Source organism: Ascidiella aspersa, chromosome 3 (genome assembly GCF_963924565.1).
Source record: "Ascidiella aspersa chromosome 3, kaAscAspe10.2, whole genome shotgun sequence".
Classification (NCBI taxonomy): Eukaryota; Metazoa; Chordata; class Ascidiacea; order Phlebobranchia; family Ascidiidae; genus Ascidiella; species Ascidiella aspersa.
Window position 1 is genome coordinate 8,535,316 of NC_139449.1, and position 144,179 is coordinate 8,679,494.

Consider the following 144,179-nt stretch of genomic DNA (forward strand, 5'->3'; position numbering starts at 1 on the left):
TAATCATGTTTTGCTCTTAAAGAACTTAAGGAAACTTGTTAAAAATGTTTTCTTTTATAATCAGGTGGTACGCAGATATCTGTCTATGGAACATTGCTAACCAAAAAAGTAAAAACGAAAACGGAGTAACCCATCAATAGATCGTTTAATATCGTTGCCATTTCAAAACTTACTATCCCCTTTTAACCAATAACTATTGCCATTATTACCATACCGTTAACACTATAGTAAAGTTATATATCTTACCTTTGACGGCTATCAACAGACATCCGATGACAATCAAAATCAAATTCATTTTTGTTGACCAACCAGACGCTTTGAAGTTTTGTTTTGGCACGACCAGTTTTATAGAGCTTTCAAACCGGTTGATTTAAATTTTAAAAGCGCGCCTTTTATGTTTTATGCAACCTTACAGTTAGATCCGGCAACTTTGATTTCAATACTAGAGTTGCTAAGATTCAAATAACGGACGACAATCAATGCAATGTTATGGTTTGCGGTATCCGTAGTTTGTTAAGATAAAGCACCAAAAAGGTGTTAACAATATTTGCATATTGTGTATTTTGTTATTCATTTGGGTGCATGCTAATTGATTAGCATGCCTACCTGACTATGGCCTAAGTAAGCTGTTGTCAGAGTAACGCCCCGATTTGACTAAATTCATAATTTTTAATCTAACTACAGTATACAGACTAGTATATCTTTAAACCGCAATTCTTGTACATTTATCCTTGGTTGGCTAATATTGTTGATAAATGCTTCTAACGAATATTGTATATTTTGAAAACAATATAGGAATCTTTGGGAAGCATTTGTGTATTTAAGCATTGGTTAAAATATTTTTGTTCTTCCGCGGATATATTTAACTCGTTTTTAATCTGAAAAGTTACCTCCATAGTAAAGTGGTTCCCAACTCGGAGGTCGAAAGCGGTTGTCTTGTGTTTCGCCGTTTGCTATTTGTAAAAAACACAAATTAATAAGACAAAATAAATAAAAATAAAACTCAAAATTTGGAAGTAAACGAAAAAAACGCGAGTAGGGATGAGCAGGGACGCCGAAACGCGACTATAGGTTACTGCGGCGAATGTCAATATCACAAATGTTAAACTCATGGTTAGGGATGGCCGATAATATTGGATCGGAGCAGATACTCGTTGACAAAGGGTCGTATCGGTACTCGTACGATACTAGGGGTGTTGGTTCCGATGGATAACAAATTAATATTGGAATCTCATCCATGGTTTGCAATATAATGAAGTGATTCTGCGTTGCAAAGTAAATCTATCATTAATATGTGATTCTTAAAAGCTGTGCTTAATGCGTCACGTGTCCTTTTAGATTAAATGTTTAGGAAATTTAAACCAAATAAAAAAGTTCTATTTTCGGGATTCGCGCGATTAGACTGAATTTTAGCTTAGTTTTAAGCACGAGTTCACTTGCGAATAGTGTGTTCTAGATCAGTAGTTCACAACCGCCGGTCCGCATCAACTTTCCTGCCGGTCCGCCAAATATATTACAATCTTAAATCTCAACTACAAAATGCAAGATGCTGATTGCTTGTCCACCAAATTTAGAATTTCGCCAGCTTAGTAATTTGCAAGATTGTGACGTAACATAGAGTTAATGGTCTACTTTGGACTTTAACGTACGTCATAATGGTGCAAGTGTTGTGCCCAACTGTTTAAAATTAGGATACTGATCGTTTAAGTCGTAAATTTGAGGAACAGTTGTATATGAAAAACTTAAATAGAACCACGTATAACACGTATGATATAAAAAAAACAGCAGCAAATTGCTCAATGAATTTAAGTTTCCACTCTTTGCTTTTAAGTAGCATACTTTTGTCATATTTGCATTTTTCGTTGATTTTGATTGTTTAAGGTCCACCGGTCCGCAAAATTTGTTTTGAAATTTTACCGGTCCGTAAGGTAAAAAAGGTTGAGAACCACTGTTCTAGATCAATAATGACATTACGCTCTTTCAATTCAATCTTTATTTATAGCTGATAGCGGCGAAATAAGGCAGATAAATTTAAATAAGGGTTTAAAATGTGGACCAGAATTATTTTGGTTTATCAAGCTATAAGCGCAAAACACTCAAACTTCGAAACTATCTCTAACAAATTTCAAACTATCGATTTTGGGGTGATTGACCACATTTGAAGAACCGCTTACCTAAACAGTTACTTTACAACGACTTATATATGTGTTATGGCGATTAATAATATGCAATTGATTTTAACCAAACCATATTCACAACCCGCATAGCTTGCCCTTTTTCAGCGGGTTTATTTGCCGGAGAAGAAGTGTAATAAAAAAAGGCTTCGTTCTTCACGAATTGATGCACATTCTCGGATTCTGGCACGAGCATACAAGAGCGGATCGAGACAATTTCGTGCGCACCAATTGGTTAAACATCCCGAAAGGTAAGTCATCATACAATATAGCACCAGTAATGTGCATCGATCCAGGATTTTACAACTTAGATAGAAGTCCAAAGACGTTTAGTGCCAAATCTAGTACCAGAAACTTGAGCCTGTAACACAGGGGGTGCTTTTTTGTGTTGTATATGTGTATTCGCTGTTTATATATTGGAAATAACATTTTACAATACTATTTGCCATCGTATTGTTAAATAGAGCCAATTCAGCAAATTTTCATATTAGTGGAATTTTCCATATTTTGATGATTTAACTACTAATTTTGGGCGCGTTAAGCGATACGAAATCATGAACCAATTTTCAATACATGATTCTATTTTTAAGGTTTAACTATATGGAAAAAACTTCGATTAGCTAAACTTTTTAGAATTTTTTTTTTTTTCTTTTTTCTTCTTGCAAACTTATTTCCTACAATATTTAAGCATAATAAACTGAACAAACTATATCTGGAAATTAAACAACGATATGCAAATGAGGCAAGTTACATTGTGGTCGTGGTCAGCAACAATTTACTAAACCAAATCCTATTTTTAACTGGTTGTGGTCCTACGATAAACACTCTATTGTTTCTTGTTTTTTTACTGCGGTTCAGCACTTTCCTTACCATTCCCGAATTTTACATCACACCAAAAAATATTCTCTTTAGATTGACATATATGATACTTGATTTATTTAATATATGGATAATTTTTTTGTTGGTGTTTAACGCCTGATTTCCCTAATCGGAAGTCGGAATCCATACGATGGCTGCCAGAATTTCTCGAATATTAATTGAACTTAAATGTACGTTGGGCACGTTGCTTTTTGGAAAATGCTTTCAAAAGCCGTGAATATTCTCTGATATATTACAAAGGGGTGGAATTTTCAAGACTTTGACAGGCTTAAGATATTTTGGGAAGACTATAAAACTGCAAAATTAGAAACTAAAAGAATGTAATTGTAATTCCTCTAGTTTTCGGCGCCTTGTTTTGGCAACGTTTAATTATAATAGATGGCTAATTTTTCTCTGAGCTGCCTAGAATATTTCCTTATGTTGTATATTGTCGATCGTCATATATATCGTAGGTGTGCCGTCGAATTGATTACGCACTGTTGATGTGTGCCTCAAGTAAAAAAAGTTTGTACCGGTACTGATAGGCCAATTCAATTGATAAAAATCCCTGTTTCGCCCACACATCAACAATCGACGGGACTGTGTATAAAATTATTGCATTTCTAAAAACTCAACATTCGCAGCAAACGCCCTTAACCGGTTTCACTTCTGGCTTTGTACTAGATTACATAAGCAAACAGGTAAACACGTGACTATAGTAGACTACTAAGACACACTTTAGTTCTAAAGACAAAGATGGAAAATAGATTAAAGATGGCTGCCAAAACAATTATATTGCTTCAATGAGTGATAATGAAGGGATGTAAAAGTTAAAGAACAACATCAACGTAATGAAAACACTTTGACAAAATGTTAGGCAGGATAAGGTATGACCCAGAGAAGATAAGGTATGGCGTAGGTTTAATGCTTACTGCAACTAATTATTTGGGCTGGGTGTGGGTTAGCGCTTGGTCTGGTGTAGGTCAAGTAATTATTTGCCTTTATTTATTCTCATAGGTCAATAACTGGACTACAAAATATAAATAATAATATTTAAATTATTATTATCATTGCGAGTAGATGCATGTGTACGACTTTATACTGGCTATTTGTGAAAGGCTAAAAACTATAATTATGACGTCGTGCAAGAGTTGGTGAGCCAACCGTGCTGTTCACTGTCATGATTTCGACAAAAAACGTCAACCCTTAAATATTTATGCGGAAATGTGAAATGTGCATGCTTTAAACTACAGCATGATTTCAAAAAATGAAAATTTAAAAAAATTATACCACCTCCTAAGTTTACTTCAGTTCTTGAGGTAATACCTGTCTAACTTTTTTCCATCTAAATTACCTAATTTAATTGTTGAACGTTTGTATAGCGCTTGAAAATGACTTGCATACAAAATACATTATTTTAGTGCTGAAATAAACTGACTTTGGTTCTAGTTTAATTAAGGCATGGGCATCATTGTTTTTTCCCTGTAACATGGCTTTTTTTTCATATCCAAGAAATTAGAATTGTAAGACAATAACTTTGTTTGTGTCAGCTCGAATGTAGCAGAGGGTAAGAAATAAAATGCGTTGGGAACTGACTTTATTTTAATTCTTGCAAACCAATTTCCTGCAATAATTAAACTTACTAAAGTGAACAAACCATATGAAAATTGAACAACGATCTGTAAATGAGGTAAGTTACTTCATTGTGGTGGTCAACAACAATATAATAAACCAAATCCTATTTTAAGTGGTTGTGGTCTTAAGATAAACAATCTATTGTTTCTAGTTTTTCTACTGCCGTTTAGCTTTGTCTTGCCATTCCTGAATTTTACATCACACTCAAAATTATTCCCTTTTGTTTTGCATATGATACTTGGTTTATTTAGGAATATGGATTAAATTGGAACACGAAATCACGAGTATATTTTGTACAACAAATTAATCCTTGCAACGAAATCCTTGGCTTTAATTCAACCACTGCCACCGTTCCAGTCGTGACCGCCAAATCTTGAACGGCATTTACGAACACAGCGGCCATTTTTGTTGAGGTATTTTCCTTTAGGGCAGGCGCACTGTTTGCGGCATCTGTAAGCGTAGCATCGGCTCGACTGGTAACCATAGGAATAGGCGCTGGGACATTTTTTCACACACTTAACACAGCGGCAGACCTGGTTGCCAGGACAATAATCTGAAAAACCCAAAATAAAAATAACAATTTAAAATTGAAGGAACTATAGGTGGGTTGTAGTGTAGTCATTGTTGAAGAAATTTTAACATATATAGTGCGAGCTTTTCGAATGACATGCATTTATTTACCACTATATAGTCAAACGATTTGAATCCTTTTTTTTATATTTACCGCTTTTGTCTAACATTTAGCTTAACGTCACCGCGGACCAACTTACAAAAATAGAAAATCTAAGTCTATCTAGATTTGTATCTACTAATCTTTCGCTGCAGCCACTGAATTGTTTAACCAACGACGATTCGAGAAATTTAAATGGCGGTTTTGGAGCGCGAGCACAATGATAAACAAACTGCTGGCGGTGTGGATTTCCGTACCTTTGCGGCAGCGTCTCACGCATTTTCCACGGCGCTTGTCCCAGTATTTTCCATCAGTACAGGCGCAGCCCGGTTTGCAAGGACAATAGTCGCCCCCATAAGATCCCAAATCACTGCCGCCGTACAGGTAGCTGCTTAGACCACTTCCGCTGTAGCCACCGCTACCTCTGTAGCCACCGCTACTTCTGTAGCCGCCGCTACCGCTGTAGCCACCGCTATCTCTGTAGCCACCGCTACTTCTGTAGCCACCGCTACCGCTGTAGCCGCCGTAGCGCCCGCGACGCCCGCACTGAGAAGATTTGCATTCCCGGTAGCAGGGCTTGCACCTGTGCCACCTTCTGCCATGTCCACAATAACCTGCGCGAAACGAAAACTTGTACAATTTCCTTACCACGGAAAATAAATTTAGTTGGGATAGGATGCAGACATTCGGCCGACAATCCCATTTGATTGGACAATCAATTGCATATTTTATTATGCTTAACGTATTTGCACGAACATTAAGAACCAATAAAGTTAAAACTTTTTCATGTTGTTAAACGAATTTGCCAAAAGCCTCATATTTTAATATATATATATATATATATATATATATATATATATATATTTACCAAAAGGTAGAGAAACTAAAATGCCATTGGTCCAATCTTAAACAATTCGTTACATCCTGCAACAAAGTATCGAAATTCTAAATACACATTCTTCACACAGTTGTTGAACTTCGTACAAAATCTTAAAGTTTTACTTTTTAATAATCAGGTTGTCGATAATGATAATTGTAATATAATAATGTAAAGCGTTTTCTTGCTTCTAATCGAAGACATTGTGCTAAACTCTATGAGCAAAATGTGGTAATTTTGAACGAATGTTACCATTCATTGTATTTATAAATATATTTTTATTGCATATCAAATATAATTGTGAAAAACGTTTGATTTCTTAACTCTACTCTAATTCTATTTATATATTAATTTGTTGAAGGCTGTAACTTTTTGTTTGTTATACTTCTAATGTGGTTATAAATCAAATAGTAAAAAGGTAAACAATGCTTAAACTTACGGCGGCCATGTCCACCCGATGAATATGAATATGAAGATCCCTCGGCGACAAAGACAAACAGCAAGACAAATGCAAGCAGTGTCGTGTAAATTAACTTCATTTTTATGACAGGTTTTGCCAAACTGTAGCTTCAAAACAAAACTGCGTTGTTGACAATAATACCACACTTGTTTTGAATATCGTTAATATAGTCAACATTCTACAACAGGGGTTCTTAACCTTTTTTGTATGTTTTACCCCTTTAACAAAGATGAATATCAGATTTACCCCCCAATTATATAAAATAGTTCTCATCTATTAAAAAAAGGAAAGTAACAAGTTACATCAGGTATAATCAATGCAACGGGTTCCCTTGCTTTTGGCAACGAGTTACTGTCAAAACATTCCAGTTTGGTCTATTTTTTTCATTTCAGACTGGACAGTTTTGACTAAACGCCAGTTTTTGCTCATCATAATTGAATGAGAACTTGCTAGGTGCCTTTTTTAAAGGAGCCGGTTTCATGGTACTGTTTAAAAATGTTTCCACGCACAAGACACGCTGATGAACTTAAAGACCATTCTCAATAAGATATGTAAATCCAAAATTCCAATAATTTTTGTGGTACTTTCTCTTCTTTTGGCACATGCCATTTTTAAGATTACATTTTTTGTTACTTTTACAGATTATAATAATCAGTCAATGAGTTGTTTAAAGCCTTAATCATTGGACTAAAAAGATCAACAATAAACTAACTTGGCCAGTTAAGCCGTACCCAGTGACAAAATTAGGCAATCACATGTATAACGAGCATTGAAATTTCAAAAAGTATATCAGAACTTTCAAAACTGCTCGCAGACACGTTATCTTAATCCAGTGGTCTCCAATCTTTTGAATAAGCGACCCCAATTTTAATAAGATGTAATAAGAATTTACATTGCGACCCTATTTTGGAGACAATTATAGGCAATGTTAAAACAAGTGCTAGATGTTTTACTAGAAATCAACAGCATTTGTTATGATGTTACAAATGAATGTTGCACTGAATATGTGAATAATAGTAAAAATAAACCAGACGTAGACCTTTTATCACGGACTAACTTTGTTTATTACATCTTTGATTACCGTTCATAGAATATTTGAATCCCGTGGAAATCATCGTTATGAAAGGTCAGTTTTAAAGCATGTTATCCCCCAAAAGCGTCGGTTATTACCAGTAGATTGAAACCTGTTTCATCAAGTCGAATTTGAGTTTGAGTTTTAAAGTGAAACATCTCTATTACACAGCATTCGTGCATTTTCTGTTTTCAGTGTACCTATGTTTATCCCACATCGCCCTAGTGCAGTGCTTCCCAGCCTTTTTCAGTTCGCGACCCACTTTTAATGCAAGTTTCATTGTGCGACCCACAATGAGATATCATCAAACGAATGAAAAACAAACTAATGCGAAGAGAAACAATGCATACATATGTAATATAGTAGTAATGCGAAATATGAGCTTGCATATTACATTTTTACGCATTTGTTGTATTGTTGCATAAATGTTACGTCATGATAATGCAGTAATTTCCCATAGAAAACTGTAACATTTATAAATGCTTACCTACCTAAAATAGCTTCGCGACCCACCAATGGGTCGCGACTCACTGTTTGGGAAGCACTGACCTATTGTATTAGTTGGTAAACGTGGTTCTGGCACCTATGTTTGGTGCAATTAATTGGATGTTTAAAAAATGTTAACTTTCTTCTGAACAGCCAACTTAAATGATTTTTTTAAACAATGTAAAACTGTAATGTAAACTCAAGATAGAAGTTTCAAGTGACGCAGCAATTGTAATGAATCAGTCATCTTAAGAATATTGCAAATAACAGGTTATGTGTTTCATAACGCTCTGGGAACGGCCTTTTAGGATTTAGTGAAAATAAACTTTTGGTTGTGTTTCTTAGCATTCGGTACACTAACAAAGCTTCTTGGCGCGACAGAATTTGCTTTAAATTATTAGATTTTATTATGCCATAAAAACGTTCTGCATAAACGTTACATATACAAGAGGTATTACAGTATAAGCAAACACAAATACAGTTATTGAGCGATAAAATCCTGTAAAATGTTGAGTTACCACATATTGCATTTTGGCAAAGACCTAAAGTTCTCAACGGAATAAAATCAAAACCGCAGGTGTAGAATATGTAATAATTTTAAACGTGCTTCTATTAAATTATGCTTTGTTGATTAGATTTACACAAAAAAGGTTAATTAAAATTACACAAGTGATGCGTATAGAGAGGTGAGGCAAAAGTTCTGGAAATTCATTTATTGAGGCAAATACGAGGACAAAAATAAATGTGTCCTTGGAGAAAAGGTTGTTATAAGCTTTTAAACTGAAAGGGCAGAATTAATTTCGTCTGTGCGGGCTATGTTATCTATTACTGATTTTGTTGTATATAGGATATAAAGCACTTTGAGAAAACCCTTCAATTTGTTGAAAAGGTTTTAATATGCAAGACAAGTTATCAGAAGAATTGTTCAATCCTCATAAACAAAAATGTCCTATTACAGAACGAAATACAAGGGAATATTATATCACTATACAGAAATCTTCTTCGTTGATGTCAAATTATTATGTTGTTTAGTCGCAAAGCCCACATGCTAATGGGCACATATCCTGCATCCCTTGATAGTCGCAGAAACTAGGATATTTTTTCTTATTTTTCTTGCAATCCTTTATCAAACTGTAAAACAGATATGTTTTATAATGAATTGCAAAGCCAAAAAGGTCGAGTAGATCGACATCATCTTGAATATGAAGACGTTTCGATACGAGTGTCTGAAGATGATACAAGCTTAGGACGATACAAGCTCGTATCGAAACGTCTTAATAATTAAGATGATGTCAATCTACTCAACTATTTTGACTTTGCAATTTATGATTAAGCTATACATTACAGATCCGTGCATGGCGTACCCAAGATATGTTTAAGTGAAACATGTCTGTTTTCGGCAAATGTATAACTAAACCGTTGCCGACATAGTAAAAAAACTAGGTGCAATTTGCTTAGTGCCTTAGCACAAAACGTTTATTTTTTATTAAACCCAATAGTAGTGCTAATAAATTGATTAGTTTAATAAAAATTAGGTTTACCGTCCGATAGTTTGTTTAAGATCGTGGCAAATGAGAACGGGTTAACCAAATTAACGACTAAAAATTAAATAACAAATATACCCAAACACAGATTAACACGTATATGTATGCATTCGCCGAATTTTTATCGTTTAATTTGCCGAACGAAAAGTAAGGAGTGTTTACTCAGCGTCTTGCGAGCAGGGTGCGGCCGACACTGTTGTAGTTGGTCTTGGTGCCACTGCTGGTTCATTCGGTACAGCAGGACGAGCTCGCCTTGGTTCTGTTGTAAAGACATTCAGAAAAAAACAATAGAACACCCACCGTGTCCAACTCAAGCTTTTTTCAATGCACTTTAATGTTAGAAGGATCCGCAATCCGCGAGTGCGTACATTGTGCGATTTATTCTACTATAGCCCTTCAGCGGTTGATCAACCGATAAGGGCTGGCATATCACAGTACACCTGAAACCTTAAGAGTTGGGGATTTCAAATACTCGACATTTTAACTCAACACCGATTCACGGTATTTTGGACAAAATGTTTCGCGATTCGATCCGATAGGGGATAGCAAATGACGTCAATATTATGGTCTCACAAGAAAAACGATGAAATTAAATCGATTACATATCAAGTTTTACAGGTTAAAAAGTAAAATTGTTCTTTGTGATCTTATCGTAGGTTAGTGGTTAACCTAACATTATTTGATAAATTGATGTATCAAAATAAAAAATGCTGGTTGGATTGCAAATCCAGCCTAAAATGCCTTTGCAAATGTGGCATCGGATCGGAAGCAATACTACCCTAAAGTATCGGACGAGTGACGATGATGCTACCACTTGGCATCTAGTACCGGCTCCGATCCTTCTTATCGGACATCCCTATTAAGAGGTTAACCGAGATTATTCGATTAATGGGATTTTAATGCAAGTAAATCCAGGTCAGAAAAATTTGAGAAGATGAGAACCATCACTAACTAAGGGGGTTCAAAGAGGAGCAAGGCATGGTTAACTTTGTCTGATGTACCTTTCTGTTACGCACATTATTTAAATTCGAAGGGCGTCAGTATCGAGTCACCCATATATACGTGCGCTTACTTATGCAATTTAGCTTCAATACCTACTGGTATTAGCAATTTTAAAGTTTTTGTATGTCGTTTTGCTTCAGACAGGATGCTAATTTTAAGATTTTGGTAAACGTTTTGATTTCGCGTTGTTTAAAGGTATAGAGTTATTGGATTGTTCTTCGAGAGAAGCAAAATAAAATACTATACGGGCTTCTTTAAATCACCCGCTTTTGTCGGTGATGATTAGGTAAAACTTATAACCTTATTAAACTGCGAATCAGATTTGTTTATGGGCCAATACAAAAGTGCCTCGTCCTTTTTTTACGCCGGGCTTGACTTCTGCCAACCTTTGTGTACCCATTTTTACTGAGTTTTTTAATTGTAATACCGAACACTTACAATTTATCCTAATCCAAAACGGTAAATTTAATAACACCAAAAGTGCTTTTAATATGGGTATCTTTATTTGCCTTTCAAATATTTCTTACTTGTTTGCATATATTTAATAGTATAACAAAATAGTCATTTTCCAAAATAACCAAATGTCTCGCAGCATACCTAATCGTGACAGTTGCACTGTCGATGTAGAATAACTGCGTTTTTGTTACAGAAAAAGATACTGCGATATAACATATATAGCAACTAATAAAGCATCAACCAATTCAAGAATATAATTTGAACCTCTGTCTTTCCAGGGGATCTTTATTTGAACTAATTTATTTTTGTGCGCCGAGAAGAACTTTGCTCATAGCCAATTACATTTAAGAGAGATTGTTCGCCCATTTAGCTCAAATGTACTGTAGTGTATTGTAGAGTAAGGGCAAAATAAAATTAAACCTTATTTTTTAGGTTAAAAATCCTCTAAGTGGAATATTCGCAAATAACGCTTAAAACACAATGGTCAACGTAAAACAGGTGTCACATAACCCCTACAATACATCGCAGTGTAAGACTGTTGTACGGAGAGTGTCGAACACTTTACAAATCAAATCTTACCGCAGTCGTATCTATTGTTGAGCTGCCTGAGGTCCTCGTCAGAAAGCCTTTCAAGTTGGCTAATTACAGCCCGACCGGTTCTAAAACATCAATAAACATTACCGATCGTTACAATCTGTACAAGTCATTGTGTTTAAAACAGTTGTTCTCAAGCTTTTGTATTTACTACAATTTGGCGCCGTGAACTGATTTCAACAATCTGCGGTCCAGGTATAAAGGGAAACTGCAGCACTAATAATTTGTTGTCAATAAATCTCACATTTTATTGCGATGGCTGCACTTGGCATTATTATTAAACTTTGCCAAACATTTAAAAAATGTTCGAAGCACTAATTTCCATTAGGTAAAATATATAGCGTTTAAGATGAGTCACGGCTAACAGTACTTTAATGTCGTCCAAGGTATAAAAGTGTTAAAACCAACTTACCTCAGATTATATATGGTCGGTATGCTTTGATTGATGGCCGTTGAGGCCAAACCGTGATAATGCATGATAGAGTTAAAGTCGTATGGCGAAGAAAGAACGCTGGTCGTTTCCGACTGTTTTCTTTTGTCATATTGATACCAGCTGTCTAAAGGAAGAGAGGAAACCGTAGCAGGGGTTCTCAAACTTTTTAAGCTCCGTATATCCAATAAAAATTAAGAAAATAAAATACAAAACACGTATTTTTAGGGATGAAAGCCATGGAGATGGTCTCTTATGGGAATTTCCATTATGTTCCCACTATTTGTGACAATTTCGTGATTCGTTTACATATGGCGTACCCCTAAAAATATAAGGATTTGAAATACAAAACACGTAATTTTAGTGCTGGAAGCCTTGGTCTATCAGCAATAAAACTATATAATATGTATCGGCGAAGATTTTACCTGACCATTAGGGCGAGTTGGATTTTCCTAAAGAATCCTGGTTTACATTATCAGCACGGCAGTAATTTCAAATTTACTACAGTTACAAATAGATGTCAAGCTTATTGTTATAGCATACAGACAATAATGACTTTTAAGGGCGAGAAAAAACTGTCAAAATAAAACGTTGTATATTTAATCATCTTATGTCTACAGCAGCAAGTCGTAATTCTGCGCAGCATGGTCTGTTTAGCTTAAACGCTGAACTTAGTAGGCTTACTCGTTCACCCAGTTAGCGGTAATAACCCCTGTAGAAAGCTGGCCATATTAATATCACTATGAGGTGCTTTTTAAGTGTTTTATAGGGGGGGACCAGAACGAACTCTCATTTTTCTGCTATGTGCTCTCAAAACATTGCCCATCTCAATGTTTTTTAACTTCAACAGATAACTAACACCTTACGTACGTCTATGAAATAATCGCTGTCTGGCTGTAACCCAAAGTTTCGCAAATACGTCATCTCCTATAGAACAGTAAAACCACGGTCCTTTTAAGTAATAAAAAAAATTATAAAAAAATAAAAAAATTATGTTGAACAATCCCAAATCCAACTCCCTGATCAGATCTGCTTATAGTCAGACGCTGAGTTATGTTAAAAAAAGCAAAACGCCTAATTTACTGTTCAACAAGTCTCTGGAGCGGGGTTCGAAACGTCTTTGGACTTCTATCTAACTGCTAACACTCTGGGTCGATGTACAATACGGGTGCTATACTGTATAATTGCTTACCCCTCGGAATGTTAAGCCAATTGATGCGCACGAAATTGTCCCGATCCGCTCTTGTATGCTCGTGCCAGAATCCGAGAATGTGCATCAATTCGTGAAGAACGAAGCCTTTATGATTGCACCTGTTCTCCGGCAAATAAACCCGCTAAAAAGTGCAAGTGGTGGGTTATGAATATAGTTTTTGGTAAAAAAACTGCTATTAACGGTCATACGAAATATATAAGCCGTTGGAAAGTAACGTTTCAGGGAAGCGATTCCTGAACTGTGAGCAATCACTTCAAAATGGATAGGTTGAAGTTTGTTAGGGATAATTTTGAAGTTTGAGTTGTTTGCAGTCCAAGTTGTATTTACAATTTCTCAGCATCATTACACCGCTTTGACTTGTATTATCAATAATTTAAGCTAAAGGATTAAATCCTTACGTCTGCTTAAGATAACGATGCAAAACGTTTATGAAACACAGTACACTGGGAATAATATACAATAACAGAGGTGTAAACTATTTATCGGTCACAATAGCTGCTTCACAGCTATTTTGATCAACAATGGGGTCATGAAATTCTTTACAAAGTTACTTCAGAGCGTCATCTCATTAAATAAGCAAGAAAACACTTATTCGCAAGTGAACTCGTGCAAATTACAACTAAGCTAAAATCTTGTATAATCGCTCGAAGCGCGCAAACAAATAGTTTTTTTTTTATGTGGGTTAAATTGGCTTTTAATTTATAAGGACACATAACACAGTTAAGCACAGTAATACAATTTGTATATTTCTCAAAATACCGGATTTGACAATCTTTAAAACAAATTGCACTTTGTAGAGTGTATTAGTCACACGGCGCAAAACGCCGAAGCACATATTGCGAATTTGGGTTAAAATATACTTTTTAAAACGGCTTAAAATACAAGAAAAGCGGATAGAAGTTTGTGACACGCGCGCGAATTGTTTGGATTCATAGAGTAAAAATCGGCAAAAAATTCTAGTTGGAGGCCATGGCCTAATGCCCTTTGGATCCGCCCCAGTAACACAATATACAGCATAGATATCTTACCCTCGGTACATCGTAACCAGTAAGTCCAAGGTGTCCAATATCTGCACTGCAGATTTCCCCTGAACCTTCGAACAATACGTATGACCGTTTTTTCTTTTCTTTGGAAGTTTTCTGGTAAAACCTGATGCAAGTTTGGGTGTGAAAATCCGCCATTGCTCTCCGAATAGTCGCTTGCATTGAGACTCCTGTTTGTATATCTCTCCGTTAAAGTTTGGTATTTCGCACTGTATACATTAAAAAGCAAGCGAACTATGCCAACATTATTATAAGAGATAAAGTGACTTGAAGGGCTAACTTTTATCACGAGACCAGAGGTGTAGGACATTATAAAAAGGTTTAATTAGCGTAAACAACGAAAACCCTACTATTTCATTTAGAGTCCTAAGTTATTTAAATTTTGCATTTTTATAAAACTGGTTTGATGTTTAGAAAAGTACCAGTCAAGTAATTATTGAAATATGTCACCTCTGAGTCAAAACACTGATATATTAATAAACGATAAGCCATTAAAATTGGTAAATTCGTCAAATTATAAGCAATAATTCCACTAAAAAATAACAAAAACTCAACATGTAGCAATCTTATTGTTTTACAAGCAAAATATAAGATATATATTTCAATTTTAACATAAAATGCACTAAATTCCAACACAAGTCATTTGTCTCAATGACTTAAGTCCAAGTAAATTCATTTCCGCAAAAGATTAGGTCAAGCCAAGGAATTTCACCAAACAACTTTAGTCAAGTCAAGTCATTAAAAACAGTGACTTAAGTGCACTTAAGTCAAGTCATTAAGTCATTGACTTAAGTTGTTACAACACTGCTTATACTAGAGCTAATCTGTTGCTCTGTAGAAAAATATATATTTAATAATGTGATTCGTAGGAGATGGACGTTTCCACAAAATTGCAACAGTAGCTCAACAAGAGGCCTGCATTAATAAAATTTGTTTCAAATTAAAATAATAAATATTTTTTTTCGGTAGTTTTCTAACCGACGCGATTTGCATTTTAAGTAAGTCTGTTTTTAAGCCGAACAAAGTCACCGAAATCGAAGACAAAACACACAAAAAAAGCGAGGATCTTATTTTGTCTCTTTTTTTAAACATTACAAAGACTTACCAACTGTTGAGCTAAACTTGTAAGGGATCCACACTTTCCCTCTACTTTTGGGCCATCTACCTACCGACTTTTTCATAGCCGCTCTTCTGGTCCTACTACTGCTTCTGGTATTGTAGAGTTTATCAAGGGTGGGATAGGTATTCTCTGAAAGCAAAGTGAAAGTATACGATTTTTTTTGCAAAAACCTAACACGCAAATCACTGAGATTTCTGTGGTGACGGCCGAAATATCATTAGAATTAATGACGGCATAACTATGAACAACGTCGACTATTGTGCAATCATTTTGAAACCATGCGTTATTAGTAGGGCGAATATTTTTGCCAATAGACAAAAAAGTCATCATTTTGTCAAACTTTTCATGTTTGATGGTCAAATTTTTCGAAAAATAGGTAAAATTTTTCGAAATTATTTCAAGTCAAAAACGTTTACAAAATTCACTAAATTATCGTAAAGCTGTTGTGGGCTTGCGCATTTATAATTCAATCTTAACAAGTTAAAGTATTTTGCTTTATATATGCTGTAGTGTAGTAAGTACATCATGGAAAAGCATTTTTTTAATCATAAGGAAAATTGAGGCGCTGATCCAGAATCCACAAAATTGAACATTATTTGAGTTAGGATGCGGGTTTGGGTAGGTTTAAATAGTAATACTTGGCCCACCGTCAATGCTGTGGTAGGATTCTAGGCCAAAATACAGTTTTCATTAAATACAGTTTTTATTAGTCATGTTTGGTAGATCTTTCCCTTGTCCACTCTGCCTGGTATATAGCGTTGACCAGCACACATAAGCTTAACTTTGCTTCACTTAGATTCTGTGTGTCAGGTAAACTGAAACACTATATAGTCAAAAACGTACTTAATCGGCAAACCCAACTCAAGTAATTCTTTGTTTTTCAATTTTAGGTTAATAAAAACGACCAAACAGCATTAGATTGCTACCGCAAGAAGTAGCCGAAGCTGAAAAATCAGTTGTGCGTCATAAGTTTACTGGAATATTACGTAGTAATGCATATCAGTGCAGTTTATATACTCAAGCAGGCTTAAATTTCGCGCCATGTAATTACGACGCTGGAACGGATTACTTTTCTATCCGGATTGAACCTTAATCTAATCTGCCCGCGAAAGGTGCATATAAACGGGCTTAGTGTCATGATTTGCTTGAATAGGATAAGAAAATAAGATTAAATCTCTATGAAGTATCTTGATTTAAAAATATGTATGCAAACTGAGAAATCCTTTATAGTCAGAAAAAAAAAATAAGTGAGGGCATTATAATTTTGTAAATTTTCGTTTGTAAATTATGCTATACATACTCGTGCAATCAAAAAAAAAAGCAAACCGTCTATCAGAATGTCTCCTTCGAAAACTCCACTTTTCTTGCACTGGCACACGCATTGCCCTTCAGCATTGTTTAGAAAACCCAAGTAGCATCGTTTGGTGCAAGGAGGTGTGGTCAAGCACTTGGGCCACGTGCGTGCGACATCTTTTTTTAAGTGAAAATAGTTTAATTAATTTTCGTTGAAGAACATAAACATAACGATTGTTGATTGCAAATTCGGGAAAAAAACAAAAAAATTGTGCATAGCAAATCACTAGCACTACCATAAGTATATGGAATATAGCATTGCACAGGGTTAATAGGTAATCTGAAAATGTTTGTATGGAATTAGAAGATGTTATCAATTTACCACAATCCTAGTGCGAGGCAACACATTATTGACATTACATGTGCCTAATCTTATTTAATAGGAAAATACCCAGACCTTGGCCGGATCCAGCCCGCCAAGCAATTTAATACGACATGCGGACTATTTTCTTAAAATACAAACTTTCTTCATATTTGGTTGGAACATATGTACTCAATTTCCAGGGACGGATCTATGGCCCGTCAAACTCCATTTTATCCTGTTTAAAGACTAAAATTGATATTGTTCCAACAGATCGAAATTCTAAGTAAAAAAACACACATTGAAACATTTAGTTACTCACCTATTTCCGCTAAGTTTCTGATTTGTTCTTCGCTGATCTCAGCACCTTCGAAGTCTTCGTCATCAGTTGGGCTTTCTTCTGATTCAGTTTCTTTAATAAATCAATCAGTTTCAACGCAAGTTGGCCCAGGACAAACCACTAACTACGTTTACAAATGCTTTTCAACTTCGGTTTAATCTGATGATGCGTTTGGTTGAACTTGTGTTGACAGGCTTATTGCTTGTCATTTAGTTCGTTGACAGAATGTTTTTGCCATTGTGTCAGTCAGGTAAAAATGGCCCGAGTTAGAATCAGGCCAAAGCATTTCACCCGAGTCCGACTTCGTCCAAAATTTCGTTTAGTCTTGATTCTCTGGTTCTACAGCCGCAGTTCACCTACTTACGTAACTAAAATAAAGTCGATATTTAGCAATCCACTTTTTTGGATAATTCATTTATCCACATTAGCCTATTTGATTGGAAAATGTTCAGCAATGCGGCATTGCACCTTTACAATTTACAGTCTGTGGCCTTTTCAATTTGGTAGTTTGGTACTGCGCATGTCGGACTCGGGACTCGGTTAGCTTTACGTATAGTCCGAGTTCGACTCCAGAAAATAAACCGACTCCGTCGAGTACCGAGTTCCGAGTCTGACTCGACAGTCATATTAGTAACATCGACCTCGTTTCGGTAAATTATTTCTTTAAGCAATATATTCGTCAATTTAAAACTGCTATCCAGCATCTTTTATGATGTAATGGTTGCATTATTCTATTCCATTTTGATGCGATAGAAAATGTTTTGGTGTTCTTTAACGCCTTTGTTAAGTCAAATAAAGTGGATATCAATTCAACCAGATGCCTGCAGAAAGACCTACAGAAATCAGCCAAATCGGGATTAATCGTAGATACAAATGCTGTTCCTTCAGTGATGATGTAACATTAATGAGATATTGTCTGACATCAAATGAGCCCAACATTAAATGAGATAATGATCTAAGGGGACATTCATGTGAAACTTAAAAAAAGAGTTCTTGTCTGGTCGTAAAACATTTCGGATTCGCCTATTAGGCTAACTTGCGGGGAACGACACTGGGTTATCAATCATTTTCATAAAAGAATAAATGTAAAAAAACAGATGTTCGTTAGATAGCTTTATAGTGTTTAAATCAGGGCTGCCCATCTGTGGGTCGTGCAAAAGTGTTTTAGGGGTGAAGATTAGCCCTATATTAGCTATACACTTAAACAAATGCGTGCAGAAAAGCACCCAACTAAAAGCAATTGGTTTATCGCTATAAAACGCAAAGTTGGCGATCCTGGAAAATTAAGAGATCGCAGATACAAAAATTCTAAACACCGTGGACCAATAAACCATGCTGAAAAGCTTTTTCACTGAACTACTTACAACGACGCAACAGCAGAGTTTCGCATAAAATTAGCAAATAATTTAATATATGACCCACTTGAGCGTTTTGTAAGGATTAAGGTCGTGTTTCGTGACTCGCGCGACGAAAAGGTTCCCTGCCTTATAGCTTTACCTGCAAACTAATAATCCGACTAAACGTGCTTTATATAAATAAATGTTAAGTTGGATTGCTTTTGAGGTGTAAATAAACAGGTTGTCGCTTTGATGCGGTTTGTTTATTTCACCTTTTTGCGACAAACACTTTGGGTTTTCTTAATCGACCACATGTTCACTTGCTTGCGCATTTACATCGGACACAAATTGTTTTATTCTTAACCTATAGGTGCAATTAGGACTATGCGATAGTACTGGATCGGATCCGATACCTGATGTCGAAATGGAAGTATCAGTATTCGTCCGATACTAGGGTAGTATCAGTGCTAATCCGATGCCGAATTAACATAGAAATTTCACCCGTGTTATACAATTCAACCCAGCAATTTGTAGCCTATAAGATAAATTTAATAAAAGCACAGCAGCTTGAAAACCGTAGGTCACTGAACATCTCAACAAAAAAAGCAGATTTAGGTCGAATAACATGAAATAAATTACCTTCAAAATGTTTTCATTTGATCTGTTTGGCTATGGTGGGCATAGTAATGACGTAACTTGGTATCGTATCGCATCGCGGTAATTTTTGTTCAAAATATCGGGTATCGGGATGGGGTAAAAATATCAATATTGGACAATCAGAAATATAATGAAAGTGGATTACCTCATGGTATCAAACATATCTTCAATAGGATTGTGCTATACCGTAGTTTAAAACCGTGTTGCTCTTCTGCACTTACCCAACGATAAGTCATTTCCGAGGACGCCTGTTTCATCCAATGGTTGTCCCTCCGACGGAAACCCTGCGAGAATTTGCATTGTCGAAACAAACCATTGCACATTGCTGCACCCTCTTTATAAAGATGTTGAAAAAAAGGTAGAATTGCGGATGCGGCAATTTGAATGCTTTTTTGTCGCATTAAATTGACCTACAACTCAAATTCTGCGTTGTGAGCGAGTTTAATCATGTTTTGGTTTTAAAGAACTTAAGGAAACTTGTTAAAAATGGTTTCTTTTAAAATCAGGTGGTACGCAGATATCTGTCTATGGAACATTGCTAACCACAAAAGTAAAAACGAAAACGGAGTAAACCATCAATAGATCGTTTAATATCGTTGCTATTTCAAAACTTACTATCCCCTTTTAACCAATAACTATTGCCATTATTACCATACCGTTAACACTAGTAAAGTTATATATCTTACCTTTGACGGCTATCAACAGACATCCGATGACAATCAAAATCAAATTCATTTTTGTTGACCAACCAGACGCTTTGAAGTTTTGTTTTGGCACGACCAGTTTTATAGAGCTTTCAAACTGGTTGATTTAAATTTTAAAAGCGCGCCTTTTATGTTTTATGCAACCTTACAGTTAGATCCGGCAACTTTTATTTCAATACTACAGTTGCTAAGATTCAAATAACGGACGACAAGCAATGCAATGTTATGGTTTGCGGTATCCGTAGTTTGTTAAGACAAAGCACCAAAAAGGTGTTAACAATATTTGCATATTGTGTATTTTGCTCTTCATTTGGTTGCATGCTAATTGACTAGCATACCTACCTGACTATTGCCTAAGTAAGCTGTTGTCAGAGTAACGCCCCGATTTGACTAAATTCATAATTTTTAATCTAACTATACAGTATACAGATATCTTTAAACTGCAATTCTTGTACATTTATCCTTGGTTGGCTAATATTGTTGATAAACGCTTTTAACAAATTTTGTATATTTTCTAAAACAATGTAGCAATCTTTTGCAAGCATTCATGTATTTTAGTATTGGTTAAATACTTTTTTTGTGACGCGGATATATTTAACTTATTTTTAATCTGAAAAGTTACCTCTTTAGTAGAGTGGTTTCCAACCGGGGGTCGCAAGGGGGTGTCCTGTCTTTCGCTGTGTGCTATTTGTAAAACAGAAAAATTGCCAAAAAATAAATAAACATAGAACTCAAAATTTGGAAGTAAACGAAAAAAACGCGAGTAGGGATGAGCAGGGACGCCGAAACGCGACTATAGGTTACTGCGGCAAATGTCAATATCACAAATGTTAAACTCATGGTTAGGGATGGCCGATAATATTGGATCGGAGCAGATACTCGTTGACAAAGGGTAGTATCGGTACTCGTACGATACTAGGGGGTGTTGGTTCCGATGGAAAACAAATTAATACTGAAATCTCACTCATGGTTTGCAAAACAATGAAGCGATTTTTACCTTAAAAAGTACAACTGCGAGCAATATGTGATTCTTAAAACTGTGTGCTTAATGCGCCACGTGTACTTTTAGAATTGGATTAAATGTTTAGCAAATTTAAACCAAATAAAAAGTTCTATTTTCGCGCTTGGCGCGATTAGACCGAATTTTCTCTTTCAATTCAATCTTAATTTATTGATGATAGAGGCAAAGTGAAGCAGAGGAATTTTAAATAAAAGTTTAAAATGTGAACCAGTGTTATTTTGGTTTATTAAGCTATAAGCGCAAACAGCTCCAACTTTTGTGCATCGATCCAATGTTTTAGGAGTTAGATCAATGGACGACAAACTTTTTTGTAAAATACTGTTTGCAGAGCTATTGAAGGTCCACTACGTAAAACCACTACGAAAACAGTGGCGGATTCATGATATTTGTTTTGAGTTGGAAGCATTAGAATGACGTCACAAAGTTACGTTATAAAACAATTGTTCTTAGAAATACCTGTTGTTCTCGAATATAAAGCTAAAATCCTTTGGCAAAACTTTAATTAAAAGGATAGGTGACACATATGGCACATAAAATGATTCGAATATTGCTTGAAAGAACGTTTATAGTATAATTTAACAGAAGTATAATTTAACAAAAGTTTAATTTAACAGAAATTAGACTGTAAAGTTATGGGTCACACGTATTTAGGCTGAATAGATTTCAGTATATAGTACCTATAAAAGTACACAAAAACCAAAGAAAAGTATAGGCGCTAAGCGCGTAAAATTTTGTACTTACATAAAGTTAAATCCAAAAATATAGTTTGACAGGCACTCGCAGGGCCACATTTGCCATGCGGGCCTGAACCGTATTGAGACAATATAATTCTTAGCCACATCAATTTTTTTTAATTAAGTGCATTGAATGTACAGCTAGCACGCGGCCCACAACTACATGATAACACTAAACTACTCCAAAGTAACTCGCGGCCCACTAAAAATGGATCTGCGGTCCACAGTATATTGCCGACCACTGAGTTAGCTGGAATTCCAAAGACGTTTCGAGTGACAAATACCAACAACATGTTGAATTGTAAATTGGGCGTTTTTCTTTATTTAACATAACTCAGCGTACAAGCAGATCCGGCCCGCGGTCCGTACGTTGACCATATGTTTTACTTCTTACCAATCAATTCCACACAAATTTAAAGTGAAAAAACTATATGTGAAAATTGAACAAAGATAGGCAAATAAGACAGGTTACATTGTGGTCGTGGTCAAAACAAGTTTATTAAACCAAATCCTATTTTTAAGTGGTTGTTGCCTTACGATAAACATTTCTTGGTTTCTTGTTTTTCTAGAGCGGTTCAGCTTTTTTCTTGTCATTCCTAAACTTTTACATCACACCAAAAAACATTCACTTTGGATTTGCATATTATAATACTTGATTTATTTAAATGGATTAAATTGAAACATGGCATCACGAGTATATTATGTACAACACTACAAATTAATCCTGGTAACGAAATGCTTGGCTTTACTTTAACCACGACTGGAGTCGCGGCCAAATCTTGAACGGCATTTACGAACACAGTGGCAGTGTTTGTTAAGGTATTTTCCTTTTGGGCAGGAGCACTGTTTGCGGCATTAAGCATCGGCTCGGCTGGTAACCGTAAGAACCGTAAGAATAGATGGGATATCTTTTAACACACTGAACATGTCTGAACCAATAAAGCTAAAAAAAATCCTTTTTAACACAAACTTAAAAAAATTTAGAAAACACATTTTTCGCACATTTGTGGAACTTCATACGGAATCTTAAAGTTTCTCTTATATTAAATCAGGTGGTCGATAATTCTAATTGTAATATAATAAGGTAAAGCGTTTTCTAGCTTTCAATCGAAGACAATGTGCTAAACTCTGATGAGCAAAAGGTGCTCATATTTAACGAAAGTTACCATTCACTGTATTTGTAAATATATTTCAAGTGTATATCAAATTTAATTGTGAAAAACATTTGGTTTCTTATGTCTAATTCTATTTGCATATTAATTTGTTGAAGGCTGTAACTTTTGTTTGTTATACTTCTAATGTGGTTATAAACTAAATAGTAACCATAAAATAGAGTTAGCTCCACCAGGCAACATATCAATAGATAGAAATCGCTCTTCTGGTGTAAACGAAGTATAAACCGACGTTTCGGCAGCAGATACCAGCTGACCTCATCAGGGTTAATAATTAAAACGAAAGTGCGTTAGCCATCTTATATACTGAGAAGTAAAAAATTGAACAAAACGTGGATTAAAATTAATAATTCTGGATGTCGCTGAAGTATGCGCTAGGCTGTGACGCGTCGGAGTCATCCGGTGCAGAACTGCGCCGTCGGACAACGAGCGTTTATTAGCTATTGCGTATAGCTACAACGACGAGTAGATTGCCGGATACCATGAATCCTTTTTATTCATGGTATTAGGAGATTTGTTGATCCGGAATGATTCAGTGAGCCGTCTTTTGTAATAGTGCGGTTCCCAGTCTAGAATTTTACAATTATCCCAATCAATTCCGTGTCGAAGTTCAACCGCATGCCGTGCCAGAGCTGACCGGGATGCCCTTTCGTGGCGGACATCACGCATGTGTTCGAGTTTTCCTCCTCGGTTTATATTTCGTTTACACCAGAAGAGCGATTTCTATCTACTATAAATAGTAACCAGTTAAAAAATGCATATTATGATGACTTTGGGCTTTAACTTACGGCGGCCAAGTCCACCCGATGAATATCAATATGATGACTTAACTCTAATTCTATTTATATAGCCTACTAATTTGTTATATACTTTTTATTTATAATACTTCTAATATGGTTATTAACTAAATTCTAAAAAGCTAAAAAACGCATATATGAAAACCTATGATAACCCTATTGAGCTTTAACTTACGGCGGCCAAGTCCATCCGCTGAATATGAATATGAAGATCCCTCGGCGATGAAGTCAAGCAGCAAGACAAATGCAAGCAGTGTCGTGTAAATTAACTTCATTTTTAATTTTTATGACAGGTTTGGCCAAACAGACTTTAAAACAAAATGGCGCTTTTAAAAATATTATCAAATTTTATCTTGCGTATCTTTAAATTGCTTAAAAGTATACTTGTACATTTCATCATATCAACTAATTAACTCAATATCAACTTATACAGAGCATTTTGATTTATTGTGCCAAACGTTCGGAGCATATTTACGAAAAAAATGGCTATTGGTCCTTTTTCCATTTGTTTGATTTTTCTACTAAAAATCTTTAGACCACTACTATAAGGCCCTTAGTCAAAAGCTTTTTTAAAGCTCTCTGCAAGGCTAACTTCAACTTCTTTATAGAAATACAAAGTGGTATTTCTTCCTTACTTTATACCTTCCCAGATGAGATTTTTTTATTTCAACGCCTGATTTCCCTAATCGGGAGTCGGAATTTCTCCGATGGCTGCCAGAATTTATCGAATTTGAACTTAAATGCAAGAATAGAGTTAGCTCCACCAGGCAACATATCAATAGATAGAAATCGCTCTTCTTCACCACTTAAACAGCTTGGAACCTACCATTAAATTTACAATGGAAACAGAAAACAAATGCTCAATTTCATTTCTGGACTCATTAATCACTCGTAACCGGTCAGGTAAACTATCTTCCAAGGTTTTTAGAAAAGTAACACATTCAGATCGCTACTTGAATTTCAGATCGGACCACCCTTTACAACACAAACGCTCGGTTGTGAGTTCCCTGCTACACCGAGCTTCAAAACTTTGCAGTAACCATACGGACGAAACCAACGAAATTAAACATGTTAAGAAGGCCATGAGAATAAACGGATACCCCGACTGGTTGTTCAAACCGCAAAACAAAACTAACCATTCAACAGCTAAACCAGAACCTCACGGTCTGGCCATTATTCCTTTAATTCCAGGTCTGGGAGAAAAACTGAAGCGCATTCTGAAGAGCCACGATATTTCTACAGCTTTCAAACAGGCCAGAAAAATTGAAAACATTTTACCTTTAACTAAAGATCCAGTTAAACCAGAAAAACGTCAAGGGGCTGTTTATGAGATTCCCTGTGGAGTTTGTTCAGCAACATACATAGGGGAAACTAAACGTTCCTTTCATACCAGGAAACTCGAACACATGCGTGATGTCCGCCACGAAAGGGCATCCCGGTCGAACTTCGACAAGGAATTGATTGGGATAATTCTAAAATTTTAGACTGGGAGCCGCACTATTACAAAAGACTAATTACAAATACTCGGTAAAACCTTTATTTTTTCTAAAATATTTGGTTGTATTTAAGAAAAAAAGTGGAATATTATCAATCTTTAATTGGTCACAGAAACACATTCATTACACAGTTGTGGAACATTAAACAAATTCTTACGAATATTTTCCAATTCACTATATTTATAAATAAATTTCTATTATAAAGTTGATATGGAAAACTTTTGGTTTCTTAACTCTTATTTCATTTATATGATAAATTTTTGTTTGTAACGGAATTTCTAATGTTTCGCTGCTGTTCCAAATGTAAATTAGGCAAAAAATTACAAAGCAGAATTGTCAGCTTTCATTTTTATAAAATGCTTTCAAATCCCTGAATATTCTCTGACCCGCTATTGCAAAGAAGTGGAATTTTCGGGAATTATTTGGCAGGTTTAAGAAATTTTAGGAAGAATGTAAACCGCAAAGTGAGAAACTAAAAGAATGTAAGTTGTCCAATTTTGGCGCCTTGACGTGTTTAATCATAAGCCCCCCTCTTTTCTCACTGGGCTGCTGTGCCACAAGTAAAAAACGATTGCGAAGTACTGATGGTCAAATTCAGTGTTTTTCCGAACATGTTTTTAGTTGGACAACCACTTTTAATGCAAGTTTATTGTGCGACCCACCAATGAAATATGAACAAACTGTTTAGACATCATTAAAATCATAACTAATTGGAAATAAGATCAACTATTACATAAAACGTTCATCTTTACTACTTGCGTACGTACTGAAATGTTTAATGCGACACAACCCATCAAATTGTTACGTATTTGTTACATTACATTGCTGCATAAATGTCATACCGGTAATGATAATTTCCCAATCTAAAATAAAACTGTAACATTTAGAAATGTACGCGACCCACCTGAAATAGCTTCGTGACCCACTGGTTGAAGAGCACTGGTCTAAATCAATTGATAAAAATCCCTGTTTCGCCTACACGTCAATATTCGATGTAACCGTGTATTAAATTATTTCATTTCTAAAAACCCAATATTCGCAGAATACGCCCTAACCTGGTTTCACTTTTGGCATTGAACCAGATTGCATGTGCAAACAGGTAACCACGTGATTAGTAGACTACTATAGGACACACTTTGATCCTAATGACACGAATACGAAACGTTAATATGGAACCAGTTGAAATGCCTTCTGTTATCAAAATGGAAAAGAAACTTATTAAAGATGGCGGCCGAAACAACTATGTTGTTTCAGTTAGTGTCAATGTACAGATGTAGCAGTTACAGAACAACATCAACGTGAAGAAAATATTTTGATCAAATGTTAAGGAAGGATAAGGTATGAGCCCGGGAGAATAAGGTATAGCGTAATGCTTACTGCAACTATTTATTTGGGTTAGGGTGCAGGTTATGTTTGGGCTGGAGTATAGGTCAAGTATTTATATGCCTATATTTATTCTCCTAGGTCAGGGGTTCTTAAACTGGGGTGCATGGACCCCTTGAGGGCCCGTGAACTAGTTTTAGGGGTCCATGAAGGTCTAATTGAAGCATTAGTGTATATTTAATCAGTAATCAATTTACTAAAGAAAACAATTTATTTGAAAATAAATAGGTTTTGCACTAAATGTATTTAGACTCCATTTCACTTTTACAATTTTTGACCAAAATCAGCAAGTTTGTGAAGTCTATTTGTACTGTGACGTCCTTTTTTTGGCCTTCAGTGGTTCGCGCGAGATGAAAGAAAATTTTATGGGTCCGCGGTAAAAAAAGTTTAAGAACCCCTGTCCTAGGTCAATAGCTTGACCACAAAATGTACGTAAGGTTATTTAAATTATTTTTATCATTGCTAGTGAAAGGCTAAAAACTATATGACGTCATAAAATAAACCGTGTTGTTCACTGTCATGATTTTGACAAATAAATGTCAGGCCATAAAATAACTATGCGGAAATGCGAAATATGCCTGCTTTTAACTAAAATAATTTTTAAAAAAAATAAAAATTGTGATAAAATTATACTAGGCTTCTAGGTATATTTCAGTTCTGGAGGCATGTATAACCTTTTCACTACTAAATTACCTAATTGAGTTGTTGAACGTTTGTATAGCGCTAGAAATTGACTTGCAAACAAATACATTATTTTAGCGCTAATGCTGATATAATTACTCTAATTATAGTTTACTTAATGTATTGACATTATTGCATTTTCCCTGTGCCTTGTTTTTTATTTCCAAGAAATCCGGGAATTGTAAGACAATCGATTTGTGAGTGACAGCTCGATCGCGTCGGAGGGTAAGAAATCAAATGCGTTGGGTACTGACTTTATTTAACCTTTTGCTAACCAAATTCCCACAATAATTAAACTTATTAAAGTGAACAAATTATGTAAAATTGAACAATGATCTGCAAATGAGGCAAGTTACATTGTGGTCTTGGTCAACAACAATATAACAAACCAAATCCGATTTTAAGTGGTTGTGGTCCTACGATAAACACTCTATTGTTCCTTGTTTTTCTACTGCCGGTTAGCTTTGTCTTGCCATTCCTGGATTTTACATCACACAAAAATATATTCCCTTTTGTTTTGCATATGATACTTGGTTTATTTAATTGGAACATAAAATCACGAGTATATTATGTACAACAAATTAATCCTGGCAACGAAATCCTTGGCTTTACTTCAACCGTCCCAGTCGTGACCGCCAAATCTTGAACGGCATTTACGAACACAGCGGCCGTATTTGTTGAGGTATTTTCCTTTAGGGCAGGCGCACTGTTTGCGGCATCTGTAAGCGTAGCACCGTCTCGACTGGTAACCGTAAGAATAGGTGCTGGGACATTTTTTAACACACTTAACACAGCGGCAGACCTGGTTGCCAGGACAATAATCTGAAAAACCCAAAATAAAACTAACAATTTAAAATTGTAGGAACTATAGGTGGGTTGTAGTGTAGTCATTGTTGAAGAAATTTTAACATATATAGTGCGAGCTTTTCGAATGACATGCATTTATTTACCACTATATAGTCAAACAAACGATTTGAGTCCTTTTTTTTATATTTACCGCTTTTGTCTAACATTTAGCTTAACGTCATCGCGGACCAACTTACAAAAATAGAAAATCTAAGTCTTATCTAGATTTGTAGCTACTAATCTTTCGCTGCAGCCACTGAATTGTTTAACCAACGACGATTCGAGAAATTTAAATGGCGGTTTTGGAGCGCGAAAACAATGATAAACAAACTGCTGGCGGTGTGGATTTCCGTACCTTTGCGGCACCGTCTCACGCATTTTCCACGGCGCTTGTCCCAGTATTTTCCATCGGTACAGGCGCAGCCCGGTTTGCAAGGACAATAGTCGCCCCCATAAGATCCCAAATCACTGCCGCCGTACAGGTAGCTGCTTAGACCACTTCCTCTGTAGCCACCGCTACCTCTGTAGCCACCGCTACCGCTGAAGCCGCCGTAGCGCCCGCGACGCCCGCACTGAGAAGATTTACATTCCCGGTAGCACGGCTTGCACCTGTGCCACCTTCTGCCATGTCCACAATAACCTGCGCGAAACGAAAACTTGTACAATTTCCTTACCACGGAAAAGAAATTTAGTTGGGATAGGATGCAGACATTTGGTCGACAATACAATTCGATTGGACAATAAATTGAATATTTTATTATGCTTAACGTATTTGCACGAACATTAAGAAACAATGAAGTTTAAATTTTTCATGTTATTAAACGAATTTGCCAAAAGCCTCATATTTTAATATATATATATTTACCAAAAGGAAGAGAAACTTAAATGCCAGTGGTTCAATCTTAAACAATTCGTTACATCCTGCAACAAAGTATCGAAACTCTAAATACACATTCTTCACACAGTTGTTGAACTTCGTACAAAATCTTAAAGTTTTACTTTTTATTATTCAGGTTGTCGATAATGATAATTGTAATATAATAATGTAGCAGTGTTGTAATGACTTAAGTCAATGACTTAACTTAAGTGTACTTAAGTCACTGTTTTTAAATGACTTTACTTGACTTCAGTCTTTTGGGCAAAAATACTTGACTTGACTTAAGTCATTTGGACAAATGACTTGGGTTAAAATAAATTGTTTTAATTAAACAATTAATTATAAAATTGCGTTATTTAGCCCAATCTTTGCAGATAAAACAATTTGCTTGTTATATGCTGCTTTTATGTTATTTTTGACTTTTGCTCATAATAATCGGAGGAGTTTGCCGGTTTTCATAATTTAAAGTTTTATTTTATTTTTTTTTTTTTAAGGGCTGGACATGAAGTTGACTTGCTCTAATTATGACTTGACTGGAACTTGACTTGTTATTTATTCAAAAAGACTTGACTTGTGCTTAAGTTATTTTACGAATGACTTGACTGGGACTTGAGTCATTTCAATGACTTGTTTACAACACTGTAATGTAAAGCGTTTTCTTGCTTCTAATCGAAGACATTGTGCTAAACTCTATATGAGCAAAATGTGCTAATTTTGAACGAATGTTACCATTCATTTAAATATTATTTAAATTGTGAAAAACGTTTGATTTCTTAACTTTAATTTTACTTATATATTAATTTATTGAAGGGTGTAACTTTTTGTTTGTCATACTTCTTATGTGGTTATCAATCAAAAAAGGTAAAAAATGCTTAAACTTACGGCGTCCAAGTCCACCTGATGAATATGAATATGAAGATCCCTCGGCGATGAAGACAAACAGCAAGACAAATGCAAGCAGTGCCGTGTAAATTAACTTCATTTTTATGACAGGTTTTGCCAAACTATAGCTTCAAAACAAAATCGCGTTGTTCACAATAAGCGTGGTCCAACTGGAGTCCAGCATTTTTGGCCCGCGAACTGATAGTCAGCTTTGGTTCAATCTGACAATATCACTTCAATTTGTGTTTTTTTAATTTTTTTGGTTTGAAGTTATTTGAAATTATGTCATAACTACCGTAACTAAACAAAGGGATAAAGTTAGTATATGCCATATGTAAGAATCGCAATTTAAAAATATTGACCCGCAAGATAAAATAAACTTTGTTTTTGGCCCGCGATGAAAATAAGTTGGACCACCCTGTTCACAATAATAGGCTACCACACTTGTTTTGAATATCTTTAATATAGTCTACATTCTACAAGGACAATTGTACATTTAAAGAGTCCTCATAACAAATCGCTAAAACTCAGGAGTTTAGTTAACTTTTTTAAAGCATTTTTGCCGTTTTCGGGGATGCAATGATTGTTCCATTATTTCTAAATGCGAAATCTACTTACAGGACGCTTTTTTGGCTTCTGTATGCCAAACGTTGGGAGCATAATTGTGAAAAACGGCTATTGGTAATTTTTCCATACGCTTGATTTTTCCACTAAGAACCTGTAGTCTTCTACTACGACGCCTTGCAAAGCTTTTTCATAGCTTTTTATATGAGCCCAACTTCAACTTATTTATCGAAATACAAGGCCGTCGTATTTTTTCCATGCTTTATATGTTCCCAGATGATTTATTTTGGGTTTCAACGCCTGATTTCCCTAATCGGGAGTCGGAATTTCCCCTATGGCTGCCAGAATTTATCGAATTTGAACTTAAATGGACGTAGGTCACGTTTTTACACACGCCAAAAGCAACAAATTTGCAAAGATTTTGCAAATGATTAGCAAATGAATTTGTAACGATGACTAAGGGTCTTACATTTGCAAAAAATAACAGCACTTTCTCATGTGGGACGTTAAAGGTCTTTTCAAATGATCAGCTATTACACTACATAGAGCCTAATGTAAATCACTGAAGCAGCAAGTTCATATTTTTTGTCAGTTTTTTTAAGTTTAAAAGTCGTTTCATCATGGCGGAAGTTGTACCAGTGGTATTATGTTACAGGGTATTTTAAAACGTAAAATTGTGTGCCATGAAACGTTTCAAACAATATGCAACTGTACAAAAAATAACGCTTAGCGCAATTCTGACCTAATTTATATTTGCAAGGTGACTATAGTCTGTGCTTCTCAAAGTTCGAGCGGGCCCGATACAGTCGTAATTATATGCTGATACTATAGGTGACGATCTAGGATTTATCAAGTCGTTTGTGCAGTTATATTGTACGTGTTTGTACATCAAAATATATGTAGGCCTACAAATGTATTTACCCTCCTGTTGAGTGGTTGTGTCGCAAAGCCAGGAAACTTTTAGGGCATCGTGAAGAAATAAGTTAAAACCACTGCTGTAAAATATGTTTTCACCCAAGGCCGATTTAACACATTTTCATGACAGTTTGTCACATTATTTTTACCACAAACACCTTCGTCTGCCTTGTTGATGATCCATTAAGTATCGAACATCTTTTGGTCTACTCGTGTGCTTATAAGGCGCTATAGGAGAGTTTTTTTTGTCACATTACGCTCATGACTAACTTTGTACAGAACTTTATGCTCCCTATTGATCCGAATATGTGTGAAGCAAAAATATAATAGTTTTAGATAAACACCCCTGTTATTGCATAGTATTCCCTGTGCACTGTGTTTAAAACGTTTTGCATCGTTAAGAAAGACTTTAATTGATTCAATTAAATCTTAATTTGTTAATAAAATCGGCGAAATAAAGCAAAGACATTTTAAATTGTAAATAAAGCAAAGACATTTTAAATTGACGCCCGCGACGCCCGCACTGAGAAGATTTGCATTTCCGGTAGCAGGGTTTGCACTTGTACCACCTTCTGCCATGTGAAAAATAACCTGAGCGAAACATACACGAGTGAAAGTTTGGTGGCTGACGGTAAAGTACAATGTTGCCAAAACTCGGGAGAATTTCTGCCGAATGTTTTTATTTCAACAACTTTGCGTGTTTGTGTATCGTAATTTGGCATCGTATCGAATCGCGATACTTTATGCCCACTATGTCGTGTATTGGTAACTGTAAAAAATGCCGCGTATCGGACACTCAAGCGGAAGGTAGCAACTCAATATAGTTGAACGTTGGCCTCCTCGAAAACGATGTTTGGTGCATCGGTGGAAAATCAATGGTTTGTTTTGTTCCTCAAACCAGCAAGACAGACGAAGGTTTTTGCGGTAACAATAAAATGCTAACCCGTCTTATGAAGCTGATCGTCTTGCGACGCAACCCGGCTACAGGATTGCTAATAATTTGGAGCTATATATTGGTGTACAAACACACACAAGAGAACTGCAAAAACTACATTTTCAAAAAAAAACACCGAAAGAATACATTTACAGGAAAAATAAGGCGTTGCGTGAAGTTAAATTTTTTTTCCAATATGCTTTGAGATTTTACCTTTCAAGGCATTGTTGTTGTGTTGACCGGCAAATCATGGCTTAAACTCTTATATTAGTTGAGTACCGTGTCGTCACTGATCCACCTTAGTATCGAACAACTAGCGATAGTTACCACTTGGCGTCGTAGGGTATCGGCTCTGTTCTGATATTATCGCACACCGTGAAACGAAATTATAAGTTTTATAGTAAAACTTGGTGGTGCCTTCGACATGATTTCGCATTTTATTCGTATGAAGGTAACCTCCTTTCCCGCTTAGTGTTGTAATGACTAAAGTTACTGTTTTCAAATGACTTAACTTGACTTAAGTCTTTCGGGCAAAATTACAATTATTCATGTTATTTTTTACTTACGTTATTGCTCATAATCGGACGATTTTGCCAATTTTTGATAGTTTAAAGTTTTACTTTTATGACAAGAACTTGACTTGAAGTTTACTTTCTGTAATAATAACTTTGTGACTTGACTTGTTATTTATTCGAAACTACTTGACTTCCACTTTAGTAATAATTTCAAAATGACTTTTACAACACTGGCGAATGAAGGTAACGCCCCCTGCCCCGCCCACCTGGCTAAGGATTAATCGAGAACAAAACGTCCGAGCCGGTTCACGAACTTATACTCTCAACGTCTTTTCGCGCACGACGCCTTGGCTTGGTTTAAGCATTACTTTTGGCCAGACGTCCAAACGGGCAATCCGTGATCTGGCAAAAGACAAAGCGAAGTCAATCGTGGTTAATTGATTGCCGCCCTTTCGTCTTATATAATGCTAATAACTTTGGAATGTTTGTGCAATTAGTGTCCGACTGAATCGTGCCCGCTTAAACACTAAGAAGCACAGACGAGTCAACTTGTAAAGTTTAATTAAACCAGAATTGCACCAAGCGCCATATTCTTTCACAGTTGCAAATTGTTTGTAGCGTTTTTAAACGCAATTAAACTTTTTTTAAATATCCTGTGAAATAACTCTTGTACAATTCACTTGGAGAATTCCCGCCATCATTGAACGTTTTTTAAACAATTGAAACAGACATAAAGTTTTAACCTGCCATTTTGATCTTTACGATTTGTTGTGTGTAGTTTATTATTTTAAAAGTTGTTGGTCAATTTATAAAAACAAAGACTTTTAACGTTCCATGTCATAGAGCAGTGGTTCTCAATTCCCGGTCCGCGGACCGGTGCCGGTCGGCGTCAACTTTTCTGCCGGTCCGCGAAAATATACTACAATTTTATATTTCAATTGCAAAATGCAAGAAGTTTAAAGCTTGTTCACCAAATTAAGAACTTCGCCAGTTCCGTAATTTGCAGCATTGTAACGTAACATAAAGTTAATTGTCTACTTTGGACTTACCGTACGTTACAATGCGCAGTGTTGTGCCCAACTGTTTATGAGTAGGCTACACGTCATTGAAGATTGTTGTATGTGAAAACCTTTCGTATACCACGTATGATATAAGAAAGACAGCAGAAAATTGCTAATTTAATTGAAGTTTCCACTCTTTGCTTTTAAGGTGCATACTTTTGTCGTAATTACATTTTGGGTTGATTTTGATTTTTAGAGGTCCACCGGTCCGCAAATTTTTTTTAAAATTTCACCGGTCCGTAAGCTAAAAAAGGTTGAGAACCACCGTTATAAAGTGCTGTTAATATTTTGCAAATGTAAGACCCTGAGTCATCGTTACAATTCTATTTGCTAATCACTTTCAAAATCTTAGCACGTTCGTTGGCGTGTGTAAAAACGTGCCCTACGTGCATTTCAATTAATATTCGAGAAAGTCTGGCAGCCACCGTAGAAATTCCGACTCCCGATTAGGAAAATCACGCTTTAAAAACCAAAAAAAGTCATCTGAACACCTATAAAGTAAGGGAAAAATGCGACGACTTTGTAGTTTGATAAGCTATGGGAAGTTGAAGCTGGCCTAATGTAATAAGCTATCAAAAAAGTTTTGCACTATAGGCCTCATAGCAGAAGTCTGAAGGTTTGCTGTATTGGTCGATTTTCAATTTAGAAATGATGGAACATTTAAATTTTTTTTACGTACAGTTTGGGTTTAAATCAATTTTTTTATTTGGCAACCCTGCTACGGACCGGTAAAGAACTCCTCGCGGACCGGTGGTTGCCGACCACTGTTTTAAGCGATTTAAGAATAAACAAGAACATATAAGTTATTATTTTGATCAACGCGATTTTGCTTTGAAGGTATAGTTTGGCTAAACCTGTCATAAAAATGAAGTTAATTTACACGGCACTGCTTGCATTTGTCTTGCTGTTTGTCTTCATCCCCGAGGGATCTTCTTATTCATATTCATCAGGTGAACTTGGACGCCGTAAGTTAAAGCTCTAGTGGGTTATCATTAAAATAATCTGAAGAAAACGGTGGCGCATACTTTCGTGTTAGAAAACGCTGTGCCTCAAAATACTATACATGGGGCGATACGACTGAGATTAGGAATATATTTATTTTTAACCTTTCTGCTAATTAGTGTAATACCACAATAGAAATATTGCAAACAAAAAAATAATAAATTAGTATACAAATAAAATTAGAGTTCGTAATTTAAACGTTTTTCATAACTAACTTTGATATATAATAGAAATATATTCATAAATACAGCCAAGTATACCATTATTTGTGTAGACAAGACGCAGCAGCATGATTTGGCACTAAAATAAGCATGCTATTTAATACCCATTCGACTGGTCTAGTCGTCAAAATGTCTGTACCCGATCGTCACCAAACTTTCACTGGTATACATTTCGCGCAGGTCATTGTGGACATGGTAGAAGGTGGTACATTTGCAAGCCGTGCTACCGGGACTGTAAATCTTCTCGGTGCGGGCGTGGCGGGCGTTACAGCGACAGCGGTCTAAGCAGCTACCTGTACGGCGGCAGTGATTTGGGATCCTATGGGGGCGACTATTGTCCTTGCAAACCGGGATGCGCCTGTACTGATGGAAAATACTGGGACAAGCGCCGTGGAAAATGCGTGAGACGCTGCCGTAGAGGTACGGAAAACATGTGATTTATTTTAAAATATTTTTGTTTAGACAAGCTATGGTAAGAGTAGGAATGTGTGAGTATGCTTTACTATTGTAATGTATTCAATAAAATATTCTGAAATCATAGGAAAATATTAAGGATTATTTTTGCTGCAAAAGATTTTTGTTGTAAATTAGCCGCGGGCCGGATTATATTGCTTGGCGGCCTTAATTTGACCAGGTCTGATATAGTGGTAAATAGATACAACTTCAATCGAAAAGCTCGCACTATGTTACCAACTTACGTGGGTGAGTATTTTTTCGCTTATGACTGCAACTGAACATACACGTTCATAATATTAATTGTTATTTTATTTTGTGTTTTTCAGATTATTGTCCAGGCAACCAGGTCTGCCGCTGTGTTAAGTGTGTGAAAAAATGTCCCAGCGCCTATTCCTATGGTTACCAGTCGAGCCGATGCTACGCTTACAGATGCCGCAAACAGTGCGCCTGCCCTAAAGGAAAATACCTCAACAAAAATGGCCGCTGTGTTCGTAAATGCCGTTCAAGATTTGGTGGCCACAACTGGCAGAGTGCTAGTGGTTAAAGTAAAAGCTAAGGATTTAGTTACCAGGATTAATTTGTAGTGTTGTACAAAATATACTCGTGATGTCATGTTCCAATTTAATCCATAATTATTCTTAAATAAATCAAGTATCATAATATGCACAACCAAAGCGAATATTTTTGTCGTGATGCAAAAGTTGAGAAATAGCAAGAAAAAACTGAACTGCAGTGAAAAAACAAAAAACAGCAGAGTGTTTAAATAGGTAGCAATTAAAAATAGGATTTGGTTTAGTATATTGTTGTTGACCAAGACCACAAAGTAACTTGACTCATTAGCAGATCGTTGATCAATTTTCGCATAGTTTGTTCACTTTAGTAAGTTTAGTATTGTGGGAAATTGGTTTGCAAGAGGTAATATAAAGTCTGTTCCCAACCATTTATTTCTTACCTTCTGTTACGTACGAGCTGACAATGGCAAAGTTATTGTCTTACAATTCCTGGATTTCTTGGAAATGAAAAACATGATATATCACAAGGAAAACATAAATATTGCCCATATATTAGGACTTAAGTAAACTAGAACTGTAGTCAGTTTGTCTCAACACTTAAGTAATGTATTTGTTTGTAAGTCAATTTCTAGCGCCTAAAACACATTCAAGAATAATTGAATTATAGGCAATTTAGTTAGAAAATGGTTATAGTCTACTTGTATTACATCTGGTAAACTTTAAACTTAGGAGGTGGCTTAATTTAATCGAAATCGTCATTTTTTTAAATTGCTTCTAGGTGAAAGCATATGCATTCCGCATAATTATTTTAAGGCTTATATTTTTTGTCAAAATCATGACAGGGAACAGCACGATTTTGCTCTCCAACCACCTTATGACGTCATATAGTTTTTGCCCTTTCACGAAATGCCAGAAGTCTTGCACTCGCAGTTAAGTTTTCCAAGGTGACACCAGTTCTAGGATGACGAATATAGACTATACTTTGGCCAAATGCTAGAGTTTCAGGCAGAAGACTAAGTTACTAACGTAATGCTTAATACAGCTAGTCGCAACGATAAAAAGTAGTTTGAGTAATATTGTGTATTTTTTTAGTCAAGCTATTGACCTACATATAATAATACAAGATCTAAGCAAGCCCAAGACCTAACCCGCACCCTAATCGAAATAAATATGTTGCAGTAAGCATAACACCAAACCTTATTTTCCCTGGGACATACCTTATCCTGCCTAAATTTGGTATATAGGTATTTTCATTACCTCGATTTTGTTCTTTAACTGATGCATCCGTTCACTGTCACAAATTCAAACAATAGAATTGTTTAGGACGCCATCTTTAATGAGGACTAGTCACGTGTTTGCCTGTTTTCTCATGTAGCCTAATCTAGTGCAGTGTTTCGCAACCGGTGTGCCGCTAGACCATGCCAGGTGTGCCGCGACGTTCCCGGAGGTTTCGGGAGTATAAATATAAGCTCTAGCCATTATTGTCAAACTTTACATAAAGTGTAACGGACGATTATATGTATTATTTACATTTTGTATTTGGTGACGTGAAAGTAATCTTAGCTGCTGCTTCCAAAAAAAATTAGGCAAAAAACTACAACGCAAAACTTTCAGGTCTATTCTTGAATATGCTAGTAAAAGCCTGAATGTTCTCTATTCCGGTATTGCAAGGGGTGCATTTACAGGGCTTTGACCGGAAACACACAATAGGATCTACAAAGCAACAATATCTAAAACAGAATAATTCACAGTGCCATAGTACCAAGACCAATGACATAATAAAGCCAACTACGCAGTAATATCAGCGACAGTATATTATCTTAAATTGTTTCGAAATGGCATAAACCCCCAGAATAAGTATTAAATTCATCGGAATAACGCCTGAAACTGTAGGGAAGGTATGGGACGATCGGGGTCATCGATCTGGCATGGGATGTTTGGGTGTCTACGTTTCAGCGCTCTAATTTGACGTCGTTGAGGCGCCACTGCTTTGGCATTGCGTTGTTCGCCCTGTTCATAAGTGTTGGGAAATGTGTGGGGTTTTAAAATAAAGTTAGGGTTGGAATATTAGGGGAGTAAGTGATAAATTTAGGAGTGGGATTCGTGGTAAGGTAAAAGGTTGTTTAGACCTGAGGTCTTATTAAGGGTTTAGGTATTAGCCCTATTTTGTCTTATTCCGAACAGTGTTTTATTCCGACGTTTATGTTGTTTCAATTTCGGTCTTAAGGCTTAAGTCCCTTTGGTCGTCTTAAGATATTTTAGGAAGACCGTAAAACTGCAAAATCATAATATAAAATAATGTATAACGTCAAATTTCCGGCGCGTTTAAGCAAATTAGCCACTTTTTCTCTGAGCAGCCTAGGATATTTTGCTTTTGGGTCTATTGTCGATCGTCATATATTTTTTGGGTGTGCCGCCGACATTTTTTTTGTGTGCTCTGTTGGTGTGCCGCATGTGAAAAAAGGTTGCGGAGCACTGATCTAGTGCAATTCCAGAAGTGAAACCAAAGAAGGGCGTTGCTGGGAATGCTAGGTTTTTAGAAATGCCGAAATTTAATACCCGGATACGTTTTTTTGAAAATTTATGACGAATATTAATATTGAATATTAATATTTTTCTTTATTTCCATATTTTTTTTCACATTCAAAAAATACAGACCATTATTAATATTGTGTATTTTTGTCGTAAATACGTTTATTTTGCCTTTGTTTTTTTTGTGCTAACTCTTTGGTGCTGTGTTGCTTCTGGTTGTTTTTTAAATTTTTTAAGTACCGTGGTAGTACATTTGAGTGACATTTATCAATTACCTGATCACGAATTTGGTCATCTGCTTCATTTCCGAAATTGGAAGTAGCTGCACTTTGTCTTAATCGACATACAAACTGAACAACTGATTCGTCATTTGTTTGATGCAATTGACGAAACAAATATCTTCCAAAATAGATGTTTCGCTTTGGTATAAAATAGTCATTTTAAACAGTTAAAGTTTCATCATAGGTCTTATCATCTTCCTCGTTCACTAGTGTATAGTAAATTTCCGGCAGATTCATATCTGTAGTATAGCAAGAGTGGCTTTTTGTAAACGCTACTCGTGATTCCCTTTCCCACCAAGAATAGATTAAAAGCTCGTTTCCAACGTTGAGATAAATCATGTGCACCGTTTTGAACATCGAATGGTTTCAGTGCACCAACATCACTGTTTGACATTCCTACGAGGTCAGGATTTCCTGAACTATTACCTTCAGGAGGTTCCACAATCAACCTAAATGTTGATTAAATGGATGAAAACGCAGAACACGACACAAAATGGTAACCGGCACATTATAAAACACTACACATCGTAACTTATCTCGCCTGAGACATCCTTTAATCCACCCCATCCGTCAGAAATCAGTGCAGTTCTAAGCAAAAAGGTCTACGACAATCAGTGCATTTGTGGTGGCAGTGGCCATTTTTACATGTTTAATTAATCGTTTTAAGTAATTAACGAATAACAAAAACATGCGCCCCTTTATTATTTCTTGTCTAATTATCAAAATTGTCATAACGCATCCTTACCAAAAACATCCTGTTGTATATTTATCAAAATTGTAATAATATATCTATTTATCAAAGAGCTTTATGTGTCTAAACTCGAAAATGTAATGTTGACAATTGCTACTGTGTGCGTTTTTAGTGAAAACTTCCGGTAAATTGCCAGTGCCTTGCGAAACAGTTCGGCCACTTGTTCACAGATGACAAATAGCAAAAATTGACACATATCCTTCCTCATATTGTACTAGAATGTTCGACCTTAAAATCGCCGCTTTGAGAATTGGCACATTAGCCGCATCTCAAAACAATGATTGAAATTGTGTTTACAGTTAGAGAAGCCGCTTTTCGTGTACTAATATGGACAGATTCTAACTTCCTTGCAGGAGATAAGTTGAGAAAGAAAGGCGATAAGCCAACACCCGTGTGACGAAATTACTATTAGATAATGTAACAATTTGCCGTGTCATTGCTGCGTCATAATCTTTTTCTCGCACAGAAAATTTCTCTTCTAAGTTTTGTGTATAAAAAGGATTGCTTACAAAAATAAAATGTCCAGTTCTCAGGATCAATTTACAAGTTGTTCTGCTGTTGAACCAATCAAGTCTTGTCTAGTCAATACAGTGAGCTTGCCGGCATCAGCCGGTTTGCCCATAATAGCCAACACAAACTGTGTGGAATTGTAATCAGACAACAGCAATACTTATTGAAGTAATAGTGAGGTTGATTGCCGAGGCAAATTAGTTTAATGAGACTTGCAATATAAACCCGCATGCTTCACATTCAAAGGATCAAAAAGTCCGACTTTTAGACTTTGAGGTCTTGGACAATGCACTAATTTGCATTAACAAATGTGCATAAGAAGATTAAGTTTAACAATACTTGACCCAACCAAACCCAAACGCTAACCAGCGCCCTAACCCAAATAATGTGCGATAATTTAATAATTATAACGCTTCAGGCCCAAATACCTCAATTTGTGACGTAATAATCTTAAATACAATGGACGAGAAACCATCCGAGTTTGGGCTTTTTTCCCCAGCATTTAAAGAATTATTGAAATAACGCACATTATTTGGGTTAGGATTCGGGTTAGCGTTAGGGTTTAGGTGGGTCAAGTGTTATTAATCCTTCTCATATTTTTTGTTATCTTTTCTGAACTTTTAATGAATACTTTTAATTTATCTTCGCCGGGAGTTTACCTAAAGGTCCAAATCAGTGCATTGCCAGGACCTCAAGGTCTAAAAGTCTAGACTTTATTGCCATTGGATGCCCTGATTGTCGTAGACCTTTTTGCTTAGAAATGCACTGATTTCTAACGGATCGGGTGTTTTATCTGCCTAAATTTGGTTTGAGTATTTTCTCTAAGTTTATGTTGTTCTATAACTGCAACATCTCTTCATTGACACTCACTGAAACAATATAGGCCTAGTTCTTTTTGTCGCGATCTTTAATAAGTTTATTTATACTCGTTGATTTGAAACATTTCTAAAGGTCCAATATTAACGCTTCGTATTCCTGTCGTTATGATCGAAATGTGTCTAGTACAGGTTGCATATTTACATGTTTGCACATGTAGGCCTAATCTAATGGAATGCAAAAGTGAAACCTGTTTTGGATATGCTATACATGCTGGCATTTTTGAAATACAATGTTTGTGTATACAGGGGATTCCGTCGATTGCTGGCCATCAATTTAATTTGACATTTAGGCACAAAATATTGCTGAACGTTAGTTGTAAAATTGCCGAATTTTCATGGAATTATTATTGCGTCTATAGCCTATATCAGTGCTCCGCAGTCGGACTCGGGACTCGACGGAGTCGGTTTGTTTTGCCGGAGTCGGACTCGGGACTCGGGACTCGAGTAAGACCGCGTAAAACTACCCGAGTCCCGAGTCCGACGTGCGCATGCGCAGTATCAATTTTTTTTACTGTTAAGGCGGCAAATTGGAAGTTGTAAAATTGTAATAGCTTATGTGAAATATTTTTAAACCATGTAATGCGGGTGGATCAATTATGACACCAATATGAGAGGATTGGAGAAAATCCACCTCAATTTAGTTGCGTAAATGGGTAAAATACAGGCTGTAGAGTCGGAGCTGGACTCGGGACTCGAGAGTCGGACTCGGGTGTATTTGTTTGGCCGGAGTCGGACTCGGGTTGTTTTAAACCGACTCGGCAGCCCTGGTGCTCCGCAACATTTTTTTACTTGCGGCGCACACCAACAGAGCTAAATCAATTCGGCGGCACACCTACGAAATATGGCCAATGGCGATCGGCAATAGACAACCCAAGCAAATAACCTAGGCAGCCCTAAAGGAGATTGATGATTGACTTTGCCTATTGATTAAAAGCGTCTAAGCGCTAGAAAAGGGACGAATCACATTCTTTTAGTTTCTGATTGAGCCACTTTGCAGTCGTCCTAAAGCATCTTAAGCCGGCCAACAAGGTCCTGAAAATTGCACCCATTTGCAATACTGGATCGGAGAACATATTTCCTGCGCCTAAAACTAGGTAACCTATTTTTCAACTTGGGTGAAGGCATGACAAATTTTTAGATTGCATCACGAAGCGAACTTGCAAATATACAGCTGAACTCCTGTTTAAAATGACATTGTTTGCCTGTGTGTACACATTTTATCTTATTGACATAGGTGATTAGGGAATTCCCCTCTAATTTATTTTACTGAACATTGTTTGGTGGGTTTGCGCCGTGCACGTTATCAGTAAAAGTTAAGATGAAAACACGTTTCGACTTTGGTGTAAAATCATACCAGTTTTTACTGTTTTGTTTTAAATGACTTAAGTCGCAGTCGCAGGTTGTCCAAGTCAAGTCAGTATGAGAGCAAGTCAACTACAAGTTACTTCGTTGACATAAAAATATATCGTTAAATTATTAAAATTAGTAAACTGAATAATGAGCAACAATTCGTCTATAAATAACACAAATGCAATATAGCGAAGGCAAATTGTTTAACGTGCAAAAATTGAGATAAATTTTATTCAAAAGCACTTTATGTAATACAAGTAAGTGGAAGCGGGCCTACAATCAAAATAAAACCAATTACAGTTAGAAAGAAAAAATCTGCCAAAAATTGTAGGCCAGCACACAGCGTTATACATGGTAAAAATAAAAAGTATTACAAAAGTTTGTTTTTAAGAAACACGATAAATCTAATTGTCAATTTCTTTTTGAGGTAATTTAAATTGGGTCTTTATAATCTCGATGTATTGCTCATTATTAAAAGACAAAATAATTTTTTGTAAATTGCATGAATTGCTTTCAGATTTACTGTTAGCGAAACCTCTATTGTTTTTAGTCCCTGGTATTCACACAACCTTAAGACTAAAAAAACTGTAAAATCAGACGTAACAAGTCTACATATGTACAGATAAAAAATGCAAACTGTAACTCATTTTGCATTTACGGTCTCATGCCCAGTTTCCTATAGGTTGCCGTCTCCTGGGCTAAAACAACAGTTTAAATATGATTAACATTTATTTTCTTTAGGTTTCAACTTAGTTTATTTGCAATTAAAATATTAATAAAAAACAATGCAGCAGAACATTCTTGTTGTTTTCGACTTTGACCACACAATCCTGGATGACAATGCGGACACCTCTTTGTTCAACCTCATCCCGAACAAAGAAGAAAGCACAAAGCTGTGGAATAAATATTCCGAGGGAAAATGGACAGAGTTCATGAACACTGTTCTGCAGTTCCTGCATGAAAACCATACGACAATAGATGACATTAAGCAGGAACTCGTGCGGTTACCTTTGGTGGAAGGAATGAAGGAGCTATTGGTGTTCATCGCAAATCAACCGCACATTGACAGCATCATCACCTCAGACGCGAACAGCGTATTCATTGAAACAATCCTGGAACATCACGGCTTGACCAAAACCTTCAAGGAAATTTTCACCAATCCTGCGCAAGGCGACGATTCAGGACGCTTGCATGTGAAGCCCTGTCACGAACATTCGCACTCGAGCTGCCCAAAAAACATGTGCAAAAGCAAGCTGGTGTCAGATTTTAAAGAAAAAATGGGCAAGGATTTTTACAGCCACGTCTGTTACGTCGGGGATGGCTCGAACGACCTCTGTCCCTGTCTGCAGCTTTCAAAAAGTGACATCGCTTTTCCGAGAAAAGGTTACACCCTAGAGAAAAAAATTTCAAACCTAAAGCAAGATGCAATAAAAGCGAAGGTGGTGCCATGGAGTAGTGCCATTCAAATATTGACCGAGATTTCCAACTTAGTAAACCCTGTCTAATCAATCATATTCGGGATGTTTTATGTGTACTGTGAAAAGAGCTTCCAATTTCCAATTGGATAATAATAATCAACTCAGCTGTTTCCTTTGCTATTTCACTTTGTCCAGCATCATGCTCACTGTGTTATCTACTAGTGCTTTTTATTCGGTGACAATTTCAAGCCAGAAAGATTTAAAGCAATAAACGCCAAAAGGGGAAATTTAATTCTACAATTGTGTGCTTAGTTAGTCACAAGGAGAACTTTTAACTTATTATACTAAGTACATTTCCTTTCTCCGTTTATTTGAATTTATTTAGCAACTTATGCATCTTGTTAAAGCATTTTGTGCCAAATCTAGCATATAAGCTTTTCTTTAGGTCTTTTTACACTTTGATTGTGCCTTCGCAATGTGTGCTTAAGTTTTTTTTTTTTTTCTTATAAGTTCATGTCGTTCAATTTAAGGTAAACATTTTATACAGGTTCTTGTGACACAGATTTTTTAGGTTTTCTACACTCTGATTGTGCCTTAGTAATGTGTGCTTACGGTATTTTTTTTCTTATAAGTTCACGTCGTTCAATTTAAGGTAAATATTTTATGCAGGTTCTTGTGACACGGATGTTTATTTTCTACTTCATGTATCCACAGCGATTTGTATTAGGCTTCAATTGAGATGGCAGATACAACTGTAACATGGAAGAGCTTTATACCAGCAGATACTGACGGAAATGCTAGAGTTAAAGCTGTGTAAGTATTTTTATTTTTGGCTTTGATATCATGTTACTTTTCTGTCACTTGTTATTACAGTTTTATTGGGCTTAACTGTAACTTCCTTCACTCGTTTAATTTCACTCACCAATTACTTAACAGATTTTGTTTTTATTTAAGTTGCTAAAAGTGTAATTGGACAATAATGTAATATTATGCACCACTGCCTTTATATTTCTTCCCTTTTGTGTGGTAGTAGTACTAGTAATAAGTTTTATTTGTCGTGCATAAGGATTGGCACAAATAAACAAACTGTAGAACGCTAATTAAAACTGTATCCTCAACATGGCCGGCACAACTAGGGGCCTAAAAATACCTTTTTAGTCAGCTGTGTCGTCCTGGCCATCGAATCTTGAGGGCCACTCAATTAAAATCCAAATTTTTTTTAAATATATTTATGTTTTTTTTAGTTTCATGAAACCCAAAAAAGTGGTTTTGAATAAAGAAAATGTGGAAGGCTTGGTAAGCATTTGTTAGTTTCTTCCCGTTGATGCAATATATTATCATTCAAAATATTGTTTTTTTTTAATGTCAGTTTTTTTTACTGTCGTGTAGTTAAATTCCAGGGTTCAAACATGTGAATATTGAATTAAAATTTAAAAAGTCATTTTTAAAGGAAAAAACTAAAGAAGAAAAGTCTAAAAAGAAAGTCCGAGGGCAGAATAAACATCGTCCACGACAACGAAGGGAAGATATATCAACACGACTTTGCCCTAGTCTGGTAATAACTTCTTTACAAGTTGTTCTATACTGTTCTATTAAAAGGGTGAAAAATTAAATTAGCAGGTATGTTTGTTAGTCAAGTTTTGTTTAACCTATCAGGCTACCAATATTAACTTCTGATTGTGTGGCAGACTAGTTCATTACAATTTAGGGTTATTGGCATAAATCAATTAGTCTCACTACCTAATTTTCTGACAAATACAAGGTTTTCAAACAATATGGCTTGTTTTTTCTTTTTTCTATACTGTATGCCAAAGCTTTTGGGATTTTAGAAATAAAAACTTGTAAATAGAACTTGTGTAAAAGGTAGAGAAGATAATGAATGCACAAGAAAATTTTAAAAACTTTTCTCCAAAGTAAAATTTATAAGCTAGGTCCCACCTGGCAGAGGCAGATCTGGAATTGATGTTTGGGGAGAAGCAATACAATTTTTCAGCTATGCTCTAACTTTGTGACCGTAAGGTCCTCAAACAATTAAACTTAAAAAAAAGCGGTTTCGCTGAAAAAAAAAAAAAAAAATTATTTTTTTTCCACCGAACCTGGAGCAATTAAGTAGGTGAAACCGAGGCACAAATTAAATTTAGTTTATTTGGTTTAAATTGCAAAATCTTTGAATTTAAATGGATACATGACACATTAGACTCATAAAATAAATCAGCATATATATTGCCCGAAATAACGGCGTAGTACCCAAAGTGCTATTGGGCTAAATAGTTGTCCTTAAAGTTAAAATAGACCAAAGCATATTACAAAAGCCCGAACATTGGCGAAAATTGGAAAACAAATTCTATTTACATAGTTATAGTTGGGGGCCAGTGCCACCAGACCTAATTGTCATTAGAATATGTGTGCTTCTTCTGCTAACTACAAAATAGTTTGCCAACTGCCCTAGATTCAACATTGCTTTTCTGTTCTGATTTTTTAGTATCTAATGCTTTATGTGCATATTGCTTTAACAGAGTAGTGGCAATTGCTTCTTTGCCGACAAGTGCAAATTTTTGCACGACGTCGACCAGTACCTGGCTTCGAAGCCGAAGGACATCGCAGAGACCTGCTACTCGTTTGACACGCACGGATGTTGTCCGTACAGCTTTACATGCAGATATGGAGCAAGCCACACCATTAAGGTGGAAGATAATGGTAATACCAAATATTTTCTAGCAGCGTCATGCGTGATTTAGTCATCCTACTTGAAAATAGGAATATCAGTATTCATTTCTACAAATCCATGAAAATGTTTCTAACTATTTAAGCAGTCGGCCGTTAATTGATTGTTGGGCATACCAATAGATGAATTTTCCACCTTTTTGTAGTCTTACATTACACTGGTTTACAAATTTAGAGTCATTGAAAGCTCCAGCCACCGTATTAGGCGTTTCCCCCTATTTCGAGGTTACTGATTCGGAAAATGGCAGTAGTTTTTCTTTATCACGTCAAATTTTTTCTGTACAGAATTTCGGAATTTTATAAAAAAGCAGCAATTTATGTTTTTTTTATGTAAGTCTGCACTGTTTGTGACAACATATTTTAACATGTTACGACACTATTATGTTGTCTGAAAAAGAATTAGTGAAATTTTTGAAAAAATGGCTTGTTTAGAATCAATATATTTTTGCAATGCGTTAATACAGCCTGTCTTCCGGAATAGTTGGAAGCATATATAGCAGGGGTTCTAGAACTTTTTTTACCGCGGGCCCATCAAATTTTTTTTGCCTTGCGTGGACCACGGTAGGGGAAAAAATTTCAAAAATGACGGCACAATACAAATAAACTTCATAAATCTGCTGATTTCGGTCCATAAATCTGCTGATTTTCGGTGAAAGTGAAATGAAGTCTAAATACATACAGTTCAAATCCATTTTATTATTAATTAAACTGTTTTCTTTGAGAAAATGGTAACTTTTAAAATATACACTAATATTTCAGTTAGGCCTTCATGGACCCCCTAAAACTAGTTCACGGACCCCCAAGGGGTCCATGGACCCCAGTTTAAGAACCCCTGATATATATAATTATAGTAAGGGCGGGTCGTGAAATCTTTTTTTTTAAACCCACCTGCCTCATACGGATATTGATAGATAGACACCTAAAACCATTATATACAAAATTTAAGCTCATTTGAACATGTATTGGTTGAAGAAATCGAGTCCAATTTTTGCCGAAAATTGCAAATCGGGTAAAAATGCGAAATTTTAGGTTATGTTTAATCTATGTTTTTCGAGTGAAATTTATCTGCTGTGACCTAATACTTGTTTTTTAGACAGTTAAAAAAAAATTTCGGGAGTTCAACTTGGAAAGAATAACTCCCTTTCTTCTTTTAAATTTACAAACAGGTTTTCTTGCTTCTGTAACGATTCTAATAGCTCTTTTAATTGACTGGGTATGATTTGCAATTTTACTAACTTTGAGCATAATGATTGGAGGTTGTAGCATGACGTAATAAAAATATCAAAGCCCATACAGAAGTAGGTAGCATTTTGAACGTTTCAAATAACTCGTTATTCAGTTTAAACATGTATTACAACAAGTATTATATAACCTTTCTGATTTTTTCCAACTGATGTGGTCCTCTGTTATCAAACTGGTTCTGTTGGATATTTCCAGTTTCATTTTTGTTATAATCCTCCGCTTTAAATTTAGTGTTTTGATATATTGAACTGTTTCACACTGTTATCTCCCAAACTAATTTTGACCACATATCTTTTATATTATGGGCCGCTTTTCCTCGTATCATTAGATCATTGTCAGCCCCTTACCAATGTTACCATTGCCCCCCGGTACTCTATCCTTCTTCTTATATAAAAAAGGGCATAGTGTGCATGATTTGGCGACTTACTGTGGAAAGTTCATCTTACTGCTAAATGTTCAATCTCTGATAAGGCTGTATTCAAATTTTTATAAGGTATGATTTAAGTCCCTTTTTTTACATATTTAACGAAATAATAGTTTTTACCCCTAATTGAAAAAATTCACAACTTAAAATCGTGACGTGATGGACAAAAATCAATGCCAGATTTGAACTCAGCACCCTAAAATTAGTCAAAAAAGGTTGCCACCTTGGCTGGAGCAAATTTGCTGTAAACCAGTGTTATTATTGTGTAGATTAAATAATTTATATATTTAAAAGCTATAGTTTATTATTGTTTATTTCCAATAGAAAACAAAGATGCGTTTTATAATACGAAGGAAAATTTAATACTGAAACAAAATAAGTAAAAAATGAATCGAATGGCTTCTAATTGTTAAACAGTTCTCGCTGATTAGTTTTTGTTACTTTAATAAGAGGCTGTTTTTAACATTTTTTGTCGTCAAATGCAAAGATAGCCTAATATATTGATGTATTGATAAAGTCGCCTGATTTATCACTTTTACAATATGCTATATTGGTATCGAACAAAAAAGCAAAACCAGTTAGTCTGTTCTGTAAAAAATGTCATAAAAATGTATCAACCTTGTAGAAAGGTTACCCACATAATAATAATAAACAAGCTTAAAAATCCGCAATTTTTGCCTCGTTTAATCAATAACCATGTAAACTTGTCAAGATACTCCTAAAATTGTCACATACCCCTAAAAATCTGTTTGTTTATTTGTTATTTTGTTATTTTATTTCAAATGGTTTAATTTTATTTTCGATGCAGGTTATGCAAACAGAATCGATCCCGCCAAGATGGCGGCTAGCCCGCGACCGAAAATCCTCAACGTTTTGCCGCGCGATCTGCAGGGAAGCTTACGCAAGCGAAAGTACGATTTCGACAGGACCCAAGAAGTTCTGAAGCACGTCGATGCTTTGCAGGCGAAACGAAAAAGAGAGGAAGATTTAAAGGCGAACGGCAAATCGGTTTTGACTCTGACGGCCGAAGTGAAAAGCGACATTGCGTCTGCCGATTCCGCTGCGGTTTGCGGTAAAGTTACGGTTGCGGTCGACGCCGGTTCGGTGATCGACTGCGACGTTGTACCTCTGCGAAAAAACGAAAAGAAGCGAATCGACTTTGCCGGGAAATTGTATCTCGCCCCGTTGACAACGGTAAGTTATAATAACTGATTATCGAAACCGATTTGGAATAATGATTTGCAAGGTTGAGGATTTTTAATGCCGGTTTGTGGCAAAATATTATTTTAAATTCATTGTAAAATTACTGTTTTTCATTTTGGTTTAGTTTACTCCAAAGATACACTGCTTACATTACCACCCGATTAATTTCTGTATTATTTGAAAGGTAAACCTTTTAAATTTCGCGAAGTCGTTTCAATATTTGTAAGCTGTGAAGCTTTCATACACAAGAAGTTAAAGCTGTCATCGGCTTTTTTAACCAGGGTAATACGAAAAATTTTCAACCTGAAGGCCTTATGTCTATACTGAGTTAATGACATTGGAAGTTTAGCCTGGAAAAGGTTACCCACCCCTGGCGTAAACGAACATCCTTGATTATACTACTGATCTTCGTTTAAAAATGGCGCCGTGATTTTCTCTTATATAAGGCATTTAGCCTAGTCTATTTTTTAGTGTGGAAACCTCCCGTTTCGAGTTGTGTGCAAGAGAATGGGAGCCGACATAACGTGTGGCGAGATGGCACTGGCCACTAACCTTCTTCAAGGTCAAACTTCGGAATGGGCCTTAATCAAGCGACATCCGTGCGAGGACTTATTCGGTGTACAGGTTAGTAGTAAAACTTACATTAGAAGTGCTATTTAATTGCGGAATTACCCGATCTATCAGTTGGCCTATCATTGTCATCGACACATTGCTTTCTAGAAAGTTAAAACGAAAGTTAAGACTATCAAATCACTTGCCTGATTACATCACTGTGTCATATCTTCTGCTCGGACAAATTAATGTGTCATATCACTTACCTGGAAATATAAATGTGTCATATTATTTACCTGGACACATTACTGTGTCATATCACTTACTCGGGCAAGGTGCTGTGTCATATCACTTACCTGGATAAATCGTCATTTAGGACAGTGTTTATTAAAATGAGTTCCGCGTAACCCTGGGTGTCCTTGAGGTAGTTACAAAGGATTTGTTAAAGGGATGTGGGAAACTTGATATTTCACTTCGATTCTGCTACCCGGTATTTTGAGCACATCATTATTGTGGTTAAATATGTAAAATTGATAAAATTTTCAAGTGCAATGTTGATGAATTTTAGGGTAATTGGCCGAAATTAGCTTTTGCGCTGGAAAGCCTTTTATCTTATTTTAAAAAGTGAATTATTTTCTTGGAAATTTTCTTTAAAAGTGAAAAAAACAACTCGAGATTGAACCGCAAAACATGACTTTTATGCACAAATTAATATACTATCGGGTCGGCACCGGTATCGTTTTGACCCTAGTATCGGACGAGTACCGATACTATCCCTTGGATATCGGCTCCAATCCGATATGATCGAACATCCCAAATTCGTAAAAAATCGATTTTTTTACAGCTTTGCGGGGCTTATCCGGATACAATGTCCAGATGCGCCGAACTTCTCAATAAAAGTTGCGACATTGATTTTGTCGACATCAACATGGGCTGTCCGATTGATATCATTTTCAAAAAGGTAAGTCGCAAGTTGCGACTCGCAAACCTATTTTGTGACAAAATCGTTTTAGGCCATTATGAAAAGTATTGTTGTTAAAGCTTATATGGCTCGAAAATATAAACTTGAACATTAATTAACGATTTCCGCAGCAGTTTATAGGCAAATCCGGTTGAAAAATACGGGCCCAGACGGGATTCGAACTTGTCCCTGCCAATTTGCATGAATTATTTTTCTCTCTGCCGACCAATCATCAAGAAAGGGTTAATCATTAAAAAAACAAAACATTTGAAGTGTTTTACATGAAATAAAAAGGAATTTCAGTATATTTAGCGCCAAATTATGAAATTTCGCTTAAAATTTACTAACATTTTTCCAATTGTAGATTATCCTGAAAAAAATATTCTTATACTAAACCAACTTAACACTATAGCTCGCTCTTCGTTACCTTCTGATTACCTGGTTTGCCTGAAAAAGAACTTCCCAATTAAACCATTTCAGCCTTAGACACCTCTTCGTTGCCTTTGATTCATTGGTTTTGTACGATCGAAGACTTCCAAATTAAATCGATTGCGGCGGTTTTATCAGCTTTTTGCTGGGCCGTAATAAATTTTACCTTACAATTTTGCTGTTAAACATTTTAATATTACAGCAATTAATAAGGGGCGACCCAAGGATTTTTTTGACAGATGGTGATAAATAATGCGTTCGCGCGAAAAAAATGCGTCTTTTTGGTTTAAAATTTAAGTCCACACAGCGCCATCAATGATCACAACGAAAAGGTGATAAAAATTCTTTAGGGAAAACGATAAACGTAATCGTTAATCCACTTCAGGAGTCACCAAACTCTTTCAAAAAGGGCCTACGATTCCCCGGTTTGCATAACTGAAGAGTTCAAAATTATATCGGATCCGGCGGTTTAACAGACTTTCCATTCACAGGGTTCGGGTTCAGGCCTCATGCGACGCACCAACAAGCTTTTCGACATCGCAACTTGCATGGAATCGGTGCTGGACGTGCCGCTCACCTGCAAGCTAAGGACCGGCATCGAGAGCAAACGGAACAGCGCCCACACAATCCTGCCCATGCTGAGGGATCGCGGCGTTGCACTGGCCACTGTGAGTTGCTTCGGTTCTTGTGCTGTAAATCGTTTTTGTCAATCCGAGGCAAGTGGCCTCGTAATAATTGCACGGTGTTTCTTTAAATTTATTTTAATTATTGATATGTTTGGGATAACTTGGCGGTTTTTATTTTTTTTTTTTTTTTTTATAAATTTTGCCATTTTTTATTTTAAAATTTTTTAAGATAACGTTTCTATTAATTTTTTTATATCAATTTACCAATGTTTTGCCTGCAATTAATTCGTAATTAAACAACAACTAAACTAAGTTGCTTCGATTCTTGTGCTGTAAATCGTTTATGTCAATCCGCGGCAAATTGCCTCGTATTAATTGCACGGTGGTTCTTTAATTTATTTAAATTATTGATATGTTTGAGACAACTTGGCGGTTTCTATTTTTTTTTTTTTTTTAAATTTACCGATTTTGTGCCAATTAGTAATAAAACCACCATTAAGTAATGTGAGCATTTAAGACTCCCAAAAAAGTTTAAATAGTTGGAAGGCTGAATTCAGTTTTATGTTGCCTAATATTTGCTGTATAATTTTTAAGATTTCGCCAAACAATTCCACAAACAGACCAAATATGTTGTGCTTTGTATAGTTGGGCTATTTAAATGTTGTCGTTTACGATTCATAAGCTTACGGTATAGTTTACTTTGCTGAAACTTGACTTGAATAACTAATGACTTACTTGGAGAAAAAAAACCTGACTTGGATTTAAGTGATTTTGCGAATGACTTTCAACTAAGTTTATAGGTGAAGCAAGTTAATAATTCATTATGTTATATCGTAACTGAGTTGAGCCTCGCCCTTGTCGCTTTTTATTTTGTTTGTTGTTTTTTACACTTTTATCTCCTTTTTGGTGTGTCGTTTTACATTGCGTATTGTTGAACGTGGTATTGCTGCATTACCCTGATATAGGCATCCTGTACATGCAGCTGAAACGTTGAAGAAAAATAGGATTCTTTGTATACTATACTAATAATACTATATCTCAGTGGTCGGCAAATTGTGGGCCGCAGAGCCGGTTTTAATGGGCCGCGAGTTACTTTTGAATAGTTTAGTGTTATCATGTAGCTGTGGGCCGCGTGATAGCCGTACGTTCATTGCACTTTATTTAAAGTTGATGTGACATAGAATTTTTAAATTGGCTCAGCTTGTAAAGGCCCAAGTGCCAAATCTGGTCCTGAGCGCCTGTCGAACTATATTTTTTGCCAACTTTAACAATATGTAATTGAAAATTTTTCGCGCTTTGCGCGTATATTCCTCGTTTTACAGTATGTTATACAATTACTTTATGCTACAGCATTGTTTTGGGCATTGAGGCGTCGTGTAATCTTCCACCTTAAAATCAACTATCCTGGATCCGCCACTGTTTTGTAGTGGTTTTAGTGGGCCTTCAATAGGTCTGAAAACAGTACTTTGGGCCGCGACAAAAAAGTTTTCCGACCACTGCTATACCTGCTAGCAACGGCATATTTATGTCATATCAAAGTTGAGCCCGCTTCACTTGGCCAAAAACGACGCCCTAACTCTCCACTGTCCTTGAAAAAGACTTAAAAAACCCTTTATATCCAGTTACATGGCCGATCTCGCGAGGCCCGGTACACCCGCAGCGCCGACTGGAACTACGTGAACGAGTGCGTCCGAGTTGCTCAGCCAATGCCACTGTTCGGCAACGGCGACATTTTCTCCTATCACGACTACTATGAGGCGATGGAACGAACCGACGTGGCAGGCATAATGATCGCACGGTAGGTTTTTACTATCTCCAGCTAGGGTTGCAAAATTCCCGGAAACTTTCCACCCCTAACTCCAGCCATAAAACAGAAATTACAAGAACATCAACGTCGAAATAAAACACACCGGAATAAGATCAAAGTAAGATTACCTAATGGTCGTAATAACGTTTAAATCAAAATCCGTCGGAGTGGCCAGAACCGGGCCTATACAACGTTTTACCTCACCACAAACCCCACCCCTAACTCCCGAAGTACATCACTCTCCTAATAATTTTAACCCTAAACCATTTTCTAGCCCCTTACAGGGACAAAACAACCCGGTGCCCAAACAGCGGCGCTTTATTATGTCGTTTGTCGGCAGATTTTGGTTAGCCCTCTGAATGCTCCCTGTGTAACTTTTTGTAAGTCAGGAAAATACAATGTATGTATTGATGTAGCACTTACTATGAAACTGGTGAAAGCTGCTGATCCCAGTTTAGAAAGTTCTGCCTCCAAAAACACGCTTTTCTACTATTTAAAAAAGCAAGTAAAAAACTCCAATAGATGTAGCTTTAAACACTTTCAGATGCCTTAATAATCGCTCTTCTCTTTAAAACAGCGGCGCCCTGATCAAGCCTTGGATCTTCACCGAAATCAAGGAGCGACGCGACTGGGACATTTCGGCCCCGGAACGATTCGATATTTTGCGTTCCTTCACCAACGAGGGTCTCGTTCACTGGGGATCGGACACCCAAGGCGTCGAGAACACAAGGAGGTTTCTGCTTGAGTGGTTGTCCTTTATGCACAGGTAAGGGTTTGTCGGGCGCATTGTGACGTGCGAGCATGTATTTTAGTAAATACCGAAGTCGATTCGTTTTATATGCAAACTTAATATGTAAAAAAGATATCTCCTCGCCATAAAGCACGTTAATGACGACAATGACTTCAAATGGTAGCAATATACTTTAGACTTTTCTGAGTCACAATCAGTCATTTATAAGTTCTAGTTATTAATAGAGAAATATATTTTGCCAATCCGCCATCATCAGTCTCTTAATTCGAATGATTTTAAGAGACTAATAACTAGAACTTATAAATGACTGATTTGACTCAGACAAGAAATTCTAAAGTAAATCGATTCGTGTTAGTCTTTTCATATTGCAATTAGTCTTCTTCGATTGTTGGTTGCCGAACCCCGGATATTAGTGATTCGCGAATCAGGCGCAGTCAATAATTGTTACTCATATCGTTGTACAAATCATCACTATAGGCAAGTAACACGCATTAGTTCGTAAGTCTTACTCTTAGTCCGAAAAGTCACACAGTAGTCCGATACATTGGTTAGCTTCGTAGAGCAGTGTTGTAAGGAAAGCTTTTTGATTTTTTCTTGTGGCCTAATGACGCTTGTAGTGTGATTATATTATCTTCACAATTCATTTTTGAGACATATGACTCTGATTATTATTAACACGTGCGGTAAATAACCCGGCGTTGGCAAGTAACACGCATCAGTTCGTAAGTCTTACTCTCAGTCCGAAAAGTAATTCGATACATTGGTGAGTTTTGTAGAGCAGTGTTCCAAAAAAAGTTTTTGTTTTTCTTGTAGTCTAATAATGCTTGTAGTGTGATGGTATTATCTTGATGTTTTTAAGATATACAACCCTTTGTCTCTGAATATTATAAACACCTGCACTATGTAAGCCCGGCGTTGGCAAGTAACACGCATTAGTTCGTGAGTCTTACTCTTAGTGCGAAAAGTCACTCAGTAGTCTGATACATTAGTTAGCTTCGTAGAGCAGTGTTGTAAGGAAAGCTTTTTGATTTTTTCTTGTGGCCTAATGACGCTTGTAGTGTGATTATATTATCTTCACAATTCATTTTTGAGACATATGACTCTGATTATTATTAACACGTGCGGTATATAACCCGGCGTTGGCAAGTAACACGCATCAGTTCGTAAGTCTTACTCTCAGTCCGAAAAGTATTTTGATACATTGGTGAGTTTTGTAGAGCAGTGTTCCAAAAAAGTTTTTGTTTTTCTTGTAGTCTAATAATGCTTGTAGTGTGATGACATTATCTTGATGTTTTTAAGATATACAACCCTTGTCTCTAAATATTATAAACACCTGCAGTATGTAAGCCCGGCGTAGGCAAGTAACACGCATTAGTTCGTGAGTCTTACTCTTAGTCCGAAAAGTCACACAGTAGTCCGATGCATTGGTTAGTTTTGTAAAGCAGTGTTTAATTTTTTTTTTACTTGTAGCCTATTAACGCTTGTAGTGTTACGTCGATTTGCAGTCTTACATCAACTTGACAATTTGTTTGCACCACACGACCTAGTTTTTGAATAATATAAACACATGCATTAGGTAGCCCTTAAAGTCAGTGAGATCACATCGTCAGAGTTATAACGGATGGCAATATAATAAAATAGTTTTATTATTGAATTTTTTTTCACCAATGAAGGGAGAGTTTTGGTGCGATTAGCTTAAGGTTGTCAAGTGTCAGTAGTTCTAAACCATTTTTTAGCGATGCCCTCATAATGGTTTTGTTGATCTTGTGACGCACCCAGCGATAGGAATTTTAATAATTTTTTTTTTTTTGGAAATCAGTTGAACTGCATAATGTACAAAAAAAACAGCGCGAATAGTATGAACGTGTAGGCAGAGGATTAGGATTTCAAACAGTCTTTCAGCTTATTGAGGAATGAATTGCGAATATAATAATCCTTATTGAGGTCTAATATCAGCTTGTTAGGCATGCTGTTACTGTTACTGGCCTACCTTACTGCAAATAATCCATTAGAATTAGAGTTCACTCGCAATTTTCAATGATAAATGTAACGAATTTTTATAAAATTCATTTCACTATGTAGCTAATGTTATTTTCAGGACGATCACCTTAAATCGAATATATGCGTCTTGACTGCAGCATTAACTTTCCTTTTTAGCATTATAATGACCAGTGCCTATACACAATATATACTACAATAGGCACGTTTATAAATGACTGATCCAGCCTTGAGTTTTGCACGCCGAAGTGAATCAGAGTTGGATGTGATTGCTAAATAATACACAGGGACAGTTTTGTAATGTAATGAGTTGAAATGCACACATCAGGCAATGATAATATCGGAAAGAATTTTGTTTGTTGTTAAGGGTGACACCCTTGAAAATTCACCAGGGCATCGCAACGCACAATTTAAGAAGTTTTGCCTTAAGGATTTTGCAAGTTTCTGAGCTGCCTATTTTTTATAGATTTTGATCTACTTTTGTACGAATTATTTTAGATAAGTTCAGTCAGAATGGTAAGGCACAATTGATAACAACCGAAGTTCTGCAAAAGGGGTAGGGCACAACGTCGTTTACCAACTAATTTTTTTTAACAAAAAAAAACAACAATAATGAAACAATGAAAAAAATTGCAACGCTCGAGACAATTTTAAAAGGAGGCGTGCGTGGTAGAACTTAGTTTGAGAAAGAAGTTGATTACTGTGAGTTTGTATTTGTTAAAGTGTATTTCTTCGATTTTCTAGAATGGATGTTGTTTTTTATCTAGACCAGAGGTGTGCAAAGTAAGGTGCCTATGTAAGACAAGTAATACGGCTTCATTTTGTTTTGCCGGCAAAAACTTTTCGCCCCTTCAAACAATACATTGTAGGATTTTTATTTATTTTCAACTTAATGTTTTTATTTTAATTTCGTATTGCGTCCCACTACTGTTAAGTTTAGTCTAATTTGGCTGCCCCTATTGTTGAGGCATAGCACACATTTAGCTCTTTCTGAAAAAAAGAAGTTCAACTTTTCTAGTTGAACATGCGATGCTAAAAGTTATAATCGATATTGAAAATGTCGTAAAATAATACAAACTTCTAGATGTATTTGACTGGTGATTTGCACTTAACGTATCCTAATTTTTTTTTTAATTATTTCCCCTTACTAACTATCTAGGACCTGGCACAAGCAGTACTTTAAACTTATCCCTCAAAGTAGGCGTTTACTCAAAATGAGTTTGTCCGCTAAATTATTGAGAGATGTGCCTTTAAAGGGCCAAGGTGCTGAAGCTTTACCAGGCCTAGTATGCAGAGATTTGGACGAGAAGGACTTACCACAAATTAACGAACTCATCGCCAACACTTACCCCAATAACCAGTTCCGTGAAGTATTCAAGATCACCAAGGATGACGTTGGCAATTCTGACGTCATCGCGGCCGAAAAAATCCTCAAAAGCAAAGCTTCGTGGGGCGTTTTCGAAAAGCACACGAACAAACTTGTAGCTCTTAGGATGAACACTGTACACAGCAAAGCAGATGGTGATCCGCCTCACAGTATCCCACCCAATACCAGCCAGCGAAACGCCGTGAGACTTCGGTTTCTCAATCAATTCTTTGGCGACATGTTTAACGAACTTAACACCGCTTGCTACATGCGCGGGAGGTACGCCTGCACAAGTCCCGAGTATCGTTGCAGGGGCTTGGCCGGCGCGTTTGAAGACGTGACGACCGAAGTTGCGAGGGCGAGAGGCTGCGAGTATATTGTGGGGATTCTCGGCTCGGTTTATCTGCAAACAGGCATCAAGTCGCCGGAACGAGGCTACACCGTTCTGAGGGAATTGAAGTTTGCCGATTATGTGGACCCTGAAACTGGATTAAAGCCTGACCTTAAACTGTCTTCCTGCCTTACCATGGTCCAGTTGGCATACAGAAAGATCCCAGTTTAATGTACGTTTTAAATATAAGGGTATTAAAGTTTGTCAAGTTAACTTAGCGGGTGACTCTTCTCTATTTGCGAGTTAGCTAAAGCCTGTGAGCCTAAAGATCAACTTGAAAGCTTTAATTTAGTGCATGTGCAACAATCATTTAAGGCACAAGGCTAAACACCGGTCAGCCGAATTTGTTAGTCGTAAAGCCGGATTAAAATCAGATCGTCAACTCTCTTCCAATCTTCAAAATGTCAAGTTAGTACAAAAACTTTCCAAATGGCTAAACAAGAATCTTCAATAAACAAGGGATCTTCAAAGGCCTTAACCATGGTTCAGTTGGTCTACAGAAAGATCCTACCAGTTTAATGAATGTAGACATGAAATGAAAAACTATAGCCCTTTGTTTGTGGTATTTGCATAACAAGCCTTAACTTAGCGGTTGTCTAACTCTTCTCTGTTGGCAATTCAGCTAAAAATGAGGTTTACTAAGGTCAACATGGAATCTGTAATTTAGTTCTTGTGCAAAAAGCATTCAAGGCACAAGGCTAAACACTGCTCAGCCGATTATGTTAGTCGTGAAACCGGATTAAAATCAGATCTTAAACTTTCTTCAAACTTCTAACATTGGCCCACCTGGGTCTAACATTGGCCCACTGGTATAATTTTATTACCAAATATTCTAAAATGGCTAAATATGGAGTTTCAATTATTCAAAAAAGAAGTCCTTGAACTTGTCTTCTTCATCTAACGCACTTTTAAGTTACTAACGCTGTTTTTAAAGTTATTAACGCATTTAATGTCCATTAACTATAGCAGAGCATCTATCCACGTTGCAAGTTTGTGGTTGTTTAAAGATTACACGTAAAAATGTTAAGCTGAAATTTTGTAGTCTTTTACCTACTATAAACAAAAGTAAAGCGTTCAAGTTCATTTTTTAACTCATTCATAGGTCAAAAATCGAGAAATCCTAAGTTGGTTATTGCCTTTGCTTCCTTGTGTGAAAATTAGCTGAAAAAAAGAAATTCACGATGTAATTTTGTGGTTGGTTTGATAAAGCGTCGAATATTACTCAATTTTATTTAGTTGTCGTCTTTCGCATATCACCTGGCAAATCTGATAAATAAAATGTGTACATCTGTAAATTATTTTCGAGCGTCCAATACTTTTGACGAAATGTTTATGAATTTGTGTCTGTTGATGGCGATAATAATTAATTATTTAGTACCATACAAATCAGTACGAACTAATTTTACATATCTATAGTAGAAATATGCAAGGATGCCTTAAAAGTGTCCAAAAATCAAGATATTCACGCTAAAAACGTAGAGACATAATTTTTAAATTAGAACCATTTTTATTTGTAAAAAATGCCAGTTAACAAAAAATTTAAGTGACATTTAGGTTTGGCTTTGACACGCATCTAAAAAAGGTTCCTGCACCCTTGACAAGCTTACAGGCTGATAAGAGGCCTGCTGGAGTGAAACCCGTGCTGGTAGAATATGCATTAAGCCATCATGTTGAGCCTAAAATAGACGTTGGGTCGCACAATATGATAAGAAATCGTTAATCTATAAGCTTTCAATCTAAATCAACATAAAACAAATTTGTCGTTCATGACTTTGAAGATTACATCACAGTGAAGCCTATTATGCAATAAAAAAATTGCTAGCAATTATAAAAATACGGATATGCAACAAAAAAATCACGCTCGCTTTGCTTGTCAGGTCTTCAGTTATGCTACGACTTTGTCAGCAACAGCAAGTACAACTTTAACGTGCGCGAAAGGCTTGTTCACTAACACACTTTTGTTATAACAAAGTAGATCGCCACAACTGTATATGTTGTCCCCCATTACTTTTTAGAGCGCAAATTTGCAACTGGTTACGAAGGAATTTCGAGAGACACAACGCACTACTTCAATTTTAATATACGGGTTCGGTTTCCCAAGTACTATTACGTTTTGTTGCTGATTACTGATAAGCAAGAGTTTTGTACTAATATTAAAAACGCACTGGAATTTTGAAAAGTTGGCGCCTATTGTTGGAAGGACAACCTAAAGCGGGCTTACATAAAACTAAATGCACGCAATTTAACATTTCTCAGATGAAACAACCATTTTAATTTGCGCCTAACACCAAATTAGTTCTAAAAAGTTTACATTGTTGATTTCATTTTTCGTCTACTCAACACATGTCAAAAAGGAAGATTATAAATGGTTTAAAACAGGAGCTCATAACCTATTTTGTATGTTTTACCTTTTTAACAAAGATGAATAACAGATTGACCATTAGTATATAACATGTGGCTTATGTAGTAAAAAACGTAAATAACAAATTACATCAGTTTTATTCAATTTAACGGCTTCCCTTGTATTTTCACAACGAGTTGTTCAATAAGTTTAATGGTGAAAATAACGGCCCAAAATAGACGTTAAAAGCGACATGCTTTATTTTCCATATAATGAAGCATGTCGCTTTTAACGTCTATTTGGGCCGTTATTTTCACCATTAAACTTATGAACAGATCCGTATATAGTGTTCCAGAGTTGTTCAATGTTTGGTAAAATGGTAGATAATACACAACCAAAATGAGTCCGGGTAGCATATTTAACAGAATATTGATTTTGCAATAACGTTTTCTCACTTCATTAATTCCCATCACTTCCTAGAGGCGGGCGAGAGATACAAAAAGTTGGTAACCGGTAAAAAAGAAAATATTAAGCACAAGAAAGACTATTGATCTTAACCGAGTAGTCAAGACTTCATCTGTATTCAACTTGGCGAAGTCCTGTATTGATAATAATATCTGTATATATACCTAAAATATCCCTATTTTTATCCGTTCTACGTTTTACGGATATAATTTTTTTGTTTTCGATGTACTTTTCATATAAATTTACAAACTTTTTAACCTATATTCTCAGGTACATTCCTGTCGGCGTATTGGAACAAGTACCTCAGCGAATAAACGAGCGACCGCCCTACTATGTCGGAAGAAACGACCTCGAAACCTTACTGGCGAGTCCCAATTGCAACGACTGGCTTAAAATAAGGTAGACAACGTGAATTGGCAATATTAAAACTCGGGGACCCGAAGGAAAATAATAAAACGAAGTGCTTTGTTAAACGTTATTTCACTTTTATATTTGCTTGACCGAAATAAACAGACTTTTAAGGTCTACTCGTTTTATGACGTCATGTTTAATTCGTCCCGACCCTGGTCCACGCGAACCACAAATGTTTAGTCGAAACAAGTTTAAGAACCCCTGCTCTACACTGCCATATGGCATTGTCGCGTTTCTTCCAAAACCTAAGGGTTTTTAGTTGTATTTTTGTTCTTATAATTTAGATAGTCACACGCATATTATTAAAATGTTAAGTAGATGAAAAGTTTTAGTAATACACAAATTAAAATTAAGCACCCAATGGATTTTGTTGATCCTGTTAACCCTTTATCAATGTGTTAAAGCTTACAGAAGCGGAACCACAACCCAAGCTTTAGAACTTATGAGTTGGACATTTTGTTTGTTTCTTTGCAGTGAAATGTTGCTGGGTCCCGTTCCACAAAACTTCCAGTTCCTCCCCAAACACAAAGCCAACTCTTACAAGTGACGTCACTGCCCCTTTGTTTCGTCGGTGTCGGATCGCGTGCTTTCGAATAAACGTCGAAAAATATGTTTTGTGTTTTTTTTTTTTGTACACAAGTCAATGTGAACCAGAGAACACTCGACATTTCGAATGTGTTAGTTAGCAGAAACAATGTAGAATTGGATTTTTTATCATAGATGACGTCAAAGTGTTACGAAACCCCTGGAAACACTTTATTTCCGAACTGCGCAAGTAAAAATGGAACTGCGCAACTAAAAAATCATAATAGATGTGCAAAGTATACTTGGTCAAAATAGATGAGGAAACTGAAACTTGGTCAAAAATGGGACAAAGCGCTTTCATTTCAATAATATTGCAAAAAAATAGTTAAAAGCCATGATATAAGTGTAACCCTCGTAAACACTTTGTTTTCGAACTGCAAAGTGAAACTTGGTCAAAAATTAGTTTTAATGAATTGGGGCGAAGCGCGTTCATTTGAGTAATTAAACAAAAAATTATAGTTTGAGGGCAATGGCCTTATTCAAAATCGCCGAAACGTATGTAATTGGTTGAGATTTAGACAGGTTAAAAATTCATTGCCACACAACAAAATTGAACACAGGGAGTTCTGTGCAAGAAGAACATGTCTTTGGACGACATTGTGCGTACAAATTCTTCAGGTATATGTTTCAACACAGTGATATAAGTAGAATAATTTTCTCGTAACCATGAAAAAGTGTCTTGTCGCAGCGCATGAACTTTTTTAAAAGAAGACGTCACAAAGTTACGCCATAACGGGTTGATTAAATAACATTTTTTATAGGTACGTCGTAGCTGCTGGAAATGCCGTCACCGAAACGCCGTTCCGGCAGAAAATCTTTCACCGGAACGCAGTTTAGACTTATTCTTTACCACTGGTTTAACATAAAGGTTATCCAAGCATACATCTAGTCACGACAAAGCTATACAGCCTGACATTTCAGTAAATTGTTCCTGCTTCCCTTCTAAAAATCAGCAAACAAACAGACAAATAATTAAAGGCCAATTAAAGTCAGTAGTGCATACCGGCAGCCTTTGTCAGGGCGATTGGCCGTAATTGATTGTCACGATACGAAACAAGTACACAAATAAATACGCCGACGAAATACGCTCCGGCAGACAAAAGAACGACATGTTTTCACCCCTTGTCAACAATGGTGTCGGGTGTGCGATTTTAAATGCCCCCTAGACGCAGTATCGCTTTACCAAGAGACTTAGCAGAGCTAAGAAAGGCGGTGTCATTCGTGTGTGTGACCCAATACAGTCTTGGGTTCATAAGAGCTAATAAAAATGACATTCGAGCTAATTCATATTAACTTTAAAGTTGATAAATATGTGTATTTGGAAGTAGCCGTGATTTATGTTGCGCAATAGGAACGTTCTTTGCAATCAGAAAGTTTCAAAAAAAGTAATTACAAGTCTGCTCGAATTTTCCGCACAGAACCATTGTGTGATTACAGTAGTACGCTAGTATTAAGACCAGCACAAATAGTTTGCAGTATAACAAGATAGAAATTCTCCACTTTTGGCTTTTGAATTTAGACCAGCGGGAATCAGACTGGGACAACTATACAAACAATTCTAGTCGGCTAATTTACAGAATTAGAGCAAAATGCGGATAATTCCATCAAATATAGTATCTGAATGGCTTGTGCGCCGCAGGTTTTATTCTAATTCGGGTTTTGCAAAAATGCTACTTTGGCCAATGGCATGTTAGTCTCAGAGTTGGAATAAAGAACGGCTATTGTTGATGAGTTTTAGTGGGCTGAGAGTTACTTTGGAATAGTTTACTGTTATCATGTATAGTTGTGGGCCGCGTGATAGCCGTACTTTGATTGCATTGTATTTTAAAATTTGGTATGGCTAAGAACTTTTATATTGTCTCAGCGTGGTTCAGGCCCCTTTGAAAGTGCCTGATAAACTATATTTGGCCAATTTTAAGTTTTTAGTATACTAAACGCAAACATTTTTTGCGCTTTGCGCGTATATTATTTCGTTTAGAGTATGTTTTATTATGGTAAGGCGGTCTTTTCGCCATCAAGGCGCCGTGTAATACTTAATTTTTCTTAGTGTCAACAGCCTAACGCTGTGTTAACTTAGACTTCCTACAAAATGCAATTTCTACCAAAATCTATCTAGTTAATGTAATTTTCTATTCAACTTTGCAATATGGCCATTGTTTCATGAGTAACATTTATTCATATTTGAAAACAGGATGAACGTAATGGAATCCCTTTTATGTGTTTTGTGCGAACATTTTACATGATTTCGGGTGCCGCCGTTCAGCTGTGGAGATAAAATATATAGTATTAATCTTTTACTAAAGTACTGAAACAAAAATGGACGTATTTTTTTGCGTTTCGCGCGATTAACTTGCTTTAGTTGCATAATACCACACGGGTCAGTTTGAGAACAACAAGATTCTTAAATTACTTGAACTATGACTTTACTTGTGACGTCCAATGTAAGCATTTTTATGTACTTTTATAAGTGTTATGTTAATTTTTTTTCTTCCATTTTTTAAGAATTCTGAATTTTAATTTTGGCAAGAATTTCTGATTATAATCTAATTAAAAACTAAAAATATCTAATTTTAATTTTAATGTAAGTTTAAAGGACTAAAATAAATCTGGTTCTTGAAGTCTGTCTGGAATACAGTCAAATCAGTTTTACAGCGGATTAAAATTTTCATCGTCTTTTTTGCTCTAAACCGAAAGCATGATTCCAGCTTTTTCAACCGTAGAAGACATCAAATTGGTAAGAATCAGTTTTACGTTTCTTGCTTATACATCAGTTTGCAGCAAACTATTGTTTTCAATTTGGTATTATTACAAAAAACAAGCACACCCAATTAGCTTTAAGTCGAAGAACGACGGCTACTTCCAGTAGGTATCTGACTTAAAAAGGAGCAAGCTTTTAAAAATACCTGACACAGCGGCCATGTGCATTATGACGTTTAATGGGCAACGCAATTGGGTAACATTAGGCAATATTACCTTAATGAGGCTACACCCTGATATTTAGCATACCTTTTTGCAGTTCTGTGGTTTTATAAAGACTAATGACCATTAATCTGCATGAGGGTCCAGTTGCATTTCAACGCTTTAGCCTTTTCGCGCTGGATTCTCCAATCTATGTACGTATTTCGATAAACTCATTTTATACAGACCACAACTAGCTTGGCCTTGCCTGCACTATAACCCTGATCAGATTTCAGTAAGCCTGTCGGATGGCATCTTGTGCATTATATATGGGTGCCGTTATCGTTGTACGATTACTACACAGGACCGGATTAAGGTTTTCATGGACCTGCATTCAGAGGCCTATTGGTCTGTTTTTATTATGTTTATTGTTCCAACCAGAGTTAACATAAAATAAGATTTTTGATTCCCTTATCAAACAGGTTAATTTAACATGTATTCTAACTTTGGATAAAGCAAAGCTGTTACTTAATAGATGTAACCTATTTTGGTCCAGAGACGATCGCATTTGGTTCAGTACTCTTTTAAGGACTGAAAATGAGCGTTCGCCTGAACAGGTGGTAATCATCAGACAAATATGCATCCTTAATACAACAGATACATTAGAAAACACATACATGAACTTATTAAAACATTTGAGTTCTTTTGCTACTTTCGACGTTAAAATGACGTTCTTTTAAAGCAGTGCAGAAAAATGAACAGAATAAGATCGAAGTCGTTAAAATAAGACGTAAATCTGCCGGAATACGTCCAAAATTCATCCAAATAAGGCCTAAATGTCTAAAATAATTCCTGAAATTGTAGGTAGAGGGTATGGGACGATCGGGGGCCGTCGGTTTGGCATCGGCCGTTTTTTTGGTTATTCCAATTTAGAAGGTAATACCACTATTGTAGCCTATTAGTCCTATTTTGGTCTTATTCCGAACTGTACCGGTATTTCATTTCGACGTTGATGTTGTTCTTATTTTGGTCTTTTGGCTGGAATCCGTGGTGATATCACTAGAACAGCGATTCCAAAACTTTTCTAAAAATTTTGCCTGGTGAACCCGTTGCAATTATTTTGATATTCCGCGGCCTTATACAAGTTTAAGGGTCAGTTGACCTAGTTTTTCTTGTAGTACCGGTACACTAGTGCAGTCACGATTCTTTCTAAAGTACCGTAACTACTTTCTAAAGCACTGTAACTACTTTCTAACTGGTGCAAACGATTTGCTGACAGCGAGTAAAACAGCATAATAGATGCTTAATGATGTCACAAGAGACATCATAAAACACGCTATATGATCTAATAATAAAGCATAACTAAAGACAATAATGATGACAAATAAATGTGTAAAAGAACCGCTGCTCTAGATTCTAGAATATAACTTTTTATACAAAGATAACATCGGTTGGTCCTATTAAATTTTTAGTGATTGGCCTGCTGGTGCTGCAGCCCCCTTAGCCCCCGCCTTAATCCGCCCCTGCAACTACAGAAGGTGTTCATTACAGAATGCACATTGTGTATGTATGTAACAATTGTCATTTCAAACAGGGAATGAAGATGCAGAACTCTCCTATCTTGCCTCCCTTCTCGCCAAGATCCAAACTCAGGTCTTCGCAAACTCGTGGATTCAGTCCCATGAAGCAAAGGTAAATTAACTAATGACTTTTGCGCTTTTCTGGTTGCTTTCCAAGTACGGTACTCAAAAAAACTGATACAAGCAGAGAGCTGGCTAGTTTTCTCTCGACTGTATAATTTGTTAGTATTACTTGAATAACAGACGAAGGCCTCAATGGTGTCAAAGGAAATCTTTCAAATAATTAGGACTAGGTATTGTAACGGTCATGGCTGCAATCACGCGACCTATATGTAGCCTGCTGGCCTAGACCTACCACTGCATGTGTGTTCCTAGTTCGAACGTGTCCCCGTCCTCTTGTGCCTGCACTGCCTCTAGGTCGGTCACAAAGTATGCACATTGCACGATTTTTGATCAGTGGCGGTTCTCTGTTAAACAGTACGGAAATTCAAGAATAACGAAATCGAATTGTGACGTCATAAACGGCTATGGCAGACAAGTATTTATAATCGTACGTTATAAGAAATACAGATATTCACAATTTAGCTAATTAGCATGAACCAAAAATTATCTTAATGAAATAGCAGGTGAAGGTCTACAATCCTACCACATTCTCGTCCGGGGGTTTATACTGCTATCAACATTTCGGTTCGGGTGCGAGTTAGCGTTTGGGTGGGTCCAAGTATTTTTACTATATTTAGACTTACATATTCATGCCTTACTTAAAATTTCAACTTTGACAACTCGTTTCATTCGTGTTAAAATAAATGTGGTAGGATTTTAGACCAGCTCCGAAATGGCATCTTGCTTTTACATTAGCGACAGGGAAACATATCCAAAAGAAATGTAGCCTACTTACCAACCTGTTAAGTATCCAGGATTAAGCTACCTTGGGTATAATTATGCTCATGCACAGCTAATTTTCAGTATTGCTTCAAGTTTTATCAATAAATGACTAAACAAACATAAACCTAATATTAATAAGTTCCTACAATTTCTTAACACGACCGATCAACACAAATTACTTGTACAGAAATAACTAATTTACAGGAACTAAAATGTAAAACTTGCGCCATGTGCTTTTTGCTAGTAGCAACATTCCTCGAAACTAGAAGCGATCAGTTGCATTTCTACGTCATCAACATAAAAATTAAATTACGTTTCTCTCTAAACCAGGCATTCATAAACGCAATGTTCATAGTAAAGTAAACAATTAATTTCTCAATTGTTAAGTTCCAAATGTTTCCCCCAAGAACTCATAACTAAGATTTTCTACAAAAATTTGATGGTTTCTAGCCAAGGCGGCGTAGTCAGTTAAAAATAACCTGAGTCCCGAGTCCGAACCCGGCTAAATGTGCAATTTAGTTGATTCACGCATATGGGTGTCATATAATTCATTTACTCACAATACATGGATGGAAAACATTCAACCATTTGCTTTACACTTTTACATTTTTAGGATGTATAGTTGTCACCAATATCAGTTTTAAATTTGGAACTGCTCATGCGCACGTCGGACTCGGGGCGCGGGTAGTTTTACGTGGTCTTACTCGAGTCCCGAGTCCCGAGTCCTAATCCAGCAAAACAAACCGACTCCGTCGAGTCTCGAGTCCGACTTCGACTCCGCAGCCCTATTTCTAGCAGTTTTTTTTTTAGTTTTTGTACAAAAACGAAATGTTGACATCGCCAAAATCATTAGTTATTGATAAAGTACAATACCTTTGAATGGATGGTTTGGGTTTTTTCATGCCATAAGATACAATTAATGAGCTGTCTTTGGTTTTGTCTGCAGTCGCACAGTGGATCGCTTTCCTCCGTTACGCAACCCCTCCTCCCCGAATGTGGAAGAACTCTACTCGGCGACAGTAGTTCCCGTAAGTAGCAAATTAACTATTCTTTTATGGTTCTGTTGCAGCGCGGTTCATTCAATTTTACCTTGATTTACTTATTATTTGTTAAATTCTTGAATGTCCTACGAAATACTTAACGTGCAATGAAAACAGATTAAATGCGTTTAAAATTAGTTGAAGCATTTTTTTTACTATTTAAATCATCCCCGTTTCGGATGTCTTACCTCTGGTAAAAGTAAGCTGGAACGGTTTGCAACAGCGTGCCTGCAAAATAATTTTCGCAAGTACGGTGTACCAGTAAAAAAATTACTATGGCCATGACTCTTTTTTTACCAGGCATTTTCGACACCTACTTTAATGTAGTGAAACTATAAGATTTCAGTTGCATATTTGTGCACTACGTGGTGAGATAACAGCAGGATTTTCAAGGTTACCTATTTTCAGGGGCGTATCCAGAAATTTAAAAAGGGGGGTCCCGAATTTTCAACTTAGGGAATTCCCCGCTTTTTCGTCTGACGTTAATGACGTCATAAAATAGTGACGGATATGACGTCATAAAATAGAGATTGTGATAACGTCATAAATAATACCGCTTAGTGTGCAATCGTTAACTTCAGGAGTAAATCGAAAACAATACCGTGAAATATATGTGATTGATTTTGGTAGATCCATGTACGGGACCACGCTAAATTACAAGCACGTCTTTCGCCACCTGCAATACTAAATGAAGATCGTTTTCCCGGGTGTTATTCGACTAGCACAACATATAAACGCCACTTAAATAGTTGTAAACTCAGTGTTGTTAACCTTTTTAAGAGAGGGCACATCTAGCGAGCGCGATTTTTTTTTGGTATAACGGCATTTCTTTTAATATTATTGCAAGTTTTATTACATTGCCGAAACTAAAAAATAGTCCAATATTTTTGAATAAGTTTTTCATTTGTTCGCGACGCACTTAGCAGCCCTCCACAGCGCAACGGTAAAGCAGCGCTGTTCAAACGACAGCATTAAAATGTAAACAAAACGGACGTATAAAAGTCATTCGCGCGAAGCGCGAAAATTTTCGCACTTACGTAGTAGCCGAAAAGTATATGAAATGGAAAACTGCGAGAAACATCAGCACCGCCTAACTCGACGTTATAAGCGAGAAAAAGGGGGAGACCGCTTGATTTATTGTTGTTAATTGTCGAACACACACTTGCTAATCAGCCGACCTGAACGAATAAGGAAATGCGAAAGAAAAAATATCCTGCGTTTACGGTCGACCAAACAAGAAACGAAAAACGGCGTTTTGCATTAGGTTAAGACGCGTGACCCAATCACATTAAAAAACACGCAGCTTCGGACGGTGAGTTTAAACGCTGACAAAAACGAACAAAAAACGATATAAAACGATATTGTCACTTACGAAAAGGGGGGGGGGGGGGGGGGTCCGAACCCCCACCCCTGGATACGCCACTTCCTGTGTTAGACGTCCTGTTATGACGTTATTTTGTGACGTTATTTCTTAAAAATGTATTCGTTTGGAAATTTCTTATTGTTCCAGAATAAAGATGTTTTTACTTTCGCCCCTGCGTGTTAATACCGGACATAAGCCATACCACATGCCATACCATATATCGGGTATGGCCTGCGGTCCGCATATTTTATTGCACCTATTTGGTGTCGACATTTCTTATGCATAAATTTTTTAAATATTGGGAAATGACGTAATTTTCAGTAATTCGTAAGATAACTTTTCAGTAATTCGAAAGATAAGTCCAAGTCAAGAAATTTTAAATAAAATTAAAGTTCAGTCGAAATCCAAGTCATATGTTGAACAAGTCAAATTCAAGTCAAGTTATAATTGGAGAAAGTCAACTTCAAGTCAATCCTTGTCATAAAAATAAAGCGTTTTAAAAGCTATTGAATAGGTAAACTTATCGGATTACGAGCAACAGTAGGCTCTACACCTAAAAAATTTAAATTCAGCAAATAGCAAGCAAATCAATTGATGTGCAAATATCAGGTTATAAACTCAAATTTACAACAAAATTGCCTAGGTCCAGTGAAAACAATTTATTTTAACCCAAGTCGTTGGTCCAAAATACTTCAAGTCAAGTCAAAGGATTTTGCCCAAAAGACTTACGTCAAGTCAGGTCACTTGAAAACAGTGACTTAAGTGTTATTAAGTTAAGTCACTAAATTAGGTCAATACCACACTGATATTTGGTCGCTGCGAAAAAAGGTAGAAAAGCATTGTCACAAAAGTTTGAAATGCGTAGCTACGGTATAATAACGTCATGCTGTTACCCAACTTGCAATTTGTTGGGACTATAACAATTGTGTTTTAAATTCAGGCGCAAAAGGCGTCCGATCAATACAAAAGCTTCCAGTCCACTACAATCCTTCGATCAGTTCCAATTATGAGAAGGCATCTGGATAACTTCGGAGGGCGAACCTTCTCTCTGCCAGCCAAAACCAAGCCAGTTCCTTTTCACACCGGACGCTTTATAGTAAAATCAATTTATACGGACAATTTCCTACAAATAACAAGCTATTCTTATAAATATTTATATAAGGTTAAGGTCAAACTTTAAAACTTCATATTTGATTCGCTTGTCAATCAATCTAATTCAGTTAAAAATTCTCTGTTTCGCATAGTTTTTTGTAGTCGACCACGTGTTACATTTTCTCCCGCAAGATTACAAAACTTGTAGAATTAAAATTATATCCTCAAATTTTTTGTTTCGCTATGCACATATACCAAATTATTACTTACTAAATCAGGTTTCAGTTTTGTTTTAACGTTAAAATCAACAGAACTATCCAAATAGCAGAAATTGTTCGCAGAATGATCTCATTAATGCTTTATTCGAAATACGATACGTTGATTAAGGCAGTGGTTCTCCACCACCGGTCCACGGACCGGTGCCGGTCCGCATCAACTTTCCTGCCGGTCCGCCAAATATTTTACAATTTTATATCTTAGTTGCAAAATGCAAGATGCTAAAAGCTTGTCCATCAAATGTAGAACTTCGTCAGTTCCGTAATTTGCTACATTGTGACGCAACATAGAGTTAATGGTCCACTTCGGACTTTATTGTTTGTCACAATGATGCAAGTGTTCTACTAGGCTAGAACTTGTTTGTCTTAATCATAAGCTTTAAAATCAGTTCTAGGTGAAAAACTTCAATGAACCATGTAAAACACGTATGATATCAAAAAGACAGAAGCAAATTTCTTATTAAATTGACGTTTCCATTCTTCGCTTTTAAGTTGCATATACTTTTGTCGTAATTAAATTTTGGATTGGTTTTGATTTTTGAAGGTCCACGGGTCCGCAAAACTTGTTTTGAAATTTTACCGGTCCGTAAGCCTAAAAAGATTGAGAACCACTAGATTAAGGGTTGCTCACTAATATGGTACAGGATCTCTAAATGATTTCAAGTACTGAATATCGATTCTTGTCCGGTCCGACAGCATATCGATATGGGATACTCAGCCATGCCTTGTTAATTGACGCAGCGATTATACCTAAAGCGAAAAAAATTCAAAAAAGTAGTAAGTTGGAGGTAAATAAACTCTAAAATGCTAGGCAAATTTGGTCTAATAACCTGAAAAATACTTTTGAGTGTTTCTATTACATCTGTTTGGCTTGTTTAAGCATATTACTAAAGTAATAAAAATCCCTAAGTACTGTATATGCCTTAAAATCCCTACTGGAGACGAACATAATAATAATTTTTAATCCTGATTAACAATATTCAATGTATCTAGCGCAATGTTTCACAACCCTTTATGTTGTCTTCGCCCCCGCTTTTATAATATTTCAAACCCTATGAGACCCAAAATTTTGGTAAATTACACATCAATCAGACAAACTGTATCAAAATTTGACAAGAATGTCTGGATTTATCCCTGAAGCATGCAACAATACCTAAATTTACGGTTTATTGCGTCATATCGACTTTTATTCCAAAGAAAAAAAACTGTGTTTTGTTTTATGACGTAACAATGGTTGAAGTAAATGTTATAAACACACTTGGAGCTTACTCCATTCTATACTGTAAAATTCTTAGTTGAGATTGTTTGTTTTTTCTTTAATTTTCAAAGGTTGGGAAGGACCGATCTAGCAATTGTCAAGCGTTTTGTTGTTTAAATTGTCAGAATTTTTATCGACATTGTAACAATAGCTTAATATGGCCAATTTCGAGGTGAACTTATTTAAAACGTATATGCTTTTCAGTACGACCCATCCCATCGGCCAGTTCTTGTTGATGAACTTAGTCAAAATCAACGGCTGCAAGCAGAAATGGCAATGGTCGAAAAAGTCAGAGGCTTGAAGCGGAAAAGAGAAGCCATCGGTCACAGGTTGGCTAAAAATCAGTATTACTCAGCGTTTTATTGCTAGCGGCACCCCTAAGAAATATTAAATAGGTTTCGGCACCCCTACAAGATTTTACCGTAGGTAATTCACTACAATGTCATAATATCGGAACTGGTACAACACACATCAACTCTACACAACGTAGGAATTTATATTGAATTTATTCCACACAAGATTTTGAGCAAAAAATATTTTTGAAGAATCTCAAATTTCTCTCGGCACGTTTGAGCATTAAAAATGGCACCCAAGGGTGCCGCGGGGCCCTGGAACTCTGGTCTAAATATTTGGTCTAGCAAGAAAAATTAAAACTGTTTATTCAAAATATGCGAATTAATTTCAAACTTTGCACGAATTCAAGATAGTTCATATTGCTTTTCTCAAATTATTGAAGTATAGTTGAAGCATGGGGCACTAAATATAAGCTGCCTAATTTAATTCAACATAGGTTATAAATCGCAACTTTAGGGTCTACTAGCCAAAACTGATTTTACCAAAAATCTTTCTGTTATATAACTATGCTTGTACTTCTTTCTTTTACATTTGTGTAGAAGGCGTCAAAATTTCGTTTTTTTTATCTCCCGCTTATCAATTTCATCGAAGGAGATTGTCAATGAAAATATAGTATATTAAGCTAGATTCGTCAATCAATATCAAAAATTTTAGATACAGTTGTTCGGCCTATTTACGTTAATTTCAAGTTAAGGCATTGCTATTAAAACTAAATTTATCGCGTTTGCTAAGGTTATATAATTTGGTTGCGTGTTGTTCCAATGCATTTTTACAAGCCTCTGTTCTGGTAAAAAATAACAAAAAAAAATTTGCACTTGGAAAAAATCAGATATCACTTCCTTAGTCAAAACCTTTAATAACAAATCCTGACTGTAGTTTCCTACTTTTATATACACTGCTAGTTTTGCAATTGCTATTAACGCAACGTTATTTTTGCATTTTTTTTTCGCGAAAAACGTGAATTCCCAATACTTTTATTAACAATAAAAATCGAATCAGGCCAATTTGTACACGAGTGAAATAACGGACAACATCAGTGAAGATTATAAATGGTAAAACATTAGTGCAACAACCCCTCCATCCACTTCATCAACTCTAGCCCCCTCTTTTAATAAATCGGTTGACGTAACTGCACTTCCCAAGTCGAACGCAGCGGCCGTATTTGTTGAGATATCTTCCCTTTGGGCATGTGCACTGTTTACGACATTTGTTAGCGTAGCATCGGATCGGCTGGTAACCGTAGGAACCGTAAGAATAGGTGGGACATTTTTTAACACACTTAACGCAGCGGCACACCTGGTTACCAGGACAATAATCTGAAAAACAAGTGTGAAACACCTTGATCGTTTCTTGTGAGAATAAGTCAGCTTATATTGTGCAAGGCCATATAGGTTTCTCGATAGGAAAGCATGGTTTGTTTATAATTTGCAACGGTTTTTAAACGACGAAAGCATATATTCTAAAATGATTATAAACAAGCCCTAATGAGAATAGCTATTGGTGGTCGTACTTCGGAATTTTCTCCATGTTCTTACTACGAAATCGCAAATCTTGTATTAGTGTCCATAGGGGTTTCCTATTCTTAAAAAAAATAATAAATTAAAATTTGAACTACAATTTCATTTGATTGCTTAACAATCAATTTCGTTTAATTGGAAATTTTTTCTCTTGAGAATGTGAATGGCAAATATTCCCGGGGTAATTTGGGGAGAATATAGCCTGTGTTTTTTATACTACAAACTTCACCTACAAGTCGTCCCGACCAAATATTGTTGGTTCGAGTCTAAGAGATTCAAAGTGACATACACAAGTAATTCACGAATTAGTTTAGAATCACATTTAACAACATTTTGATCAAATTAATTAAATTCGCCAACCGGAATTTACAGTAGTCCAAGTTTGGATATCACTGGGATATCAAGTTTGATCCGAAATGATTCGACAACCCTTCTCTATAGTGTTGCCATTAGACCAAATAAATCGAGGGCAGCTCAGTGGCAATAAAGAGCAAGATTGAATAAACCGCGTAAACGTTCTCACCTTTACGGCATCGTTTGACACATTTTCCACGGCGCTTGTCCCAGTAACTACCAGACTTGCAGGCGCAGCCCGGTTTGCAAGGACAAATCGAAATCAAGTTATTCCCCGCGTACCGAAAGCTGTTTCTGCCCAGCAGGCCGTAACCGCCATTTTGACGGGGAAGCCCACATTGCGAGATTAACCCGCAGTCCCTTTGACAGGGCTTGCAAGTGTACCACCTTTTACCGGTTCCACAGACCCCTGCGTACAAAATAGTGAAATGGTGCGAATCTGTTTAGGCCAGCTGACGTACTGCTGCTCTCTAGGTTGCGCCATCCCTGCACCATTAATAGTTGCGAGACAGGTCTGATAAACTTTGCGCCATTAAGGTTGATTGCTCGTTTATCTAAATTATGGCTTTCTAGTGCTTTATTTTGTATTGTGCGCTCTTGGTGATGAAGTTTCAAATATAGCAGGGGTCGACAACCTTTTTAGCACTGCACAGGGCGACCTTTAAAACAACAAATGTTCAGTAAAAGAAATTTATAACAACTTTTTTCAACGAATCAACTTAAATGCGTGCGTTTTTTTCGAAAGTTTTCTGTCTGAACATCAACGTTGTTTATAAACATTGTTTGCCTGGTGTGATTCTATTGCACTTTGGGGTGGGCACGCTTGAAGGTCAAAAAACCCAATATATGGCCCTTATTCGATATATTGTACGTACGAGGAGTTAGATTTTACAATAAGAAATCGATCAAAATTTTAATCTGGAAACCCTGCTACGAGCCACTACCAAACTCCTCGCGGACCGCGGTGCCACTGATATAAGGCATCAGCCCAAGCCATTTCACAACGGAGTAAAGTTGTCACAATTTAAACAAGGAATTTTTCCTCCATTATACAAGCCGTCTTGTCTGTTTAAGGAAGTTTTTATTTTCGTTTTTTAAATGTATGTCCATTTTCGCATTTTAAAGTAACACAAGAACCTGCAACGAGATTAATATTATTACGCAAAACTGCGCAGTTGACTATATTTAAAAATGCCAACGATGTCGAAAATGCAAACGATCCCGTTAGAAACAACAACAACAACATTTATCACTTCAGAAAACACGTGCAAGTTTTCCAAATTAAGCGTGAACTTACTGTTCGTCAGCTGCCTCCCGCTTAAGTAGGAGGATCCATCTGCGGTATGGACAAACACCAGGGCCAAAACAAGCGCCGCTGTGTACATCATAATGATTTCTAGCAGAGTGCTCCAAAAAGGCTCAAGTGGTTTTCTGTAGGGACTAATGCAAGATGACGTCATTAATAACAATAACATAATTATTAACTAACAATAATGACGTCATCCAAAATGACGCAGACGGTGGGGAATATTTCTAGCGATGTCCGATACTTCGTATATATTTTCGTCCGATACGCCTTATATTGAAAACTTCAGCGTTATGCCGACCAAACATTGCGAACAAAAGTTGTTTGGCAACGTTTCACAAATATTTTTCGGCCGTTTTTTTATCCCAATTAGTTTCAGCCATTCGTTGAACTCCCCTAATTTTTTTTATAACGACATTTTAACATATATATTTTGTTATGTTATTAGCGCAACACCAATCAAAATATTGTTATATTTAATTTTCAAGAATTGTACAATGCTTTATTCATTTATTTATTTTTGTTTTAAACCTAAATGCTAGATTGAATGACGAAATAATAATCATATTATTACTATTTTTGTTAATTCTGGGATTTAAGCCTACTCCAACATTGCTAGTTGTTGATCTCTTCTCCATATCGTAAGATTCAAGCAAAACCACAAAGGTTGTAAAAAAGATCCAAAACAACTTTATTCAACAAAAGCAGAATACTATAGTTACGCAAAAAGCATCGTCAGTTCGGCTAATATTCTTAATTCGAATGAATCAGATTGAAGTAACATATTGCTAAGCCATTTTAAAGTTTTTTTTACGATATCTCAAAATGTCTGCGTTCTTATCTCTGTACTATAGATACTGTATTCCTGCTAAAGACCATGTTACGACATATGCGACGTTAAACCGCAAATGCACGATTGTTTTGCTACAGTCTTTATAATGAAATCTGGCTACATGACGCTTCTTCCGGTATGATAGGGTGTTTAGCCGAAATTAGGTTTCTGAATTACACTGACAGCCATCTGGGTTTGATAAATCGATTTCGTGCAGACTGACAAACACGGAACTCTATTTTGTAAATGTTTCCGCGAAATAATTGCACACACTTTATAACGTATTGCAACAAAATGCCAGTGATTACGTGGTTGTTACCGCACTTTCCCCATACTTTCTATAAAATCGATCTGATAAATCACGACCTGGTTTCTGTCCCCAAAATGACTGGTAACACTCCCTATACTTCTAGGCCGCGCTTTATAAATCGTTTGAGTTAAGGCACCACCTATACATTTTTTTCGGTATCCAAAACACATCGTCCCACCTATTCCCAGTGGTGTAAACAAGTCATGTTAAATAGACTTAAGTCCCAGTCAGCTAATTCCATAAAATAACTCTAATTTAAGTCAAAAAGTTTTAAATAATTAACAAGTCAAGTCCCAACCCAGTCATCAGTTGCCCAAGTCAAGGCATATTCTGCAACAGGAGATATGTCGTTGTTTTGTACAATGCGCGCCAAAATGTTGCACTAGAGTTAGAGTTAGAATCAAGAGTGAGATTTAGGGTTAGAGTTAGAGTCAAGAGTTAGAGTTAGAGTTAGAGTTAGAGTTAGAGTTAGAGTTAGAGTTAGAGTTAGAGTTAGAGTTAGAGTTAGAGTTAGAGTTAGAGTTAGAGTTAGAGTTAGAGTTAGAGTTAGAGTTAGAGTTAGAGTTAGAGTTAGAGTTAGAGTTAGAGTTAGAGTTAGAGTTAGAGTTAGAGTTAGAGTTAGAGTTAGAGTTAGAGTTAGAGTTAGAGTTAGAGTTAGAGTTAGAGTTAGAGTTAGAGTTAGAGTTAGAGTTAGAGTTAGAGTTAGAGTTAGAGTTAGAGTTAGAGTTAGAGTTAGAGTTAGAGTTAGAGTTAGAGTTAGAGTTAGAGTTAGAGTTAGAGTTAGAGTTAGAGTTAGAGTTAGAGTTAGAGTTAGAGTTAGAGTTAGAGTTAGAGTGAGAGTGAGAGTGAGAGTGAGAGTGAGAGTGAGAGTGAGAGTTAGAGTTAGAGAGTTAAAGTTAGAGTAGTGTCAAGTCCTTGTCATAAAAATCAAGCGTTACATAATTAAAATTGTCAAATTGGACAGATTCTGAGAAAACAAATTTCTAAGCTAGGCCTAAGTCAACTCACTTCTATTAAAAACGATGATTTAACTGCACTTAGGTCAAGTCACAGATTTAAGTCGTTATATCATCACTGCAAGAGCCAACCGCATCCAAAGCAAAATTATTAAGTTAATTCACCAGTTGTTGGCTGTGGTGGATCAATTATATTTTGTAATCTTAATTGATGTAATTAATTAATTACAGTTTTTAATATAATTCTAATTGTAATGTAATTGAGGCATTTTAATTCTGTGTATTTCTAATTGTAATTGTAATTTGCTAAACTTTTGGCTCCATACAATGATTTTGCGAAAATTTAAGTTTCAATAATGTTTCACGTTGTTTATTTTATTTGGGAAATGATAATTAAGACATAAACTGTTTTCCGTATTTCAGCAGCAAAATAAAACTTGGAAAATTTTTTTTTTTTTGAATTTCCAACATCCAACTGTAAACGATTAAGACGTTTGTTGTTAGCTTTATTTCTCTGTCAACGTAATTATGGCTCTATAGCGGAAAATTAAAACTTTGTATACCAACTATTGACATTAATTCTACTTCACTTTTCAACGAAAAATACGATTCTGTTGTAAAAATCCAACACACTGCAACAGATAAATATTAATTTTACAAATAAAGTTTGTGTTTTGAATGTTTTTTGTGAAAGTGAACTTTCAATAAAATTTTTGCGATTATACTAAAATGAAAGGTATCGTAATTTTTTTCATGGAACAATCGAAACGCTTTAGATAACATAATAGCATATAATTTATTTCCAAGTATTTTCAAATGGATGACCTATACTTCTGCATGGACTTCGATATTCTTATTAGTACAGTTCATAAGCAAAAAACGCTACAGGTTTAATATCTTTTCGCGTGTTGTCTTTTCAGATGGGGCTGGCGCAAGTTTCGGCTCAACGGAATGGAAGTGTCACGAAACGAGCGCTTCAATCTGCAGGCTGAAGTCCAGAAGCTGAAGGAGCTCATCTTGCCGCCAACCGCCCGAGACATCTACACAGGGAGGGGCATACGGCTTCCCGAGTAAATTGCAGTGTTGTAAACAACTTAACTTGAAATATACTCAGTCCCAATGCAAACAATTTAACTTGAAATATACCAAGTCCTAATGCAAACAATTTAAATTGAAATATATTAAGTTCTAATCAAGTTTTACACATATTAAAACTAAGACCTAATATTTGTCAAAACAACTTCAAGTCAAGCCTCTTGTTAATCATAAAATACCTAGTCCCAGTCCAAGTTACCAGTTGTTTGAGACAAATAATGGGAAAAAATCGATTATGGGTAATAACTCAACCAAAGACTAACAAGTATCCCTAATAACAAATACGCATCCTGTGGCGAGCCAATTGTTTTACGTGAAAAATTTAAAATAAATAACCAGATTTTATAAAACAACAACAGCAACAAAAACGTTAAAAACCTTTAATTTCAACCTAAGCCATTTGACTCAATGATTTAAGTCCGCAAGTTAAGACATTTGATTCAATAACTAAGGCCAGGTCAAGCATTTCTTAAAACTACTCAGGTCAAATCAAGTCATTTATTATATAGTCAGTAAAACCCTGGATCAATATCAGAAAGGCCTATGAAGTAGCCATGGCCCATGTGTAAGTGAGTATAATATTTGTTGCACGTTTAAAAAAATCCATTTCATTAAATAAAAGGAAAAACCTTAAGATTTGCGAAATCAGAACAACAGAGATTAAAATGTTTTTCGAAATGACCTGACTAAGCGCATTTAAGCCACTATTAGTCATTTGTAGAAGAGTTATTTATAGCGTACAAATATTGTTACCTATCGTTTTTCCTATCCTACGTCTAACTAAAATATTTTTATAGTTTTTTCGAATTTTAAGAACATTTTGCCCTGGATATATCTTAATAAATCTAACCAAAACGGTTGCAGGCGTCGAGCTAATTTGGTGTTGCGAGCCATAGCTTGAGAAACACTGCATTTATGTAGCCTATCGGCTATCGTGTTAAATACAAACCATATACAGTAAACTTACGCAAAGTGTATGATTATGACTGTTTGATATCAAAAGCAAAAGATCTCATTTCCTTTAATAACAAATCCCTCAACCGGTTTTGACTTTGCTCTTAACATTGTCTATTTCCTTAGCGGCCACCACACGCGGCGTGCGGTCAGGGTGCGATCGCCCCCGGAAATACCCCCGTTCGCGCCCCCTCCTTCCGCCTGGGTGGGGCCCGAACCCCACAAGCCCCACACGACCACCGCCGCACTTCCTCACCCTTACGACGCGCCCCCTAAACCGGGGACGGTTTGGTCGAACAGGGGCGACCCCCAGGTCAACCTAAGGAACTCGGCACCGCCGGCGCAACGGACTTTAGACCTTGTCGTGCAAAGCGTACCAGTGCCAGGTAAGCGTTCAAAAATATCTCGCAACAATTCAACTGGTAAAATGCTTCCGACTTTTATGTAGATGTTAGTCACTCTTCAAGAATTACCAGTATTCATGTAAACTTCCATTTGACTTTATGCAAAATCCTAGCTTTTTTGGTTAGTTTGCGACAGTGTTGTTAACAAGTCATTTTGAAAATAACCCAATATTTCCCAATTTTTTTAAGAAGTGTTCAATGGAAACACTTTATTTTAACCCAAGTTATTTGTTCGAAAGACTATCAGGTAATTTTCCCAGAATACTTAAGTCAAGTAATTTTGCTAAAAAGACTTAAGTCAAGTCAAGTCAAGTCATTTCAAAACAGTGACTTAAGTGCTCTAAAGTCAAGTATTTGACTTAAGTCATTACAACACTGGTTTGTGATAATATCTTGCTTTTTATTTCGTGATGTAAGGCTGCGCTGGGCCATAGTGTTCCTAGAAAGTTCCTTTCTGGGGTTACATGTTTTGAATATTTGCCCTATACGCTTTGTAACAGGCCATTTTAAAGTAAGTACCAAACAAGAACAGTGCTTTGATTGTAAGGAAGTGGCAATTGGCCAGTATCGCTCTTTAACGCTTGTACTAATACGTTATATTTTATGGGTTTGGGTTAGTTTTGGGGTTAGCGTTTGGGTTTGGCTAGTGGTAGTATTAGATTAATTTTTCTGAGTTTTGCATAAATTTAATGTAATTCGGAAATCGATTTAAATTACTTTGTTAGCCGGGTAAATAGTCCCACGCAAAAGGTGTTTATAGGCAATTTAACCGGATTGCTCTTTAACGCTTACACCAGTTGTGCTTCTGTGTCGATTTGAACTACTTTGGTGCCCGGGTAAACAACCTCTGCCTTATTGTTATTTGTATTGCACCCGTTGTTTTTGGAAATCAGTCTAATAATTATAATAGAACCTGCGATAAGGCTATAAACTACACTTGGGTTAGGGTTTCGTTCAACGAGATGTCTCGTAAATGCATCTCAGGAGCAAAGATAAACCTTCGTGCTTTCTTCACGTAAATTACGTGTTGAAAAACTATACACATCTATGATACTTTTGCCGCGCAATTCTACGTATTATAAATAGCGTTGGGCCGCAAAGTTTCAACATGTGACTATCAATGTTTTTTAACATCCAGGCATTCCACAATCACCCGCTACCCACCCTGGGGAGAATGTAATCCCGGAGAATGAAGCATTACTAGAGGATGAGGGTTTTCCTGAGCCGGAACCTTCTCACGTATGTAATAAGTATCAACAAAACAAAACAAAAAAACTCAAAGTTCAAAAACCTTAAAAAAAAAAAGTTAAAGTTTTTCAACTTTGAGTTTTATTTGTTTTTATACGCGTTAACGTAGTATTTCCTAAGGGTTTGGGTCGTGACCCAAAATTGGGTCGCTGTTTGATTTGGTTGGGTTGCTGACTGTAGTATAGTTAACATGTTTATACTAATTAAGATAGGTTCTGAGCAAGACTTCGCAATTAAGAAAATTAAGGAAGCAATACAAATATTATCTCATAACAATCTTTAAAATTTGCAAATTATTTATGCTAATGCCTAGTTTTTTGTTTGCTTACAAGAAAAACAATTGGGTCGCCAAAGCTTAGTCGTCATACTTACGCAAAATATATGGGTCTCCTCGAAAAAAGGTTGAGAAACGCTGCGTTAGCGGAACAGTGATCGACAAGCAAAAACCTACTGCCAATGGTTTTGGATTCCACAAAGATACGCCCTTTTATAAGGAAAATACACACTCAGACAATTGTGCGTTTGAAAATGTTATTACCGAAATCATCACTTTGTCGAATTCACGACTTAGTACTTAGGTTTAGTCGCACATCAACGAAAGTTCGGTAAATTAGGAAAATTAAACGAACGGTTGTGTATTCCTGTAAAAAGCGCACGGTTGTACAAAAGTTTTTGTCAAAGATTTAATTCCTTGTCAACTCATTTGCGAAAATACCAAGCAAAGTCGTTGCTATGGTACGTCGGATTAAACATTTTTGTCAAAATAAAGTTTTAATTATTAAAATTATTAAACTTGTTCAAACATGAGCAATACCTAAATTGCACAATAAAAACGTAACTTAGAGCGAGCAGCTGTTTCACACGCAATGTTATTAGGTCCAAGTCAAGTAGTTTACCTCATAAGACTTGTCAAGTCATAATAGTTAGCCAACAATACTTACCAATAAAAACAGTGGCTTGGAAAAACTTTATATAGCGTACAGAATTCAACTAGCATAGGTCACCTATGCACAACATCATATCAATAAATTAAGTACGATAAAGACACGTTGGTTTCTTTTCAGGTAATGCAGCTCAACGAACCAGTCGAGCAGATCGAAGTAGTCGAACCACGTGACACGATACTGGAAGAACAAGTAGCTTCCACGTAGGTTTTTTACGAGTTTGTAGATCACATCGTATTCCTTTGATTGTAAATTTGTAAATAGCCTCAATGTGGCGAGCATTAACTATATTTTGCTTATATTAGGCCGACTTAGACGGTTGCTTTCCACAAGGCAGTATTTCGCATTTGTATAGTCGATTTTTATCTATCTTATAATTATCTGATTACTTTCAAAATCGCAATAAATTTAGATGAAACATTCACGACAACAAAGATTTTTGTTCGTTTGTTGCCTTCATGTGTGTGCATTTGTATATATCAGGGATTGGCAAACTTTTTAGCAAGTTTGTCAATAAATTAAAGTTTACTGTTGCACCATTATACAGTGTCGTATAGATTCAAGCCAATGACAGTTTAACCCGGGGTTTCCACAAAAAAAATACTATTTGTTTTCTCACAAAGAAAAAAAACATAATTAAAAACTATAACTTGCACATTCGTTTCAATTTTTGATTGCACTTTTTAAATCGAAGAGTAAAAAATACATCACAACAATCCGCAATTTACCTACGTCTGGTATTTATTGATTAAAACCATAAAGGTTTCAATATTTCATTTTTGACATTTTTAATTTTTTTAAATATATCATACACAAATATGTGTTCAATAAATGTAACCTAACCCTTCTGAAGTTGCTTTTTTTACAAACGATTACGGCATCATTAGTACACCGAAAGCTATCATAGATTCACCAAATCTGTCGTTCAGTGATGCAAGGCGGGGTATAAAAACAACTAGTCCAACTAGAAATCGTGAGTTCTCACCTCACTGCAGGCTATAGTTGTTTTTCTATCCTGCCTAGATTCGGTGATTCTGCGATAGATTTCGGTGTACTCGCTACATATAGTGACTACAACGAAAACAATACCTATCTTTTTTTGTCAAGCGTTCCCGCCTCGCCCTCGGTGATCCCCGAAACCCCAGTCGACCGCTCCCGCTCCATGGCGGCACCTAGCGCCAGTCCGGACGGCCGTGCACACAATCCACTTATTTCAACGTCGGCGCTAGATGACGCTGTTGCGTCTGAAGAGGAATGCGCAATTCTGCGCGAAAAGTTCTTCGAGATTAAAAGCGAGGAAACAGGGTGAGGATTTTGGAAGTTAACTTATTCACACAAACCTGTCGTTGGTGGCGATGGCAGTAGTATAGGGAGGTGTTTATTAAGATTTTTACTTTTTTTATTTTTTTTTCAATGGGCACCTTTAGATCTTTAAAATGGTGGCGGCGCATCTAAATCTGTATTATTCTTGAATTTGAATTTCATTACAAATGTTTCTTAGCTACATATCTTTGAAAGTACTGGGGGATTAAAAACTAAAAGAAATAAAAAATATGTAAAAAAATATATGTTTTATAGTAGGTATAATACTAATTGTTTTTTCATTAGCCCGCGGCCCACCTGACGACCTACGTTGTAGAATCGCTACTTTAAAGCATACGTACAGAGATGATATGTGTTAAGACTTGTACTTACAGTTTGTTATTAGCGGCATTAAACTATTTAATTTTCTTCTAATAAAACCAAACAAGGCTGGATGCAATTTTAAGTAGTATACCCACCGAGGTTATGGGTCGTTTAATTCAACTGCCCAATTTTTCTCGTTTTAATGTTTCGATAAAGCAACCAACATCAGATAATGCTTGCTGTTTTGGTAGGCGTCAGTTGGACGCCTAAACACAGAAGAAATGCAACGGACCAATGGTTGTTTGTTACGATTTCATGCGCTATAATAGTGATTTCAAACTATATGTGCCTCAAGCGATTGTTAAGCGTGTCGTAAAAGTTTTTGTAAAGCGTTTCACCTTTGAATTAGCACGTTTTATTGCACAATTAATAACATTAAGACATTTGTTTATAGTTTGTCGTGTGTTAAGCGCGATTGTTAAGTTTCTCTGGTCTTTTTACTCTATGCCGTAAATTGTTTAGGCTTTTTAGAGTGTGCCGCAAACGTAAAAAGCTTAAAGCACCCAACTGTAAGCTTAATAAACCAAAGCAAACTTGCACATGGCGAAATGTTTTTTTCGAAACACCGATATTGCAAAAGTAAAACACAAGCCATATTTCAATTGATTACGCTACAGTAGAAAAAAAAACAACAACATATATTTGCAAACAAGTGTAAATTCGTGATGCTTTCCGTCTAAACAACAACAACTATTCAAAAGCAAGTTTAGGCCCAAAGTTTTCAGAAATGTTTAAAAAATTGTCCGTTTATTAAGACCTATCATTCAAGCAAGGCAGGATAAAAAACGTTTGTTGCCTGCAGGGTTAGGTTTAAACTCACGGCATCGGCAAAATCGGGTCACGGGTTCATTGATTTACTCCAAAAAAAAAAAAAAATTTGTAACATCTTTACTGAAATCGAATACTTTTCTTAGGAGAGCCAGCTTTGAGCAAGTTTCCGCTCACTTTCCATCTGAGCTGTCTCAACGCCAGGTCAGCTACTTACAGACCTTCTACGACCTTGCCTCGCAAAACCAGTCGTTCGGTCCGGAAGAGTTTATCGCCCTGACGTCACTTGCGCAGAAGGTGAACGGCTTCAGGTGGGTTATTTATCCTTTACCATTTTCCAAAACTGTACAAAGTTAACCAGGGCTGCGGAGTCGGACTCAGAACTCGGGATTCGTGTAAGACAACGTAAAACTATAGCCGAGTCCCCATGTGCGAATGGGTAGTACGAAATTTTAAAATTGATGTGGTCGTCAACTGTAACTTGGAAAAGCGGACTAGCATGTTATGGTAGATATTTTCCAACTGTGTATTGTAAGTAAATGAATTATATGAAGAATATAAATATAAATTTGATTGCTGAATATGTACCGTATTTAGTTATGTAAATTAGCGAAATACAGGCTGTATAGCTTCTGACTTGGATTCGGGACTCAAAATCGCAAATTTGGCATGGAGGACTAGGGAGATTCGGGTATTTTTAAGCGACTCCGCTCCGCCATTAACGCCTGTAACCTATCTAAGTACGTATGGCTATAGCAGAAATATTCTATTACTATAAGCATGATATTTTTTTTAATAGTTTTGATCTTTTCACAATTTTCTCAATAGTGGTTTTGATATGTTCTACACCAAAACTAATAGACATGTTTCAAATTTATGTGCTTTTTTATTTTAAATTTTATCACTATCTTTTGCTTTATTGATTTAATATTTTTATCCTAAGTTAGCCATAAAATAGCGGAGGTTCCAAATCAAACTTACAATCCATACGCAATAATTGCACTAATATTGTAGAATATTCCTTTTTTACTATAAAATGTATTTGTACTGTGTTATTATTATTGTCTAGTATAAACTATTTGTTTTACAGACTTCAGTATTATTTATTTTTTTTTAGCCCTTCGATTCGCGAAATGTTCGAACAAATCAACTTCCAAACGCTGGAGGAATCCATCGCACAATACACGGTAATATAAACCACAAATACGTCATAAATGTATGTCTTATTGACCATAAACCGACATTTTACAAATTTACACGATGATCTTAAGTTGTTTGCTTTGGCATAGTATTTAAAATAGAAATTTTGCTTGTTTAGCTTGGCTAATTGGCTTCGTAATGTACAATGGGCCCAGGTGCAAATTTCACCGAGATTAAACAATGAAACAGTCATAAATCTAATTAGTGGGCCACGCTCAAAGCAAATTCTTTCCAATTAGTTAATTTGGCTGCTAACACGAATTCGTTTGCAACGATGAGACTTCTTTATTTAACGTTTTTTGCCTTTTTACATTTCTCATGTTGTCGCTTTATTAAAATGTTACCAGTCACCTATATGTGACTTATACGTGGATAATCCACAAATTGTTCTTGCCCTGACTTAAAATATATAAACGATTTGATGTATGATTAATCAATATCAATGTAATTACGTGTTGACATATTGACTTTAATTCATTCAGGTAACTGTTTGAAAGGCAATGACTTGAATTAACTATATTTTTTGAGTCATCTTGAAAAGTATAACCACGACAATCTACTGAAGAAAATGCCTCGAACTATGGTTATCAACTAAAGACTTGGACTTTGGCGACTTGCTATATTCAGTAAAACTCAATTTTACTTGGGTTAGCAGGAAAATCTTCTTCAAATGACTTATTTCCAACTTAAGTTTTATACCGAAAAAAAAAACAAATGGCACAGAAGTCAGCAACCTTCACTCTTGTCGTTCCAGGAGTTATTCGGGTCGGTTGATCGTACCGCGAGGGGGCGCATCGGAGTCGGAGCCCTGCTTCAAGTTCTGAGCACGACCTTACAGCGGCAGCTGGAACCCGACACAAGACTGGCCGCGCAGATCATGGAAACCACTAGCAAGGTGCGCGAATTGGTTAATTACTGTTCGAAATGGGATTGCACGATAACCTCTTTCCGTATCTCTGATAAGTGATGGCAAGCTTTTTAGTATCAGTAGGCTACTGGTCCGATAGTATAGGGTGCTGTAGGTGCCAAATACATGTAATTTCAGGAAAGTCTTATACCTTTGTGAAAAATTTTGGGATCTTCAACGAGTTTTATGCGGCTCTTACGTTCAGGTTGTGTTTGATATCTTGGTGCACTTAAGGCCAATTACTTGACTTAATAAAGTCTTTTAGACAAATAACTTCAGGTGTTTTCAATCAGTTGTTTTCATTAGGAAATATTTTATAAAATTGCTTTATTTAACTCAATTTTCGCATGTAAAACAATTTACATTTTTATGAGAAATTTTATGACAATTACTTTACTTAGAGTTGACTTGATCTTATAATTAAATGAGTAGGAGTAAACTTTTTATTTATGCAGAAGACTTGACTAGGACTAGAATTTTTTTACAAATGACTTGACAGGGACTTTGTGTTCAAAATACCCTTTACAACACTGCTTTTTACGACCAAAAAATTGCTTTTATGACCTAAATTACTAGGCTACGTTAGTTGTGGTTTCGCGCCAATAACACACAACGATCGGTTAAACAAACTTTCTTCGGACTATAGCATGGAGTTGGCCCGACATTTTAGAACATGTTTATGATGTAATTTACGTCATAAGTTGCATTTTTGTTCAGGAAATCACCGGCGACGTGACTCGACTTGAGTTTCTCGCTTTTATTCCCTATTTTCTCTATCTGGAAGAGATGGGTTAAAGCAAGACACCTTACTGTATCCTGGTGAAAATACTTTAACGGCAGACGAAGTTTTTCTGGTCATTTGTAGCTTATTGCTCGCAGACAAAACTAAAGCTGACACATGATTTATAGGAAAAAGATTCGTCGTGAAAAACACCAGAGCTGGAATGGCTTAATTTGACATAGGTGAATTTTAATGTTAGTGCTGACTATTAATAGGATTGTTGATTTACTGACGTCATTTTATGCTAAATATATTTGGACAAAATTGATTTCAACCACTAACCTAAATTAATGCATGCGCCTTCAATTCAAAAAGATACGTGCCACGAATATTTTCGTTTTTTGCAAAACGGGAAATATACCGTAAAATTGAATCACGGAATTGAGCTGTAAACGCCTGTGTCGCGTTATCCATTTCGCTTGTTTATTTATTAGTTTCTTCTTTTTTTAGCCGTTCTTTAGTTTCTTTCTTTTTTAGCCGTTTGTTTGATTCAAAGTTTTTTTTTATTTTAGTCTTTCACTATCCGTATATTGTTTGATTTATGCTTTCATGTTTTGGATAAAACCTGAAAAACTACAATCTTTTAACTTTTACTGGTATTATTTCTATACTTCAAAGGTGTTGGCACCATGGTCACTTTACCTAATAAAATTACTTCCTTCTAAAGTTGTTAGATGGTTAGATAGATATTTTTATTATGTTACAACGTTTTGCAATCGCGTATCACGACAAACAAACATGAGCCAGAATTCATGCTTTCTGATTATTCCTCATTTATAACAGTCACCAAATATTTACATTCATTGTATATTTTCAAACAACATCAACTGTACATCAGAAGGGCATTTTAACAAGATGACGCAATCAAAAACTGGAATCTAAAGCACAAAGAGCAAACGCGGAACCAGGATTTTTGTTTGGGGGCCATGAAAAGTTGTTCAGAGATGACGTCACAAAGTTACGTCAAAACATAACTTCAATAATCAGTAATTTTAACAATACAATACAGTTATTTAGCGTAAGTCAAAGAGGTCTTAATTTCAATTCAAAAGCTACTTTACAAAAATGTTATCGATCGTTGCAAGTGGAGGCCCGTTTACACTACAGCTGTACTGATCTAAGCAAAGCGTAATTTGCATTTAAATTCTTTTGTGGCCGGCGTTTCACGCTTTGCTAAACTCAAGCCCAGTGCAGCTGTAAAAATACGCTTTGGAGCGATTTTCACGCTTTGCTAAACTCAAGCCCAGTGAAGCTATAGAAAAACGATACGTTTTGGAGCGATTTTTACGCCCAGCGCAGTTCAATGCAGCTGTAGTGAAAAAAAACTCACGCCCAGTGCAGTTCTAGTGTAAACGGGCCTTGAGAAAAACTTTCATATTATTTAAAATGCCAAAGCGCAAATTTACCACAAATGTTTTTGGGCTAGAACGATTTGATCAAATGTGTTAAGACATACAAGAACCAAAATATACATAGTTAAAATCTAAGCTGCAGTTAGGGGCGTTGATGTCGTTAAATGTCCCCCTGGATCCGTATCGTAGATCGTAAGGAATTGTCAAAGAAACTGAGAAACATACTTGGCCTTCTACTTTAAAAAGTCGTTTACAAAATCAGAAATGCCGGTGCAATAAGTGAACGTTGCCTTGAAAACACGTAACGTAAGTTTAGATTTGGCCAATTTGGATATATACAAAACAAAATACGCTGCGAATACCCACTACACAAGTTGCTATATGACATTTCTACTAATAAATCAAGTTTATGTACATTAACCGATGTGATTTGTGTTTAGTAAACAGCATTCTAAAGCGAGCTACAAAATCGCCAGGTTGTTTACACTTGGGAACTTGTGCACATGCAGCGCAATGGGTCATCATTAAATCCGAGCATAAGTTTGATTCGCAGGCGAAAGGTTCTGCATACCATATACTCATCCATGTAGTGATGTGAACCACTTTTAAGTTGCCTTTCCACCACACAACTTGCTACCGATTCGATAAGGTTCAACGATTGTTGATCCTTGAAAGCTAATACAGAATAAAAACATATTTCCAAAGTAGTGTACGGGACATGAGGAATTGAAACAAAACTGAGACAAACTGAATTGACTAATTTTTAAAATACTTACAACCTGTATTTTGCTTCACAATGTGAAATAAAATGTGATAAACATTGTACTGACTGTCCAACCTTTCAACTCTTGACGGCCGCATTGACAGTCCTATTTTCCTCACGGCCGCAAGTTAAGTTTTTTTAGGGATGACTCAAAAAGTTGTCAAATCGTGACGTCATAACATAATTAATCTTAAAAAGACGTTTTGTTGTCTAATGAACTCGTGGTAAAATATGGGACCTAAAAGCAGATTAATCGCGCGAAGCGCAAAAAAAATGCGTTTATTACGTTTAGATTTGACAAAACTTTTAATTTAATCGAAATGAGCTTAGGCACATAAAATAATCGCATATTGTTATAAATGCCATGATATAAATAGCACTTTTGATATTAACGGATTTACTTCAATGGGACTAAAATACAATAAAGACAGATAGAAGAAGTTCGCGCAAAACGCAAAAAAATAGTGTTTGCATTGAAATTTGTCAAAAATAATATTTTTAGGGGGCATGGTCAGGTGCCCTCTCTGGATCCACCCCCTTCTCTAATGCTCTTAGCCAATCTAATGTCCATCAATGGTAGACGAATGTCTGGCTGGCCTATAACATAAAAACACCTGTTTAATTTTAGACCTTCCTCAAAATTCCAAATTCATCATTTTTTTTCTATACTGGCATTTGTTTTAAATTTCGTGTAAGTTTTTATTACATTGTCACAAATTAAAAACAAATTAAAAATATATGCCCAATATTTTTGAATACGATTTCTGTTTGTTCGCAACCCACTTGTCAGCCTTTTACTGTTCAACGTTAAAGACGCGCTGATCTAGTTCAAAAGACAGCCTCAAAACGTAAACGAACCGGATGTACAAATATCATTCGCGCAAAGCGCAAAAAATTTTACGCACTTGCCTAGTTAAAATAGTCAAAAATATTTGTAATGGACTCGTGTCTATAGTTTGTCCAAAGAGGCCGTGGGCCGGATAAATTACATTGGCGAGCCGATCCGGTCTCCGGGCCGTAGGTTGCCTACCCCTGTCGTGCACTGATTTCTTTGTGCATCAATCAATCAATCAATGAAATCAAGTTTTCTAAAAAAATCATTTATTCTTTCACAGAATCTTACCTCGTGCTAGCTGAAGCGATTGGTCACCTGCATAAAAATGCACAATGGTTTGTCCACGTTTAGATAGCGTTATTACACGTTTACATTGCTTTATTACTAGGGCCCGCAAAAGTCAATAAAGTTAAAATTTTTTAAGGAGCTCGTCTGTCTACGAATCAAATAATAAAGTTGTTTTTAGCACCCAGGGGTCTGTTTCTAAGAAGTTGATAGGTTAAAATAAAGTTAAAATTTACAATAAAGTTATAATTTATTAATATAGTCAAAATTTGTCAAATTAGGACTTTTGACAAAGTTTTTGTGTTTCTTGAGAGTAGTTTTTTTGTCAATCGTCGTGGAAGCATTGTAAATCAGGAACTGCGACACAATTAAACCATATTAACCCATAAAATCAGGAAAATATGTTACAATGTCCACTTGGGTCAGAAGTAACTTTTATCGCAAATTGTCCATTTCTTTATTTATTGTTACGTATTTAAAAAAAATTTATAAAACACTTTATCTTCATAAACGTGGTCTTTTCGAAGATCAACAATTTGGATTTTAGAAATGGCCTACTGACATTCTGTATTACAAAAATGCCTAAGCAAGCTAAATCTATCGCCAAAAAAAATGATGCACTTTTTATGATCCATAAAACACCTTGACTTTGCGACAAAATATTACGTTTGAGTCTGAAATCGACAAAATATTATGTTTGGGTAACTGGCATCAATTCAAGGAAGAACTGTGGACTCTAGAAACAAGCAATTTCGTTAGGTTAAAATAAAGTTAAAATTTGATAAAAATAAAGTTAAAAAATTTTTTTTTAGGTTAAAATAAAAATGGCCTTAGTTATTACAAACATTTAAACCTACTTATATTTGCCGACGTCGCCTTGCTAAACTCCGCAATTCCGCGAGTCTTGTCCGCCTTAGTAGGTTTCTCTGTTGGTCTCGTTGGCCTAGTTTGAACTGCATCTGAGCAGCACAAGCAACTGTACTTTTTGATCGGCCCCACCTCATAGCAATTTTCATTGGCGTACATCGTATTGTCGCGTTGCGCTACAGTCTTGGCCATGTCGTCGTTTTTGAAAGGGACGTTTTCTGTGATCTGCAAACCATAAAAGAACTAAGGGTAGCCTACACATGGTCTGTATTATGCAATTTCTTCAGCGTAAGATACGATGGTGTATATGCGAGCACGACAAAAATGAAACATTTTTTTACTAATTTAAATTACCTTCGCATGACTTTTCTTGATGTATCTGGTTCCACCGATGGAGAAAATTGCGGTTAGATCGCGAATCCTCTCAAATCCACGTTCTTTGGAAAAAGCCTCGTACGCGTCATACACCGCCCTTGCCCCATCGCTGTGAGTCAAAAATATCAGGCTGATGCTGGTGCATTGGTGGGATCCATGTGCTCTGGCGAGCTCCATGATTTTCTTATGAAGGTCCATGTCTGAGTCAGTCATGGTTGATTTGTTTGGAAGGAACTGTAACTTGTCGTATGTGAACTGCAGGCCGAAGGCGGTCTCGACCAACGAATTCAAATCTTTTTTTTGAACTGGTAGAGCAGCTGGTACCACCGAGACCGGCGACAAAATATCCCTGAAAGTGCTCGCAAACCTTCGTGCAACCTGCCATTCTACGCGATATAAAGTAAAATTAAATATCCTACAACCTTAAAATATTTTGATATTAAAAGAGGTTAAATTTACGTAGTTTACAAATGCCCAACTGTCAAGCGATTTTGTTGTGTATATATATTCCGGATTTTTTTCTTCACTGATACCTGACGTGCAGCTGCACTGACCTAAAATTAAATTTGCATCATTCCGTATTATTTAGGTCAAATACTGTAGTCACACACGTAAAAATAATTTTGTCATATAAAATCTTAAATTGCTGAAATAATGTACTCTCGCCAAAATACCACCTACATAATCCTAAGAGCTTCTAAATCGGTGATTCTTAGATTATTATTTTCAAGTCAGGGCGCACCTGTGAACCTTTATATAAAAGCGGTTTATTTATTGCAATACACTTGTTGTCTTTTTACTACCAATCCAGTCTATATTTATCTGAACAAATCTCTGATGTCAGAAGCGGCGAACGCGATTTGTTTGATATACCGGTATTTTATTTAAATGTCTTGCAAGTTTTTATTACACAGGCTTCAATCTTTAAAGTAATGTATGCTCAATGAGCTAAGTCGGAATTAAAAAATAAAAAAATATTTAAGAAATATATTTCTAATATTTTTTAATAAGTTTTCTATTGGTCCGTGGCGCACTTGGCAACCTTCCTTAGCGCACCAGTATGCGCATAAAAATACGATAATCAACGCTTCTCTAAATAATCAACAGAAACTATTTCACCAAAGCATTTATTTGGCTACGCCCTAACAGAAAGACCCTGGGGCGAGCCTTTTGAAACGTGAAACCATGGGAAACCCAAAAGGTTTACTATTTACTACAACATGCAAACCCCTTCACTATTTTATAGATAAAATAATCGATTCGCCTATTATTTCCATTTGATAATTTGTTCCACACTTGATTTGTTGTGAGCCATTTTAAAAAGGAATGGTATTAACGCTCTTTTCACTTTATGCTAGTGTTCTAAAGAGGCTTTCATTTATCCACTTACACTTTCTTGCTTAAAAAATTTGACATTTTGCTGAAACGAATCCATATAGTGTTGTCGCTCTCAGCTATTACAGTGCATGTAAACGAATCTTTAGATTTATTTAGCAAAACAACTTAACACGTCATCATGTTTAACATTCCTGTTTGCGCCAGGAGTAGCTCGTCACAAGAGCGCTTGTGTGTGTCGTCAAATATCTGTGTATTTACGTATCTTTACAAGAATCGCAACAACGATTATAAGAATTGCAACAACGTTTATAAGAATCGCAACGACTGTTAATCAGGTATAAAGCTAGGATATTTCGCAATTGAAAAGAGGTCTAACTATACATGCTCCACTCGTTTCAGAAATAAAACAAAAAATATTTTTTGGTAGTTGAAATAGCCATACAGGTATTAGGAATGACCTCGTGTCCTTGGTGCCTATTTCAAAAAAAACATTCCCTGTGTTCGTTGTCTACTAACATTTACAACTTTGCGAACCCTTGCTCTACAGTCTAAGACACTCAGCGAGGTAGAGCTTAATACCGGAAAACAAACGCGAGACCTCTTAATTAATCCCAAAAAGGTGTCGTTCGTTAAGATATGTATCCTTAACACCCGATAAAAAAAACATTTTAAGTAAGAACAAACAGCGTCACACGACCATCAAAGTTATGCCATCGCAACACTTTGATCATAATTTATCGAATCAGAAATAGCAACCAGACGTCCCTCTTACACACCTTTCTGTCAAGCGACTCTAAAAAGAATAAGATCACCGATGAATTCAATTGCACCCGAGTGTAGGTATATAAAATTACGCGAGCGTATGCGTAGACTGCGCATCAAAGCAGTGACTGTGCAGTGTAGGAAGCAGCACTAATTAAAAAGCCATTATTGAAAACGCGTCATTGGACTTGTTTTTGTATATTTGCTGATGACGTGGTCATCCACCTTATACGGTTTCTTTGTCCGAATTTAAGTACAATCCTTTAAATTTCCAACGAATCAACAATGTTTTACCTGGAAAATGCCTGGCATTTCGACCAGTTCAGTAGTTCTCAACGTTTTTTCCCATTGATCTCCTTTAAAAAAAACAACACTGTTGACTCCTTTTTAATAGAAATCACAAAAGTGTTCAGTATATATTTGTGCTATAGATCCATACATCTGACGCTGCGATAGAAACGTGGAAAATGCGCATATACCCGAGAAAGTCGAAAGCATCCTTTGCTTAAACTTTAGACTTTAGATGGACGAAATTAAGAGCTCGCAGACTAAAAATTCTGAAAACCCTGTTTAAACCATGTTGAACAGCTTTCTTATAAACTTCTGTAGTCCCATAAAATGCTTCAGCATTTGTTAACTCTTTAGATTGTTATGATTCATGGAAATCCGAATTTGAAGATCGTCTAAAAACCTTGCATTACCAACCAAGACACTTAAAATGACGCAGCAACAAATTTCGCATAAACTTAGCATATAACTAAATATATGACCCACTAGTGCGTTTTGTAAGAATTAAGGTGTCGTGTTTGTGACCCGCGTGATAAAAAGGTTTGTCATCCCAGCTTTGTTAAACCTAGTGTTGCCTATAACTTTTTGATGTTTACGTTAACTTTGCTCCAGAAAGCACAAAAATATGTTCTGTTTATATTGTATGGTTTCGCATATTTTCATTCAGCTGATTTAGAAGGTTACATACGTATTAGACAGAAAAAACACTCAATGAAAAATTCGGCAAAACTGTTATTCCCCACAGCATTTATTTCAACAACAAGGAAACATTTTTCTTCGGTTTTGATTTTCTCGGGTGTATGCGTATTTTTCGACGTTTCTATTGTGGCGTCATACATATGAATCTATATAGCCTAAAAATATTCTGAATGTAATTTTGTAATTTTTTACTGAAAAATGAATCAACATTATTGGGTTGTTAAATGGGGTCTATAGGGAAAAACGTTGAGAACTACTGGACTGGACGAAATGCCCGGCATTACCCAGGTATAAAAATTGTTGATTCGCTGGACATTTAAAGGAATATACATAAATAAATAATTTGTGAATAAAAATAGTAGATAATACAGCAGTAGGCTACTTCTTGGTTTTAAGTTCAGGCCTAAAGATTTTTTTTTACGTTTAGATTACTTAGTATTATTAGATTAAAATTTGTGCAATGGCTTTCCCTGCGAAAAGTAGCTAAAAAAATGGGGATAAAAAATAGGGGGGCGATTGATTTCTCAATTTTTTTAAGGCACTACGGTGCAAAAAAGTTTGGGAATCCCTGAGGAACAGAAGCTATAAATAGTTTTTCCCTGTGACTACAAATACCTGGATATGGTGTTCATTTCTACAAAACATTTACTGTGTTTGTTGTCTACTTCACAACTTTGCGAAAAGTATAGCTATAAACACACAAACACAATTTGTAAAATATTCAAATCGCACGACTTTAAAACTAATATGTAGGTCGCATCAAAAATTATTTGCGAACAATTTCTCTAAAGTCTAAGATAGTCAGCAAGGCAGTGCTTAATAACGAAAAATACACGGGTGACCTCAATATTAATTAAAAAAGGTTATGTTCTTAATAAATGTAACCTTAATATCTGACAAAAACGAAAACATTTAAGTAAGAACAAACAGCATCACGCGATCATCAAAGGTATATCATTGCAACACTTTGATCATAATTTACTCAATGAGTAATGGCAACCAGACGTCACTTTTTTTACAAGAATCGCAACAACGATTATAAGAATTGCAACAACGTTTATAAGAATTGCAACAACGATTATAAGAATTGCAACGACTGTTAATCAGGTATAAAGCTAGGATATTTCGCAATTGAAAAGAGGTCTAACTATACATGCTCCACTCGTTTCAGAAATAAAACAAAAAATATTTTTTGGTAGTTGAAATAGCCATACAGGTATTAGGAATGACCTCGTGTCCTTGGTGCCTATTTCAAAAAAAAACATTCCCTGTGTTCGTTGTCTACTAACATTTACAACTTTGCGAACCCTTGCTCTACAGTCTAAGACACTCAGCGAGGTAGAGCTTATTACCGGAAAACAAACGCGAGACCTCTTAATTAATCCCAAAAAGGTGTCGTTCGTTAAGATATGTATCCTTAACACCCGATAAAAAAAACATTTTAAGTAAGAACTAATAGCGTCAAGCGACCATCAAAGTTATGCCATCGCAACACTTTGATCATAATTTATCGAATCAGAAATAGCAACCAGACGTCCCTCTTACACACCTTTCTGTCAAGCGACTCTAAAAAGAATAAGATCACCGATGAATTCAATTGCACCCGAGTGTAGGTATATAAAATTACGCGAGCGTATGCGTGGACCGCGCATCAAAGCAGTGACTGTGCAGTGTAGGAAGCAGCACTAATTAAAAAGCCATTATTGAAAACGCGTCATTGGAGTTGTTTTTGTATATTTGCTGATGTCGTGGTCATCCACCTTATACGATTTATTTGTCCGAATTTAAGTACAATCCTTTAAACTTCCAACGAATCAACAATGTTTTACCAGGAAAATGCCTGGCATTTCGTCCAGTCCAGTAGTTCTCAACGTTTTTTCCCATTTATCTCATTTGCAAATCCAACACTGTTAATTCCTTTTTAACAGAAATCACAAAAGTGTTCAGTATATATTTATACTATAGATCCATACATCTGACGCTGCGATAGAAACGTAGAAAATGCGCATATGCCCGAGAAAGTCGAAAGCATCCTTTGTTTGTTTAAACTTTAGATGGACGAAATTAAGAGCTCGCAGACTAAAAATTCTGAAAACCCTGCTTAAACCATGTTGAACAGCTTTCGTATAAACTTCTGTAGTCCCATAAAAATGCTTCAGCATTTGTTAACTGTTTAGATTCTTAATATATGTGGAAATCCAAATTTGAATATCGTCTAAAAACCTTGAATTACCAACCACGACAATAACACTTAAAACGACGCAGCAACAAAGTTTCGCATAAACTTAGCATATAATTAAATATATGACCCACTAGTGCATTCTGTAAGAATTAAGATTTTGTGTTTGTGACCCGCGTGAAAAAAGGTGTGTCATCCCTGCTATATTAGATCTAGTTGTGCCTATAACTTTTTGATTTGTTACGTTAACTTTACTCTATAGAAAGCACAAAAATAGGTTATGTTTATATTGTATGGTTTCGCATATTTTTATTCAGCTGATTTAGGAAGTGACATACGTATTAGACGAAAAAAGACTAAATTTAATGAAAAATTCGGCAAAACTGTTATTCTCCACAGCATTTATTTCAACAACAAGGAAACATTTTTCTTCGGTTTCGACTTTATCGGGTATATGCGTATTTTTCTACGTTTCTATAGTTGCGTCATATATATGAATCTATAGCCTAAAACTATTCTGAATACTTTTGTAAATTTTTACTGAAAAAGGAATCAACATTGTTGGGTTGTTAAATGGGGTGTATAGAAAAAAACGTTGAGAACTACTGGACTGGACGAAATGCCCGGCATTTCCCAGGTATAAAAATCGTTAATTTGGTGGAGATTTCAAGGAATATAGTTAAATAAATAAAATGTGAATAAAAATAGTAGGTAATACAGCCGTGGGCTACTTCTTGGTTTTAAGTTCAGGCCTAAACTTTCTTTTTTCTTTCTTTAGATTACTTAGTATTATTATATTAAAATTTGTGCAATGGCTTGCCCTGTCAAACGAGCCTAAAATTTTGGAGATAAAAATAGGGGGGGCATTTATTTCTCAATTTTTTTAAGGCACTACGATGCAAAAGGTTGGGAATCCCTGATGTAACAGAAGCTATAAATAGTTTTTTCCTGTGACTACAAATATCTGGATACGGTGTTCATTTCTACAAAACATTTACTGTGTTTGTTGTCTACTTCACAACTTTGCGAAAAGTATAGCTATAAACACACAAACACAATTTGTAAAATTTTCACAAAAACGAGAACATTTTAAGTAAGAACAAACAGCATCACGCGACCATCAAAGTTATATGATTGCAACACTTTGATCATAATTTACTCAATGAGTAATGGCAACCAGACGCCACTTTTACATAAAATTGCACGCTAGTGTAGATGGATAACAGTGCACAGGCGTAGGCGTAGACTGTGCATTGTAGGCAGCAGCACTAATTAAAAAGAGTTTACTGCCAGTGGAGTTGTTTCGGCACCCACCTTACTCGAATTTGCCGCGCAGATCATGGAAACCACTAGCAAGGTGCGCGAATTAGTTAATTGCTGTTCGCGATGTAGTTGTCCGATAACCTCTTTCCATATTTCTGATAAGAGATGGCAAGATTTTGATATCAGTACTCGTCCGATAGTAGGGTGGTTTATGTGCAGATGCGATACCAAATAAATGTGAATTCAGAGAAACATCTTTCAACTTGATTGTAATTTTGGTCTCTTCAACCAGTTTACTCTTATGTTAATGTTCTATTTCATTTTTGGTTGGAATGTATAAATTCTCGTGTGCTCCGTTTTAGGCTATGCCTGTTTGAGGTACATAAATGCAAAAAAATACCTAAAGGTTTTTTACGGTGTGAATGTTTAAAAATACAATTTTATTTTCATTGATAAAACATAATTAGGGTTATGTTGTGCAAAGCATGGTTAAAAACAGAAAGAGAACGTACTAAAGTTAAACCGGCTAAAATCTACTTGGTATAAGTGCCATGCTCTTTTTTGTACGTTGTTCATTTTAAACCTGACATATTTGTTTATTTGTGAAGCCGTTTGACCCTTTAGAAAATCTTTTAATAAAGATTTACCTGTTGTATTATAGTATACTAATCAACCATGTCAACTATGGGGTCACTAATCCCTGTATAGTGGTATAAATTACGTTATTTTTACCATTTATATGATGATTTAAGTTAATACCATTAATAAGTACAGATTCAAGTTACTGTTTTATAGTGATTTGAATTGACTTAAGTGTTAAATGGCTTAATTTGCTTCTGTATTGAATAAGTTGCTTTTGTCATGAAAAAATTTGTAAAATCGGATTATTATTTTAATTTTTGTATGTACAGCAAATTTGCTTCCTATATGCTGACGCTGATATATATTTGGACGAGTTTAGCTATTTTAATATTTTTACGTTTTATTTGTATAACAAGGACTTGACTTGAAGTTGACTTGCTCTTATAATGAACTGACTGCGAATAAACTTAATATGTATGCAAAATAATTGACTACACTTGTTTTTTTACAAATAACTTTACTTGGGTCATTTCAAAATGACTCTTTTGCAACACTGCTTATTTTTTAGACCAAAAATCGCAATAATGACTGAATTAATTAACTACGTTATTGTTGGTAACAAATGTCCTCATGGCTAACCTCTTTCTTCTCGACCTGTCTTCGAACTGGCAGGTTACCCAAGATCTGGCGTCGGGCGAAGGTAATAGCTTTACCGAAGCCAAACAAACCAAAAGGCGACCCGAAGAGTTATCGCCCTATATCGCTATTGTGTGTTCCTTACAAGATGTTGGAGCGACTTCTCCACACGCGCCTAAATCCTATTATCGATCCACAATTGCCCAAGGAGCAAGCGGGTTTCCGCAGTGGCAGATCTACCACAGATCAGGTTACCCTACTGTGCCAAGATATAGAGAATGGGTTTGAGGCTGGTGAAAAAGTCGGAGCCGTGTTCATCGACCTCACGGCTGCGTATGACACCGTTTGGCTGCGTGGTCTTCACCTAAAGCTCCTGAAGATGATCCCAGATATGCATATGGTCAACTTCATCTTAAACATGCTGAGTAACCGTAGCTTTCAGCTCCACACAATTAACGGTCAATGCAGTAGCACTCGAAAGCTGAGGAATGGCGTACCACAAGGTTCCGTCCTTGCTCCTATGTTATTTAACATATATATTCACGACTTACCCGCCACCCAGTCGAAGAAATATGGCTATGCAGATGATCTTGCAATTCTATTCAGCAAGCCAACATGGGGCGAAGCCGAAGAAGGTCTAACCGCAGACATGGGGATCCTGTCGTCCTACTTCAAGAACTGGAGACTAAAATTAAGCATGGGGAAAACTATGGCCACAATGTTCCACCTAAATAACAGGGAAGCCAAGCGTACTACAAACATCCGAGTCAACAACACGTTGTTGCAGCATAATGCTACCCCCACATACCTCGGGGTCAAGCTTGACAGAACGCTGACGTTCAAGCATCACGTCGACAGCGTCAGGGCGAAGGCAACCGCTCGCATTGCGCTTATACGCCGTCTGGCCGGTACTGCGTGGGGAGGCTCAACTAAGGTGCTGCGTATATCTGTCCAGGCACTGGTGCTATCCGCTGCTGAGTACTGTGCCCCTGTGTGGTGCCGAAGTAGCCACGCTAAGAAGGTGGACACTACCCTTAATAGTGCGTTGCGTGTCATATCTGGCTGCCTACGTGCCACGCCAACCGAGCAGCTGCCCGTGCTGGCCGGCATAGCACCGCCTGACATCCGCCGAGAGGCAGCGACCCTAGCCCTCTGTAGAAAAGCGCTCTGCAACGAACAACATCTACTGCACAGAGTTCTCACTAATAAGACTTGCCATCAACGCCTAAAATCGAGGCACTCCTTTGCTGCCCAGGCAAAGACGATGCTACAGGTCGTCAGAGATGGCATGTCCAAGGACACCTGGGTAAAGAACCGGTGGACGGAGAGGTGGTCAGCAGCACCACAAACAAGATTACATCGCTACATAGACAGCCCTTATGAAGTAACAGGCCTGGACCTTCCACGGCGACAGTGGGTTAATCTTAACCGCCTCCGCACTGGAGTCGGCTGTTTCGGAGCGTCGATGCTGAAGTGGGGCTTGACCGACAATCCAGCTTGCATATGTGGCGCCCAACACCAAACTGCGGATCACATCGTGGAGGAATGTACCACCTACCGTCCACCCCATGGGGAACGAGGCCTCAAAGACCTCGACAATGACACTCTGAAATGGCTCTCGTCAACAGAGCTCCGTGTTTGACACACGAAAGAAGTTGGTAACTTAATTGGTCACGTTATTGTTGGTTTCGCGTCTATAACACTTAACAATCGGTAAATCAAACATTCTACGAACTAGCATGGAGTTGGCACAATTTTTAGGGCATGTCAAAAATTCGGCCATATAAAAATTTACCTAATAAATTTCATTTTTGTGCAGGAAATAACCGGCGACGTGACGCGACTAGAGTTTCTTTCCTACATTCCCTATTATCTCTATCTGGAAGAGATGGGTGGAAGCAATAGACCTTAATGTTTCCTGGTGAAAATACCATAACGGTAGACCAAGTTTTTCTTGTCATTTGTAGCTTATTGATTACAGATAGAACTAAAGCTGACACGCGATTTATAGAAAGAAGTTTCGTCCTGAAAACACCAGTGCTAGAATGCCTTAATGGTGCATTTCAGTGTTCCTGCTGGCTACTAGTAGGCTTGGTTGTTTACTGACGTCATTTTATGCTAAAGAAATTTGGACAAAATTTATTTCAACCACTAACCTAAATTTAATAAATGCGCCTTCAATTTAAAAGATATGTGCCATGAATATCTTCGTTTTTCAAAACAGGAAATATACCGTAAAATTGAATCACGGAATTGAGTTGTAAACGCCTGTGTTGCATTATCCATTTCGTTTGTTTATTTATTAGTTTCTTCTTTTTTAACCGCTCTTTTGTTTGCTTCAAAGTTTTTTTTATTTTAGTCTTTCACTTTCCGTATATTGTTTGATTTTTGCTTTCATATTTTGGATAAAACCTGAAAAACTACAATCTTTTAACTTTGACTGGCATTATTATTTTATACTTCAAAGGAATTTTTTAATAATTGGCACCATGGTCACTTTACTTAATAAAATTACTTCCTTCTAAAGTTGTCAGAACGTTTTGTAATCACGTATCAAGACAAACAAACATAAGCTTGAATTTATGATTTCTGATTATACCTCAGTTATAACAGTCACCAAATATTTACATTCATTGTATATTTTCAAACAACATCAACTGTACATCAGAAGGACATTTTAACAAGATGACGCAATCAAAAACTGGAAATCTGAAGCACAAAGAGCAGACGCGGAACCAGAATTTTTCTTTGGGGGGCATGAAAAGTTTTTCTAAAATGACGTCACAAAGTTACGTCAAAACATAACTTCAATAACAAATAATTTTAACAATACTGTACAATTATTTATCTTAAGTCAAAGAGGTCTTAATTTCAATTTAAACGCTAATTTACAAAAATGTTATCGATCGTCGCAAGTGAAGGCCCGTTTACACTACAGCTGCACACAGCTAAGCAAAGCGTAATTTGCATTTAAATCCCATTGTGGCCGGCGATTCACGCTTTGCTGAACTCCAGCCCCGTGCAGCTGAAAAAAATACGCTTTGGAGCAATTTTCACGCTTTGCTAAATTAAGCCCAGTGCAGCTATAGAAAAACGATACGTTTTGGAGCGATTTTTACGCCCAGCGCAGTTAGTGCAGCTGTAGTGAAAAAAAATCACGCACAATGCAGTTGTAGTGTAAACGGGCCTTGAGAAAAACTTTTATATTGTTTAAAATGCCAAAACGCAATTTTACCAGAGATGCCTTTGGGCTAGAACGATTTTATCAAATATGTTAAGACATAAACAAAATATATATATTATGTAGTTAAAATATAAGCTACAGTAAAGGGGCGTAGATGTGGGTAAGTGTCCCCCTGAATCGGTAACGTAGCTCGTAAGGAATTGCCAAAGAAACTGAGAAACATATTTAGACTTCTATGTTTAACAGTAGTTCAAAGTTACAAATGCAGGTGCAATAAGTGAATAAGTGAAACATTGACATGAAAAAAGTAACATCAGTTTAGACTGGCCAATTCGGATATATAAAACAAAATACGCTGCGAATACTTACTTCACAAGCTGCTATATTGACATTTCTACTAATTAAATCAATTTTATGTACATTAACCGATGTTATTTGTGTTTGGTAAACAGCATTCTAAAGGAAGTTACCAAATTGCCCGGTCGTTTACACATGCGAATTAGTGCACATGCAGCGCAATGGGTCATCATTAAATCCGAGCAAACGTTTGATTCGCAGGCGGAAGTTCCTGCATACCATATACTCCTCCATGTAGTGATGTGCGCCACTTTTAAGGTGCATTTCTACCACAACACCTGGCACTGATGTGATCACATTCCACGATGGTTGATCACCCTTCAAGCCTAATACAACATAAAAACAATATTACCAAGGTAAGGTACATGACAGCAAGGGGGAAAACATTCCTTGGTATGAGGAACTGAAACAAAAGTGACACAAACTGAATTGACTAATTTTTAAAATATATACAACCTGAACGTTGCTTCACAGTGTGAAATAAAATTTGGTAAAAATTATTCTGTCTGTCACTCTATTCATTTCTCTTTTAATCATTCTAAAAAAAGAAACACGTTTGGCCATTTTAATGTCTTCAAAGATATTAATCAACATAAAACTGAAATATTTTGATGATAGCCTATTCATATTACATTGCAACTGTGTGCTATGGCACTAAAATGGTTTTAAACCATAGGAGGTGCAACCTTTTAAACAAACGGCCAAATATGTTGATCCGGACCAACCCAAGGTGTTTATAAAATAAGAATTCACGCGGCTTAAATTTGTTTGATGTTGAACTTTTTTTAGAATATTTTATTGAGACATTCAGATGAACACAAGTAATGGCTTTGGAAAGAATGGTAAAAGCTGTACTTTAGCTTAACATCATTTATTCTTTTACAGAATCTTACCTCGTGTTGCCTGAAGCGGGCTGTCGCCTGCATAAAATGCACAATGGTTTGTCCACGTTTAGATAGCGTTATTAAAGGTTTAAACTGCGTTATTACAAACATTAAAACCTACTAATTTTTGCCGACGATGCCTTGCTAAACCCTGAAACTCCGCATGACCAGCAGTCCGCCCCAGTAGGTTTCTCTGTTGGTCTCGTTGACCTATTTTGAACTCCATCAGAGCAGCACAAGCAAATGTACTTTTCGATCGGCCCCACCTCAAAGCAATTTTCCTTGGCGTACATCGTATTGTCGCGTTGGGCTACATACTTAGCCATGTGGTCGTTTTTGAAATGGACGTTTTCTGTGATCTGCAAACCATAAAAAACTAAGGATACTCATGGCCTGTGTTGTGCAATTTCTTGTCAGCGTAAGATATGATGGTGCATGCGACCACGACAAAAAAAAAGTTTTTTGGCTAATTTTAATTACCTTCGCATGACTTTTCTTGATGTATCTGGTTCCACCGATGGCAAAAACTGCGGTTCGATCGCGAATCCTCTCAAATCCACGTTGTTTAGAAAGAGCCTCGTACGCGTCATACACCGCCCTTGCCCCATCGCTGTGAGCCAAAAATATCAGGCTGATGCTGGTGCATTGGTGGGTTCCATGTGCTCCGGCGAGTTCCATGATTTCCTTATGAAGTTCCATGTCTGTGACAGTCGCGGTTGAATTGTTTGGAAGGAACCGTAACTTGTTGGGTCTGAACTGCAGGCCGAAGGCGGTCTCGACCAACGTTTTCAAATCTTTTTTCGAACTGGCAGAGAAGCTGGTACCACCGAGACCGGCGACAAAATATCCCTGAAAGTGCTCGCAAACCGTCGTGCAACCTGCCATTTTATGCGATATAAAGTAAAATTAAATATCCTACAGTCTTAAAATATTTTGAAAATGAAAGAGATAAAATTTATTTAGTTTACAGCTACCCCAACTTTCAAGCGATTATGTTGTGTACATATTTCGCATTTTTTCTCCACTGATACCTTACGTGCGGTCGTGCTACGCAAAAATAAATGTTGCATTATTCCATATTATTTAGGTCAAATACTTCAGTCAAACACGTAAGTAAAATAATTTTGTCAAATTAAATCTAAAATTGCTGAAATAATGAAGTGTATTCCCGCCAAAATATCACCGCGGGCCCTGCATAATCCTTAAAGTCTCTAAATCAGTGTTTCCTAACTTTTTAAAGTCAGGGCTTACGTGTGAACCTTCACATATCTGGCGGCACCAAGTAATGCATGCTCAATGAGGTAAGTCGAAATAAAAAATGCAAAAATGTTTAAAAAATGTATTTCTAATATTTTTTAATAAGTTTTTTATTGGTCCGTGGCACACTTGGCAAACCTTCCTTCGCGCACCAGTGTGCCGCAACCTCGTTATTCAGCGCTGCTCTAAATAATCAATAGCCTACGTATCTGAACACCGTTAAAACTATTTCACCAAAGCATGGCTACGCCCCAACAGAAAGGCCCTGGGGCGAGCCCTTTGGAACGTGAAACCATGGGAAGGTTTACTATTTACTGCAACGTGTAAACCCCGTCACTATTTTAAAGATACAATAATCGATTCGCCCAATATTTCCATTTGACAATTTGTTCCACACTTGACATGTTGTGCGTCACTTTAAAGAGAGAACAACATTAACGCGCTTTTCAGTTTAGGCTAGTGTTTCAAAGAGGCTTTCTTTTATCCACTTACACTTCCTTGCTTAAAAAAATTGACATTTTGCTGAAACGAATCCACATAGTGTTGTTGGCCAGCTATTACAGTGCATGCAAACGAATCTTTAGATTTATTTAGCAAAACACGTCATCATGTCTTTACACGTCATCATGTTTAACATTCCTGTTTGCGCCAGGAGCAGCTCGTCACAAGAGCGCTTGTGTGTGTCGTAAAATATCTGTGTATTTACGTATCTATATAAGAATCGCAACAACGATTATAAGAATCGCAACAATGACTATAAGAATTGCAACAACGATTATAAGAATTGCAACAACGACTACAAGAGTTGCAACAACGATTATAAGAATTGCAAAAACGACTATAAGAGTTGCAACAACGATTATTAGAATTGCAACAACGATTATAAAAATTGCAACAACGACTATAAGAGTTGCAACAACGACTATAAGAGTTGCAACAACGACTATAAGAATTGCAACAACGATTATAAGAATTGCAACAACGACTATAAGAGTTGCCAAAACGACTATAAGAGTTGCAACAACGACTATAAGAGTTGCAACAACGACTACAAGAATTGCAACAACGACTATAAGAGTTGCAACAACGATTATAAGAATTGCAACAACGATTATAAGAATTGCAACAACGACTGCAAGAGTTGCAACAACGATTATAAGAATTGCAACAACGATTATAAGAGTTGCAACAACGACTATAAGAATCGCAACAACGATTATAAGAGTTGCAACAACGACTATAAGAGTTGCAACAACGACTATAAGAATTGCAACAACGATTATAAGAATTGCAACAACAACTATAAGAGTTGCCACAACGACTATAAGAGTTGCAACAACGACTATAAGAGTTGCAACAACGACTATAAGAATTGCAACAACGACTATAAGAGTTGCAACAACGATTATAAGAATTGCAACAACGATTATAAGAATTGCAACAACGACTATAAGAGTTGCCACGACGACTATAAGAGTTGCAACGACGACTATAAGAATTGCAAGAACGTTAAAATCAGGGATAGAGCTAGGGTATTTCGCAATTGAAAAGACGTCTAACTATACATGCTCCACTCGTTGCAGAAATAAAACAAAAAATATTTTTAGGTAGTTGAAATAGCCATACAGGTATTAGAAATGACCTCGTGTCCTTGGTGCCTATTTCGAAAAAACATTTCCTGTGTTCGTTGTCTACTAACATTTACAACTTTGCGAACCCTTGCTCTACAGTCTAAGACACTCAGCGAGGTAGAGCTTATTACCGGAAAACAAACGCGAGACCTCCTAATCAATCCCAAAAAGGTGTCGTTCGTTACTATATGTAATATGTATCCTTAACACCCGATAAAAAAAAACATTTTAAGTAAGAACAAACAGCGTCAAGCGACCATCAAAGTTATGCCATCGCAACACTTTGATCATAATTTATCGAATCAGAAATAGCAACCAGACGTCCCTCTTACACACCTTTCTGTCAAGCGACTCTAAAAAGAATAAGATCACCGATGAATTTAATTGCACCCGAGTGTAGGTATATAAAATTACGCGAGCGTATGCGTAGACTGCGCATCAAAGCAGTGACTGTGCAGTGTAGGAAGCAGCACTAATTAAAAAGCCATTATTGAAAACGCGTCATTGGACTTGTTTTTGTATATTTGCTGATGACGTGGTCATCCACCTTATACGGTTTCTTTGTCCGAATTTAAGTACAATCCTTTAAATTTCCAACGAATCAACAATGTTTTACCTGGAAAATGCCTGGCATTTCGTCCAGTTCAGTAGTTCTCAACGTTTTTTTCCCATTTATCTCATTTGAAAATCCAACACTGTTAATTCCTTTTTAATAGAAATCACAAAAGTGTTTAGTATATTTGTGCTATAGATCCATACATCTGACGCTGCGATAGAAACGTAGAAAATGCGCATATACCCGAGAAAGTCGAAAGCATCCTTTGTTTAAACTTTAGATGGACGAAATTAAGAGCTCGCAGACTAAAAATTCTGAAAACCCTGCTTAAACCATGTTGAACAGCTTTCTTATAAATTTCTGTAGTCCCATAAAAATGCTTCAGCATTTGTTAACTGTTTAGATTCTTAATATATGTGGAAATCCAAATTTGAATATCGTCTAAAAACCTTGAATTACCAACCACGACATTAACACTTAAAACGACGCAGCAACAAAGTTTCGCATAAACTTAGCATATAATTAAATATATGACCCACTAGTGCATTCTGTAAGAATTAAGGTTTTGTGTTTGTGACCCGCCTGAAAAAAGGTGTGTCATCCCTGCTATATTATATCTAGTTGTGCCTATAACTTTTTGCTTTGTTACGTTAACTTTACTCTATAGAAAGCACAAAAATAGGTTATGTTTATATTGTATGGTTTCGCATATTTTCATTCAGCTGATTTAGGAGGTGACATACGTATTAGACGAAAAAAGACTCAATTTAATGAAAAATTCGGCAAAACTGTTATTCTCCACAGCATTTATTTCAACAACAAGGAAACATTTTTCTTCGGTTTCGACTTTATCGGGTATATGCGTATTTTTCTACGTTTCTATAGTTGCGTCATATATATGAATCTATAGCCTAAAACTATTCTGAATACTTTTGTAAATTTTTACTGATAAAGGAATCAACATTGTTGGGTTGTTAAATGGGGTGTATAGAAAAAAACGTTGAGAACTACTGGACTGGACGAAATGCCCGGCATTTCCCAGGTATAAAAATCGTTAATTTGGTGGAGATTTCAAGGAATATAGTTAAATAAATAAAATGTGAATAAAAATAGTAGGTAATACAGCCGTGGGCTACTTCTTGGTTTTAAGTTCAGGCCTAAACTTTCTTTTTTCTTTCTTTAGATTTCTTAGTATTATTATATTAAAATTTGTGCAATGGCTTGCCCTGTCAAACGAGCCTAAAATTTTGGAGATAAAAATAGGGGGGCATTGATTTCTCAATTTTTTAAGGCACTACGATGCAAAAGGTTGGGAATCCCTGATGTAACAGAAGCTATAAATAGTTTTTTCCTGTGACTACAAATATCTGGATACGGTGTTCATTTCTACAAAACATTTACTGTGTTTGTTGTCTACTTCACAACTTTGCGAAAAGTATAGCTATAAACACACAAACACAATTTGTAAAATTTTCACAAAAACGAGAACATTTTAAGTAAGAACAAACAGCATCACGCGACCATCAAAGTTATATGATTGCAACACTTTGATCATAATTTACTCAATGAGTAATGGCAACCAGACGTCACTTTCACATACCTTTTCCATTAAGCAAATAATGAGAATAAGATGACCAATGGATTCAATTGCACGCGAGTGTAGGTGGATAACATTACGCGGACGTAGGCGTAGACTGTGCATCAAAGCAGTGACTGTGCATTGTAGGCAGCACCACTAATTAAAAAGCCTTTATTGCCAGTGGAGTTGTTTCGGCACCCACCTTACTCGAATTCTTTTTATAACTTTAATGCCTAGGAAATGGCGGCCATTTCGCCTAGTCCAGTATTTTCCAACGTTTTTCCCCATATACCTTACTTGCAAACCCAACAATGCTGATTTTCTTCCGGCAAAAATCACAAAAGTAGGCCTATTCAGCATTTGTTTTAGGTAATAGACCCATATATAGATGAAGCGACAATAGAAACGTATGAGCAAATAATCGAGAAGTCGAAAGCGAAGAAAATTGTTTCGCTGTTGTTTTTAAAGTTTTAAATTTAAATCGAAATTAAGATTATCTTTCCTTTATCATGTAATGATGCAGTTTTATAGACTTTTTAAGGTGTCAAAAGCCCTATATTTTTTTTTTTTTAGACACCCTAAAATAGTTTTACAATTCAGAGGCGCACACTTTGGAAAACCGACTAAAGGTCTAAGACCACCGACAAATAATTAATGATTAATGGACACTGGACAGGCCAAAACTTTGACGTTTCTTTCTTAAAAACAAACCAAATTTTACAATGTTTCTGAAAAGCTATACTGTGTTCAAAAATGAGCTGCGTCGTTTTGTTGACCATGGTTTTCAAATAAATGGCTAGCAACTTTAGTTTTATATTTAGAAAAATGGAGCAGAAGTCAGCAACCTTCACTTTTGTCATTCCAGGAATTATTCGGACCGGTTGATCGTACCGCGAGGGGGCGCATCGGAGTCAAAGCCCTGTTTCAAGTTCTGAGCAAGACTTTACAGCGGCAGCTGGAGCCCGACACGAGACTGGCCGCGCAGATCATGGAAACCACTAGCAAGGTGCGCGAATTAGTTAGTTGCTGTTCGCGATGTAGTTGTCCGATAACCTCTTTCCATATTTCTGATAAGAGATGGCAAGATTTTGATATCAGTACTCGTCCGATAGTAGGGTGGTTTATGTGCAGATGCGATACCAAATAAATGTGAATTCAGAGAAACATCTTTCAACTTGATTGTAATTTTGGTCTCTTCAACCAGTTTACTCTTATGTTAATGTTCTATTTCATTTTTGGTTGGAATGTATAAATTCTCGTGTGCTCCGTTTTATGCCTGTTTGAGGTACATAAATGCAAAAAAATACCTAAAGGTTTTCTACGGTGTGACTGTTTAAAAATACAATTTTATTTTCATTGATAAAACATAATTAGGGTTATGTTGTGCAAAGCATGGTTAAAAACAGAAAGAGAACGTACTAAAGTTAAACCGGCTAAAATCTACTTGGTATAAGTGCCATGCTCTTTTTTGTACGTTGTTCATTTTAAACCTGACATATTTGTTTATTTGTGAAGCCGTTTGACCCTTTAGAAAATCTTTTAATAAAGATTTACCTGTTGTATTATAGTATACTAATCAACCATGTCAACTATGGGGTCACTAATCCCTGTATAGTGGTATAAATTACGTTATTTTTACCATTTATATGATGATTTAAGTTAATACCATTAATAAGTACAGATTCAAGTTACTGTTTTATAGTGATTTGAATTGACTTAAGTGTTAAATGACTTAATTTGCTTCTGTCTTGAATAAGTTGCTTTTGTCATGAAAAAATTTGTAAAATCGGGTTATTATTTTAATTTTTGTATGTACAACAAATTTGCTTCCTATATGCTGACGCTGATATATATTTGGACGAGTTTAGCTATTTTAATATTTTTACGTTTTATTTGTATTACAAGGACTTGACTTGAAGTTGACTTGATCTTATAATGAACTGACTGCGAATAAACTTAATATGTATGCAAAATAATTGACTACACTTGTTTTTTTACAAATAAGTTTACTTGGGTCATTTCAAAATGACTCTTTTGCAACACTGCTTATTTTTTAGACCAAAAATCGCAATAATGACTGAATTAATTAACTGCGTTATTGTTGGTAACTTAATTGGTCACGTTATTGTTGGTTTCGCGTCTATAACACTTAACAATCGGTAAATCAAACATTCTACGAACTAGCATGGAGTTGGCACAATTTTTAGGGCATGTCAAAAATTCGGCCATATAAAAATTTACCTAATAAATTTCATTTTTGTGCAGGAAATAACCGGCGACGTGAAGCGACTAGAGTTTCTTTCCTATATTCCCTATTATCTCTATCTGGAAGAGATGGGTGGAAGCAATAGACCTTAATGTTTCCTGGTGAAAATACCATAACGGTAGACCAAGTTTTTCTTGTCATTTGTAGCTTATTGATTACAGATAGAACTAAAGCTGACACGCGATTTAGTTTCGTCCTGAAAACACCAGTGCTAGAATGCCTTAATGGTGCATTTCAGTGTTACTGCTGGCTACTAGTAGGCTTGGTTGTTTACTGACGTCATTTTATGCTAAATAAATTTGGACAAAATTAATTTAAACCACTAACCTAAATTTAATAAATGCGTCTTCAATTTAAAAGATATGTGCCATGAATATCTTCGTTTTTCAAAACAGGAAATATACCGTAAAATTGAATCACGAAATTGTGTTGTAAACGCCTGTGTTGCATTATCCATTTCGTTTGTTTATTTATTAGTTTCTTCTTTTTTAACCGCTCTTTTGTTTGCTTCAAAGTTTTTTTAATTTAGTCTTTCACTTTCCGTATATTGTTTGATTTTTGCTTCCATATTTTGGATAAAACCTGAAAAACTACAATCTTTTAACTTTGACTGGCATTATTATTTTATACTTCAAAGGTATTTTTTAATAATTGGCACCATGGTCACTTTACTTAATAAAATTACTTCCTTCTAAAGTTGTCAGAACGTTTTGTAATCACGTATCAAGACAAACAAACATAAGCTTGAATTTATGCTTTCTGATTATTCCTCAGTTAGAACAGTCACCAAATATTTACATTCATTGTATATTTTCAAACAACATCAACTGTACAACAGAAGGACATTTTAACAAGATGACGCAATCAAAAAATGGAATCTGAAAGCACAAAGAGCAAACGCGGAAACAGGATTTTTGTTGGGGGGCATGAAAAGTTTTTTCAAAAATGACGTCACAAAGTTACGTCAAAGCATAACTTTAATAATAAGTAATTTTAACAATACTATACAGTTATTTATCTTAAGTCAAAGAGGTCTTAATTTCAATTAAAACGCTACTTTACAAAAATGTTATCGATCGTCACAAGTGAAGGCCCGTTTACACTACAGCTGCACACAGCTAAGCAAAGCGTAATTTGCATTTAAATCCCATTGTGGCCGGCGATTCACGCTTTGCTAAACTCAAGCACAGTGCAGCTATAGAAAAACGTTACGTTTTGAAGCGATTTTTACGCCCAGAGCAGCTTAGTGCAGCTGCAGTGAAAAGAAATTCACGCACAATGCAGTTGTAGTGTAAACGGGCCTTGAGAAAAACTTTTATATTGTTTAAAATGCCAAAACGCAAACTTATTAGAGATGTCTTTGGGCTAAAATGATTTTATCAAATGTGTTAAGACATACCAGAAACAAAATATATATATATATTACGTAGTTAAAATATAAGCTACAGTTAGGGGGGCGTAGATGTGGGTAAGTGTCCCCCTGAATCCGTAACGTAGCTCGTAAGGAATTGCCAAAGAAACTGAGAAACAAATTTAGACTTCTATGTTTAACAGTAGTTCAAAGTTACAAATGCAGGTGCAATAAGTGAATAAGTGAAACATTGACATGAAAAAAGTAACATCAGTTTAGACTTGCCAGTTCGGATATATACAAGAAAATACGCTGCGAATACTTACTACACAAGTTGCTATATTGACATTTCTACTAATTAATTCAAGTTTATGTACATTAACCGATGTGATTTGTGTTTAGTAAACAGCATTCTAAAGCGAGCTACAAAATCGCCAGGTTGTTTATAATTGGGAACTAGTGCACATGCAGCGCAATGGGTCATCATTAAATCCGAGCAAACGTTTGATTCGCAGGCGGAAGTTCCTGCATACCATATACTCCTCCATGTAGTGATGTGCGCCACTTTTAAGGTGCATTTCTACCACAACACCTGGCACTGATGTGATCACATTCCACGATGGTTGATCAACCTGTATGGCTAATACAGAATAAAAACAATATCACCAAGGTAAAGTACATGACAGCAAGGAGGAAAACATGCCTTGATATGAGGAACTGAAACAAAAGTGACACAAACTGAATTGACTAATGTTTAAAATACATACAACCTGAACTTCACAGTGTGAAATAAAATCTGGTAAAAATTATTCTGTCTGTCACTCTATTCATTTCTCTTTTAATCATTCTAAAAAAAGAAACACGTTTGGCCATTTTAATGTCTTCAAACATATTAATCAACATAAAACTGAAATATTTTAACGATAGCCTATTCATATTACATTGCAACAGTGTGCTATGGCACTAAAATGGTTTTAAACCATAGGAGGTGCAACCTTTTAAACAAACGACCAAATATGTTGATCCGGACCAACCCAAGGTGTTTATAAAATAAGACTTCACGTGGCTTAAATTTGTTTGATGTTGAACTATTTTTAGAATATTTTATTGAGACATTCAGATGAACACAAGAAATTGCTTTGGAAAGAATGGTAAAATGCTGTAGTTTAGCTTAAACTCATTTATTCTTTTACAGAATCTTACCTCGTGTTGCCTGAAGCGAGCTGTCGCCTGCATAAAATGCACAATGGTTTGTCCACGTTTACATAGTGGTATTTCACGTTTAGATTGCGTTATTACAAACATTAAAACCTACATATTTTTGCCGACGATGCCTTGCTAAACTCTGAAACTCCGCAAGTCCAGTCCGCCCCAGTAGGTTTCTCTGTTGGTCTCGTTGACCTAGTTGAAACTGTATCTGAGCAGCAAAAGCAAATGTACTTTTCGATCGGCCCCACCTCAAAGCAATTTTCATTGGCGTACATCGTATTGTTTCGTTGGGCTACCATTTTAGCCATGTCTTCGTTTTTGAAATGGACGTTTTCTGTGATCTGCAAACCATAAAAGAATTAAGGATACTCATGGCCTGTGTTGTGCAATTTCTTGTCAGCGTAAGATATGATGCGAGCACGACAAAAATAAAACATTTTTAGCAAATTTTAATTACCTTCGCAAAACTTTTTTTTATGTATCTGGTTCCACCGATGGGAAAAATTGCGGTTCGATCTCGAATCCTCTGAAATCCACGTTCTTTAGAAAGAGCCTCGTACGCGTCATACACCGCCCTTGCCCCATCGCTGTGAGCCAAAAATATCAGGCTGATGCTGGTGCATTGGTGGGTTCCATGTGCTCTGGCGAGTTCCATGATTTCCTTATGAAGGTCCATGTCTGTGACAGTCGGGGTTGAATTGTTTGGAAGGAACTGTAACTTGTTGGTTCTGAACTGCAGGCCGAAGGCGGTCTCGACCAACGTTTTCAAATCTTTTTTCGAACTAGTAGAGCAGCTGGTACCACCGAGACCGGCAACAAAATATCCCTGAAAGTGCTTGCAAACCTTCGTGCATTCTGCCATTCTACGCGATATAAAGTAAAACTAAATGGCCTACCGTTTTAAAATATTTTGAAAATGAAAGATGTCAAATTTACGTAGTTTACAGCTACCCAACTGTCAAGCGATTGTGTTGTGTATATATTTCTGATTTTTTCTTCACTGATACCTGAAAGGCAGCTGCACTACCCAAAAATAAAATTTGCATTATTCCGTATTATTTAGGTCAAATACTGTAGTCAAACACGTAAGAATAATTCTGTCATATAAAATCCTAAATTGCTGAAATAATGAAGTGTAATCTCGCAAAAATACCACCGCGGGCCCTACATAATCCTAAGAGTTCTAAATCGGTGTTTCTTAAATTATTTAAAAAGTCAGGGTGCCCCTGTGAACTTTAGTCAATAAAAAGCGATTTATTTATAGCAATACACTTGTTGTCTTTTTACTACCAATCCAGTCTATATTTATCTGAACAAATCTCTGATGTCAGAAGCGGCGAACGCGATTTGTTTGATATACCGGTATTTTATTTAAATGTCTTGCAAGTTTTTATTACACAGGCTTCAATCTTTAAAGTAATGTATGCTCAATGAGCTAAGTCGGAATTAAAAAATAAAAAAATATTTAAGTATATTTCTAATATTTTTTAATAAGTTTTCTATTGGTCCGTGGCGCACTTGGCAACCTTCCTTAGCGCACAAGTGTGCCGCAACACACACGTTAATCAACGCTGCTCTAAATAATCAATAGCCTACGTATCTGAACACCGTAAAAACTATTTCACCAAAGCATTTATCTGGCTACGCCTTAACAGAAAGACCCTGGGGCTAGCTCTTTGGAACGTGAAACCATGGTAAGATTTACTATTTACTGCAACGTGTAAATCCCGTCACTATTTGAAAGATACAATAATCGATTCGCCCAATATTTCCATTTGACAATTTGTTCCACACTTGACATGTTGTGCGTCACTTTAAAGAGAGATCAACATTAACGCGCTTTTCAGTTTAGGCTAGTGTTTCAAAGAGGCTTTCTTTTATCCACTTACACTTCCTTGCTTAAAAAATTTGACATTTTGCTAAAACGATTCCGCATAAAGTTGTCGGTCAGCTACTACAGTGCATTCAAACGAATCTTTAGATTTATTTAGCAAAACAGCTTTACACGTAATCATGTTGAACATTCCTGTTTGCGCCAGGAGCAGGTCGTCACAAGAGCGCTTGTGTGTGTCGTCAAATATCTGTGTATTTACGTATCTTTACAAGAATCGCAACACCGATTATAAGAATCGCAACAACGATTATATGAATTGCAACAACGATTATAAGAATTGCAACGTCTGTTAATCAGGGATAAAGCTAGGATATTTCGCAATTGAAAATAGTCTAACTATACATGCTCCACTCGTTTCAGAAATAAAACAAAAAATATTTTTAGGTTGTTGAAATAGCCATATTTACAACTTTGCGAACCCTTGCTCTACAGTCTAAGACACTCAGCGAGGTAGAGCTTAATACCGGAAAACAAACGCGAGACCTCCTAATTAATCTAAAAAGTTGTCGTTCGTTACTATATGTGATATGTATCCTTAACACCCGATAAAAACAAAAACATTTTAAGTAAGAACAAACAGCGTCAAGCAACCATCAAAGAGATGCATGATGCGCAACACTTTGATCATAATTTACCGAATCAGAAATAGCAACCAGACGTCCCTTTTACACACCTTCCCATCAAGCGGCTCTAAAAACAATAAGATCACCAATGAATTCAATTGCACGCGAGTGTAGGTATATAAAATTACGCGAGCGTATGCGTAGACTGCGCATCAAAGCAGTGACTGTGCAGTCTAGGAAGCAGCACTAATTAAAAAGACTTTATTGAAAACGCGTCATTGGAGTTGTTTTTAGATATTTGCTGATGACGTGGGTACCCATTTTATACGATTTCTTTGTCCGAATTGAAGTACGATCCTTTAAATTTCCAACGAATCAACAATGTTTTACCTGGGATATGCCTGGCATTTCGTCCAGTTCAGTAGTTCTCAACGTTTTTTCCCATTGATCTCATTTAAAAAAAACCACACTGTTGATTCCTTTTTATTAGAAATCACAAAAGTGTTCAGTATATTTATGCTATAGATCCATACATCTGACGCTGCGATAGAAACGTAGAAAATGCGCATATACCCGAGAAAGTCGAAAGCATCCTTTGTTTAAACTTTAGATGGACGAGATTAAGAGCTCGCAGACTAAAAATTCTGAAAACCCTGTTTAAACCATGTTGAACAGCTTTCTTATAAACTTCTGTAGTCCCATAAAAATGCCTCAGCATTTGTTAACTCTTTAGATTCTTATGATTCGTGGAAATCCGAATTTGAAGATCGTCTAAAAACCTTGAATTACCAACCACGACAATAACACTTAAAACGACGCAGCAACAAAGTTTCGCATAAACTTAGCATATAATTAAATATGTGACCCACAAGTGCATTTTGCAAGAATTAAGGTTTCGTGTTTGTGACCCGCGTGATAAAAAGGTTTGTCATCCCCCCTATATTAGATCTAGTTGTGCCTATAACTTTTTGCTTTGTTACGCTAACTTTACTCTAGAAAGCACAAAAATAGGTTCTGTTTATATTGTATGGTTTCGCATATTTTCATTCAGCTGATTTAGGAGGTTACATACGTATTAGACGAAAAAAGACTCAATTTAATGAAAAATTCGCCAAAACTGTTATTCCCCACAGCATATATTTCAACAACAAGGAAACATTTTTCTTCGGTTTCGACTTTATCGGGTATATGCGTATTTTTCTACGTTTCTATTGTTGCGTCATATATATGAATCTATAGCCTAAAACTATTCTGAATACTTTTGTAAATTTTTACTGAAAAAGGAATCAACATTGTTGGATTGTTAAATGACGTCTATAGGAAAAAACGTTGAGAACTACTGGACTGGACGAAATGCCCGGCATTTCCCAGGTAAAAAATTGCTGATTTGGTGAAAATTTAAAGGAATATACTTAAATAAATAAAATATGAATAAAAATAGTATAGGAAATGCAGCAGTAAGGCTACTTCTTGGTTTTAATTTTAGGCTAAAAGTTTCTTTTTTTTTTACCTTTAGATTGCTTAGTATTATTATATTAAAATTTGTGAAATGGCTTGCCCTGCCAAAAGAGACTAAAAAAATTGGGGTTTAAAAAATATGGGGGCCATTGATTTCTCATTTTTTTAAGGCGAAAAAAAAAAGTTTTGGGAATCCCTGAAGTAACAGAAGCTATAAATAGGTTTTCCTTTTGACTAAAAATATCTGGATATGGTGTTCATTTCTACCAAACATTTACTGTGTTTGTTGTCTACTTCACAACTTTGCGAAAATTATAGCTATAAACACACAAACACAACTTGTAAAAAAATATTTTTTTTATTTGCGAACCATTTCTCTAAAGTCTAAGATAGTCAGCAAGGCAGTGCTTAATAACGAAAAATACACGTGACCTCAATGTTAATTAAAAAAGGTTATGTTCTTAAGATATGTAACCTTAATATCTGACAAAAACGAAAACATTTAAGTAAGAACAAACAGCATCACGCGACCATCAAAGTTATATCATTGCAACACTTTGATCATAATTTACTCAATATGTAATGGCAACCAGACGTCACTTTTAAATACCTTTTCTATCAAGCGAATAATGAGAATAAGATGACCAATGGATTCAATTGCACGCGAGTGTAGGTGGATAACATTACGCGGACATAGGCGTAGACTGTGCATCAAAGCAGTGACTGTGCAATGTAGGCAGCACCTCTAATTAAAAAGCCTTTATTGCCAGTGTAGTTGTTTCGGCACCCACCTTACTCGAATTCTTTTTATAACTTTAATGCCTAGGAAATGATAATCTTTCATTTATCATGTAATGATGCAGTTTTGATAGACCTTTTCAAGTGTCAAGCCCTAGATTTTTTTTATTTTAGACACACTCAAATAGTTTTACCATTCAGAAGCGCACACTTTGGAAAACCGAATAAAGGTCTAAGACCACCGACAATAATTAATGATTAATGAACACTGGACAGGCCAAAACTTTGACGTTTCTTTCTTTAAAACAAACCCAATTTTACAGTGTTTCTGAAAAGCTATACTGTGTTCAAAAATGAGCTGCGTCGTTTTGTTGACCTCAAAGAAACCACTAATTCCTATAAAGTGGTATAAATTAAGTAACTTTTCAACTTTGTAATGATGATTTAAGGGAATGACATAATATATGTGCTCTCAAGATACTGTGTTTTTCATCATAAAGCATTTTGTAAAATTGGGTTATTTATCTTAAGTTTGGCATGCACAACAATTTGCTTGGTATATGCTAATTTATTGCTTATATTTGGAGGAGCTTCGCTATTTCAATATTTTTACTTTTTATTAGTATTACAAGGACTTATAATGAACTGTATATGCGGTTAAAAGGTTGCATCTCCCTGGTGTAAATCGATTGTAGTGCCATCGAACACTGGTTACACAGCCTTTCCGTACACCAACCATAAAATTATTCGTTCTGTTAATTTGTAGCCTTGAAGAGTGATCAGCCATCGTGGAGCCTTATCGAATGGCTTATTCTTGTTGCGATGGAAATGCAATTTAAAAGTGGCTCACATCACATGTGCACAAGTACCCAAGTTTAAGCAACATGGCGACTTTGTAGCTCACCTAAAATTATGTTTGCATCGTTTAATGCACATTTAATGAGTTAGTAGAAATGTTAATACAGCACCTTGTGTTTAAGCATTCTCAAACATCCGCATTCGGTCGTTGAACACGTAAGACCATGTGTGATTAACTGATTATATGTCATGGAATACTCGGCATTGTAATTACTTCTAGAAAAAATACTTGTTTTCCTTTTAGCGTTCCCGCCTCGCCTTCGGTGATCCCCGAAACCCCAGTTGACCGTTCTCGCTCAATGGCGGCACCTAGCGGCTGTTCGGACGGCCGAACACACAATCCCCTTATTTCGACCTCGGCGCTAGATGAAGCTATCGCGCCTGAGAAGAAATGCGCAATTCTGCGCGAGAAGTTCTTTGAGATTAAAAGTGAGGAAACAGGGTGAGACTTTATTCACATAAGGTCTGGTCTGCCTTTGGTGGTAATGGCAATAATGCAGGTCAGTGTTTATTGCTCTTTTTACTTCATGGCTCACCTGAAGACCTTAAAAAACATGGCGGCGCATTTAAACCGGCATTTTTTGAATTTCAATTTCATTACATCTGATCCTTAGCTACCATTCTTGAAAGTACTCTTGGATTGATAAACTATTGAAATTAAAAAAATAAGTACAAACATATACTAAAAATATTTTCGTCATTTTGACCGCGGCGCACCTGACGACCTACGGCGAAGAAGCGCTGCTCTGCTATAAAGCATAAGTACAGAAATATCTGTCAAGACTTGCATTTAAAGTTTGTTATGAGCGGTATTAAACCAGGTAATTTTCTTTACACCAAATAAAACAAGGCTGGATGCAATATTAAGTAGCATATCCAACGAGAATATGGGTCGTCAAATTCAACGGCAATTTTTTTTTCTCGTTTTAGTCCTTTGATAAAGCAACAAACATTAGATAATTGCTGGTTTTACAGGATCCTGTTAAATACAGACCAAACCAGCGCATCATTGGTCCGATTTTATGCAATATAATAGTGGTTGTATAAAACAATGTGCCTCGAGTACTGTAAAACGTTTTGTAGTTTTGAAAATAAGGTTTTTGTTTCCCCTTAGATAGGCACTATTATTCCAATTTTTGCGACATTTGAAATATAGTTTGTCGTGTGTTCAGTGTGATTGTTAAGTTTCTCTATGATATTATTATTTTAAAAGTTGGAGAACCATCCCACTATAAGCTTAATAAACCAAAGCAAAATTGCACATCGCGATTTTTTTCACATACCTATTGCAAAGTAAAACACCAGCCGCATCTCGATTGTGTGCGCTAATGTATAAAAAATTATGTGTAAATCTGTGATACTATTCGCTTGAACAACAACTATAAGAGTAAACTTAGACCTGGTGTCGTTAGAAAATCGGTCTACAATAAGTTAAGGCTTATTATTCAAGGAAGGTTCGAACTTACGACATCGGCAAAATCGGATCCTCGATTCATTGAGTTAGCCCTAAAGAAAAAAAACAATTTGCAACATCTTTACTGAAATCAAATATTTTCTCAGGAGCACCAGCTTTGAGCAAGTTTCCGCTCACTTTCCATCTGAGCTGTTTCAACGTCAGGTCAGTTACTTACAGACCTTCTACGACCTCGCCTCGCAAAACCAGTCGTTCGGTCCGGAAGAGTTTATCGCCCTGACGTCACTTGCGCAGAAGCTGAACGACTTCAGGTAGGTTTTCATTTTTAATCATTTTTTTCAATTGTGCCAAAACCTATCGCGTATTGTCATAGCAGAATATCCTATTACTAAATTAGTACGTCTTAATAAAGTTTTAACGTGTTTTTAATAGGTTTGATCTCTTTATTGTTTCCTTGAAAGAGTTTTCATATTTTTTACACTTAAGTTTATTTTTAATTTTACAATATAACGCTACATTTTACTCTATTGGTTTTAGTAATTTACTCTAATGTTACCCATAAAGTTACTGAATTTGTCAAACCAAATATACAATAAATACGCATTAATTACTCTAAGAGTGTAGAAGCCCCTTTCTTTATCACAAAGCGTATTGTATTAGGTAATAAAAATATGTATTATTAATTAGTACAATTCACAAAAATATGTATTCTTAATTAGTACAATTCATAAAAATATGTATTATTAATTAGTACTATTCATTTGTTTTACAGCATTCAGTCATATTTACTATAAAAAGGGATAGATATTTAATTATTTATGTATTTAATTATTTTATGTAATATTATTTTTCACTGATTTTCAGCCCTTCGATTCGCGAAATGTTTAAACAAATCAACTTCCAAACGCTGGAGGAATCCATCGCACAATATACGGTATTAGGTTAACCGTCAATAGGCCCATTTACTGAAGCAATATACTTGACTGAGGCGTATTAGAAATACAGGATGGGTAAAATTAAAATTATTCTAATTAATAATAAAAAACGTTTGTGGTTGATTGCCATATGTTTCGCATTTCCTTTTAAATGTTTGGTTATTATCAGAAGAGCTTAGATATTTTCTTAGTTTGACATTTCATTTTGATGGTTGTTACCGGACTTGTAAAGACTTAGTATGGTACAACTGAAGACTTGGACTCGGTAGTTGACTTGCCATATTCATTACAAATGTTTTACTTGAATTTCTGCAGATTTTCTTCAAATAACTTCGAAGGAAAATCCTCTCGAAATGACTCGCTTGCAACATTAGTTTTATATTAAAAAAACGTATAAATGGCGCAGAAGTTAGCAATCTACACTCTTGTCATTCCAGGAATTATTCGGATCGGTGGATCGTACAGCAAGGGGGCGCATCGGAGTCGGAGCCGTGCTTCAAGTTCTGAACACGACCTTACAGCGGCAGCTGGAACCCGACACAAGGCTGGCCGCGCAGATCATGGAAACCACTGGAAAGGTGCGCGAATTGGTTATTTGCAGTTCGCGATAGAGTTTTCCGATAACCTCTTTCCATATTTTCCGATAACCTCTTTCCATATTTTCCGATAACCTCTTTCCATATTTCCAAAACTAGGGTGGTCCAGTTGCAGATGCGATACCAAATAAATGTGCATCCAGAGAACGTATTTTAAGTTTATTGCAATTTTGGTTTCTTCAACCAGTTTTCCCTTATGTTCAGTTTCTATTTGATTGTTTTTGCGGAATCTCCAGGGTAAATTCTCGTGTTCTCCGTTTTTTGCCTGTTTTAACTGCAAAAAATGCACAAATTTACCCTAAGGTTTTTAACGGTATGTGACTGTTTTTGAAAATGTTTTTATATTTTCATTGATAAAACGTAATTAGGTTTCTGTTGTGAAAAGCATGGTTAAAAAGGAAGCAAAACGTATTAAAGTTAAGCCGCTCAAAATCTAGTTAGTATAAATGCCATGCTCTTTTTTTGTACGATGTTCATTTTAAACCTGACATATTTGTTTATTTGTGAAGCCGTTTGACCTCTTAGAAATTTTTTTAATAATGATTTCGCTATTGTACTGGTATACTAATAAACCATGCCAACTATGGAGCCACTAATTCCTGTATAGAGGTATAAATTAAGTTACTTTTCAACATTGTTATGACGATTTAAGCCAATGACATAATATTCGTGACTTGAATTAAGTGTTAAATGACTTAAATTGCTTATGTTTTAAAATAAAGTGTTTTCATCATGGAATTATTTGTAAAATTGGGTTATTTATCTGAATTTTTGCATGTATAACAATTTACTTGCTATAGGCTTAGTTATTACTTTTATTTGGACGAGTTGACCTATTTTAATAATTTTACGTTTTATTTGTATAACAAGGACTTGACTTGAAGTTGAATTGCTCTTATAATGAACTGACTGCGACTCAACGTGTTATTTATGCAACAGACTCACTTGAATAGGATTTGAGTTTTTTTATAAATGACTTGAGTTGAGTCATTTCAAAATTACTTGTTAGCAACACTGCTTTTTACGACCAAAAAATCGTTTGAATACCTTAATTGACAACGAAAGTGTTAACAATCGCTTAACAAATCGGTAAATCAAACATTTTACGAACTAGCATGGATTGGCCCAATATTTTAGAGCATGTTCAAGATTCGGACATATATAAATTTACGTAACAATTGCATTTTTGTTCAGGAAATCACCGGCGACGTGACACGACTGGAGTTTCTTTCCTTTATTCCCTATTTCCTCTATCTGGAAGAGATGGGTTAAAGCAGCCTTTCTTAACCTGGGGTAAATTTACCCCAGGGGGTAAATTTACTCGTTTTAGGGGGTAAATCCAAGGATATGTATTCAAGCTCTGAATATTCTGGTTACATTTTCTTTAATTAACTTTTGCGAAGCGGCTTCTCTGCATTACTAACTATCAAATATAAAGCACGAAACCGACTTCATGTTAAATCTGATATTCGTTGTGCATTATCACTAATTTCCCAGATATTGCAATTTAACTCGTTGCCAAAAAGCAAGGGCAGCCGTCACACTGACTATAACTGATGTAATTTGTTACTTTCGTTTTTTTAATAAATGAACACCACTTTATATATTGGGGGTAAATTTGATATTCATTTTTGTTCAGAGGGTAAAACATACAAAAAAGGTTAAGAACTCCTGGGTTAAAGCAATAGAGCTTAATGTTTCCTGGTGAAAATATTATAACGGTAGACCAAGTTTTTCTGGTCATTCGTAGCTTATTGATTACAAATAGAACTAAAGCTGACACGCGATTTATAGAAAGAAGTTTCGTCCTGAAAACACCAGTGCTGGAATGCCTTAATGGTGCATTTAGTGTTCGTGCTGGCTACTAGTAGGCTTGGTTGTTTACTTACGTCATTTTATGCTAAAGAAATTTGGACAAAATTTATTTCAACCACTAACCTAAATTTAATAAATGCGCCTTTAATTTAAAAGATATGTGCCATGAATATCTTCGTTTTTTTTTCAAAACGGAAAATATACCGTAAAATTGAATCACGGAATTGAGTTGTAAACGCCTGTGTTGCGTTATCCATTTCGTTTGTTTATTTATTAGTTTCTTCTTTTTTAGCCGTTCTTTTGTTTGCTTCAAAGTTTTTTTTATTTTAGTCTTTCACTTTCCGTATATTGTTTGATTTTTGCTTTCATATTTTGGATAAAACCTGAAAAACTACAATCTTTTAACTTTGACTGGCATTATTATTTTATACTTCAAAGGTATTTTTTAATAATTGGCACGATGGTCACTTTACTTAATAAAATTACTTCCTTCTAAAGTTGTCAGAACGTTTTGTAATTACGTATCAAGACAAACAAACATAAGCTTGAATTTATGCTTTCTGATTATACCTCAGTTACAACAGTCACCAAATATTTACATTCATTGTATATTTTCAAACAACATCAACTGTACATCAGAAGGGCATTTTAACAAGATGACGCAATCAAAAACTGGAAATCTGAAGCACAAAGAGCAGACGCGGAACCAGGATTTTTCTTTGGGGGGCATGAAAAGTTTTTCTAAAATGACGTCACAAAGTTACGTCAAAACATAACTTCAATAACAAATAATTTTAACAATACTGTACAGTTATTTATCTTAAGTCAAAGAGGTCTTAATTTCAATTTAAACGCTAATTCACAAAAATGTTATCGATCGTCGCAAGTGAAGGCCCGTTTACACTACAGCTGCACTAAGCTAAGCAAAGCGTAATTTGCATTTAAATCCCATTGTGGCCGGCGATTCACGCTTTGCTGAACTCAAGCCCCGTGCAGCTGAAAAAAATACGCTTTGGAGCAATTTTCACGCTTTGCTAAACTCAGGCCCAGTGCAGCTATAGAAAAACGTTACGTTTTGGAGCGATTTTTACGCCCAGAGCAGCTTAGTGCAGCTGTAGTGAAAAAAAATTCACGCACAATGCAGTTGTAGTGTAAACGGGTCTTGAGAAAAACTTTTATATTGTTTAAAATGCCAAAACGCAATTTTACCAGAGATGCCTTTGGGCTAGAACGATTTTATCAAATATGTTAAGACATAAACAAAATATATATATTATGTAGTTAAAATATAAGCTACAGTAAAGGGGCGTAGGTGTGGGTAAGTGTCCCCCTGAATCGGTAACGTAGCTCGTAAGGAATTGCCAAAGAAACTGAGAAACATATTTAGTCTTCTATGTTTAACAGTAGTTCAAAGTTACAAATGCAGGTGCAATAAGTGAATAAGTGAAACATTGACATCAAAAAAGTAACATCAGTTTAGACTGGCCAATTCGGATATATAAAACAAAATACGCTGCGAATACTTACTTCACAAGCTGCTATATTGACATTTCTACTAATTAGATCAATTTTATGTACATTAACCGATGTTATTTGTGTTTGGTAAACAGCATTCTAAAGGAAGTTACCAAATTGCCCGGTCGCTTACACATGCGAACTAGTGCACATGCAGCGCAATGGGTCATCATTAAATCCGAGCAAACGTTTGATTTGCAGGCGGAAGTTCCTGCATACCATATACTCCTCCATGTAGTGATGTGCGCCACGTTTAAGGTGCATTTCTACCACAACACCTGGCAACCATTCGATAAGGTTCCACGATGGTTGATCACCCTTCAAGCCTAATACAAAATAAAAACAATATTACCAAGGTAAGGTACATGACAGCAAGGGGGAAAACATGCCTTGGTATGAGGAACTGAAACAAAAGTGACACAAACTGAATTGACTAATTTTCAAAATACATACAACCTGAACGTTGCTTCACAGTGTGAAATAAAATTTGGTAAAAATTATACTGTCTGTCACTCTATTCATTTCTCTTTTAATCATTCTGAAAAAAGAAACACGTTTGGCCATTTTAATGTCTTCAAAGATATTAATCAACATAAAACTGAAATATTTTAATGATAGCCTATTCATATTACATTGCAACAGTGTGCTATGGCACTAAAATCGTTTTAAACCATAGGTGGTGCAACCTTTTAAACAAACGACCTAATATGTTGATCCGGACCAACCCAAGGTGTTCATAAATTAAGACTTCACGCGGCTTAAATTTGTTTGATGTTGAACTTTTTTTAGAATGCTTTTTTGAGACATTCAGATAAACATCCGAAACAGCTTTGGAAAGAACGGTAAAATGCTGTACTTTATCTAAAAAAATCATTTCTTCTTTTACAGAATCTTACCTCGTGTTGCCTGAAGCGAGCTGTCGCCTGCATAAAAATGCACAATGGTTTGTCCACAGATAGCGTTATTGAACGTTTAAACTGCGTTATTGAAAAACATTTAAACCTACTCATTCTCGCCGACGATCCCTTGCCAAACTCTGAAACTCCGCAAGTCCAGTTCGCCTTAGTAGGTTTCTCTGTTGGTTTCGTTGGCCTAGTTGGAACTGTATCTGAGCAGCACAAGCAAATGTACTTTTCGATCGGCCCCACCTCAAAGCAATTTTCATTGGCATACATCGTATTTTTTTGTTGGGCTACAGACTTAGCCATGTCGTCGTTTTCGAAATGGACGTTTTCTGTGATCTGCAAACCATAAAAGAATTAAGGATACTCATGGCCTGTGTTGTGCAATTTCTTGTCAGCGTAAGATATGATGCGAGCACGACGAAAATAAAACATTTTTAGCTAATTTTAATTACCTTCGCATGACTTTTCTTGATGTATCTGGTTCCACCGATGGCAAAAATTGCGGTTCGATCTCGAATCCTCTCAAATCCACGTTCTTTAGAAAGAGCCTCGTACGCGTCATACACCGCCCTTGCCCCATCGCTGTGAGCCAAAAATATCAGGCTGATGCTGGTGCATTGGTGGGCTCCATGTGCTCTGGCGAGTTTCATGATTTCCTTATGAAGGTCCATGTCTGTGACAATCGCGGTTGAATTGTTTGGAAGGAACTGTAACTTGTCGTATGTGAACTGCAGGCCGAAGGCGGTCTCGACCAACGAATTCAAATATTTTTTTGAACTGGTAGAGAAGCTGGTACCACCGAGACCGGCAACAAAATATCCCTGAAAGTGCTTGCAAACCTTCGTGTATACTGCCATTCTACGCGATATAAAGTAAAACTAAATGGCCTACCGTTTTAAAATATTTTGAAAATGAAAGAGGTCAAATTTACGTAGTTTACAGCTACCCAACTGTCAAGCGATTGTGTTGTGTATATATTTCTGATTTTTTCTTCACTGATACCTGAAGTGCAGCTTCACTACCCAAAAATAAAATTTGCATTATTCCGTATTATTTAGGTCAAATACTGTAGTCAAACACGTAAGAATAATTCTGTCATATAAAATCCTAAATTGCTGAAATAATGAAGTGTAATCTCGCAAAAATACCACCGCGGGCCCTACATAATCCTAAGAGTTCTAAATCGGTGTTTCTTAAATTATTTAAAAAGTCAGGGTGCCCCTGTGAACTTTAGTCAATAAAAAGCGATTTATTTATTGCAATACACTTGTTGTCTTTTTACTACCAATCCAGTCTATATTTATCTGAACAAATCTCTGATGTCAGAAGCGGCGAACGCGATTTGTTTGATATACCGGTATTTTATTTAAATGTCTTGCAAGTTTTTATTACATAGGCTTCAATTTTTAAAGTAATGTATGCTCAATGAGCTAAGTCGGAATTAAAAAATAAAAAAATATTTAAGTATATTTCTAATATTTTTTAATAAGTTTTCTATTGGTCCGTGGCGCACTTGGCAACCTTCCTTAGCGCACAAGTGTGCCGCAACACACACGTTAATCAACGCTGCTCTAAATAATCAATAGCCTACGTATCTGAACACCGTAAAAACTATTTCACCAAAGCATTTATCTGGCTACGCCTTAACAGAAAGACCCTGGGGCTAGCCCTTTGGAACGTGAAACCATGGTAAGATTTACTATTTACTGCAACGTGTAAATCCCGTCACTATTTGAAAGATACAATAATCGATTCGCCCAATATTTCCATTTGACAATTTGTTCCACACTTGACATGTTGTGCGTCACTTTAAAGAGAGATCAACATTAACGCGCTTTTCAGTTTAGGCTAGTGTTTCAAAGAGGCTTTCTTTTATCCACTTACACTTCCTTGCTTAAACAATTTGACATTTTGCTAAAACGATTCCGCATAATGTTGTCGGTCAGCTACTACAGTGCATTCAAACGAATCTTTAGATTTATTTAGCAAAACAGCTTTACACGTAATCATGTTTAACATTCCTGTTTGCCTCAGGAGCAGCTCGTCACAAGAGCGCTTGGATCTGTCGTCAAATATCTGTGTATTTACGTATCTATATAAGAATCGCAACACCGATTATAAGAATCGCAACAACGATTATATGAATTGCAACAACGATTATAAGAATTGCAACGTCTGTTAATCAGGGATAAAGCTAGGATATTTCGCAATTGAAAAGAGTCTAACTATACATGCTCCACTCGTTTCAGAAATAAAACAAAAAATATTTTTAGGTAATTGAAATAGCCATATTTACAACTTTGCGAACCCTTGCTCTACAGTCTAAGACACTCAGCGAGGGAGAGCTTAATACCGGAAAACAAACGCGAGACCTCCTAATTAATCTAAAAAGTTGTCGTTCGTTACTATATGTGATGTGTATCCTTAACACCCGATAAAAACAAAACATTTTAAGTAAGAACAAACAGCGTCAAGCAACCATCAAAGAGATGCATGATGCGCAACACTTTGATCATAATTTACCGAATCAGAAATAGCAACCAGACGTCCCTCTTACACACCTTCCCATCAAGCGGCTCTAAAAACAATATAACCAATGAATTCAATTGCACGCTAGTCTAGATGGGTAACAGTGCGCGGGGAAAGTGGAAGCAGTGACTGTGCAGGGCAGGAAATCAGAGCAGTGACGGTGCAGGGTAGGAATCGGCACTAATTAAAAATACTTTATTGAAAACGCGTTATTGGAGTTATTTTTAGATATTTGCTGATGACGTGGGTACCCATTTTATATCAGTATATTTATGCTAGAGATCCACACATCTGACGCTGCGATAGAAACGTGGAAAAATGCGCATATACCCGAGAAAGTCGAAAGCAACCTTTGCTTAAACTTTATAGTTTAGATGGACGAAATTAAGTGCTCGCAGACTAAAAATTCTGAAAACCCTGTTTAAACCATGTTGAACAGCTTTCTTATAAACTTCTGTAGTCCCATATAAATCCGGTATTTTATTTAAATGTCTTGCAAGTTTTTATTACATAGGCTTCAATTTTTAAAGTAATGTATGCTCAATGAGCTAAGTCGGAATTAAAAAATAAAAAAATATTTAAGTATATTTCTAATATTTTTTAATAAGTTTTCTATTGGTCCGTGGCGCACTTGGCAACCTTCCTTAGCGCACAAGTGTGCCGCAACACACACGTTAATCAACGCTGCTCTAAATAATCAATAGCCTACGTATCTGAACACCGTAAAAACTATTTCACCAAAGCATTTATCTGGCTACGCCTTAACAGAAAGACCCTGGGGCTAGCCCTTTGGAACGTGAAACCATGGTAAGATTTACTATTTACTGCAACGTGTAAATCCCGTCACTATTTGAAAGATACAATAATCGATTCAATATTTCCATTTGACAATTTGTTCCACACTTGACATGTTGTGCGTCACTTTAAAGAGAGATCAACATTAACGCGCTTTTCAGTTTAGGCTAGTGTTTCAAAGAGGCTTTCTTTTATCCACTTACACTTCCTTGCTTAAACAATTTGACATTTTGCTAAAACGATTCCGCATAATGTTGTCGGTCAGCTACTACAGTGCATTCAAACGAATCTTTAGATTTATTTAGCAAAACAGCTTTACACGTAATCATGTTTAACATTCCTGTTTGCCTCAGGAGCAGCTCGTCACAAGAGCGCTTGTATCTGTCGTCAAATATCTGTGTATTTACGTATCTATATAAGAATCGCAACACCGATTATAAGAATCGCAACAACGATTATATGAATTGCAACAACGATTATAAGAATTGCAACGTCTGTTAATCAGGGATAAAGCTAGGATATTTCGCAATTGAAAAGAGTCTAACTATACATGCTCCACTCGTTTCAGAAATAAAACAAAAAATATTTTTAGGTAATTGAAATAGCCATATTTACAACTTTGCGAACCCTTGCTCTACAGTCTAAGACACTCAGCGAGGTAGAGCTTAATACCGGAAAACAAACGCGAGACCTCCTAATTAATCTAAAAAGTTGTCGTTCGTTACTATATGTGATGTGTATCCTTAACACCCGATAAAAACAAAACATTTTAAGTAAGAACAAACAGCGTCAAGCAACCATCAAAGAGATGCATGATGCGCAACACTTTGATCATAATTTACCGAATCAGAAATAGCAACCAGACGTCCCTCTTACACACCTTCCCATCAAGCGGCTCTAAAAACAATATAACCAATGAATTCAATTGCACGCTAGTCTAGATGGTAACAGTGCGCGGGGAAAGTGGAAGCAGTGACTGTGCAGGGCAGGAAATCAGAGCAGTGACGGTGCAGGGTAGGAATCGGCACTAATTAAAAATACTTTATTGAAAACGCGTTATTGGAGTTATTTTTAGATATTTGCTGATGACGTGGGTACCCATTTTATATCAGTATATTTATGCTAGAGATCCACACATCTGACGCTGCGATAGAAACGTGGAAAAATGCGCATATACCCGAGAAAGTCGAAAGCAACCTTTGCTTAAACTTTATAGTTTAGATGGACGAAATTAAGTGCTCGCAGACTAAAAATTCTGAAAACCCTGTTTAAACCATGTTGAACAGCTTTCTTATAAACTTCTGTAGTCCCATATAAATGCTTCCGCGTTTGTTAACTGTTTAGATTCTTATGATTCGAGGAAATCCGAATTTGAAGATCGTCCAAAAACCTTGCATTACCAACCAAGACAATAACACTTAAAACGACGCAGCAACAAAGTTTCGCATAAACTTAGCATATAATTAAATATGTGACCCACTAGTGCGTTTTGTAAGAATTAAGGTTTCGTGTTTGTGACCCGCGTGATAAAAAGGTTTGTCATCCCCGCTATATTAGATCTAGTTTTGCCTATAACTTTTTGCTTTTTTACGTTAACTTTACTCTAGAAAGCACAAAAATACGTTCTGTTTATATTGTATGGTTTCGCATATTTTCATTCAGCTGATTTAGGAGGTTACATACGTATTAGACGAAAAAAGCCTCAATTTAATGAAAAATTCGGCAAAACCGTTATTCCCCACAGCATATATTTCAACAACAAGAAAACATTTTTCTTAGGTTTCGAATTTCTCGGGTATATGCGTATTTTTCTACGTTTCTATTGTGGCGTCAATTGGTGGGTTCCATGTGCTCTGGCGAGTTTCATGATTTCCTTATGAAGGTCCATGTCTGTGACAATCGCGGTTGAATTGTTTGGAAGGAACTGTAACTTGTCGTATGTGAACTGCAGGCCGAAGGCGGTCTCGACCAACGAATTCAAATATTTTTTTGAACTGGTAGAGAAGCTGGTACCACCGAGACCGGCAACAAAATATCCCTGAAAGTGCTTGCAAACCTTCGTGTATACTGCCATTCTACGCGATATAAAGTAAAACTAAATGGCCTACCGTTTTAAAATATTTTGAAAATGAAAGAGGTCAAATTTACGTAGTTTACAGCTACCCAACTGTCAAGCGATTGTGTTGTGTATATATTTCTGATTTTTTCTTCACTGATACCTGAAGTGCAGCTTCACTACCCAAAAATAAAATTTGCATTATTCCGTATTATTTAGGTCAAATACTGTAGTCAAACACGTAAGAATAATTCTGTCATATAAAATCCTAAATTGCTGAAATAATGAAGTGTAATCTCGCAAAAATACCACCGCGGGCCCTACATAATCCTAAGAGTTCTAAATCGGTGTTTCTTAAATTATTTAAAAAGTCAGGGTGCCCCTGTGAACTTTAGTCAATAAAAAGCGATTTATTTATTGCAATACACTTGTTGTCTTTTTACTACCAATCCAGTCTATATTTATCTGAACAAATCTCTGATGTCAGAAGCGGCGAACGCGATTTGTTTGATATACCGGTATTTTATTTAAATGTCTTGCAAGTTTTTATTACATAGGCTTCAATTTTTAAAGTAATGTATGCTCAATGAGCTAAGTCGGAATTAAAAAATAAAAAAATATTTAAGTATATTTCTAATATTTTTTAATAAGTTTTCTATTGGTCCGTGGCGCACTTGGCAGCCTTCCTTAGCGCACAAGTGTGCCGCAACACACACGTTAATCAACGCTGCTCTAAATAATCAATAGCCTACGTATCTGAACACCGTAAAAACTATTTCACCAAAGCATTTATCTGGCTACGCCTTAACAGAAAGACCCTGGGGCTAGCCCTTTGGAACGTGAAACCATGGTAAGATTTACTATTTACTGCAACGTGTAAATCCCGTCACTATTTGAAAGATACAATAATCGATTCGCCCAATATTTCCATTTGACAATTTGTTCCACACTTGACATGTTGTGCGTCACTTTAAAGAGAGATCAACATTAACGCGCTTTTCAGTTTAGGCTAGTGTTTCAAAGAGGCTTTCTTTTATCCACTTACACTTCCTTGCTTAAAAAATTTGACATTTTGCTAAAACGATTCCGCATAATGTTGTCGGTCAGCTACTACAGTGCATTCAAACGAATTTTTAGATTTATTTAGCAAAATAGCTTTACACGTAATCATGTTTAACATTCCTGTTTGCCTTAGGAGCAGCTCGTCACAAGAGCGCTTGTATCTGTCGTCAAATATCTGTGTATTTACGTATCTATATAAGAATCGCAACACCGATTATAAGAATCGCAACAACGATTATATGAATTGCAACAACGATTATAAGAATTGCAACGTCTGTTAATCAGGGATAAAGCTAGGATATTTCGCAATTGAAAAGAGTCTAACTATACATGCTCCACTCGTTTCAGAAATAAAACAAAAAATATTTTTAGGTAGTTGAAATAGCCATATTTACAACTTTGCGAACCCTTGCTCTACAGTCTAAGACACTCAGCGAGGTAGAGCTTAATACCGGAAAACAAACGCGAGACCTCCTAATTAATCTAAAAAGTTGTCGTTCGTTACTATATGTGATGTGTATCCTTAACACCCGATAAAAACAAAACATTTTAAGTAAGAACAAACAGCGTCAAGCAACCATCAAAGAGATGCATGATGCGCAACACTTTGATCATAATTTACCGAATCAGAAATAGCAACCAGACGTCCCTCTTACACACCTTCCCATCAAGCGGCTCTAAAAACAATATAACCAATGAATTCAATTGCACGCTAGTCTAGATGGATAACAGTGCGCGGCGGAAGTGGAAGCAGTGACTGGCAGGGTAGGAAATCTAAGCAGTGACGGTGCAGGGTAGGAATCGGCACTAATTAAAAATACTTTATTGAAAACGCGTTATTGGAGTTATTTTTAGATATTTGCTGATGACGTGGGTACCCATTTTATATCAGTATATTTATGCTAGAGATCCACACATCTGACGCTGCGATAGAAACGTGGAAAAATGCGCATATACCAGAGAAAGTCGAAAGCAACCTTTGCTTAAACTTTATAGTTTAGATGGACGAAATTAAGTGCTCGCAGACTAAAAATTCTGAAAACCCTGTTTAAACCATGTTGAACAGCTTTCTTATAAACTTCTGTAGTCCCATATAAATGCTTCCGCGTTTGTTAACTGTTTAGATTCTTATGATTTGAGGAAATCCGAATTTGAAGATCGTCCAAAAACCTTGCATTACCAACCAAGACAATAACACTTAAAACGACGCAGCAACAAAGTTTCGCATAAACTTAGCATATAATTGAATATGTGACCCACTAGTGCGTTTTGTAAGAATTAAGGTTTCGTGTTTGTGACCCGCGTGATAAAAAGGTTTGTCATCCCCGCTATATTAGATCTAGTTTTGCCTATAACTTTTTGCTTTTTTACGTTAACTTTACTCTAGAAAGCACAAAAATACGTTCTGTTTATATTGTATGGTTTCGCATATTTTCATTCAGCTGATTTAGGAGGTTACATACGTATTAGACGAAAAAAGCCTCAATTTAATGAAAAATTCGGCAAAACCGTTATTCCCCACAGCATATATTTCAACAACAAGAAAACATTTTTCTTAGGTTTCGAATTTCTCGGGTATATGCGTATTTTTCTACGTTTCTATTGTGGCGTCAAATATATGAATCTATAGCCTAAAAATATTATGAATACTTTTGTAAGTTTTTACTGAAAACGGAATCAACATTGTTGGGTTGTTAAATGACGTCTATAGGAAAAAACGTTGAGAACTACTGGACTGGACGAAATGCCCGGCATTTCCCAGGTAAAAAATTGCTGATTTGGTGGAAATTTAAAGGAATATACTCAAATAAATAAAATATGAACAAAAATAGTAGGTAATACAGCAGTAAGGCTACTTCTTGGTTTTAATTTTAGGCTAAAAGTTTCTCTTTTTTTACCTTTAGATTGCTTAGTATTATTATATTAAAATTTGTGAAATGGCTTGCCCTGCCGAAAGAGACTAAAAAAATTGGGGTTTAAAAAATATGGGGGCCATTGATTTCTCAATTTTTTTAACGCGAAAAAAAAGTTTTGGGAATCCCTGAAGTAACAGAAGCTATAAATAGGTTTTCCTTTTGACTAAAAATATCTGGATATGGTGTTCATTTCTACAAAACATTTACTGTGTTTGTTGTCTACTTCACAACTTTGCGAAAAGTATAGCTATAAACACACAAACACAACTTGTAAAATATTTAAATCGCACGACTTTAAAACTAATATGTAGGTCGCATCAAAAATTATTTGCGAACCATTTCTCTAAAGTCTAAGATAGTCAGCGAGGTAGTGCCTAATAACGAAAAATACACGGGTGACCTCAATATTAATTAAAAAAGGTTATGTTCTTAAGATATGTAACCTTAATATCTGACAAAAACGAAAACATTTAAGTAAGAACAAACAGCATCACGCGACTATCAAAGTTATATCATTGCAACACTTTGATCATAATTTACTCAATGTAATGGCAACCAGACGTCACTTTAACATACCTTTTCCATTAAGCGAATAATGAGAATAAGATGACCAATGGATAAAGTTGCACGCTAGTGTAGATGGATAACAGTGCGCGGGCGTAGGCGTGGACTGCGCATCAAAGCAATGACTGTGCATTGTAGGCAGCAGCACTAATTAAAAAGCCTTTATTGCCAGTGGAGTTGTTTCGGCACCCACCTTACTCGAATTTGTTTCCACTACTTTAATGCCTAGGAAATGGCGGGCATTTCGTCTAGTCCAGTATTTTCCAACGTTTTTCCCCATATACCTTACTTGCAAACCTAACAATGTTGATTTCCTTCCGGCAAAAATCACAAAAGCAGGCCTATTCAGCATTTGTTTTAGGTAATAGACCCATATATAGATGAAGCGACGATAGAAACGTATGAGCAAATAATCCAGAAGTCGAAAGCGAAGAAAATTGCTTCGCTGTTGTTTTTAAAGTTTTAAGTTTAAAACGAAATTAAGATTATTATGTTTTATAGAATTTTTAAGTGTCAAGCCCTAGATTTTTTTTATTTTAGACACACTCAAGTAGTTTTACCATTCAGAGGCGCAGACTTTGGAAAACCGACTAAAGGTCTAAGACCACCGACAATAATTAATGATTAATGAACACTGGACAGGCCAAAACTTTGACGTTTCTTTCTTAAAAACCAACCCAATTTTACAGTGTTTCTGGAAAGCTACACTTTTCCTCAAAAATGAGCTGCGTCGTTTTGTTGACCTCAAAGAAACCACTAATTCCTATAGAGTGGTACAAATTAGGTAACTTTTCAACTTTGTAATGATGATTTAAGGGATGACATAATATATGTGCACTCAAGATACTGTTTCTAATGATTTGACTTGATTTAAGTGTTGAATGACTTGTTTGCATATGTCTTGAATAATTTGTTTTTATCATGAAGCATTTTGCAAAGTTGGGTTATTTATCTTGAGTTTTGCATGTACAACAATTTGCTTGGTATATGCTATTTTATTGCTTATATTGGAAGGAGCTTCGCTATTTCAATATTTTTACTTTTTATTTGTATAACAAGGACTTATAATGAATTGTATATATATAAAGCATCGAATTAGGTCAAAATTTATTACATTTGTATAACAAATCGCATTACAATTTGGTTAAATTAAAACAAGATGGCGTCGATATCGTTACAACGAAGAGCGAGTTAGCTGCGCAACTTGTGATTTCTATAGAGACGTTAGGTTAGATGTATAGTGCTGTAATGACATATTGACTTTAATGCAAGTAGGTAGCTGTTTGATATGACTTGACCTGACTTAAGTGTATTTTGGTGTAATTTTGGAAAACCTAAATAGGGCAATTTACTGACGCTTTTTTAGCGTACTTAACAATTAAAGGTACGGTAATGTAACTATTTAATTAAAGCAATTTATTATTAAAAAACAGTTCAAAGTATTTAATTGCCATATGTTTCGTAGTTTGCCTCTTCCTACGTTATTGTTTCTTATAAGATAAGTTTCTATAGTTTCTTAGTTTTACTTTGCTTGCAATGACTTTTAATTAGTCTGGTATAGGTGCCTTAAGAAACGAAAAACTTTGACACGGAAGATGACTTGCTATATTCATTACAATTATTCTAAAAATAAATGTTTTCAAATGAATGGCTAGCAACTTTAGTTTTATGTTAAAAAAATGGCACAGAAGTGAGCAACCTTCACTTTTGTCATTCCAGGAATTATTCGGATCGGTTGATCGTCCCACGAGGGGGCGCATCGGAGTCGGAGCCCTGCTTCAAGTTCTGAGCAAGACTTTACAGCGGCAGCTGGAGCCCGACACAAGACTGGCGGTGCAGATCATGGAAACCACTAGCAAGGTGCGCGAATCAGTTAATTGCTGTTCGCGATATAGTTGTCCGATAACCTCTTTCCATATTTCTGATAAGTGATGGCAAGGTTTTGATATCAGTACTCGTCCGATAGTAGGGTGGTTTATGTGCAGATGCGATACCAAATAAATGTGAATTCAGAGAAACATCTTTCAACTTGATTGTAATTTTGGTCTCTTCAACCAGTTTACTCTTATGTTAATGTTCTATTTCATTTTTGGTTGGAATGTATAAATTCTCGTGTGCTCCGTTTTATGCCTGTTTGAGGTACATAAATGCAAAAAAATACCTAAAGGTTTTCTACGGTGTGACTGTTTAAAAATACAATTTTATTTTCATTGATAAAACATAATTAGGGTTATGTTGTGCAAAGCATGGTTAAAAACAGAAAGAGAACGTACTAAAGTTAAACCGGCTAAAATCTACTTGGTATAAGTGCCATGGTCTTTTTTGTACGTTGTTCATTTTAAACCTGACATATTTGTTTATTTGTGAAGCCGTTTGACCCTTTAGAAAATCTTTTAATAAAGATTTACCTGTTGTATTATAGTATACTAATCAACCATGTCAACTATGGGGTCACTAATCCCTGTATGGTATAAATTACGTTATTTTTACCATTTATATGATGATTTAAGTTAATACCATTAATAAGTACAGATTCAAGTTACTGTTTTATAGTGATTTGAATTGACTTAAGTGTTAAATGGCTTAATTTGCTTCTGTCTTGAATAAGTTGCTTTTGTCATGAAAAAATTTGTAAAATCGGGTTATTATTTTAATTTTTGTATGTACAGCAAATTTGCTTCCTATATGCTGACGCTGACATATATTTGGACGAGTTTAGCTATTTTAATATTTTTACGTTTTATTTGTATAACAAGGACTTGACTTGAAGTTGACTTGCTCTTATAATGAACTGACTGCGAATAAACTTAATATGTATGCAAAATAATTGACTACACTTGTTTTTTTACAAATAACTTTACTTGGGTCATTTCAAAATGACTCTTTTGCAACACTGCTTATTTTTTAGACCAAAAATCGCAATAATGACTGAATTAATTAACTGCGTTATTGTTGGTAACTTAATTGGTCACGTTATTGTTGGTTTCGCGTCTATAACACTTAACAATCGGTAAATCAAACATTCTACGAACTAGCATGGAGTTGGCACAATTTTTAGGGCATGTCAAAAATTCGGCCATATAAAAATTTACCTAATAAATTTCATTTTTGTGCAGGAAATAACCGGCGACGTGAAGCGACTAGAGTTTCTTTCCTATATTCCCTATTATCTCTATCTGGAAGAGATGGGTGGAAGCAATAGACCTTAATGTTTCCTGGTGAAATTACCATAACGGTAGACCAAGTTTTTCTTGTCATTTGTAGCTTATTGATTACAGATAGAACTAAAGCTGACACGCGATTTAGTTTCGTCCTGAAAACACCAGTGCTAGAATGCCTTAATGGTGCATTTCAGTGTTCCTGCTGGCTACTAGTAGTAGGCTTGGTTTTTTACTGACGTCATTTTATGCTAAATAAATTTGGACAAAATTAATTTAAACCACTAACCTAAATTTAATAAATGCGTCTTCAATTTAAAATATATGTGGCACGAATATCTTCGTTTTTCTTCAAAACGGAAAATATACCGTAAAATTGAATCACGGAATTGAGTTGTAAACGCCTGTGTTGTTCGTTTGTATCCAATTCGTTTGTTTTTTATTTATTAGTTTCTTCTTTTTTAGCCGCTCTTTTGTTTGCTTCAAAGTTTTTTTAATTTTAGTCTTTCACTTTCCGTATATTTTTGATTTTTGCTTCCATATTTTGGATAAAACCTGAAAAACTACAATCTTTTGACTTTGACTGGCATTATTATTTTATACTTCAAAGGAATTTTTTAATAATTGGCACCATGGTCACTTTACATAATAAAATTACTCCCTTCTAAAGTTGTCAGAACGTTTTGTAATCACGTATCAAGACAAACAAACATAAGCTTGAATTTATGCTTTCTGATTATACCTCAGTTACAACAGTCACCAAATATTTACATTCATTGTATATTTTCAAACAACATCAACTGTACATCAGAAGGGCATTTTAACAAGATGACGCAATCAAAAACTGGAAATCTGAAGCACAAAGAGCAAACGCGGAAACAGGATTTTTGTTTGGGGGGCATGAAAAGTTTTTCTAAAATGACGTCACAAAGTTACGTCAAAACATAACTTCAATAACAAATAATTTTAACAATACTGTACAGTTATTTATCTTAAGTCAAAGAGGTCTTAATTTCAATTTAAACGCTAATTTACAAAAATGTTATCGATCGTCGCAAGTGAAGGCCCGTTTACACTACAGCTGCACACAGCTAAGCAAAGCGTAATTTGCATTTAAATCCCATTGTGGCCGGCGATTCACGCTTTGCTGAACTCCAGCCCCGTGCAGCTGAAAAAAATACGCTTTGGAGCAATTTTCACGCTTTGCTAAATTAAGCCCAGTGCAGCTATAGAAAAACGATACGTTTTGGAGCGATTTTTACGCCCAGCGCAGTTAGTGCAGCTGTAGTGAAAAAAAATCACGCACAATGCAGTTGTAGTGTAAACGGGCCTTGAGAAAAACTTTTATATTGTTTAAAATGCCAAAACGCAATTTTACCAGAGATGCCTTTGGGCTAGAACGATTTTATCAAATATGTTAAGACATAAACAAAATATATATATTATGTAGTTAAAATATAAGCTACAGTAAAGGGGCGTAGATGTGGGTAAGTGTCCCCCTGAATCGGTAACGTAGCTCGTAAGGAATTGCCAAAGAAACTGAGAAACATATTTAGACTTCTATGTTTAACAGTAGTTCAAAGTTACAAATGCAGGTGCAATAAGTGATAAGTGAAACATTGACATGAAAAAAGTAACATCAGTTTAGACTGGCCAATTCGGATATATAAAACAAAATACGCTGCGAATACTTACTTCACAAGCTGCTATATTGACATTTCTACTAATTAAATCAATTTTATGTACATTAACCGATGTTATTTGTGTTTGGTAAACAGCATTCTAAAGGAAGTTACCAAATTGCCCGGTCGCTTACACATGCGAACTAGTGCACATGCAGCGCAATGGGTCATCATTAAATCCGAGCAAACGTTTGATTTGCAGGCGGAAGTTCCTGCATACCATATACTCCTCCATGTAGTGATGTGCGCCACTTTTAAGGTGCATTTCTACCACAACACCTGGCAACCATTCGATAAGGTTCCACGATGGTTGATCACCCTTCAAGCCTAATACAACATAAAAACAATATTACCAAGGTAAGGTACATGACAGCAAGGGGGAAAACATGCCTTGGTATGAGGAACTGAAACAAAAGTGACACAAACTGAATTGACTAATTTTTAAAATACATACAACCTGAACGTTGCTTCACAGTGTGAAATAAAATTTGGTAAAAATTATACTGTCTGTCACTCTATTCATTTCTCTTTTAATCATTCTAAAAAAAGAAACACGTTTGGCCATTTTAATGTCTTCAAAGATATTAATCAACATAAAACTGAAATATTTTGATGATAGCCTATTCATATTACATTGCAACAGTGTGCTATGGCACTAAAATGGTTTTAAACCATAGGAGGTGCAACCTTTTAAACAAACGGCCAAATATGTTGATCCGGACCAACCCAAGGTGTTTATAAAATAAGAATTCACGCGGCTTAAATTTGTTTGATGTTGAACTTTTTTTAGAATATTTTATTGAGACATTCAGATGAACACAAGTAATGGCTTTGGAAAGAATGGTAAAAGCTGTACTTTAGCTTAACATCATTTATTCTTTTACAGAATCTTACCTCGTGTTGCCTGAAGCGGGCTGTCGCCTGCATAAAATGCACAATGGTTTGTCCACGTTTAGATAGCGTTATTAAAGGTTTAAACTGCGTTATTACAAACATTAAAACCTACCAATTTTTGCCGACGATGCCTTGCTAAACCCTGAAACTCCGCATGACCAGCAGTCCGCCCCAGTAGGTTTCTCTGTTGGTCTCGTTGACCTAGTTTGAACTCCATCAGAGCAGCACAAGCAAATGTACTTTTCGATCGGCCCCACCTCAAAGCAATTTTCCTTGGCGTACATCGTATTGTCGCGTTGCGCTACAGTCTTGGCCATGTCGTCGTTTTTGAAATGGACGTTTTCTGTGATCTGCAAACCATAAAAAACTAAGGATACTCATGGCCTGTGTTGTGCAATTTCTTGTCAGCGTAAGATATGATGGTGCATGCGAGCACGACAAAAAAAAAGTTTTTTGTCTAATTTTAATTACCTTCGCATGACTTTTCTTGATGTATCTGGTTCCACCGATGGCAAAAACTGCGGTTCGATCGCGAATCCTCTCAAATCCACGTTGTTTAGAAAGAGCCTCGTACGCGTCATACACCGCCCTTGCCCCATCGCTGTGAGCCAAAAATATCAGGCTGATGCTGGTGCATTGGTGGGTTCCATGTGCTCCGGCGAGTTCCATGATTTCCTTATGAAGGTCCATGTCTGTGACAGTCGCGGTTGAATTGTTTGGAAGGAACCGTAACTTGTTGGGTCTGAACTGCAGGCCGAAGGCGGTCTCGACCAACGTTTTCAAATCTTTTTTCGAACTGGCAGACCAGCTGGTACCACCGAGACCGGCGACAAAATATCCCTGAAAGTGCTCGCAAACCTTCGTGAAACCTGCCATTTTATGCGATATAAAGTAAAATTAAATATCCTACAGTCTTAAAACATTTTGAAAATGAAAGAGATCAAATTTATTTAGTTTACAGCTACCCCAACTTTCAAGCGATTATGTTGTGTACATATTTCGCATTTTTTCTCCACTGATACCTTACGTGCGGTCGTGCTACGCAAAAATAAATGTTGCATTATTCCATATTATTTAGGTCAAATACTTCAGTCAAACACGTAAGTAAAATAACTTTGTCAAATTAAATCTAAAATTGCTGAAATAATGAAGTGTATTCCCGCCAAAATATCACCGCGGGCCCTGCATAATCCTTAAAGTCTCTAAATCAGTGTTTCCTAACTTTTTAAAGTCAGGGCTTACGTGTGAACCTTCACATATCTGGCGGCACCAAGTAATGCATGCTCAATGAGGTAAGTCGAAATAAAAAATGAAAAAATGTTTAAAAAATTTATTTCTAATATTTTTTAATAAGTTTTTTATTGGTCCGTGGCACACTTGGCAAACCTTCTTTCGCGCACCAGTGTGCCGCAACACACACGTTAATCAACGCTGCTCTAAATAATCAATAGCCTACGTATCTGAACACCGTTAAAACTATTTCACCAAAGCATGGCTACGCCCCAACAGAAAGGCCCTGGGGCGAGCCCTTTGGAACGTGAAACCATGGGAAGGTTTACTATTTACTGCAACGTGTAAACCCCGTCACTATTTTAAAGATACAATAATCGATTCGCCCAATATTTCCATTTGACAATTTGTTCCACACTTGACATGTTGTGCGTCACTTTAAAGAGAGAACAACATTAACGCGCTTTTCAGTTTAGGCTAGTGTTTCAAAGAGGCTTTCTTTTATCCACTTACACTTCCTTGCTTAAAAAAATTGACATTTTGCTGAAACGAATCCACATAGTGTTGTTGGCCAGCTATTACAGTGCATGCAAACGAATCTTTAGATTTATTTAGCAAAACACGTCATCATGTCTTTACACGTCATCATGTTTAACATTCCTGTTTGCGCCAGGAGCAGCTCGTCACAAGAGCGCTTGTGTGTGTC

At 36.2% G+C, this 144,179-nt stretch overlaps 5 protein-coding genes across 5 annotated transcripts; 3 read left to right on the forward strand and 2 right to left on the reverse strand.

Annotated features, from left to right (window-relative positions):
• The first annotated feature begins 43,461 nt into the window (after positions 1-43,461).
• LOC146159046 (pyridoxal phosphate phosphatase PHOSPHO2-like) lies at positions 43,462-44,829 on the forward strand. Its single transcript, XM_083383770.1, has one exon. The coding sequence runs from the start codon at positions 43,483-43,485 to the stop codon at positions 44,200-44,202; it is 720 nt and encodes a 239-aa protein (XP_083239896.1). The 5' UTR covers positions 43,462-43,482; the 3' UTR covers positions 44,203-44,829.
• Positions 44,828-62,384, forward strand: LOC146159047 (tRNA-dihydrouridine(47) synthase [NAD(P)(+)]-like). Its single transcript, XM_083383769.1, has 12 exons — positions 44,828-44,928; positions 45,360-45,411; positions 45,566-45,670; positions 46,632-46,812; positions 49,314-49,699; positions 50,180-50,332; positions 51,105-51,221; positions 52,142-52,318; positions 53,899-54,074; positions 54,661-54,849; positions 61,666-61,794; positions 62,281-62,384. The coding sequence occupies exons 1-12, from the start codon at positions 44,855-44,857 to the stop codon at positions 62,351-62,353; spliced, it is 1,812 nt and encodes a 603-aa protein (XP_083239895.1). The 5' UTR covers positions 44,828-44,854; the 3' UTR covers positions 62,354-62,384.
• A 2,599-nt stretch (positions 62,385-64,983) lies between these two features.
• On the forward strand, positions 64,984-88,412 carry LOC146159048 (uncharacterized). Its single transcript, XM_083384839.1, has 14 exons — positions 64,984-65,125; positions 66,884-66,981; positions 68,701-68,782; positions 71,098-71,253; positions 72,987-73,111; positions 79,332-79,481; positions 80,587-80,846; positions 82,003-82,103; positions 83,177-83,259; positions 84,164-84,361; positions 85,657-85,821; positions 86,628-86,697; positions 87,465-87,605; positions 88,335-88,412. The coding sequence occupies exons 1-14, from the start codon at positions 65,087-65,089 to the stop codon at positions 88,410-88,412; spliced, it is 1,746 nt and encodes a 581-aa protein (XP_083240965.1). The 5' UTR covers positions 64,984-65,086.
• Positions 74,101-77,180, reverse strand: LOC146159049 (uncharacterized). Its single transcript, XM_083385653.1, has 3 exons — positions 76,305-77,180; positions 75,177-75,416; positions 74,101-74,452 (listed from the first exon to the last, which is right to left on the reverse strand). The coding sequence occupies exons 1-3, from the start codon at positions 76,480-76,482 to the stop codon at positions 74,232-74,234; spliced, it is 639 nt and encodes a 212-aa protein (XP_083241779.1). The 5' UTR covers positions 76,483-77,180; the 3' UTR covers positions 74,101-74,231.
• Positions 88,413-91,024: 2,612 nt separating the features above from the next.
• LOC146159050 (uncharacterized) lies at positions 91,025-93,088 on the reverse strand. Its single transcript, XM_083384840.1, has 4 exons — positions 92,855-93,088; positions 92,491-92,725; positions 91,637-91,663; positions 91,025-91,110 (listed from the first exon to the last, which is right to left on the reverse strand). Exons 1-4 carry the CDS (start codon positions 93,086-93,088, stop codon positions 91,025-91,027), a joined length of 582 nt encoding a protein of 193 aa, XP_083240966.1.
• Positions 93,089-144,179: the final 51,091 nt, after the last annotated feature.

What these genes read in the sequence shown, in the direction of transcription:
- LOC146159047 (XM_083383769.1), top strand. Translation starts at nt 44,855, where the DNA reads ATGGCAGATACAACTGTAACATGGAAGAGCTTTATACCAGCAGATACT. An exon ending in CACGACTTTGCCCTAGTCTG is followed by an intron (nt 45,671 to 46,631) that starts GTAATAACTTCT and finishes TTGCTTTAACAG; the next exon opens with AGTAGTGGCAATTGCTTCTT. An exon ending in AACGACTGGCTTAAAATAAG is followed by an intron (nt 61,795 to 62,280) that starts GTAGACAACGTG and finishes GTTTCTTTGCAG; the next exon opens with TGAAATGTTGCTGGGTCCCG.
- LOC146159050 (XM_083384840.1), bottom strand. Translation starts at nt 93,088, where the DNA reads ATGACTGACTCAGACATGGACCTTCATAAGAAAATCATGGAGCTCGCC. An exon ending in GGCGACGTCGGCAAATATAA is followed by an intron (nt 91,664 to 92,490) that starts GTAGGTTTAAAT and finishes ATTTTTATGCAG; the next exon opens with GTGACCAATCGCTTCAGCTA. An exon ending in ATCGCTTCAGCTAGCACGAG is followed by an intron (nt 91,111 to 91,636) that starts GTAAGATTCTGT and finishes TTTATGTTATAG; the next exon opens with GCCAGCCAGACATTCGTCTA.
- LOC146159046 (XM_083383770.1), top strand. Translation starts at nt 43,483, where the DNA reads ATGCAGCAGAACATTCTTGTTGTTTTCGACTTTGACCACACAATCCTG.
- LOC146159049 (XM_083385653.1), bottom strand. Translation starts at nt 76,482, where the DNA reads ATGTTATTGTTATTAATGACGTCATCTTGCATTAGTCCCTACAGAAAA. An exon ending in CGGGAGGCAGCTGACGAACA is followed by an intron (nt 75,417 to 76,304) that starts GTAAGTTCACGC and finishes TTTTGTACGCAG; the next exon opens with GGGTCTGTGGAACCGGTAAA. An exon ending in TGTCAAACGATGCCGTAAAG is followed by an intron (nt 74,453 to 75,176) that starts GTGAGAACGTTT and finishes CTTGTTTTTCAG; the next exon opens with ATTATTGTCCTGGTAACCAG.
- LOC146159048 (XM_083384839.1), top strand. Translation starts at nt 65,087, where the DNA reads ATGATTCCAGCTTTTTCAACCGTAGAAGACATCAAATTG. An exon ending in ACTCGGCGACAGTAGTTCCC is followed by an intron (nt 68,783 to 71,097) that starts GTAAGTAGCAAA and finishes TTTTAAATTCAG; the next exon opens with GCGCAAAAGGCGTCCGATCA. An exon ending in AATCCATCGCACAATACACG is followed by an intron (nt 86,698 to 87,464) that starts GTAATATAAACC and finishes TTGTCGTTCCAG; the next exon opens with GAGTTATTCGGGTCGGTTGA.